General features: G+C 41.6%; 2 protein-coding genes across 2 annotated transcripts; one reads left to right on the top strand and one right to left on the bottom strand.

Annotated features, from left to right (window-relative positions):
- Positions 1-25,112: 25,112 nt before the first annotated feature.
- PSKH2 (protein serine kinase H2) lies at positions 25,113-34,241 on the bottom strand. The gene is made up of 3 exons (XM_004602549.2): positions 34,060-34,241; positions 28,260-28,926; positions 25,113-25,418 (listed from the first exon to the last, which is right to left on the bottom strand). Exons 1-3 carry the CDS (start codon positions 34,239-34,241, stop codon positions 25,113-25,115), a joined length of 1,155 nt encoding a protein of 384 aa, XP_004602606.2.
- A 20,467-nt stretch (positions 34,242-54,708) lies between these two features.
- Positions 54,709-113,790, top strand: ATP6V0D2 (ATPase H+ transporting V0 subunit d2). The gene is made up of 8 exons (XM_055128688.1): positions 54,709-54,838; positions 74,475-74,646; positions 98,386-98,564; positions 100,513-100,592; positions 101,903-101,980; positions 110,467-110,643; positions 111,676-111,753; positions 113,395-113,790. The coding sequence occupies exons 1-8, from the start codon at positions 54,709-54,711 to the stop codon at positions 113,554-113,556; spliced, it is 1,056 nt and encodes a 351-aa protein (XP_054984663.1). The 3' UTR covers positions 113,557-113,790.
- Positions 113,791-144,179: the final 30,389 nt, after the last annotated feature.

Below are 144,179 nucleotides of genomic sequence, written 5' to 3'. Positions count from 1 at the left end.
GTAAACTACAAAATCTCAATATAAGGTGAAAAATCATATACATAAATATTGGAGATATAAGGCTACTTCACTGATGTTTATAGGAATAAATGTAGTTATCTTGGTAATTTGTTAGCCCTCTAGAGACTGTCATTTTTGAAAGTTATTTATAAAGACATTTAAATATCTCAATAAGAGCCTCTTCAAAATTCTTGGAGCATAGAAAAATGCTCTTGTTCTTCTCCTCACAATACTAGTCATCACTAGGATATTTTTGTTGCTATGTTAGAATCTCTGTGCATGACTTCTAGTGAAAATTCTACCTGCTAATGCTTGCCACCTAATAGATAGCCTGGTGTCATTATAATCACCCAAAATATACTTTGAGTCACATCAGTTTGATAATATGTCAGAGTAAATTAGGCATCAAATGTAATGACTTTCCCTTTGATAAAATTTGACCTGAAATCAGGACTGGAATGCACAGATAAATGACATAATCTGAATAGTTCTAAATTTGGTGTCAAAAATAAATAACATTTACCTTTGAGTGTAATGCTTCTTGGTAAAATTACCATCAGGGCTTGGTTTCAGGCAAGAGTGCTTTGTTTTGTTTTGTTTTGCTTTTTGGGTCACACCCGGCAATGCAGAGGATGTACTCCTGGCTCTGCACTCAGGAATTACTCCTGGCGGTACTCAGGGGACCATATGGGATGCTGGGAATCAACCCTGGTCGGCCGCGTGCAAGGCAAACGCCCTACCCGCTGTGCTATTGCTTCAGCCCCTGGCAAGAGTGTTTTTGCTTGTGGATGTTTCCCTTCTCACCGTCTCCTCACACAATCTTTCCACTCACTGTTCACAAAGTAGAGCCTTCTCCTGCAATCTGATTGAATCTCATTCCCTTCCTAGAAGTTCTTAGCTCTACATACTGTCACACAGGGAGCAGAACTGCAACATGAAATTGACATAATTCAAGTCACAGAAAATTCCTTATGGCTTTGCTGTACTTGAATTCAAATTTTCATTTTGTAACTCTTGCTATATCTTTTATGGCAGGGCACTTATTGAACATTCAAATGCCTGGAAGCAGAGCTAAAAACAAAGTAGGACATGCTATTATTAGCAAAAAAATTATGGTGGCAAGAATTTTGTTTCTGAAGTGTAACAAACACAAGTAAAATAACATCAAACTCACATACCTTCTCTCCAGCATTTATAACACCATATTAAAAGCTAAAGTCAAGAAAAAATGGGATTAAGTAAAGCTAAAACCTAAGGTGCATTGCTTGGGTATATATATTTCCAGTAAACCAATACACCTACAAAAACAGTTAACAACGCTACCAGGTACACTGTAACATTAAGACTTTCAGCAGGAGAAGTTGTTTGGAGGGTAAGTCATTCACCTGGCAGACAGTTACCCAAGTCCAACCACTGTTTCACATAAGTTTCAGACCCCCTCAAGAAGTACTCCTTGAGTTCAGAACCAAGAGTAAGGCAGCCCCAAAACGAAAAAAATGTTCCAAATTAGGACAAATCTGATCTCTATAGATAAGTCCACTTTTCTAACTTCATTTCAAGATACATTGAGCCATCAGAAATTTAATTTTAAATATGCCTTGTAATGGCAGGTATTTTTATAAACTAGTTAAAATTTCAGGAATAAATAAATTATGCTTCCATTAAGTTAAATTCAATGTTGTAATAATTGAGAAAAAATGACCATTAGAACATAAATTTACTAATAAGAAAAGTACAGTATTATCTTTAGAAAGATTCACAAAACAAATTACTGTTTCTCTTCTTCTTCTTCTTCTTCTTCTTCTTCTTCTTCTTCTTCTTCTTCTTCTTCTTCTTCTTCTTCTTCTTCTTCTTCTTCTTCTTCTTCTTCTTCTTCTTCTTCTTCTTCTTCTTCTTCTTCTTCTTCTTCTTCTTCTTCTTCTTCTTCTTCTTCTTCTTCTTCTTCTTCTTCTTCTTCTTCTTCTTCTTTTTTTGCCAAACCTGGCGGTGCTCAACTCAGGGTTTCCCTCTGCTCTCAGGGATGTCTCCTGGCAGGTTCGGGGGCTACACGTGGTGCTGAGCACCAAACCTGGTCAACCACGTGCAAGGCAAGCAGCCTATATCCATTGCACTATCTTTTGGGCCTCATTGTATTCCTCACAAAGTCTCTGAATGCTAGACGTTGATTTGTTTGATTTGTTTGGGAACATGTCTGAAGATATTGGGGTTCAGTGCTCGTCCTGTTCCCAGCAGTGTTCAGGAAACCATGGGGAACTTGAGATCAAACCTAGGCCTCCAGCATACAAAGTATGCATTCCAGCTCTTTGTAATAATTTAGAAATTGTTAAGTTCTCTTATCTTTCTATTGAGCTATCTTTCTATTCAGAAATCTCTGCAAGACAATTGATATGTTGACATTAGGAATATAACTGACCATACTTCTGGTCTCAATTTTCTTGCATGGTAATTAAATAAATTTATGCCAGTCAACAAAGAGCTGGACACAGGAAGCTGATCTAAAGGGACAGAAAAATAGCTTGCTGATGTAGGTATATGCCTTGTATGCAGCTGGCCTGATTTCTGTTTCAGGGATCATATATGATCTCCAGGGTCCCACCAGGATTGAATTCTGATTGCAAATACAGGAATAAGCCCTGAGCACAGCCAGGTGTAGTCCCAAAACCAAATAATAACAACAACAAAAAAACACGTGGATTTCACCCATAATATAAAGAAAGACATAAAACACAATCATTACAATATGGTAAGTGCAATGAGATGTACATTCAGAATACTAACTACAGGAACATGAGAAAGTGCCCAATGCAACCTGGGCAGAGGTGTGGAGAGGTGTCCTGAACATTTGTCTCCTCTGGGCTGTGAGGACAGTTAGGGGTTTAGGTGTCCTAAACTGAAAGCAAGGACAGCACTGCAGGCATTGAGAAGAGAACACAGGCGCAGGGTTACAAACCACTGTGCAGAGGCCGGAACAGCAGCTACTGCTGGCATCCAGAGCTGACGATGTGGCAGGGGAGATGGAGAAGGGCCGGTGAGAAGGGCTTTTCCTACGATGGGAGCTGCTGAACTCCGTTAAGAGAGGATGAGCAGCCCACCCCAACCGACCACATAGACCACATAGTCATCAGCAAGAATTGTCTTATACATAGTGAATAGAAGATGATGAAAATGCTTATCGTGTCCTCAGCTCTGAACTCTTGGAAATTAGATTAAACTTTATAAATCCCTTCTGTGTTCTACTGACTACAGAGTAAGTTCTCATATGACTTAGGTAAGTTTTATGGATGTAAGCTTGTTTACCTGTGACAAGGCCAAACACAGAACTTTCAAATTCCCATTCCATGCCTTAAACAATCAAGTGAGCTCGTTTGGTCTCTGATAAGTCATAAAGCAGCATATTAATCATTTTATTTAGGTGAACTTCAACCTCTTGTCAGATGGAGCCAGTATTCATTCCCATTTTTCAACTCTTTCTGAGCTAGGCTAACCTTAGACCATTCTCTAATATACTACCCAATCATATTATTCACATTCATTCCACTTCCTTACATGGTTTTTTTTTTTCTTACCTTGTTTATTCCTTCTCCTAAAAGTAAAGGGAGCGAAAATTTTTGATGCTTGCATATGTTACGATTAGGATCTTTTTCTTGTTGTACTAGTCCATTATCAGCATTGACTGAGACTTGATTTCACTTTTTCAGTAGATTAGATATGATTAAGCACTGAGACCACGCAAGGACCACTGCGACAGCCCAGCCAAAACAGATGAACATCTATACCAGGGACCTAACACAGTACGGGGCAGTAAGGAATATCCACTCTCCTCTGTCAAAGTAAAGAAGATGGAGCTTGGTAATGCTTTAGAGAGGAAGAAGCTGCATCTTGCCTGGGTTGCCCTTGCCACGTTGAAGATGTTCGAGAAAGCCTGGTGGATCCTCTATGTGGCTGCATTTTTGTATCTTGCATATACATTGTGCAATCATTTGTTTCTAAAACTGCCACCCAATAGCAAAACAAGAAGAAATATTTAATATGCATGCCTGAGTACAAGGAATGAGGAGATGAAACCTCTCAGACACATTTTAAACAAGGTCAGAGAGGGTGACCGAGATGTGAGCAGAAGCAAAAACCAAAGGAACTGAGGGCTGTATCAGGGTGGATGTAAACTTTCAAACTCTGTGAGGATGACGGTCCTCTCAGAACAGAGGGGCGGGGGGTGGGCCATTGAGCTCATGGACTCTTCTGTGTTTATGTGGGGGGGTCAAAAGCCATCACCCACCTGCTACTTTGTGCTCAGTGTGAAGAAAAGCTCGTGCTACTTTGTCGGAAGAAGACTTGCTCCCGAAACACAACAGATCAAGTCTCGATTATGGGAGGGTGTGGGATCAGCACCGGCACAAGCCCCCAAGGCCGTTACCAGAATGACAGGTCATCACCAGAACCCTCCACAGCCACAGAGGCGCTTTGAGAGCGCAGTGTGTCCTCGGGGAAACTAAACTCAGTTAGGTCATCGCGGTCAGAAATCACACATGGGGGGCTGGAGTGATAGCACAGCGGGTAGGGCGTTTGCCTTGCACGCGGCCAACACAGGTTCGATTCCCAGCATCCCATATGGTCCCCTGAGCACCGCCAGGAGTAATTCCTGAGTGCAGAGCCAGGAATGACCCCAGTGCATCGCCAGGTGTGACCCAAAAAGAAAAAAAAAAAAAGAAATCACACATGGCCCACAGGAACCAGTGCCCGTGGAGCATTTCAGAAAAGACCACAGATAGCAGAAGCGAGGTCTCAAGAACTTCTGATCACGATCCATCCAAGACAGAGGAAGGCACCCAATGAAGCTAAGAATCACTAACACAAAGTAGAAAGGGCCGTGCTGATGACTTACATTTAGAATTTCCTGAGAGCTCAGGGCTTCCTCCCGGTCCTTTGCTCAGGTAACTCTAAGGAGTGCAACTTTGCTTTCTAGATGAGAAAGCCAAGGCACAGAGAAGTCAGGCAACCTGCCTTAATGACACAGTGACAAAATGCAAATCACGCGGCCTGAATCCACTTTCTTCATCATCATCATCATCATCATCATCATCATCCCGTTGATCGTCAATTTTCTTGAGCGGTCTCAGTAACGTCTCCATTCGCCCTAGCCTTGAGATTTTAGAAGCCTCTCTTTACTCGTTCTGACTCCACTTTACTCACCTTTATTAAACCTGTATACTAAACTTCTTCCTACGTAGGATCTTACAGTCAGGAAATCATGAAAAAGAGCAGATAGAGAAAATAAAATAAAAATAAAATTATTTGAACAAAACTTAATCAAAAATTAAACAGTATATTAAATGATTGAAAGACTACAAAACTGAAATATAAATTCAGAAAAGTGCTGCGAGTATCTGAGAATGATAAAGAGATAGGAAATAATTTAGAGCCAGAGAGCTAGCACAGTGCATTAGGAGCTTGCCTTGCACGTGACCCACCCAGTCACATTCAATCCCTGGCACCACCAAAAATGATTCCGAGACAAAGTAAAAAACAAAAGAATCTAATATTTATTTGAAAATAGATAAAATAGTTTCTATATTTACTTGTGTATTTATTGGGCTTGGGGCCACACCCAGCTTGCTCAGGAGTTACTCCTGGCACTGGTCAAGAATTACTCCTGGTGGTGATAAAAGGATCATTTGGGATGTCAGGGATCATACGTAGTGCAGCCACATGCCCTACCAACTGTGTTATCTCCCTGGCCCCTTAATATTCATTTAATAGAGGTAGCTTTAGTAGACCAGTAGAATTGGTAGACTAGAATAGTGACTACATACAGTTAATGAGAGATTTGTAAGACATGATGCTTAAAATAGTTTTGTAATTGAAGAATTTTTCAGAATTGTTGAAATTCACATTAATGCACTTGACAATTTCACATTATTTTAATTGTTTCAGTTATAATATGATATAAATTAAGTAACTTCCTGAGACTCATTTGTAGCCTCCATAAGATGGGAATCATGGAAACTATTTCAAAACTTTTCTATAAAGACTATAAAATAGTATGTTTAGATCTGAAAAAAAGGGCCTTTATTACAATACAGTTATAATATCTAAATATAATTTTTAAATTAAAATGCATTTTATTTTTTGAGAAATACATTACTTTATGATAGCAAAAATGTATATATGATTCTATAAACTGTTCTCTTGCCTTAAAAAATTGAACTCATCTCTGGTTTGAACTAAAACCTTGAACAGAATCAACAAAATACTAACATCTGCATGTTTCATGGCACCATCTAGTGTCCAAGGAGTATTAATACACTACTCTAGTAATCATCCCAACTGAAGTTGCATAGAAATGCTATAAACCACTTTTCAGAAGTGGCTATAAATACCTGCAGAACCAGTTCTAAATCCTTTGTGTCTGCTAACATTATGCTCTTGCATATTCTCCACAAGAACATAGACTTTTCCTCCCACACATGTCTATTTCATTGGTCTTGGACAAGTAGGAATTCAGTGTAATCCACTCTAAAAAATACTAGAATAAGGTAGATGATAAATAAATATGACTGAATGAGAGAATAAATAGCAACAATATGGAAGAGCTACACTTCCATTTTAAGGAATCATTTTGATGCCAAAAATGATGACTCTAATGGTAAATCTTTATAAGGATTAATCAAAATGTCCAGAGGTAAAATTATAGATAATAATTTCTTCTATGAGTTAATAATTTATTATTCTATGAGATAATAATTTCTTCTATCTTTACAACTTTGGGCATTTTGAACTTGACAACCTGATTGTGAAAATCTCACTGAGTGACCTTATTCACAAATGCCTCCTGTTTTCATGGCTCTAAAGAGGGGAACTGAGCAAGAGAAATGTCCAGCTAGCATTTCCTAATCTAATTTGCTCCTGCTGGTCTCAGCCCGCTTGGTCAGAACACCCAATTTAGGAAAGAAGAAACCATCCTACCTCCCTGTTTCTCAGACGGGGAATGAGTTTCTTAATTGCAAATTGAATTGCCTCAACAATTCCAGCAAAATGCAGTAAAAATTGATATCATTATTCCTTCTGACAACCAGCCAGCAACTGCTGATGCTGAAAACATTTTCCACTTCTTTGCTAGAAAGTACCCATTCTCACCAACAATTTCCAAAACTTGAGAAAAGATATTAGACTGCAATCACTCAGGGGTAAAAACAGTCAGATCCCTGGAATTCACAGAAGGCAGTATAGACTCTTGTGAGGCACAGGAAGGCAATTTATTTTCCTTTCAATGCTCCAGTTGGCAGAACTATGGGAGCAAATGAAGAGTCTAATTCCTCCCCTGTCTCAAAGAGCTGTAAGGCAGCACTACTTGGGGGCTTCGGTCTTGGGGTCCCAGTGAAGACACACCTACATTTAGATCAGGAAGTGAATCCCACAATGAGTCTAGACTCTGCTGTTAGTAGGGCCAGGGGCCACCAGAATATTTCAACAAATTAAACTATTTTGTACAGTTGTCAATTTAAAAAGTCTAGAATAAAGTTTTTGTCTCTGATTGTTTATGTGTTTCATTCCTGACAAGTAAAAATACAAGATACCATTTCCCTCTATTTGAGTGGATTCTTCTTTTGAGATTTTGTTTGTTTGTTTGTTTGTTTGCTTGTTTGTTTTAGGGCGACATGACATGATGTTTAAGAGTTGCTCCTGCCTCTGCACTTAGGAATTAGTTCTGGTGGTGGAACCTTACGGGATACCAGGAATTGATTCCAGGTTGGCCATGTGCAACACACCATATTATATTACTTCAGCAGAGTAAGATTCCTTTGAAACATATATATATATATATAGAAATAAATTCATTATATTGTAAAGGGTATTGAAGGTACAAATTTATACAAAATTTCTAAGGAGTTAAAAGTGCATGCCCTTTGGACATGAAAATTCCATTTCAGGAATTTATCCCCAGCACAAATTTGTAAAGAAGGATATAGCAAAATTCCCTTATACAATTCGTTTATAGTAGTTTGGAAATACCATAATCAAAAGTAGGATAATTGCTAAGTACTTTGTCATATAATCATGTCATAAGAACCATGTCATTACAAAAATAAAGGATGCCAATGAATATTTTAATAGAAACTTTTACAATGGAAATATACTAAAATAAAAATTGAAAGATATTACCAAGCATTCTATTTACATATGTAGACAGATTTATAAAACAGCAACATGATCCTTATATAAATATAAAATGTATATTAATGCAATATAAAATATAGCAATAATAGGATAATCTGAGTTTTCTCTTTGGGGTTCAGATATTTGTAAAATGAGCACATATGTCCATTGTAATTTAAAAAGTAAACAATGAATGTTATATTTAGAAATAAGAGGCACGTGTTGGATCTGATCATGAGTCTGAATACAGTGACAGAAGCGTTCATTGTTCTTCCAAAATAATTATGACTCTGTAAGCAACTTAGCAAGTGTGACAAAACCCACAGGAGCCAAGCCAGTGTCACTGCTGTTCTGAACTCGTGATGGGGTTACATGAATCTACTTCAGCTTTCTTTCACAATAACCCAGGCTGCTGTTGCCCTGCAAAGATCTATGTCAGAACTGCACATATGTATGGTGAATGTTGATTAGGTCGTCAGAATAGAACTCACCCGATGGTAGCAACACTTCACCTCTGAAGCACTGGAAGAAGCTGCAGCCTTGCACCATGGAAGGTGACAGTGTGGCACCCTGCTTAGGGAGGGTACAAGTAGGGAAAGGAAGGAAGATAGGTGCGATGGCATGAAGCACCTTAGAAGACTAGGAAGATGGCATGAAAGGACTCCAGTTGGAGTTTGGATGTATTCAGTTGATTCTGGCAGGATTTGGGGCTGAAGTATTTAAGCAGGTTGATACCACAATTAAGAAATGTGGGGGCTGGATCAATAGCACAGTGGGTAGGGCATTTGCCTTGCACACAGCTGACCCGGGTTCAATTCCCAGCATCCCATATGGTCCCCTGAGCACCGCCAGGGATAATTCCTGAGTGCAGAGCCAGGAGTGACCCGTGACCCCTGTGCATCATCGGATGTGACCCAAAAAGCAAAAGAAAAAAAAAGAATTGTGTTGTGTAAGTGTGTGGGTCTGTGTCTGTGTGTGGATGTATGTGGATATTGTGGGGAATAAAGGAAAGAATATCAGAGGTGTAGCTACCAACCACCTTGGAAGCTGCTGCTGCAGTCGTGACAATTCCGGAAATTCAAAGTATAAAGAACAAAATAGGGCTGAAATAGGACAAGGACAGCTCGAAAGGAGAGAAGAGAATGGATTCAATGGGGTTTGTGGAGTAGGGAAGTGAGGCTGAGAGATGAAATGGAAGCAGAAAGTGAGTTGGGAGCATTCGGAAAGGGGTTGCTTATGCTGCCTGAGGCCATTTGGCACGAACCTTGGGAGCTGGAGTCCTCAAAGTTTACATGGACAGGAACACCCTATGGCTGCTAACTTGCTCCCTGTAACTCGTGGCAATTGTGCCGTTGCTCATAGCTCCATAGAGCTCTTCCCAAGAGCCTGTGTCGATGCTGGAAGGCGCAGCACAGAGCCAGAAATACGGCTGCCTTACACAGAATGCTTGGAAATCTCCATTTTCAAATACAGGTATGTTTATTAAAGAAGGACATTTTGAGGGGCCAAAGAGATCGTTCAATGGGTAAGGTGCTTCCCTTGCATGAAGCAGACCCAGTTCAATCCCCACCACCCCATTGGCCACCAAGTCGGCTACAAGTGACCCCTTGAGTGCAGAGCCCAGAGTAAGCTCTGAGCCCAGTCGGGAGTGGCCCCCAAACAAACGAACAAACAAAAACAATAAATTTTGACCTGGCCCCTCAAAAATCATATTATCTTTATGGTTTATTGCTGTTGTTTTGCTACTGTGTCACTGGGCAGAAACGTGTGAAGGAGACAAACTCATCCCTTCCTGTGCCCCAATCTCCCTCCCTCAGAAGGGGGATCCCAGCAGGGCCTGGGGAAAGGGCGAGGACTGGAGACGGTAGCTCTTTAGCACGGAGCCAGCAAGCCACATGTGACCAGTCAGCCCAGCCACCCTCGTTCCTGGTACAAAGGGCACCCAGCCTCCAGACACAAAGGCCGTATTTTCTAATCCCTAACCGGCAAGCTGAGGCTCCTCCCTCACTCTCTCTTCCAGGTTTATGATAATGTCACTGAAACACACGTTAAAATTAGAAATACTTTAGGAGAAATAATATCCTAGTACTATTTACCATTTTCTTGAACGTGCTGCTATAATCCATTGAAGACTTAAAAATGAGTAAATATTATAGGCTAATTTTATGAGAATAAGTCTTTTTTTATTTCTTTTTGAGGAGAAGGATGCCCAGCTGTGTACAGTGCTTTCTGCGGGCCCTGTGCTCAGGACTCACTTTTGGCAGAGCTCAGCCAACCAAATGCAGTTCCAGGGATTGAACCCAAGTCCTCTGCATGCAAGGCAAACACCCTACCCAACAGTCAAGCACCCTACCCACCAGACAAGCACCCTACACATCGGACAAGCACCCTACTGCATGCATTAGTCTGGGACTCCACGTATGGGCAGGAACCTCAGAAAGTGAAAAACCTCAAACCCAAGCTGTGGATCATAAACCACTCCAGGTCTTGAACCTATGCTCCTAGGTAATGAACTCTATCTTCTCTCTGACACGCCAGAGAAGACGCTGTGTGAGCGAGAGTGCTGATTAGCGGACACCGTGCATATTGTGTGCTTTCCCTCAGAAGCACTGAAGGATGAATCTCTGGGTTCAAGCCAGACTCTTTCAGTATCTTTTATCTACAATCATTGCTTCTCTTTGCAACTAGAGCCCGTCTTACCCTTTCTTGGCTTTGCTTTGTGTTTTGGAATCTATATATAGTGAAGCTCAGGGCTTTCTCCTGGCTCTATACACAGGGGTCACTCTCGGAGGTATTCCTGGGACCATATGGGGTGCCAAGAATCAAACTGGGGTCAGCCACATGCAAGGAAGTACTTTAACTCCCTTAGTATCTCTCCAACCTGATCAGACCCATTTTTTAAAAAAATTTATTTATTTTTAATTAGAGAATCACCGTGAGGGTACAGTTACAGATTTATACACTTTTGTGCTTATACTTCCCTCATACAAAGTTTGGGAACCCATCCCTTCACCAGTGCCCATTCTCCACCACCCGTAAACCCAGTGTCCCTCCCACCCTCCCCAATCCCATCTCCCCCCCACCCCACCCTGCCACTGTGGCAAGGCATTCCCTTCTGTTTTCTCTCTCTAATTAGCTGTTGTGGTTTGCAATAAAGGTGTTGAGTGGCCACTGTGCTCAGTCTCTAGCCCTCATTCAGCCCGCAACTCCCTTCCCCCACATGGCCTTCGACTACAATGTAGTTGGTGATCGCTTCTCTGAGTTGACCTTTCCCCGGAACGTGAGGCCAGCCTCGAAGCCATGGAGTCAACCTCCTGGTACTTATTTCTACAGTTCTTGGGTGTTAGTCTCCCACTCTGTTATTCTATATACCATAGATGAGTGCAATCTTTCTATGTCTGTCTCTCTCTTTCTGACTCATTTCACTCAGCATGAAACTTTTCATGCCCATCCACTTGACTACAAAATTCTTGACCTCCTTTTTTCTAACAGCTGCATAGTATTCCATTGTATAGATGTACCAAAGTTTCCTCAACCAGTCATCCGTTCTGGGGCATTCGGGTTTTTTCCAGATTCTGGCTATTGTAAACAGTGCTGCGATGAACATACATGTGCAGATGTTGTTTCGATTGTACTTTTTTGCCTCTCTGGGATATATTCCCAGCAGTGGTATTGCTGGGTCAAATGGGAATTCAATATCTAATTTTTTGAGAGTCGTCCAAATTGTTTTCCAGAAGGGCTGAACCAGTCGGCATTCCCACCAGCAGTGAAGAAGGGTCCCTTTCTCCCCACATCCTCTCCAACAGCGGTTGCTTTTGTTCTTTTGGATGTGTGCTAGTCTCTGTGGTGTGAGGTGGTATCTCATGGTTGTTTTGATCTGCATCTCTCTGATGATTAGTGATGCCCGTCTCCCCAACCGGCTTGTAACTGCGCACGTCCATCAGGTACGAGGACCATCCCTCGGCCACGCCCTCCCTTTCCCCCACTTCCCGCTGCCTTCTGCGTCTCCCGAGTTTCTGATGTCACTCCCTGCTCGCCCGGCGCACCCCGTCTCCCCAACCGACTTGTAACTGCGCACGTCCATCAGGTACGAGGACCATCCCTCGGCCACGCCCTCCCGTCCCCCCCATCAACAGGAAGACACTGGGGGCGTGGCCTGTGTCTTAGTGGGCGTGGTCTAAAAGTGGGCGTGGCCTCCTCTCAGAGCGGCCAACGCTAACGCGGCCGCAGTTATTCTTTGCTACCTCAGCTCAATCGGTACTGTGTATTCCTTTGAAAACTCACTTTTGCGATCTCAAACATTTACGCAAAATAGCCATTAGCTTAGGCTGACAGTATAAAAGCTATCAGTGAATAAGGGAAGTTTAGCACAATCGGAGCCCCTTCTTCCCACAAAAAGAAGAGGAATAAATAACTACAAGGTTCCAACTCTGCACTTCCGTGACAATATGAAGAAGCAGCGAAAATCCCCTCCAGGAAGAGAGGGAGAAGAAAAGATACTAGAAACCTCAAAAGAGTCTCCCAACATCTATGACCTCTCAGATAAACAATTCAGAGAGGAAATATGGAGGAGAGTCGACCTACTCCAAGCAACTATGGAACAGACATCCAATAAATTAAGGGAGGAGATGAATGAAGCGCTGGAACGGTCTACCAAGAAAATACAGGAAGAAATGAGAGCAGAAATGAGAGCAGAAATTTCAAACCTTCGAACGGAAGTCTCACAAATAAAGGAATCGGTAGATGAAATAAAAATCTCACTTGATCAGACCCATTTTTAAAAAACTTTTTATTGCCTAAGATAAACTATTAGTTTATTAAACATTGCTCCCCACCAAAAGATCCTATTTTCCAAATTTCTTTTCTAAATTACAAATTGGAATACTGGATATAGTTTTACATTTGTCTATATTGCTAATAAATCTGTCAGTAGGGGTAACAAAATTATTTGTGATTATTTATTGGTCTTTACACTGCTTTTGGCTGCAGAAAAATTTAGTTAAGATTCTTGTGTTCTTACGTTCAGTGAATAATTGAGGATATTCAAAGATGTTTGTAACAAACATTCCTAATAATGCAAATCATTAGTAATAGTCTTTTGATAGCTTAGAAATAAATTTTTTCCAAATTTTCTCAGCTAGTCCTTATCCGCAGGCTGGAGTGATAGCACAGTGGTAGGGCATTCGCCTTTCATGCGGCCGACCTGAGTTCGATTCCTCCACCCCTCTCGGAGAGCCCGGCAAGCTACCGAGAGTATTGAGACGGCACGGCAGAGCCTGGCAAGCTACCCATGGCATGTAGGATATGCCAAAAACAGTAACAATAAGTCTCACAATGAGAGATGTTACTGGTGCCTGCTCAAACGAATCGATGAGCAATGGGATGATAGTGACCAGTGACCAGTCCTTATCTATAATATATACAAGAATATATAGATAGTTATAGATGTATTTATACATATATACATAAACCTATATACTTGAAATCATTTTCGAATTCTTCTAATGTTCAGAAGTACACCCTGTGTCTGTTGAGCTATCTTTCACACCCCCTCTAGATCAATTCTTCTTTCTTTTTTTTCCTTCCCATCATTTCCCATTCAGCAGCTATAAGATATTCTTTGTAAAAGACTTTTAGGCAAACCCCATTTTCAGAAGAATCCATATTTGATTGTAGGAAACAAGCCCTTCCATAAGGCTGAGATCCACAAAAATTACTTTCCACCGGGGCTTGCTTTTCCCGCTGCTTGCTGACACGGCCTTCGGTAAGGAACTCCTCAAGTTGACACACGTACACATTTCCACACTGCCACCCTTCCTCCCTGGCTCTTCAGGCAGAGAGTAATCTGCATGGTTCCCTCAGCTGCTGGAGTTGGCTGCCTTGTCTGGGGACGCCACTGGAACTGCCAGGATTTCCCTGGAAAGCCATCGGTCTGGGGTCCCATGTCTTGGTAGGAGCCTCAGTCAGTGAAAATCCTCAAACCCAAACTGAGGTTCACAAACCATTGCAGGGAGCAGGAACGGGGGTGATTTTTCTAGGCTAGAGGGAAGTTTGCTTGACCGAGTCTGAGAAAAGAGAATTGCATGGCTTCTTTCTTAGCTTTGCAGGATGTCGTCTAGGATGGGGCCATATCCCTACTCTCTTCCCTTTGGTTTTCCAATTCATTTGAACACCAATCTCTCCAAAGGTCATGGACCACACCATCCACCCCTTCCCACCGTTCTGTTTTTGCCTAACTTGCACTGATGAGTATAAGTAGGTGGCATTTATTGTGGCAGAATGTTCCTGAGCTACTGCATGGCATCTGGCATTCTGATCCTTGCTAATCACTGGTGGTTAGTGAAATAGGCTTTGCTAAGGCTGCTTTAAACCCTGGACAGAATTCCAGTACCAAGTTGGTACCAAGAGGGTTTACTGGAGCATGAATCTAACTTCAGGTAGGTTCGGGCTGCCACGGGGTTGGGGGTGGGGAGACAGGCAGAACTCTACCTCTAGATCAGAGGAGAACTAGCTAACTGAACCCATCAATTATCCCCTGGGCTGCTCCATAAAGAGCTCAAATCTATACCCTACTCTCTCTCTGTCTCTCTATCTCTCTTTCTGTCTCTCTGTCTGTCTCTGTCTCTTCACAATGTAACTTGCATAATTTATTGTTTTTAACTTCTCATTGTTTTTAGGAGCCACTCCCAGAAGTGGCCAGGGCTACTCCTGGAAGCACTCCAAGGATTATGCAGTGTTGGGGATCAAACTCAACCTTCTTCATGGAAAACCAGGTACTCTGGACTGTTGCAATCTCTCTTCAGCTTTATTGGAAAATTTTATACAAGAATCTTATCTTTCAGCTTATTCCAATCCCTTCTACTCTCATATATTTTCTGCCCTCCTTTCCCAACAAAAATCAAATTATTTTTATTTAGTATTTATGTAAGGTGTCTTAAAATCTTTGAAATGGGGAAATAAAGACTGGATACCTTTGAATTAATTATTTCCCAATAATAAAAAAGTCTCTTCTAAACTTATAGATGAGGAGAGACTACAGAATTTTATAGAGAAGGAATAAAAACCATAAATAATATGGTTCCAAATAAATCCAAGAATTAATACCCAAATCTCCATTTCATGAAAGATGAAAGTAAGGGCCCAAGCTCCAGAAGCCGCAACTCATCCTCACATGAGGCAGATCAAGATCAAAACTAGCACGATGATGAGATTAAGCAAAGAAAAAGTGATATAAGAAGAAGAAGCCAAGCAAGAAGAAAAGATTGCAAAGATAAAAGCCGAAGGTGGTAAAACTTATGTGACTAAGATCAGAAATAGTTAAAAAAAAATTATGTGACTAAAACCATACAGCAAATGTACAATAAAGTGAGTCAAAAAATGTTTGATTTTCCAGTGCATGCAATAAAGTTCATATTACTATACCTTTCTCTATTAAGTTTGCAATATATAGCAATCTGTCTAATAAGTACACATACCTTAATTTTAAGATAGATGGCTGCTAACAAATATGAACAATTTTCTGAACTTCTAAAGGTTCATCACCGAAGGCTACTGAATAATCAGTGTGGTGATTGCTGAAGGATGGAGTCGTTGCCATGAAGATCAGCCTGTGTACTACCTCTCCCTTTCACAAGAGTTCTCTGCTTTATAGGTTACTGTTTGACGCTATCTTATCCATAGTAGAGCTTCTTCCGAAATTAAAGTAAATTCCTCCTAGCCCCGTTGCTGCTTCATCAACTGAGCTTATGAAATATGCTAAATCCCATGCTGCTTCCACCAGAATTCAAATCTTGGGGGTAGATTTTTATCTGAAGAAACCAGTTTCTTTGCTCTCCTCATCCATCCAAATTGTGTCGTAAGATTGCCGCAATGAAAGCAATGAAGGAGTTGGAGAGATAGTACAGTGGGGAGGGTACTTGCCAACCCAGGTTCAATTCCTGGTGTCCCATACAGTTTCCTGAGCTCACCAGAAGTGATTCCTGAGTAACCCCTGAGCCAGGAGTAACCCCTGAGCACTACCAGTGTGGTCTTTAAATAAAGGAGGGGGGGGAAGATTATAGAATGTAATCACATCTTCACATTTCACATTCCATCTCTAACAAACTCTCTTAAAAGTCATAATTCACCTCTGCGGTCACTTCCTTCACCAAAGTCTTGAACTGCCCAAACTCATTCAGGAGGCGTAGAATCAACTTCCTCCAAACTTCTATGAATGCTCATCTTTTGACCTTCTCCCAGGAATCCTTGATGTCCTGAACGGCATCTCAGATGCTAAGCCCTTCCCGTATGGATTTGAATTAGTTTTTCCCAGAACCATCAAAGAAATCACTATCTATGGCTGCTGTAGTCTTATGAGATGTATTTCTTAAACAATGAGACTTGAAAGTCAGAATTATTTCTTGATTCATGGATTGCAGAAAAGCTATTGTGTGAGGAGGCATGGAAACAGCACTGATTTACTTATAAATGGATATCAGAGCTCCTAGGTGACGAGTTGCTTTGTCAATGAGCAGTAATATTTGAAAAAATAAATCTTTTTTGTTTTCTCAACAAAAAGTAGGTTTCAGCCGTGGGCTTAAAATATTCAGTAAACTGTGCTGTACACGGATGTACTGTCATCTACCCTTTGTTGTGCCATTAATAGAACACAGGTGAATAGACTTAGCATAATTCCTAGGATTTAATTCTGAATTCTTAGTAATTTATAATTCTTAATTCATAACTGCAGGGCATTGTAGTTAACGTTTTTCCAACTTTCTTCCAATTGTGGCTCCTTTCCACCCTTCTTTTCTTCTTATTCCTCCCTTCTTGTCCTACTGGTTAGTCCCCTAGTCTTACCCCACTTCTATGGGTTTTTACCTTCGACCCTTTTGTACTATCCTGGGGACCCACAGAGGTGATATGATCCTGATTGGGAAATGCTGCCTTTGGGTTTCATCATGGTAAATGAGAATTGGCTTCAACTTAAGTCACCATTAAGTCAATACAAAGACAGTCAATTAGTCCTTTAATCCTTTTTTTTGTTTGCTCAGTTTATGTTTTTAGAAGGAAGCTACCAAACTCCGATGCTTAGATGGTCCAGGAGCTACTTCTAGCTATTGTTTTTTTTTTTTTTTGCCTTTTGGGTCACAACCAGCGATGCACAGGAGTTACTCCTGGCTCATGCACTCAGAAATTACTCCTGGCAGTGCTTGGGGGACTATATGGGATGCTGGGAATCGAACCCAGGCCAGTCGCGTGCAAGGCAAATGCCCTACCTGCTGTGCTATTGCTCCAGCCCCTACTCCTAGTAATTTTTGAGAGATTGACCCAGAGGATTAATTACTAAGACCCAGGAATGCAGGACCACCTGGTGATGGGATGTGTCTCAAAAGCCACATACATAGATGCTTGGGATAAGTACATACAGGGCAGTAAGGTGCTAGGAATCAGACCAGGGTTGTAACATCAGACCATGTTACATCATATGCCTCACCCCCTGGGCTATTCTCTCCAGTCTCTCCTTTGATGGTCCGAAGCCAAACATTGTGTACTCTCCGGATATGCATATCCTTCTTAATATAACACTGTTTTGTCTACTCTAAAAAATCTAATCAGCACCGCTATCCTCATCAATGGTTTGGGTTAATAGCAATATCTATACCAGCACTTCTTGTTCTACTTGTATCTATTAAAAACAGCTTCTTCCTGTAAAGCCCACAAACCAAAACCCACTGAGGGAGGTGGAGAGGTAATACAGGGGGGAAGGCACCTGCCTTGCATTCAGCTGACCCAGATTCGATTCCCAGCCCCAAATATGGTCTCCTAGACGCCCCAGGAGTGGTCCAGAGTGCAGAGTCAGGAGTAATCCTTGAGTGCAGCCAAATGTTTTCCCATTCCCCCCTTCAAAAAAAAAAAAACAATAAACAAAGCCTAACTGAGAACTTCAAACTTTTCTTTTGAAGATTCCTCACAGCTCTCAACCTTCACAGAATTGAAGAGAGTTGGAACTTTGCTCTCAATTAGGCTTCAGCTAAACTTGTTGACGCCAGCACACATCACCAATAGCTCGCACTTGGATGAGGCTTCACTAACACAAACTACAGCAGCACATTAGCCTGTTAAAGGAATGCTATGCCAGATCAAATATTTTTTCTTTTTCTTTTTTTTTTTTTTTGCTTTTTGGGTCACAGTTGGCAATGCAATGGGGTTACTCCTGGCTCAGCACTCAGGAATTACGCCCCACCCACTGTGCTATCACTCCAGCCCCTATGATATTTTTTTCTTCTGGGTAACTCTAAAGTACAAAACTGTGAGTGTTTCAGTTTACAATAGCTAAAATCTGGAAAAAAACACGAGTTCCTGAGAACAGATGACTGGTTAAATAAACTTTGGTACATCTACACAATGGAATACTATGCAGCTGTCAGAAAAGACAAAGTCATGAACTTTGCATATAAATGGATCAACATGGAAAGTATCATGCTAAGTGAAATGAGCCAGAAAGAGAGAGAGACAGACATAGAAGAATTGCACTCATCTGCGGAATATAAAACAACAGAATGGGAGACTAACACCCAAGAATAGCAGAAATAAGTACCAGATTTGCTCCATGACTTGGAAGCCGGTCTCCCATGCTGGGGGAAAAGGCAGTTCAGATAGAGAAGGGAATACCAAGTAAAATGTGGTGGGAGGACCCGCTTGGGAGGGGAGAGGCCTGCTCAAAGCAGACTATAGACTGAACACGATGGCCACCCAATAACTCCATTGCTTACCACAACACCCAAAAGGAGAGAGAGAACAAAAGGGAATGCCTTGCCACAGAGGCGGGGTGGGGGGAAGGGAGGGATGATGGGGTCATCAGTGGAGAACGGGCACTGGTGGAGGGATGGGTACTCAAGCTGTGTATGACTGAAACACAAGCATGAGAATATGTAAATCTGTATCTGCACCCTCACAGTAATTCATTAATTAAAAAAAAAAAACTGTGAGTGTTTATGTGATTCAGGGCTACTGTGTCATGCCAATCACCAAAGTTCCAATGTCTCTCTTCCAGAAAGCAATGGACCCCCCCCTCCACCCGTCCAGTCCACTCTCCACTGCCACTTTGGTAACCTCAGTTCTGCTTTCAGAGTCCAAGAGTTTCTTTTTATTGGACATTTTCTATTCATTTGGTTTGAATCTTTATATATAGACGTGAGATACAGTCTTTGCCACTTCATCTTAACTGTTTTGGCTTAGCATAACCTCATCTCATTGTAGCAAAAGGCAAGACTTTCATTCTAATAGCTAAGTAGTATTCCCTGTATGTACACGTCACATTTTCTTTATCCATTTTCTATTGTTTGTTACCTGAATTGTTTCCAATTTTTGGCTATTGTTAAGAGTACAATAAACAGATATGCATATATCCTTTTTAATTTGAATTTTTGTGTTCCTCAACTATATATATAATGCTATATATATATAATGCTACTCTTAGACATATATATATATGTCTAAGAGTAGCATTGCTGGATTATATGGTAGATCTAGTTTTAAGTTTTTGATAAACTTCTAAACTTTACAATAGCAAAGTTTTCTATAGAGGCTGGATGAATTTATATTTTCACTAACAGTAAAGGTGTTCCTTTCTCTCCACACACTAACTTGTTATTGCTCACAAAATATATCATTGTGCGTTTTTATTTGTATCTCCCTAATAGGTTATAATGTAATTTTTGTTTTTTTATATGTCTGCTAACTCTCTGTATGTCCTCCCTGGTGAACTGGTTTGATTTACTCTTCAAAACAATAAAACTTGCTTTTGGAGCAATAAGGCTGCCTAAAATTATTTTTTGTATTCAGTGGAATAGCACTATTAGCTTCCTTTAAATAAATTGGATGTTAGTAATGTAAGAAGTATCAAATTATCTTTAGGATAAACTTGTCTTTTTCCCATTTTTGAAAAAAGTAATTTCATAAAAATGATTAGAAATGTAAAATAGATATAGAATAACAGAGTGGGAGACTAACACCCAAGAACTGTAGAAATAAGTACCAGGAGGTTGACTCCATGGCTTGGAGGCTGGCCTCACATTCCGGGGAAAGGTCAACTCAGAGAAGCGATCACCAACTACATTGTAGTCGAAGGCCATGTGGGGGAAGGGAGTTGTGGGCTGAATGAGGGCTAGAGACTGAGCACAGGGGCCACTCAACACCTTTATTGGAAACCACAACAGCTAATTAGAGAGAGAGAACAGAAGGGAATGCCTTGCCACAGTGGCAGGGTGGGGTGGGGGGGAGATGGGATTGGGGAGGGTGGGAGGAACGCTGGGTTTACGGGTGGTGGAGAATGGGCACTGGTGAAGGGATGGGTTCCCGAACTTTGTATGAGGGAAGTATAAGCACAAAAGTCTATAAATCTGTAACTGTACCCTCATGGTGATTCTCTAATTAAAAATAAATAAATTAAAAAATAAATAAAAAAAAAGAAATGTAAAATAGAAATGTAAGCATTCGTGGTTTGGGGGGGTTTGTTTTGTTTTGTTTTGTTTTGTTTTTCTTTTTGGGTCACACCCAGTGATGCTCAGGGGTTACTCCTGGCTCATGCACTCAGGAATTACTCCTGGCGGTGCTCGGGGGGACCATATGGGATGCTTGGAATCGAACCTCATGCTATCCGCTGTGCTATCGCTCCAGCCCCTGAGCATTCATGTATTTTTAAACAATTCAGGCCTTGTTGTGGCTGGAGTCTGGACAACTGTGGCACTTGGAAGCTACGAAGGCCACATACTCAGGACTGAGGAATGACTCAGACCCTTACTCGGGCAGCCATGCACTCTTTCACCCCCAGCAAATCCCTAGCCTCTATAATCTGGATGTTAAAAATACTTTTTTCATTCTTTACATAATAAAGAAGATTCGAAGATTTGGAACTCAGTTTGCAATGCCAAATTCCACCAGAGGATGGTAGACTAAGTCAAACAGAGGAACAAGTGCTGGCTAAAATTCTTTTCTCTGGAGCATGTCTGATTGGTAGAATCCCAGGCGTCTGTCTCATCGGTAGAATTATCCAAAAGATGCTCAAATGAAAAGAAAGAGCAGAGAGATGATATAGCTGCTTAGTAGTTCTGCTCATCTGCTCGCTGGGCAAGGGAAGCCAAGGCAAACTAGAGCACAATCCCCGTTTCCTGTGTGAGCACTGAGTGCTGAGTTTCTGAGATTTTAAAGATAGGTAAGATTTGGTTCCTCCCTTAAAAAGTCACAAATGGGGCTCAGGAGATAGTTCCAGAAGCAAAGTCTTTGTCTCAAACATGTCCAACCCTGGTTCAATCCCCTGGCGCTGATATGGTGCCCCCTCCACCAGGAGTGATCCCTGAGCACAGAACCAGGAGTAAGCCCTGAGCACCAGTGGACACGCCCGCCCCACCCCATCTCTTCCTCCCCTTCCTAAAAACAGAGAAAGGAGAAAAGAATTAAAAAGTCGTAAATGTGGGGTTGGAGCAATAGCACAGCGGGTAGGGCGTTTGCCTTGCACGTGGCCAACCCGGGTTCGATTCCCAGCATCCCATATGGTCCCCTGAGCAATGCCAGGAGTGATTCCTGAGTGCAGAGCCAGGAGTAACCCCTATGCATCACCAGGTGTGACCTAAGAGGCAAAAAAAAAAAAAAATTGTAAATGTCCAAGTCAAGAGTTACTGTCTAGCTCTCAGTTCTTCCGTCCTGCAGTTCTCTAATAATTGTCACTTGTTACTCTGAAGACCGGAATTCAGACACAGAGGAACCAGGAAAGAATTTAGTGTCCTGCTTCTTTCCAGATTTGGGTGTATTCTTCCTTCTGCCAGTTTCCCTGACTGTCATGTCCCAGCTGCCCCAGACAGCGCCCATGATCCCAAATGTACTGCCTTTGTTCATCTCTGGAACTCGGTCCCTGTGTCGGTCCCATGAAAACCCAGTTTGACTTGGAACTAGCACGTAGCTCCTTAAGTTATGGATTGAGACTCTATACAACTTGACTTTCTCTCTGGTTTTGGTTCTGCTGCTATTTCATTCAGGATAATTCATTAAAGCAAAAAATAAAATCAACCTTTATGAATTAAAGTTTTACTCTTGAGTAAGTTGTGTGTGTGTGTGTGTGTGTGTGTGTGTGTGTGTGTTTGGCTGAGGAGAGTAGTTGTATGGGGAGAGTGGAGTGTGTGTGGGGAGTGGGCCACATCCAGTGGTGCTCAGAGCTTACTCCTGCATGCCAGGGTTCAAACCTTGGTGGGTTGCATGCAAGGCAAGGTCCGTACCCACTGTATTATCACTCAGGCCCTTACTATATTAACTATGATCTAGACTCTAGCTCTCTAAATCATTAATCACAAGCCCTTGTGGGGTTCTGAAAGTGAGTATGGGGGCCCTGGAAATAGCAAAGAATTTCTGAATGTGCAATGACCAAAAAATGTCTTCAAAATCAACCATGTCATGAATGATGCCATGTTCTTTTGCTGCAGGTAAAAGTAGGGTACAGAGGGCTATTTCTTTATGATCTCACTGGTGTGGAAAACAAATTCAGAATTTGATTTAAAAGTTATCGTCTCGGGGCTGGAGTGATAGCACAGCGGGTAGGGCATTTGCCTTGCACGCGGCCGACCCGGGTTCGATTCCCAGTATCCCATATGGTCTCCCGAGTACCACCAGGAATGATTCCTGAGTGCAAAGCCAGGAGTAACCCCTAAGCATCGCCGGGTGTGACCCAAAAAGCAAAAAAAAAAAAAAAACAGTTATCATCTCTGGAGAAAAATAAAATGTATGGGATGGATTAGAAAAGTTTATTTTATTTTGTACGTATGTATATCTTAGAATTTTAAATCCCATTGCTCATCAATTTGTTCGAGTGGGCACCATTAACTTCTCTCATTGAGAGACTTATTGTTACTGTTTTTGGCATATCAAATACGCACAGGTAGCTTGCCAGGCTCTGCCATGCGGGCTCAATACTCTCTGTAGCTTGCCGGGCTCTCTGAGAGGGGCAGAGGAATTGAACATGGGTCAGCCAAGTGAAAGGCGAACACCCAACCGCTGTGCTACCGCTCCAGCCCAGAATTTTAAATATAATGCATTTTCTTTAAGTCTGTAGCAAAAGAAAATTAATTTAAAATGCAAGTATCTGAAGGAAAAAATGTTAAGCAAGTAGTCCTGGAGGACGTGGAGATTGACTAACAAGATATGAAAACTGCTTTTTATCAATAGGATATGTTATGTATTTGTCCTTGAAAATTTCAGGATAAGAAACAACTGCATATTGCTAATACTACATTTGTATGTCTTAAATTAGAAAGACTTTAGCCTGGAGCCATGTTATTTTACACTAATATTCATTGTCACTTACTTAAACCAAGTATTATGTACAAGATCTTTTAAATATATGATTTATTCCACATAACAAACCTATGAGGTACACAATGTCCTTCAACTGATTTTACAGATTAAAAAAAAAGCCTTAGGCTCAAATATTTGTAGTAATTTCTCACACAAATGATAAAACAGCATAACTGGAGTTAGAAACTCAGTTTATTCCCTCTAAGATGCATCACTTTCTTTTAAGAAAAAAAAATGAAAAATACAAAGAGGTTTTGTTTATTATTACTTGAAATTATAGTGAAAATATTTGTAATATCCATGAAAAATTAATTGTCATGTCCTTTGCTAGGTAAATTGCCTGAAAGTGCTTTTCTCTTAAAGACTAATCTCTAGCCCAAGCTTATTTTGTTCCACTTGCAACACCATTTACCTGAGAAATGCAACATGGAAGAAGGCCAGCAGAGACTCAAATTCAGTTACACCACAGCCCCTCCCCCCACAATCCCAGTAAGACTATGATTTCCTCCACTTATCATTGTTTTTCAGGTGAGGTTTTATCTCATCATTGTTTTTGTTTTCATTTTCCTGATTATTTGTGACATTGAAAACCTTTTATGTATCATAATATGTCATGTGTATCTTTTCTTTTCAATGTCTATTTAATTTTTTTCCTTTAAAAATGTTTTCCCTTTGAATTGTAGGAATTATATTTTTTCAAGATTCAGTTCTTATCAGGTATAGCACTGTAGCACTGTCATCCCGTTGTTCATCGATTTGCTCGAGCGGGTACCAGTAATGTCTCCATTGTGAGACTTGTTGTTACCGTTTTTGGCATATTGAATATGCCACGGGTAGCTTGCCAGGCTTTGCTGTGTGGGCAGGATACTCTCAGTAGCTTGCCGGACTCTCCGAGAGGGACAGAAGAACTGAACCCAGGTTGACCATGTACAAGGCAAACGCCCTACCAACTGTACTATCGCTCCAGTATATAGTATGAAATTATTTTCTACCAGTCCTTAAGTTGCCTTTTCATATGTGTTTTCTTAAGTCTGCTAAATCTTGGTTTTATGTAGTGTCACTGATATTTTTGTTTTAATGCCCTTAAATTTCATTATATGCTTTGTAATAGACAATTTGCTTAAGCATTTGCTAATATGAAATTAACTCATACTTCTTTCTTGAATATTACCTAATGTTGTTAACACTCTACACTGTCTTAAACATAAATCAGTAATTCAAGATGAACATAGTATTTTCCCCTATCTAATTTTGCCTGCTATATCTCTAATTCATCATTATTCCACATTCATTTCTTATTCCTTATTCTTGTAATCTCATATTTAACCCCTTTGATTTTTAAAAAAATCCTCCATCTACTAATTTCAATGACATAAACATACTTAGTGTTTACTATTCATCTTTTAGAAAAGTGTATTATTTGGAAACAAATCTACATGTAGGAAAAATTATACATCAAAAAGATTTTTAAGTGAAGGCTAATATTATGTAATAACAGTCACATGCCCCTTTGTCCTTGGAGCCTTAGGATGTCTTTAGTCATAATAAATTCTGATCCCTAGTGGCCTAATTTTTCTACAGAAGTTGCTGGATGTAGTTTAAACTTGGATAAACTTCTTTTAAAGGTTATCTGCTCACAAATGAGCAGGCAGTGGGGAGTCTTCTATTCGTAAGTTTCGTTTGCGCCACAGATGCCTTGATTTGTGACAAGTATGGGACTTAGAAGACTGTGTAGATCTGGGGCTCTGAGAATGGGGCGACTCCTTCCGAAGGAGGTTCCGAGAAATGACCCTCTGAAGGTTCTTCATGGAACAACCTGCAGCCGAGGTGATCACCCAGGGATGGTCAAGAGCCTGTCCAGCTGACATGCGATGACCGGCCTCCAAAATCAGCAATCTGTTTATAAAGTCCTTTGCCAAGTGCGAAATATTTGGCCAAGGCTAAGAAGAAGAATAAAAATAATTTAATTTAATTTACACACACACACACACTACAATCCTACTGTATATGTATTGATTAATGCATATCAAACTTAAGTGACTTTTTCACATATAATGTCATTAAATGTAGTGACTGGAAAAAAAATCTACTTTTGAGAAAAGCATCACAAGATACACACACACACACACACACACACACACACAGCTTCTCAGTAAAAGAAAAAAGAAAAGAAACACAATTATCCTTCTCATTTGCTGTTCAATGAAAGAGAATTCCGTCCTAGAAATCCCATCAATATGTTGCCCTTAATAATACGGTTCCCCGCATGGGCTTGACAAGAGAAAGTAACTTTCATTGAGGAGAGGTCTCCTTCCGTCCAAAACAGGTGGGGGACAGGTGGGGGGGGATACCCAAGAAGAAACAAGGTTGAAAACTATTACTTAAAAGCTAAACACTACACATTTATAAACAATAAAGATGCTGGCCAGAAAATTCTGGCTACAACGTCATAGAAATTTAAGTATTTGCTGGTGATCTCGGCACTTCACTGGTTGGTTGGTTTTCCAGACCAGACCTGCCAGTGCTTTGAGGCCACTCCCAAGGGACTGAATCCGGGTCGGCCCTGTGCAAGGCAAATGCCCAACTCGCTGCACTGTCCATCCAGCCCCTGCAAACTTATTTTTATAAATGAGAATAGGCATTCTAGTATATTATGTTAAATGATTTGACATTTAACATGTAAATATACTTTATTTACATAGATTAAAATCTTATAGCAAGCAAGCATCATATTTAACTGTAATTGATTTATTTTGGGACAGTTCCTTTTGCCATTCTCTAGTTGTGTTGGAACAAGCAATCTGCAGTAAATTTGCTCTGAGTTCACTTAAGGGGGCAGGCTGCAAGGGTGGAAGGGAAATAGAGGACATCGGTGGAGGGAAGGTCACACTGGTGGTGTTGGTGTTGGAACATTGTATACTTGAAACAACTGTTAGGAGCAACTTTGTAAGTCATGGTGTTTTAATAAAAATATATTTTAAAAATAAAAAAAAATTAAGGATTGTGGGGCTGGAGCGATAGCACAGCGGGTAGGGCGCTTGCCTTGCACGCAGCCGACCCGGGTTCGATTCCCAGCATCCTATATAGTCCCCTGAGCACCGCCAGGGGTAATTCCTGATGCAGAGCCAGGATTAACCCCTGTGCATTGCCAGGTGTGACCCAAAAAGAAAAAAATAAATTAAGGATTGTAATTAATCTTGATACTGTCTAAATATAGAGATTTTTGAAGAATGAGGTGATTGAGAGTAATTTAATTACATATTTTGCAGAAAATTATAAATATATTTTCCTTAGACTAAGAGCACTCAACAGCACTGAATACTTCAAAATTAATGATTTTTATTTAAATGTCTACTGGTGGTGATCATCTAGTATTTCCACCCTTTATATTTTTTTCCCATTTACCATTTTTTCAAGCTATTAAAGGCACCATAACTTACATAGTTATTCAGGGTTGTGCTTCAGGCATGTAGTGTTCCAAAATCAATATCACCACCACTGTTGACTTCCTCCAATGTCGCAGGTTCTCTGCCACCCCCCAGCCTACCTTCTGGACAGGCACAGTTGTAAGTTTGGCTACTGCACTTTGGATCTCCAGCTTAACAGTGTGGTTGGTCCTGGGGCTTGGGTATATACATATACCCCGCCTCTACATCACTGATGGGTTTGAGGTCTCTGACCTTTACTCCTGTTACCTCCTCTCCGTCCCTCCTTCCCCACTGAGTTTCTTTCCATTCTCTGTCTTAATTCTTAACTATCAATTTATATTCTTGCTCAGTGTATACAGATCAAAGCCCGGAATACAGAAAAAATTATCTTCCTATGTGTTATTTGCTTAATTATTTTGCTTCAGTCGTTGTATACATATATAGTGTTATTTTGCATTTATTATGTGCCATCTGGCTACTCTGAGTCAAATTACCGCTGCTTTTCTTTGTGAAGGAAAACCCTTTCCTAGTTCCACACAGAACAGATTTGTCAACTTGATCAAGTTTAAATAAATTACCAATTTTGTCTGATTTCCTACACACAGCATGAGCAGCTTTTCCTCCCTACCTCAAACAACAAAATTTCACACATTCGTGAACATTGCAAGCGCCCAGGTTAGACCATGAATAAAGACTGTACAAAGCTGCGAGGCCAAACATTTCACAGAGGAAAAGAACTGCACCACCAGAAGGACTTGGATCCTGTAGATTTGAAACAAGGAAATCTCTCAGCAAACACCAAAGCATCATGCAGATCAGCTGAATACACATTAGCCAACTGAGCTCAGAGCTGCAAACACACTCCAGCTACTCCATGATCAATGTCATGTGCCCAACAGCTCAATCCTGGAGGCTCAATACCAGAACCAAAGGAGTTTGTCCCACATGATATCTTGAGTTAGCTGGGGCTGGAGTGATAGCACAGCAGGTAGGGCATTTGCCTTGCACGTGGCTGACCTGGTTCAATTTCCAGCATCCCATATGGTCCCCTGAGCACTGCCAGGGGTAATTCCAGAGTGCAGAGCCAGGAGTAACCTTTGTGTATTGCCAGGTGTGACCGAAAAAGCAAAAAAAAGAAAAAAAAAGAGAAAAGGTATTTTGAATTAGCACAACTGGGGAAAGAGTCTGGTATACTGAGTAAATAGCAATCTATGAGCAGTACCCTCAAGGCCAAGGATGCTGCTGTTAGAACAAATAGCTGCTCACTTTTCACCTCCAGTAGAATCAGCCCTACATGCCACTAAGGCCCTGTTTAAGAAATTCTACTCTGGAATCCAGAAAGCATCCTCTTACCTCTGCTGTGTAATTAGGTTTGCCTTTCAGAATCTTCCTGTACAGCCTCGTATGGTTCTCATCGTCAAAAGGCAGGAATCCGCTAAGCAGAACATACGTGATCACACCCAAGGCCCACATGTCCACAGCGCTGGTGTAAGGCTGCCGCCGCAAGACCTCGGGAGCTATGTAATGCGGGGTTCCGCAGAGCGTCCTCATGGTCCAGTCCCCACTTTTGTTCCCCGAGTGTGCCAGTCCAAAGTCCGTGATCAGAATTTTGGACTCAGCACCGGGATGATAATACAAGAGATTTTCGGGCTTTAGGTCCCGGTGGGTGATGCGCAATGCATGCAGATACCGGACGCCGTCGGCCACCATCTGCAGGATCCTGACGGCGTCTTGCTCCGTGAAGGACCCCTGAGTCAGGAGCCGATCGAAGAGCTCCCCTCCCGTGGCCAGCTCCATCACTAGGTAAACTCGGTCCCGGGCCTCGAAGATCTCCGTGAGCTGCACGACGTACCGGTGGCTGACGCGTCTCAGGACCGCGAGCTCCGCGTCACAGGCTTCTCTGCCTTCCCTCGCTCTCGTCTCCGTCACCTTGATGGCAAAAGGTTTCTTGGTGGTCTTCTGTTCCACCCTGAGCACCTTGCTGAAACTGCCTGTCCCGATAAGAGCCTTAATGTCGTACCTGTTGTTTAAAAAAAAAAAAATCAAAAAATCAAAACAAAAACTCTTATCCTTCTAAAGTGATTTCAAAATTATTTAATGTCTTAGATCCTCAGGGCAGCTTCTGTATCCTCTCCCAATTCGTTTGCTTAGTAGTGCTGAATGGTCCTTATTTTCTAAATATCCTTAAACATTCTGAAATGAAGGCAAGGGGTATCAAACATTTAAAAAGTTGTTGGTGAGCCAACGATTTTTTAGGGGGTAGAGGGGTAGGGAGTTTGCGTGGGCACACCCACTGGTGCTCAGAGATTACTTCTGGCTGTGGACTCAGGGGTCACTCCTGGTGGGGGCTGGGGGTTTCTATGGGGTTGAACCCAGGTTGACATGTATAAGACAAGCTCCTTACCCACTGTACTATTGCTCCTGCCAGAATATCTTTTAAATGCTTAGCCCTATGTGTGTGTGTGTGTGTGTGTGTGTGTGTGTGTGTGTGTTTTCCAAGGCTAAGCATATTGTAGCTCAAGTACAGGGGATTCAAATTATACCCTTTCAAGGACTAGAGTGACAGTACAGTGGGGAGGGCATTTGCCTTGCACACGGCTGACCTGGTTTCTATCCCCAGCAACCCATATCCTGAGTGCAGAGCCAGGAGTAACCCCTGAGCGTCACCGTGTGTAACCCCTCAAAAAACAATTCTACTCCTTTAAGAGTTTCACAAAATTTGAAGAAAGAAATTAAGGAACTCCCCGTGATGTTTCCTTTCCTCTCTTGAAGCTCTGCTTGTTATCATTCTCCAACAACCACCACCAAATCTGGATTTAGAAGATTACTACTAATTTATTCAGTCTGATTTCTCAAAAGAGAGAAGAAACCACTTCAGGAGACAAGACCGGGAATAAAGAATAGCCTTCTCTGAGTTGCTTGACTGGGAGCTCTCAGTTCCAAACACATCTCTTATCCCATTTATCGTCATTCTGTAATATTAGCTCAGTGAGGGGCGGGAGCAATAGAATAGCATTGCCTTGCACACGTCCAACCCCACTTCAATCCTTTGCACGCCATAGAGTACCCTGAGCACAACTAGGAGTGATCCCTGAGCTTAGAGCGCCATGTAAGCTCTGAACAAAGCCAGGAGTGGCAAAAAATAAATAAATAAATAAATAAAACAAGAATGCATGGCTAATGAACACCTTGCATGTGACTAACCCCAGTTCAATCCCAGCGCTACTTATGGTTCCGAGTACTGAGCTAAGAGTGATCCCTAACCACAGAGCCAGGAGTAAGCCTAAAGCACAGAGCTAGATGTGGCCCAGAAATTAGAAAGTGCCCCCAGTCAACCTAAAGCTATGAACACACACTCTGAGTTGATCCACCAGCCCCTGGGACTGATATCACCACTCTGAGAAACACTGACTTGCAAGGAACTTAGGGTGTCATGCTAAAAAAATGGTTTTGAAATAGCACAAATACGGATGCTCTCATTTGTGAAACAGACAGCAAAAGAATGGACAATATCCAATAAGGGTGGGAAAGGGGAGATTCTGCCTGCAGAGTGGAGACTGTGAATAGTGGGGCAATGGTGGCCTAGATTAGAAGTGACCTAGGGACAATGGTGGAGGGTGATTGACACTCTGATGGTAAGTATTATGCAGTAACACTCTGTGTCTAAAAGGGTAATAAAAAGGGTAATAACACAAATACTGTGACAAATGATGACAATTCAACTCAGTTTTAAAGGGTGGGTTCAGGGGAATTTATCAAGCTTAACAATCTACCTGTATTTATTTCTCTAGTTTGCAACAAAGCAAAGCCTAAAACCATGATTTTCTATAGGAAAGAATATGAAAGTGATTTAGTTCAATTTTACAAATGAAGGCATTTAAAGATCAGGTTAGTTCAGTGGCTACACTACAGAATGACGCTTACAACCCAAATCTTCTTGCTTGTATAATCACTGGATATTCTTCTACTTTATTAAAGTTCCTCCCACAAAACGGTGCCGGAAAATGAGATGGATTAAGGGAGTACCAAAGGAGAAGGTAATTAGGTCTTATATTCAATGCCACAGATTCAAATGCATATGTCAATTTCTGCTAGAAATAATTTGTATATGGACTTACTCTTCTGCAATTTGGGGCGCCAGCATATATGTTCCTTAGATTCCTATGTTTGCTGAATAGCAACAGCATTGGCTGTAACAGCTTCCAGAAAACAGCTCTGTTCTCTAGAGTGCATTTAATTTTCTGACCAATTACCTTATCAAAATGGTAATTCAGTTGTATTAAATAGATGCTGCCTCTTCTTACTCTTTCAGCCATTCCTTTTGATTGCACACATACTCAGTATGATTTTTGAAGACAATTACAAGCATTTCAAATTCTATTGTTCTTCAGACTAACATGTTTTTACATTAATTCTAAAGCGAATGAAAGCTCATTGCAAATACCAATTTATTTCTATGCACTCAACACTGCAAGCAAATCTACTTGCTCATCAAATTCACCATCAGAAAAATCATCATTTCTGACTAACTACACTCTTTTGCTCAAATAAAATGAGGCTTATTCAACACAGATAATACCTTTCATGTACCAAGTACTTAGGGGAAAGGTGCTGGCAATTTGAACATGGAGGAAAACTGAATGTTAAGGCAAGATTTAGAACAGTGGAAATAAATAACTTCAGATTGAACAACAAATGTCTCCTAACATTCATGAAGCTGCAAGTTTGCTTGTGAAACTCTGGGCGGTGATGGCTTTTATCACTTGAGTGACTATATACTGCGCAGTTCCTGGCGCGGAGGGAACAGCAATAAATGTTGAATTATATAATCATTTATGGAGACATTATTTCCAAATCATCACAGACTCTGAAAACTTTAGGGACAGAATCAAGCAGGGAAGAATGCATTTCATCCACTCCCCACCCTCAACAGCTGCCTCATAGACAACTGGGGGGAAGAGGACAATTTCATGGCATGCGAAATTATAGAAATTGAAATGATTTCTTTCATTTTTTCAGCAACTACAAACAACATGTCTCTAGCTCCACTTTTTGATTAATTTATCATCATTTTATGACACTATAGAATTTGAGAAATATAGTTTGTTAACTCTAGGTTGGGGTTGCAGCGAAAGCACAGAGGGTAGGGTGTTTGCTCTGCACGCAGCTCACCCAGGTTCGAGTCCTCTGTCCCTCTCGGAGAGCCCAGCAAGCTACCGAGAGTATCCCGCCCACAGAGCAGAGGCTGGCAAGCTAGCCATGGCGTGTTCGTATGCCAAAAACAGTAACAAGTCTCACAATGGAGACGTTACTGGTGCCCGATCAAGCAAATCGATGAGCAATGGGATGACAGTGATACAGTGACCTCTTGGTTGGCATAAGACTCACTGTACCAAAGTTCCACAAAACTTGGATAAAAACATTAAGGATGGAAACAATAATTGTACTACCCCCTTAATAGAACAAATGGTGATAAATTCCCCAGAATAAATTGTTGAATTCCAGTAACTTAGTTCTGCAAGAATCAGAATTACAATGGTGAAGATATACAATTCTCCAAGAATCTTCTGTGGCTCGAATCCTCATTTGCTAAGGAAGAACACTGAGATTTTTGTCTTTAAAGTTTTTCCAGCGATCCTCTGCTTCCCTGACGCTTTCCCATCCTAAGAGGCTGGGACTGCCCCGGAAGTGGGGGGGATGCGGGTGAATAAAAAGCAAAGCAGCAGCCTCTACCTTTACAGCACATACTCCATACTCGTAGGTGCTCCTAACACTTACTGACACGCATTTGCATGAGGTTTAATGAACACAAATTGCAGCGTCTGCACTTCTGGAGATGCTGGCCCCGGTCGCCACTGAGCACCTCTGAAGATGCGGCGCCCCTGCACCCACAGGAGGCTGGCTCTGCGTTCAGGGACCCCCTTCCGTGGAGGAGGAGCAGGGTGTCCTTGGGGATCCAGAGTCCCTAAAGTTTCCGCAGCATCCATCCACGTCCAAGGGTCTCCAGCCACTGAACCAGGACGTAATCCATGATGTGTGACCTCTAGCACCCCCTGGAGGTCCGTCCCCCACACTACAGGTTGTGGGGACACGACACTGCGCCCCCTTCCCTGCACTTACTCAGCCTCCCCATCGCCCACACGTGGTGTGTGGACAGTGGGGGTATGTGGGCGCACTGGCCTCCCCAAGGCGTTTGTGTGCCCATGGTGGGTCAGCTGCAGGGATATCTCTGCGGGGGAGTCCCCCGACTCTCGGCCAACAGCTGCAGGACCCTGCTCCACAAGACCCTTCTCCCACTGCAATCTGCGTGTACACGGGACCCATTTAGTCCTGAAAAACCTACTGAGTTAACCTAGTCAGTCTTCTGTCTCCTGGGTCATCTGTCTGTTTTTCTCTAAGATTACCCCTTACTGGATGGATGGTTTGCGATACAGATACTGAGAGGCCCTCACGTCTGGTCCTTTATCTGCTTTCAGCACACATCTCCCAGCCCGAGCAAGCCGGCCAACCATCATTAACTCAGTGATGCCTTCTCTATCCCAGCTGCCTCCTCCCCCAGCTCGTGAGGCAGGCTGCCAACCATAGAGCAATATCCCTGGCCCTTGTCTCTGGTGTCCTTGGGTATCAGTCTCAACACCCCCCCCCCACACACACACACCTAGACCTGATGCACACACACACACCCCACACCCCCACACCCCACACACCCCTAGACCTGATGCACACACACACACACACACACACACACCCTAGATCTGATATGGGTTGGGTTAGGGGCCTGGAGGCCTTCCCCCAGTGAGGATTATTTTCTCCCTTACTTAGCAACTAAAGGAAAATTTTCAAGGTGATTAGACCTTTTTTGTTTGCAAATTAACGCTTACAAAACGCTCCCACCTCACCCCTCCTGCTCCCCCCACCCCCCCACCCCCCCACCCCCCACACACACACCGAGGCTGAGAGATAAGGGCCCTTGATTCCATTTCAAAAGAAAAGGTATTTCTCTGGACCTTATTCCTGACTCAAAGGGTGAGAGAAAGACCTGAGACGGGACCCGTGGAGGGGCGATTCCCCGCGTCAGGGGTCTCCGTAGTCCCACACTACGGCCAGTTTGGCGACGTTGGCCCGGGCAAACCACCCTGCTTCCCGGCGTCACCTGGACAGGACCCGGGGGTCGAACTTGGCTCGGAAACGGGCAACTTGCATCCTCTGAGCCGCCTCCGCTGCCGTCTCGGAGCTGGGTCCCCCGGGGCTGCGTGGCCCGGGACAGTCGCCTCCTCCGGCCCAGGCCGGCTGGGGCAGCGCGGGCACCACCTTCCCGCTGGCGCCGCAGCCCATGCCCGGGAGGCGCGCGGGGGCCACGCTCCTGGGGCCACCGGGGCTGACTGCGGGCAGCGCTGGACAGGGCGGGACAGACGCCCCTGGCACCCCGCAGAGGGGGCTTGTTAGCAAGCAAGCGTGTTCTAGAAGGGCCCCCGCTGGCAGGCAGCTGGACCCGGGGTGACACTGGCCCAGTGGACAAGGGCACAGAAGCCCGGCTTTGGCTCACGGGGACTGTTCTCCCGGTTGTAGAATGAGGACACAAAGAATGAGAATTATACTCGGATCCTGAAGTATAACCACCTTCCCAGCAACAGATTTTTTGTCGCCAACTGAGGTCAAATCCAGGTATCGTGAATATGATACCCACTGTCTATGCAAGCCCAAAGTGTAGGCAATATTCCCAGTAAGAAATTATTACCAGGCCCGCTCCCATGCTTCATTCATCCTCCCACGGCTATAAGGGACATAAAATCCCACCCTCTGGGTCGCTCATCTGTGGACTTAAAAGCTCTCCATAAAATTTAGCCCAGTATGTTTGCCTTGTTAGTGGCTGACTGGGGTTCCATACCCAGATTCCAAATGGTCCCCTGAGTTCACCAGCAGTGATTTTCCTGAGTCCAGAGCCAGGTGTAATTCCTGAGCACCACTGGGTGTGGCCCCAAACAAACAAACAAACAATAGCCCGATGCACCACAATACAAGAATAAAATCTGCGATGATAAAAATGTCTATATGAACATAAACTATACTTCCTCCTCATTTTTTCTATGCGTGTGCATGTGTATTTTATGTTTAGTAGGACATACATTTTCACACTTTTTGTATGGTTTGATGTAAAGATGCTAATTATGCAGCTAAATAACATGAAAAGTGAAACGCGATCAAAACCAATTAAGTCACGATGACGTCCTGAGCAAGTTGGGAAAACCCAACGGCAGAGGTGAAGTCTGCCAATATCCTCTTTCAGCTGTCATTGCCTTTCTAATTTTGTTTCATTTTTCGTTTGCTTTAACCAAGAATAGCTGTGATGAGTCAATCGGTCACGGATTTTCCACAAAACACTATTTTATAAGAAACTTCTAAAAGACCATTTGGTAAAGCCAATCTTACACTGGGTGCCTCACTATCAAGCAACAGGCTTTCTTTGGGGAAACATCTCAGAATTATCTGGGTCACCAAGAAATAGATAGGGAAGACTGCTTTGAAGCAGAGGAACAAGCATGCTTTCTTGTCTCAAAAATTTGGGTTTTTTTTTTTCTGCTCCCTCACCTCTTCCTCCTCCTCTCCCCCCAAATCCCCGGTAATCCTCAGAAAAGTCAATACAAGCGCAATGGAAAAGAAGAAGGCTTAAAGTGAAAGAAGCAGACCGCTCTGGTGCTGTTCAAAAAGGAATTTGAAGGAATTTGTTGCTCGTGGCGCCCTGCAGTGAGGGAGTGTGGGCGTGTGTGACTGGCAAACAGGAAGCCTCCACCAGAAATCCCCCATGAGAGAGCCGGGAGTTTTCCAAGCTGTACCTCGAGTGTTTGGGTTTTCCAGGCAGCTCTAACAGGAATTACGGGGCAACAGAAATCTCTGGTTTCCTGGACACACTGCAGGGAACGCACTGAGGGAAGCTTCCTCTAGAGCCTGAACTTACTCCTGAAATATTGGTTCCACTTATGACTGACTTGATGCTTTTAAGAAGTGAAAATCACTGACTCTTTTTTGGAAAGAGAGTTGGTAATATAAACGTTGTTGGTAATATAAATGATTGTGCCTGAGACAACTCAACGTATGCATTATAAAACTTGCTCTTAAGGCATTTCACCTGACTGTTCAATTATAAAATGTTAAAGATAAATAGCTTAAGTATGTCCTTTCAACCTAACTAAGCCTTGAGAAAAAAAAAAAAGGACTTAAAGGAATATATGGAATGTCATATACCAGTCACCTAACCATGTATCTCTTTATTATTCATAATTTCTTTGATAATTGGGAGACTGGACAGCATTGCTTGTGACAACATTCAATGCATACATTAAATATTTTTAATTTTTAAAATCTATATTTTTTCATAGTTGGATTAAGAAAGTTGCAGAACGGAGTTTGAGATGCAAAGCTGGTTTATTTCCACTTGGATGTGCTCAGGACTTGTAATCACTTCTTGAAATACATCACTTAAATAAAAGAATATGGTGCCTCACAGCAATTATGTCCATTTAACTAAAGATTTAGACTATCATTTAGAGAAAAAAGATTTCTTACATAAACATCATAAACATTGGCGGCGTGAACAAATTAAAATATTTTATTTGTGATGCTTAGTCTTTAGAATCCTAGTATAAAACAGAGAGGAAAGCAACCAATTGGAGTTAGCATAAGAATTATTATACTGTGAAGACATACCATTCATTCTTTCCCCTCCTTTATCTTAAAAACACACTTACAGAGGGAACATGAAGACTTTGCTTCATTTAGAATGAGTTCCTCTTAGAATAGCTGCAATCTTGTTTTCCAAGTTTCCCTTTGCTTGAGAGACCGCCCGCTGGGAGTCATTTCCTCTAAAGTGATTTCAGGCCTCAAACATCAGTTTGAAGGTGTTCCTGTTATCATCACACCCTGCTTTTCCCAGGTGCAGGATTTGTGTTTGTAATGACAGCTAGCAAGGGGCTCTTTTAAGCCAATCTCACATACACAATGATGCCTGTGGAACAAACAGTGCAAAGTTACTCTAAGCTTTCTTCTTAAAAACAAACAAGAAGTCTCCAAGTGAAGTGCCTTTGTGTGAAATTCAGAGATAGGAAAAGTTTGCTGTTACCCTTCCCATATATTTTCTCACCATTCCAACACTTTACCCCCGCAAAATAACCATATAACTCAGGCAGGTCAGTAAGAATTGTTTGACTGCTACAAATGTTTTCAACACTGAAGCTATAAATTAATCTTACGAACTTGCATATTTCTCCATTTACTATTAAAGAAATGGTAGCTTTTGTAGAAGAATAACAAGATGTACTGGGAAATGACAATAAGAAAATTAGTTTATATTAATCATGTATTAGTAAGGTATCTGTTATCAAGTTAAAACTTCACTTTTCTTTATAGAAGTGGGTCCAAGAAGCTGACAACACTCATGTTGAAACTTCCTTGTTTTAGTTCATAAAGAAGATAAAATATTTCACTATATTTTAGTTCATCTGACCAAAATAACTTGACTTTTCTAGGTTGCAAGATTCCTTGAAACAATGATAGGAATATGTTTAGTTAAATGAAAAGTTTTTTTGTTTCTTTCTTTTTCTTTATTTTTTGCTTTTTGGGTCACACCCGGCGATGCTCAGGGTTATTCCTGGCTCTGCACTCAGGAATTACCGCTGGCAGTGCTCAGAGAACCATATAGAATGCTGGGAATCAAACCCAGGCTGGCTGCATGCAAGGCAAATGCCCTACCCACTGTGCTATAAAAACGAAAAGTTATTTATAACATGTTGCTTGTTGTGAAGGGAAAAAACTCTCCTTAGTATGATATTATTTTTGTTCGTTTTTGTGGTGCCAGGGCTCGAACCCGGGGTCTCACAAATTTAAGGCCAATGCTTTACTGCTGAGCTACATCTCTTGCCCCTGATCACAGTTTTAATCCCATTAATGAGAAATGTAGACATGAACTTCTCAGATACAAATCCCAGCAACAGCTTTCACCAGCTCTAGAACCTTGGGAAAATTATTTGACTTATTGATGCTCTCTATTTTTATATCTAAGAAGTTGAAATAATAACAAATTGAACCCCAGAGTACCAATCCCTGGCACAGAACCAACAGACCTGCCCTTCCGGGTTGGGTGTTGCCGGAATGGTGCCTGGAGCTCACCCTCCTCCTCCCCCAGCACCTCTGGGTGTCACTCCTATTTTTTAAAAAAAATTACACATTCAGGCTGGAGTGATAGTCCAGTGGGGAGGGCACTGGCCTTGCATGTCACTGACCTGGGTTTAATCCCTGGCACCCTAGATGGTGCTCCTGAGTCCTGCCAGGAGTGACCCCTGAGTGCAGAGCCAGGAGTAGGCATCAGTAAAATCCAGAGTTCAAAAGCATATGTTGGTTCACTCTTTTACTTTCTTTTTTCCCCTCAATCTCGTCTTGACGTTATTAATAGTTTTTTAACTTTAATGTGTAGCACTGTAGCACTGTAGTCCCGTTGTTTATTGATTTGCTCAAGCGGGCTCCAGTAATGTCTCCATTGTGAGACTTATTAGCACAGCGGGTAGAGTTTTTGCCTTGCACATGGCCCCCCTCCCCCCTGCCCAAGTTCTATTCCTCCGTCCCTCTCAGTCCCTCTCGGAGAGCCCGGCAAGCTACTGAGAGTATCCCGCCTGCACAGCAGAGCCTGGCAAACTACCAGTGGCATATTCGATGTGCCAGAAACAGTAACAAGTTACAACTTTAATGTGAATTTTAAGAATTTAAAATAACTCCAGGGCTTATTTGAAAAAGCAAACTCAAAACACTTAATCCCCAAATTTCAGAATCATTGACTCTTGAAAGAGTTCAAGAATCTGCCACTTACAAGCATCTGAAACAAATTGTCTACATGATGATATATGGAAATGTTTTAGGCCTTGGGAAAGTCATTAAAGTTGAAATCAAATATGAAAAGTTATATTCAGTGCTATAATTCAAAAATGTAAAAACTGGCCACTTAATAAATTCATAGACCCTAAATCTTCCACAGAAACAGAGATGTGAGGTAGACAATGGGGATAGAGAAAGTGTGTCTGACAATCTGAGAAACTGAGGCAGGTCAGGAACGCTGTGTACTTACTGCTCCAAAGAGGACTGTGTTGCCAATGCTTATTTTTAGTTTATTGTTTTCAATTGCAGAGGTACTAAATACTCTGTGGGGAAAAAAAAAAACTTGAAAATCTTTTGAAAACACAGAAAGCAAGTTATTAAGAAAAACTAACTTAGGAGTATTAAAAATGTCATTTTTTTCTGTAGTTGTATATTATTTGCTAAAAATTTACAATGTATAGAATGCAACACTTTTATTGACTTTTATCATATGCATATGCAATATTCTACATGCAATATGTTTGCGAATTTTTTTCTACCTAGCTGTATTCTTATTTTCCTTATTCTTAGAACAAATACAGTAAATATGAACTGCAAGCTATAGGAATTTATGAAACAGATATGGGATTGTGGAAACATGATTCCTGTCACATATAAATTCACAATATCAATTAACAATTGAGGACAAGGGAGCTGGAACAATAGTGCAGTGGGTAGACATTTGCTTTGCACGCGGCCAATGCAGGTTCAATCATCAGCATCCCATGTGGTCCTCCCAAGCTCTGCCAAGAGTGATCACTGCTGAGTGCAGAGTCAGGAGTAACCCCTTAACATTGCTATGTGTGGCCCTAAAACCAAAACATAAATAGCACAATAGCACTGTTGTCCTATTGTTCACAGATTTGCTTGAGCAGGCACCAGTAGTGTCTCCATTTTGAGACTTGTTACTGTTTTTGGCATATCAAATATGCCACGAGTAGCTTGCAGGCTCTGTTGTGTGGGTGGGATCCTCTCAATAGCTTGCCGGGCTCTCTGAGAGGGATGGAGGAATCAAACCCGGGTCAGCCGTGTGCAAGGCAAATGCCTTACCCGTTGTGCTATTGCTCCAGTACAAAAAAATATAAATAAAAATACTTTTAAAAATTAAAAGTAAATAAATTCTTTTTAATGCCTGACCAGCATCCCATTGCATTTGCTGAATATTTGGTTCCGCTCTGCGATTGACACTGGGTGGTGGTACCAGCATCTTCAGCAAAGGTATTGTCAGTATTTGTAGAGCAGTCTTTCACATTTTCCTTTCTTTCCCTATCTTTCAGATAATATTCAGAGAAGTCTTCTATGTTGGACATATTCTGACATTAAAACACACTGTGAAAACAACATTAGTACCTCTGATGAAACTGTTGCTTTTTTACCCACAGATATGGGGCCACCAAAAAAATTTCCTATCAGATTCTGATGCTGGCTACTATTGCAATAGATGTAAGAAGGCAAATGACAGCCTCATCTTCTTAAGGAAACTCTGCTCACCTCAACCTTTATAACCTACCTTATCATTTTGTAATTCACAACTCTTCTTTATTAACTTTGTACATGAGGCCCCATATTATATATTGTTTGGGGTCTGCAATCGAATAGTAGCAATAGAGATCAGATATTTCTCAAGAGTAATCTCATTGGAGGTTTTTGAAGGTGAATTGAATAATACCTTAAATATGCATAACATTATGAAGCTTAGATGTAACTCTCAAAATGATGCAATGAATAATAGACTTTGCCTTAGAATATTTTGTTCCCAGGATTACAATTATTGATACATGGTGTCTGTTTGAAAAGAGATCCCTTTACAATTTTCTAATAAAAGAAAAATTGCATTACTTATAAAAAGGTTTGGGCAAGAGATCCTCTTGGCTCTGTCCTCAGGAATAACCCCTGGTGGTCCTCAGGGGACCATATAGAATGCCAGGGACTCAACCCAAGTCAGCTGTGTAAGGCAAGCGCCTTCTCCACTGTACTATCTTCCCACTACTTTAAAAAGTAATTTTTAAAAGACTATACTCAAGTAATCTTAGTTTAAAATCTTTATATCTTGCCAAAAAGAACTGGTTAACTGGAATTTTATGGGAGCCTTTCTTCAGTAGGAATCAGATATTTTTAATATTGGAGATAATGTGGAAATTTAATGGTCAGCCTCAAAAGTCATTAGTTTCTCCCAACTTCTGCGATTGTGGCATTATATGAAATGTGCTCCGAGGCTTTTTATTGTAATATTTGTTAGTATAAAGTCATTTCTCATTGTAAATCTTCCTTCTGTGACATTTTCCTAGGTTTATAATAATGTGAGATGACTTTTTCCCCTATAACTCATTTTTCTTAGTTCGAACTTTCTCATAGAAAATTATATTCTCAGCACAATGTCATTTGCTTCCTTTTGGTGAATTTGCCATCATTATTTTCATGTCTTTACTACATGAACCCACTACTAGCAGAACTATCTCAGGATTTCTGCCATTGAGGAAGAAAAAAAAAAAAACTGGGCAGTACTTGAAGAGGAGAAGTGGGTGTCCGTGACATGTTTAGGTATAAATATATAGAACTATAATTTCTTACTAAGGGGTGGCGGCCACACCTGAAGGTACTCAGGAGGGCTTACTCTTGGCTCTGCACTCAAGAATCTCTCCTGGTGTGCTCGAGGGACGCAATGGGTTGCTGAGAATGGAACCCGGGTTGCATGCATGGGAAGCAAGTACCTTACCCACTGTACAATCACTCCGGTCCTAGAACTATAAGTTCTTGAAGAGAAAACTGATTATATAATAATAATTATATATATATATATACATATATATATGTAGAGAGAGAGAGAGAGAACTAGAGCAATAGAACAGGGACTGGAGCCATAGCACAGAGGGTAGGGCATTTGCCTTGCACGTGGCCAACCCGGGTTCTATTCCTCTGTCTATCTGGGAGAGACTGACAAGCTACCAAGAGTATCCTGCCTGCACGGCAGAGCCTGGCAAACTACCCATGGCATATTCGATATGCCAAAAACAGTAACAAGTCTCACAATGGAGACATTACTGGTGCCCACTCGAGCAAATCAATGAACAGTGCTGCAATGCATATATATATATATATATATATATACATATATATATATATATGTGAGTTTTATATTTTACAAGTTATTATGGAAATAATCCCAAGAAAGCTACTTCAAGTTAGAAGTTAAGGGTAAATGCAAAACAAAGGAAATCATGATCCAATTGATTGCTCTAAAATACTGTTTTAAAATAAAGCAGCTTTAAACAAAGAATTTCTCAGATGTCCTAGGCACTTTGCTAAAATGTACTTTGTCCAAGATGGACTATATACAATTGTGTTTCTCAAACGTATTTGTTCAGAGCTTTACCTCCACCCCATACCTCATTATATCTTTCAGGAATCTTTTATAAAAAAATAAGTATGGAGGAGGGTAAAAGCCAAATGATAAAATACCAGATAAAAGGCACAAAGTCACTCTTTAGGAGGAAGAGAAGAGCTTAGCTTTATAATAAACATCAACAATGGTTTGGGGAAGGTGATGACAGAGCAGCAGAACTCTTGGCACCTGGAGTGTCTGAAAATCCCCTGGAACATGAACAATTGGATATCACTGTTTAAGCTTTGACGCAAAGTTTGCAATGTTAAGATGTACAGGTGTGTCAAAAAACCAAACAAAATGACAAGAGGCTTCCGGTAATGCTATGGTGACCTCTTGTGGTTTAAAACCAAAATCTCCCTTTCTAAGTTAATTCTGGCTCCCTGACGTGGAAGATCTCTCCCCTAAACAAAAACCCAACCCCGAGGTCGGGGTAGTCCCTGAGGCATAAACAGAGTAAGTCTTAGAATGGACTAAAATGGCCAGCAAAGTGCACCCAGGAGAAAAATCAAACCGATGAGGGTGTCCTAGATACAGAGGGAAACATGGACAAAAATAGAATACGAAACTGCCATGACTTGACTTGAAGGGTGTGTGCTGATTGGTTCTAAGAACAATCCCATTTTCTGTGGAGAGCCTCCATGGAACCGTGCTTCGTGAACACCTGTTTCTTGTTGGTTGCACCGTGCTTCGTGAACAACACCTGATGGGGAATCAGGATGTCTTGTCACACTCACAAGTTATGGCTAGTTTATCAGCTTCAGACACTTGAGGGCAAACAGGCAGGGAGAAGTATATAAGGGGGGAAGTCACCTAGCTAGTCGGTTCTCCCTCATGCGTCCTCCTTTCCTCCTTCCTCCTCGTCCCCGTTCCTGATTTCTTCTCTAACGCATGAGAAAGTTCCTGAATAAATCTCAGCCAAAAGGATCTCCGAGTTGCGTGTTTCTTCGCTGGACGAAGCGGCGCGCGACAATTTTCCACTCTTCATGTCCCCATTGAATTTTGCTTATGAACTGTTCTCAGGGTCTCTGACAACTTAAACAACAGCTCACACATTGGGAGCCAGGATAGGGGAGCAATGCTATATTTAATAAACGGCCAGTGTGAGAGTTCACTGATGCTGGCCAGGGGACGCCAAAGCTTGGACATTCCTTCTATGTATGTTTGTCTCATTCTCCATAACCAATCCGCACTAGACAGAGGTATAAGATACCAATACAATTGGCTTTAGATACCTGAAAAACAGCATTTTGGTGTATTAAACAATTTGGGTAAATATTGAGAGAGATTATTAATGGTTCTCTGTATGAAGTATTATTGGAGGGATTTTTACCAACTATATATAACACACTAATAATAGGTGTGTTTTTGTAAAGAGTAAACAGAGAAGAATAAAGGCAGCAAAATATAAGGGAAATTACTATCTTTCTCAGATATTCATTCCTATGCAAGTCAAATATAACATTTGTATAAAGTATTAATTATGCTCTTAAACTTTGAAATAAACAGCCATTTTAAGATTTGGTGCTTTTCACATCTGCTTTCTAGTTGTGTTTAAGTATATGTTTTATCTAAATTTTACAAGTGATTTTTGTGCTTTTCCCATCAGATTGGAAATTCTTGCCATGGATCAGATTTTGTAATCAGAAATAAAATACGATCACTAAAGAACAAAGATAATATATAAAGAGATGCATACAACATTAAGACCAGATTTAATGAACACAAGAAGGCACAAATATTTTGTTAAAATTCAAAAGCAGAACATAATGCCAAACAGCACATTACAAATCACGGACAAAACCGATTTTAGACTGCCAACACCTAAAATACCTTTGTCCTCCTTTAGTGAAAAGAAAATATAAAAACACCCTCAAAATGAGGTTATAATCAACAGAGCATACATAGTCCTTCTCACCTGCAGCCAAAAGGATTCTTTTGAATTCAATAACCTAGAAAGCCAATGATTCTGATGCCAGCTCACATTCCCCTCTGTCTCTAAGAGGCTGAGTGAGTCTTGTGCTTCCTGCTAGGAAAGCGATCTGACCAGATCAATGGCAGGGGTGCTACTGGGCTGGATTTGGTTGTCTACTTTCTGGGTTTTCAAATTGGGATTCGCTTTAGTCCAGTTGAGATTCTTAAAGAACAGACACAGGGGTGAATTCGAGTGACCTTCGACTCACATTGGTCTCTTTGACTTTAGCATTATGCTTATCTGATATGAGAGGTTTGCTTTGTTTTGACAAGTTAATGAGAAAAATTTAAGTACCGGAGGGAAAAGTTAAGGAAGGTAAGTGCAAACCCATCTATAAAAGACGCCTCGGACCCTGACACCTGTGTGTACAGACCTTTTGCATTTTCATGAATGAGGCACCTCAATCACTTGTTGCACTGGCTCATGCACTTCAGAGATTTGACCATTTTCTGAAGAAGCCATTCATACTAAGCCAATTCTCCCGGAGAAGTAGCTTCCACCTGGGGAAAAGTTATATAAAATGATCATAGAACATGAAGCAAAATTACAGAAGCAGAGAAGCAATCAAACTATCAGGGTTATATAAATAAAATGTTCTCTGCTTAAAACCATAAATGAGTCTGTTTAATAAAAAACCACTGGTCTTGTGTTCAAAAACCAAATCTTACTTGGAAACTTGCTAAATAAAAAATGGAACAAGTTAATTATAGTCCTTTATATGAACTACATATAAACCATATACACAAGCAACCATAAACATAAGTCATCAATAATTGATGGTAAAATGTTTTACCTCCTGCCTCCATTTCTTTCTCCATTGAAAACATTATGTTGACCAGGCATCAAAGCATCAAAGAATCACAGAAACTATTGTGGCACTTACACGCTTCGTTGTGATCTGCTGAGTGCTGGTTGTGGTGCTGGCTTACTGGGCAGCAGTTTTGCTCACAGACGGTCTCACTTGGGGTACTTGAACATACTGTGGTTGTAGTCCTCAGTTAGGGGTGGTGCTTACATAAATGTCCTGCAAAGGCTCATGATTTCTTTGTTTTTTTTTTAGTTACTTGCTACGGGCTGTGTCTCTTCATAGCAGTGCTTGCACATACCACGCCATGAGGGTTCTGAAATTGATTTAGGGGAAAGGAATAGAGACAGCAGTCACGAGGCATCAACAGAGCTTTCAGAACCATATTTAGTGCCTGCAAGCTTTGTGTTGGATCAAATTCAGAGTCTTATGCTTACCAGGCAAATGTGTTTTGTTTTCTTTTGTTTTGTTTTCGTCACACCTGGCGTTGCACAGGGGTTACTTCCTGACTCGTGCATTCAGGAATTACTCCTGGCAGTGCTTGGGGAACCATATGGGATGCTGGGAATCGAACCTGGGTCGGCTGCACACAAGGCAAACGCCCTACCCGCTTTGCTGGAGTATATCACTCCAGCCACAACCAGGCAAACGTTTTAGTCACTGAACTATCTCCCAGACTCAAATATCAGTGTCTCTTTTGTAGAAGTAAGGGTCAAACCCAGCACCTCACATTAGTTCTACCACTGAAACACATTCCTGGCTCTGAATAGTTAGTTTCTTTTAATTATCATAATCTAATTAATAAATGAATAGCACTGTAACACTGTCATCCTGTTGTTAATTGATTTGCTCGAGCGGACACCAGTAACATCTCCATTGTGAGACTTGTTACTATTTTTGGCATATTGAATATGCCACAGGTAGCTTGCCAGGCTCTGTTCTGCGGGTGGGATACTCTCGGTAGCTTGCCCGGCTCTCTAAGAGGGGCAGAGGAATCGAACCCGGGTCAGCCTCATGCAAGGCAAACGCCCTACCCACTGTGCTGTCGCTCCAGCCCAATAATAAGCACAAATTATTTTGTGACTAAAAAGGAAACAGTGGATATAGGTGGTGCTCCTTAATGGATGTTGGCATTTTTTAACTTTTTAAAATTACAGCTGGCACAGAACCCCATCAGACGCTTGTTTCCACACTTCAAAATTGCCTCCATGACCCTGGCCAGACTCCACTGGCTTGAGGGCCTGTTATGGGGGCAGCTTAAGGGGTGGTTGGGAAAATTGGAGACAAAGTGCAATGGTGACAGGATCGGTGTTGGAATATTGAATCCCTGTAACAAGTCATCATGTACAAGTTTGTAAACCATAGTTTTTATATAAATTATAGAGAAAAATTTGCATATGTAGGCCTTATCTATTCCATGTACATTCCAAAATATATCAACACAGAATTGCTTTAAATGTTTTATTAATGACAGGTGAGATATGATTATTTCCATAATGAGATCCAAATATAAAATAAAATTAAATGTAATGTACTTTAGATTCCAGAGTAATATATGTATATATGTGCATATTTAAATAAGAATAGACATATATATGTAAATGAGAATAGACATTTTATCATATTGTATTAAATGGTTTTAATTTTCATATTTGCAAAGGTCAAAATCATATAGTAATCACAAATTGGCTCTTACAGATTTATTTTCTGATCATTCTATTTGCTATTTCTTAAGGTTTTGTTAGAATAAGTAATGTAAAGTAAATGTGTTATGTGCCTAAGAGGGTAGGTTAAGATTGGGAGGGAAATGGGATTATGGGTGGAGGCAAGGTCACATTGATGGTGTGGGAAGACTAAATGCTTGAAACAACTACATAATGAACAAATTTGTAAATTACAGTGTTTTAAAATAAAAATTATTTTTTTAAATTAAAAAAATAAATTGAGAACTGGGGAACTGGAGAGAGATAGCACGGTGCTTAAGGTGAGGGTTTTGTGTACAGCTGACCTTGGATTCATTCCTGACACCACATAAGGTCCTTCGGTGATGTATATGGTCCCAGGATACTGCCCGGAGTAACCTCTTAGCAATGATCCAGGAATAAGTCCTGACAGAGCTGGGTGTGCCCCAAAAGTCAAACAGAAAGTGACAGAAGTTACATTTCCTCTGATGGAAGTAGCTATTTAATTCTACTGTGAAGAGTTCTTGTCTAGTACATGTGCACACACACACACACACACACACACACACACACACACCCCTGATGTGGCAACTAGGTCTAACTGCCAATTTTATGGAATTAGAGGAGGCAGAACACGTTCAATGATATCTCAGGAGGTTATGAGCAAGTTCTACACTAGAAAACTACGGAACATGTTACTCAGTTACTCAAAGCAGACAGGGCCGGGGGGAGAGAAAGAGTATTTAAGTAAGATTTAGACATACTGTGTAAATCAAGTATAATGTTTCTTCATTCAAATATATCAAGGGAAAAATTGTAATTATGTGGGGAAATATGAACAGTGTCTAGAGATTTAGCACTAAGGATTTAGCACTTAGTTTAAGTATTATAGACATGATTTACTGCTCCGTTCATTCCATATTTGAGTGAAGTCAGAGTAGATTTGTTTGCTTCATATTCTTGGCTTGGGGGCCACTTGCAGTGCTCAGGTCTTGCTCCTGAGTCTTCACTTTGGATCACTCTGGGTGGGGTAAGCGGATCAAGTGTAATCTGGGGAACGAACACCTGAGTAAGGTGCATGGAAAGCAAGCACCTTGCCTGCTATTTCACCTCTCTGGCCCCTAATAGAAGCTAAATATTTTTTGTTTCCTCAACACTTGGCTTTCATCTGAGTTGTTTAATGCTGATTTATTTCTTATGAAAATGGGTCATGTTCTTTGAATTTTTTAAATGGAATTAAATTGTATCTTAGACATGTTATATACTTTTATCTTTGTACTTTATTCCCTTGAAGATGTTGCTTTATTTTAGTATTTTAACTCAGTTGGACTAATAGTCTGTCTCTTGGGTGGCAGCTCAAATTCCTGCTCTGTTCTTTCAGCCTTCATTCATTGGGATGTTTGGATTCTGACCTGTATATTGAAAAGTTATTTAGGTATTATTCATATACACAATTTTTATAAGTTTTTCATTCCTCCTACTTTCTCACTCTTAAATTTTCAGTTGCTCTAGTAGCCTCAAACTCCAATTTTCCCAAGACCAAAATAATATCAAGTTTTAATGGAAGTTTTAGCCACTCTGTGTGCTGAATGTGCCTGCCCTCACATCAGAAGCTATAAAAACGTAAACAGAATGTGTCCACTATCTCATCTAAGTCTTAACATCCTTTCAAATTTATTTCCACATTGCTGTAAACACCAATGACTTCAGAGACTTGGTGACTTTTTTTTTTTGGGTCACCCCAGGATGCTCAGGGATTACTCCTGGCTTTGCACTCAGAAATTGCTCCTGGCGATACTTGGGGGACCATATGGGATGCTGGGGATTGAACTCAGGTCAGGGCATGCAAAGCAAATGCCCTACCTGCAGTACTAACGCTCCGGCCCATTGGTGTTGTTTTTTAAATTTTGTGAGTGTGTGAAGAAAACATGATCTATCTTAGCATAGAAATGGCACTCTCAGTTAAATACAGGTCTCTCATAATAATAAATGATATTATTATAAATAAAATAATAATAATAATAATGTGTCATCATAATAAAAAATTTAAAAGATGATCAAAAGTTGATACCTTTCTACCTCACGTATCACATCTTGCTCCATTCTTCTAGTTGCTCATAATTCAACAAACACACTGGCCCTCCATAAATATCCAAACTCTTTCTTCAGGATGTTTTTGCTTGTTTTTATTTATGCCTGATATTTCTGACCCTACACTCTACACCATAACTCATAGGGTTGTTAATTTTTATTTAATTTTCTTATATATGAGAAAATAGGGGACTGGAGCGATAGCACAGCAGGTAGGGCTTTTGCCTTGCACGTGGCCAACTCGGGTTCGATTCCTCCGTCCCTCTTGAAGAGCCCAGCAGGCTACCGAGAGTATCCCGCCTGCATGGCAAAGCCTGGCAAGCTCCCCCACCCCATCCCATCCCCTGCCTCTGTGGGAGGTACATTCCTTCTTACTCTCTTTCTAATTCGGGGTGTTATGATTTGCAATACAGATACTAAGAGGCCACCATGTTTGGTTCTTAGTCTACTTTCACATGCAAAGGCTTTTGAAGCCCTCAAATTACCAGCCCATACCTATGACATCGTTGGCTCACTCATTTGCCATCTTAGTCGCTTGGTCTAGAGGCTCTATTTAGGATGTCACAGTCCCCATGCAGCCCTTCAAAGTGCTTCCCATTATTCCCCATGGGGTGGGGGGGGGGTGCTCATGTGCACTGGGGAGCAACTAACTGGCCTCAGTTTGCCTCTTCCATCACCCTTAGCTTTGGTCCATACCCGCCGACAAGCAGTATCTGCAGAGCTGCTTCAAGTATCTCAGGGGTGGGGGCTGGAGCCAAAGCATAGCGGGTAGGGCGTTTGCCTTGCACATGGCCGAGCCCGGTTCGATTCCCAACATCCCATATGGTCCCCTGAGCACTGCCTGGAGTAATTCCTCAGTGCATAAGCCAGGAGTAACCCCTGTGCATCACCAGGTGTGATCCATAAAGAAAAATAAAGAATCTCAGGGACTTTAGTCTAACAGTTCAAGGGTTCCCGAACTTATTTACTTATTTGGCCTAGTTTTCCCATTTCATAAACAAACAAACAAACAAACAAAAACCTTCTCCACACCACCCCCAGAAATCCACAGAAAGTTCCACCCCCTTTAATCCAAGGGAACTATTGCCCATAGATACTTCCAGAGATGCATGGGGGAGCAATATCACCCTACTTTATCACCCACTAGTCTAACTAGGTCATTTTGCTCACAGCAACTATTGCCTCTGAATGCTTTCAGAGCTAAGAGATCAGAGAAATACTAAGATTTTTTTCATGTTGCCTTTTATATCCAGAGTGAGTATCTTAACTTACCAAAACCAAAACCCATACCAAGAATCTTAGCAGTTTTATTTAAAAATAAAATAGCCTTATTGTAGTTTAGGTAACAGGGTAACCAGAGTGTTCAAGTTTGTGCTAGTGATGAACAAAGTTACTGCATGTCACAAAACTGAGGTGGCAGGGATCCTCACCCCCACGCCCCTGGCCTTTTGTCACTTGGGATCCATCCTTTCTTCCTTCCTTCCTTCCTTCCTTCCTTCCTTCCTTCCTTCCTTCCTTCCTTCCTTCCTTCCTTCCTTCCTTCCTTCCTTCCTTCCTTCCTTCCTTCCTTCCTTCCTTCCTTCCTTCCTTCCTTCCTTCCTTTCCCTCCCCCCTTCCTCTGTTGACTGAAAGTTCTGGTTTGGGGACAGACTGTCCCCTTCCTTAGCCAGCACACGTGTGCTTCAGACTCTCCTCCCAGGTCCCCTTAGTGCTTCCCACCAATCTACTTATTCTCCTGTCCCTCTTACCCCAGCCCTGCCACTCTCAGGATGTAACCTAGTGTCTGAGGTTTTTATTATTATTATTATTATTATTATTATTATTATTATTATTATTATTATTATTATTATTGATGATGAATACTATCCATGCCCATGGTTAGTTTCTCTTTCTACCACAGATCACTTATCACTGTCATCCCGTTGTTCATCGATTTACTCAAGCAGGCACCAGTAACATCTCCATTCACCCCAGCCCTGAGATTTTAGCAGCCTCTCCTTACTCGTTTTCCCCAACGATTGGAGGCTCTTTTCAGGGCTAGGGGAATGAGCCCTGTTATTGTTACTGTATTTGGCATATCGAGTCCACCACCAGGAGCTTGCCAGGTTCTGCCGAGCATGGACAAAGCTGATGAAATGTTGGCATGAGTGCCCTCGAACCATTTGCATGGCACCCAGAGGCATGTGGGACACGGCCAGGGGCCCGCCCGCCCTGAGCCACCATCTGCAATCTCAGCGGGGCACCTGGGGTCTCTGGGATGGAGGGGTGGGTCTGGGGGTGGGGAGCGAGGGACATACCGAAGCCTCCAGGGTCTTTAATGTTCTACTGTTTACAAGTAGAGCAAAACCCAGTATTGGTCGAACCTGGCTGGTGGATCCAGGCATCTCTCTTACCAGCCTGTGCTCTTCTGTAAGCCAGAATTCTTTATCAAGAAGCACCAACCAAGAAACCAAACCCAAAGCTTAAACATTGACGTCTACACATAGAACCACAGAAAGTCTTGCCTCCACTGAAGAACGAAGAGTCACAAAGAACTGATCAAATTCATCTGGGCTAAAATCTCCAAAAATGTACTGCGGCTCTCGGAGGGCCGTGGCGGCCCAGCCACAGATATGTGAGATTATTCCATACCTGTCTTTCTGTGTCTGGCTTCTTTTTCTCAGCACGGTACTCTCCAATCCCATCCAAGTTGCTGCAAACTAGTAGGTTTACTTTCTTTTAACTTTCTTTTACAGACTTACAAACTTTCGTGATTATGTTTCAGTCATACAATGATTGAGTACCCATTCGTCCACCAGTGCCCATTCTCCTCCACCAATGTTCCCAGTACCCTTCCTGCCACACCCATCCCTCCGCATCCCCCGCCCCCTCTCGCCTCTGTGGCAGGCACATTCCCTTTTATTCTCTCTCTCCTTTGGGGCGTTATGGTTTGCAATACAGGTACTAAGTGGTCATCATGTTTGGTCCATACTCTACTTTCAGTACGCATCTCCCATCCCAACTGAGCCCTCCAAACATCATTTACTTAGTGGTCCCTTCTCTATCTATCCCAGCTGCCTTCTTCCCCAGCATGTGAGGCCAGCTTCCAAGCCGTGGAGCTATGCTTCTGGTCCTTTTCTCTATTATCCGTAGGTGTTAGTCTCCCATTATGTCACTTTACATTCCACAAATGACTGCAGTCATTCTATGTCTGTCCCTCTCTTTCTGACTCGTTTCACTTAGCATGATACTCTCCATGTTGATCCACTTACATGCAAATTTCATGATTTCATCTTTTCTAACAGCTGCATATTATTCCATTGTGTAGGTATATGCAATGAACAGAAACTTTTTCAAAGAAGAAATCCGAATGCCCAAAAGGCACTTGAAAAAAATGCTCTTCATCACTAATCATCAGGGAGATGCAGATCAGAACAACAGTGAGATATCTTGTCACACCATCCTAGGTTTATTTTACCTTTTCTTTCCTTCATTGTCATCTAGGAGAACTTTCTTTGACATTTTTATGCCCAGGACAGGCCAGTCTGCATACCAACCCAGGAATAATCATAACCACTGTGATAGGCCACTGATTTCCAACCTGTCTACACCGTGGACCCAGTGTTTGAAGACACTGATCTAGGACAGAGTTTCTCCACGTTGGTTGCACCTTGGAGTCACTGTGAGCTACTGGAGCCTGGGCCCCGTCCTCAGATGTGATCCTGATGTGACTGATGGTCCTGTCTGTGGTCTGGCCCTTAGCCATGTTATTAGGAGTATTAGAAAGATAAATGGGACTTTAAAAGCTTTCCGGGTGATTCAAGTAAGGCCGGTCTGGGAACTTGTGATCTCAGAGGCTGGGATCCCGTGGCCTGCCAGTTTGTTTCCCCTTTCGGCAACCCAGATTACTTAGGTTTCTTTCATTCCTTAATTTGTCCTTGCCTCTTGGGAGCTGTCTCCTCTGCTGTTGTCCTTCTGCTTTCGCAGCATGTTTATTTCTATTTCTTTGAGGATGACTGTAGGGATCCGTGCTATGCGCTAGGACTTGTGATTTTGCGGGTCCAAAGCAGCAAGGAGCCACATACAGGGTCTGAGCTGCCTTTGCCCAGCCCCCACTGTGGCCGCTGCACTGCCTTTCAGTGGTCGGGGAGGGAAGGAAGCTGGCACAGAGCTGGGGGACCCCTCACTCCAGCCTCCCGGACGTCCATGCACAACTGTGGTTACAGAATTTTAAACTTTGCTGAATCACACTTACTCAAAAGTCCAGGCCTGGCTGGAAGCAGGGCCCGAGGCTGAGGAACATAACTAGAGCCGTAAGCCTTACAATCATGGCATTGGGAGCTTTTTAATTTAACTTCAATTTTGGATAATACATGCACATAAGTTAATGGCATATTGGTATTGCCGGGGAAGGAATGTCCTACAGCCTTACTCTTATCACTTGAAGTGTTTGGTGGTTTTTTTTTTTCCCCACATAGTTGCAGGTGTTTTATTTGTTTCGGTTTGGTTTTGTTTTGGGTTTCGGGCCACACCTGGTGGTGCTCAGGGTTGATTCCTGGCTCTGCACTCAGGGATTACTCCTGGCAGAGCTTGGGGACTATATATATATATATATGATGGGGAACAAACCTAGTTTGGCCACGTGCAAGACAAGTGTCCAACCACTGTACTGTTGCTCCAGTCCCCATTGGTTTTATCTTTCAGATTACGCACTGGCTTTTAAGAATGGTTTTCCTCCTCTGCTCCCCACCCTTCTTTCTCCCCCAATAGATCATTCCCACCAAGTATTCAGGTTGTTATGCTACTCGGTACATGTGTTTCTTATGGCTGTCGTGACATTACTACAAACCAGAGTCTCGGATGAACACAAGTTCATTGCTTGCATTCAGTAGGTCACAGAGCCACGCCAGACTCTCTGGGTCAAGGTGTCCTTCGGGGCTGGTTCCTGCCGGAGATGCCAGAGTAAATCATGCCCTCGTGGTTTTTGAGAGACGTTCAGCTTTTCCACTCCGGAGAGGCCTGTGTTCTCTCTTGAACGTGGATCTCTCTTCCTCTCCCTTCACATTTCTCTAATTAAATGATTTTGCTTCATTTAATAAAAAAAAAAAATGCAGCGCCTTAATTAAGACTGTGTTCTCCTACTGTGTACTTTGAGCTCCCCCCAGCTTCTGAAGAGGAAGTCCTTCTCTCTGATGAGGGTAATCACCCTGTCCAGATGCCAGTCTCAAATGGGGAAAAAATGAAATGCAACCCACTTCATGAACAGCGCAATTTTGCAAGGTAGTGACTGACGATGAGTCACCGCCCAGGTTCCTGTTTCCTGGACTGCTCTGCGGGCGGGGACCTCCCTGTGGAGAAGGGAGAGGGGCGGGGAGCACATACCAGCCTCTGGCAGTGCTGATAACCACGAATCATTGATTTTCTGGCCAACCGTGTTACTACACCAGCTTCTCGGGTTCTTCGTCCTGTCCCTTTTGCCATTCTAACCTACTCAAGCAAGTTAAATTTTTTTGACCTCTTCCCTTTTTTTTTTTTTAAATGAATAGTCTTTAGAAATTTGGGAGAAATGTAACTTTCAATAAAAGCTCAAAGCTCCTGGGGGAGAAGAATGCTTCCTAAAACATGCAGGTGTCTCATTCCTTCCAAAAGCCAAGTGGGGAGATGCAATTGCTCAAGGAGAGAGGGGGGGGCGGGGAGCTGGGACCACCCCCCTCCACCCCCTCCCACCTCCCCTGCCACCCTCCCGGGCTGATGGGGCCTCCTCCCTCTGTGGTTGGTTCCTGGGTTTCCTTGAGCTGACTGACTTGGTTCATTGTTGCTGCCAAAACAGAGGCCTGGGGAGGCGGGCTGTGCTGAAAGTCACTCAGACCGGGAGAAACTGGTCACAGACACCCTCTCAGCTGACGTCTCCTGGTAAATCCTCAGGACTTGGCGCATTTTGTTCCAGGTGGCGGGCAAGGGCTGAGCAGGAGCCGGTGCCCTGAGCCATGCTGGAGGCGGCTGAGCTGTACTTTAACGCAGACCACGGCTACCTGGAGGGGCTGGTGCGCGGCTGCAAGGCCGGGCTGCTCCGCCAGCAGGACTACGCCAACCTGGCGCAGTGCGAGACCCTGGAGGGTGAGTGGGGGCGGCGCCTGGCGAATGGAGGGGCGCGCTGGGCACAGAGAGGCGGCAGGCGGTGTCCCCTGCCGGGACATTAGGGCAGGCCCCGACTCCTAGAGGTCCCAAGGAGCCTGGACAAGGAGGAGCATGACAGCTTCCTTTCTATATAAGGAAAACTGAGTATTTCGGGCCGGAGCAATAGTACAGCGGGGAGGGCGTTTGCCTTGCACGCGGCCGACCCGGGTTCGATATCCGGCATCCCATATGGTCCCCCAGCACCACCAGGAGTAATTCCTGAGTGCAGAGTCAGGAGTAACCCCTGAGCATCTCTGGGTGTGACCCAAAAAGAAAAAAAAAGAAAAAAAATACTCAGTATTTCTTTTCTTTCTGAATGCAGACAAGACATCATGTGTTGTGTTACTTAGTACTTAGTCACCAAGAGAGACCGTATTTCCTACCGAGGTATTGATATACCATGTATGTTTATCAATTATTCAAAATTATTTCAAAATTAATTAATATGCATAATCAATATCATTATTTCAGAATTATATAAGTTATATTAGTGTAAATTATATGATCATTGATATAAATTTTTATTTCAAAATTATACCAGTATTGACTTCTCATTTAGGATGCATGTTTAATGTCTTAATAAGTTACAGTATTTATATATTTAAGAAATAGCTTGCTAACTCTATTTTAATATATTTGGTTTCCTTTGTAATTTATGTATTTTCATTATGCTATTTATCAGCATTATTTGGAGATATTTCTTCAGATTGGACTGAAACGATAGCACAGAGGGGAGGGCGTTTGCCATGCACGTGGCTAACCCGAGTTCGATTCCTCCGCCCCTCTTGAAAAGCCAGGCAAGCTACCCAGAGTATCCTGCCCGCAAGGCAGAGCCTGGCAAGCTCTCGGTTTTCCATATGCCCAAAACAGTAACAACAAGTTTCACAATGGAGATGTTACTAGTGCCTGCTTGAGCAAATCGATGAACAACGGGATGACAGTGCTACAGTGCTACTTCTCCAGATTAGAGATCTAAGCTTCTGCCTCACCCACACCCACCCCCTGAAAAATGCTAAGAAAATTGTTCTACTACCAAAATTTTCAGTATCTACTGATTAGAGTTTGAGATTTGTATTTGACCAAAATGAAAGAAACTTAGAGGTGGGTTTTACTGTTGTCTGTCCTGAATTTGGAAGTCCCGACTTTGACCTCTGATATTCAAAGTAGGTGACCTGGGGCGCTGAGTCTCTGATGCCTCATTTGAAAAATGTGATAATGAGATTAAGCCTGTGCTGAATAAATTTTGCCTTGCATATGTGAGTCACAGGGTTGAATCTCTGGACCAAAAACAAAAGAAAGGAAAGCAACAGCAGGGAGCACTGAGCAAACAGAAACTATTTTTCTTTCTTTCTTTCTTTTTTTTTTTTGTTTTGGGGTCACACCTGGCGATGCACAGGGGTTACTCCTGGCTCTGCACTCAGGAATTACTCCTGGCGGTGCTCAGGGGACCATATGGGATGCTGGGATTTGAACCCGGGTCGGCCGAGTGCAAGGCAAACGCTCTACCCGCTATGCTATCATTCCAGCCCCAGAAACTATTTTTCTAAAACATCATTTGACTGAGGTATGACTACCATACAAAAAGTTGTCCGTATTTAGTCATTATAGTTTTAGAATCTCGGCAATAATTATGTACCCAAGAAACCATTATTATAATCTATATCATAAATCTATTACCTCTGAAACTTTTCTACTCCTCACTTTTTTATTCTCTGTCAGAGAGAGAGAGAGAGAGAGAGAGAGAGAGAGAGAGAGAGTAAGGACACCTAATGTAAGAACTGCTAACAGATTTTAGCCACAGAGCATGGTGTTATTATCTATATGCTCTATGCCATAAATCTCTGGGACACAGAGTGTCCCAAAACATAGTATTCTTTACCCAATACCTCCCCATTTCCCCATCCTCTCTGGAAATTATCTTTAAGTCACATTGTCTTCAAAGCCTCACCAAAGATTTTACATTCATAATACTTTTGTTATCAAAAGGTTACACATGCTCAACTTGAAATAAACTTATAAAATCAATATATGCCCAATAAAACTTTACAGCTTTTCCATTATTCTAGAAAATGCCAGGTAGCAATAACAATCAAGACGGCAAGGAAGACTATTGGGAAGCAGGTGCCCTTCTGAAGGTGACCTTGCACGCTTCTCTCTGGGCTGGTTGTTTATAGTTCTGACCTGCGTAGGCCAGCACCGGGCAGAGCAGAGCTGAGAGACTCTTTTCATTACTAACAGAAACAGCTAGAAAAATCTTTCAGAAAACAATTAATTCTGTTCCTACTGTATAACCCTCCATCCAAAATCTTTTCAGCATATTAAATTAGGACTTTGGTAACTGGAGAATATTAATTCTGCACAGAAAATCTGTGGAATTTTGAGGTAAGCAAAAACTTTAAAAAACACAGAAAAGAAAAATGCTTTGAATGATTCTATTTCATTCCTAGTCAAGCTTTTAAATTAGCTGAAGAATGCAAAATGAAATACAAAAAGTATATGGCATGTCTTAAAGATACAAAGCAAGGTGTAGTCAACTTAAAAAAAAAAGAAATACAAGTCAGAGAGACACGAAGGGCAGGCATTCTTAAATCAAACAAAGAATTCCAGAAGAATAAGAGTTTAAAATGGACAAAAATCAGAAATTTATAAATTGCTCCCAAATATCTTCTGCCAAGTACTTTCTTGACCTAGTAATTTAGTTAGTAATTTAGTTTGCTTTTAGGAGAAGCAAAAAGAAAAGGGAGAAAGAAAGTAAATAAATCTATCATCAAACTGCACTTAGTTGAGTTTGGTACCCTCAAGTTTAATATGAGAAAGAAGACAAGGTCTCAGACACTTTGAAGATCTGAAGAATAAATCTATTCAGAAATATACACAGAAGTGCATACATACAAAAATTTTCATGTAACATTTAGGGATTACCCCAAGTTATCCTCAAATCCTGGCTCAATAAAAAAAGTTAGCACATGTTCTAATTGTAATTTATATAGTTTTTTTCCTATAAAAATATATAATATTTGATCCATTTATTTCACAATTTATGTTGGAAACTGTGTGCCAGTCAGTTCTTCGTAGACTCCCAGGAATATCATATATAAATCATCAAACTGGGTTATAAATGGATGCTGAAAACTCCATCTAAATAAGGATCTTGTTTTCTCAGTGAACAGTTTAGAACACTGAGGCTTAGAAAGGCCGTGACCAATGTAGCAATGGAGGACAGAAGTTTTTCTATCTTTTTTTCACTAAAATGGATCTTCTGCCTTACTCTGAATTGTGATGATGTGTCAATGTCTGCTCCAGTTTTCTTTTGAAAATAAAGCCTACACGATGAGATTATACTATACATAGGATGTAAAGGAATACTTGACTTGAAAGCAATTGTTGAATGTGTAGATGCACCAAAAGAAACACAGCCCTTTTCTGAGCTGAACTGTGTTGTTGAGAGGGGGAAAAAAATTAAAGGGCAATTTTTAGATAGACGTTAGGGACTTTGGTATTTCAGTTTATATTTGCAGAAAATCTGCCTCATACAAATTAAGGATAAAGAATATGGAGTAAAACAGTGATATATATGTATATATATATATATATATTCAGCACATATAATGTGCTGAAGTCAATAAAATATATATTTCCTTTATTGAAAGCTAACTTGTCTTTATTTAATTTTACTTTTAGTTTTGGGGGCCACACCTGACAGTACTCAGGGCTTATTCCTGCTTCTCAGGACCTACTCCTGGCTCTGAGCTCAGAGATCACTCCTGATGGGGCGGGGGCGGTCATATGATGTATTGGGAATGGAACCCAGATCAGCCAAGTGCAAGGCTGTACCCTCTCTACTATTGCTCCCAACTCTGTCTTTTATTTTTAAAGTCTCATGGCACCAACAAATGGTTGGAGCCTAGATTTCTTTTTTTTTTGCGGGGGGGGGGTTCACACCTGGCAATGCACAGGGGTTACTCCTGGCTCTGCACTCAGGAATCACCCCCTGGCAGTGCTCAGGGGACTATATGGGATGCTGGGAATCGAACCCGGGTCTGCCGCTTGCAAGGCAAACGCTTTACCCACTGTGCTACTGCTTTTAGAACGCTTTCCCGGAGGGCTGGGGAGAGTTCAGGAGTTAAGGCACAGGCCTTGCATGCTGCTGACCTGGCTTCATCCCTGGCCTCACAAGGTGCTACAAGTGTCATTGGTATAGCCCTGGGGCCCTCTGAACTCCACCCAGATAGCCCTGAGGCATCCCAATACCAAATCCTCCCCCAGCCTCCTGGGCATCCCAATACCAAACCCTCCCCCAGCCTCCTGACCGCCTCTTGGGAGTATCACCCCCTACTCAAACAAAACAAAATGTTCCTGCCAAGCCCAAGGCCGCTAGTCTAACCCCAGCGGCTGTGGGGCTGCTTCAACTTAAAAGAAAAAATACAAGTCAAAGAGACACGAAGGGCAGGCATTCTAAAATCAAACAAAGAATTCCAGAAAAATAAGAGTTTAAAATGGACAAAAATCAGAAATTTATAAGTTGCTCCCAAGTATCCAAGTATCTTCTGCCAAGTACCTTTGTGACCTCGTAATTTAGTTGAGCCAAGAGAAGAAAAAAGAAAAGGGAGAAAGGAAGTAAATAAATCTATCATCAAAATTGCTCTGTGCTCACAGGACTGAGCGCAGCTGTGAGCTCTATCCTCGGTGCAGAAGGGGTAATCTTGACTGCCCCAGGCACCGGGACCCAGGGCAGGAGCAAAGCAAAACGTTTTAGGAGCACTGGTTTATAAGGAATAGTAAAAAGTTTAGGTCAGTTTGGAAAGGAGGGGGTACAAAGATTATCCAGAAAAGCTTTAGGAAGTCCCATATTTAGAACTGTGTGCCAGAGTGCAGAGAGGATGCGTTTTCTCAGAAAGATTCATCAGTTCCATGGTTGGCTTCGAAAAGTCAGTCACTGGGAACTGAGTCAGTCACTGGGGCCGTCTGTGACTCAGTCTTTTTCAGGGAACTCTGTGGCAATGCGGTTCTGGTAGCCACCACCCCCCGTGGTACTACAGGAGTTCAGGATGTGATCCATGGAGAAACTCTCAAAACTTTACAAGTGGCTTAGAACCGAAATAACAGTTAAAGAGATACAAAATGCTCTTTAGAGAATTCATGTGATTTTCTTTCAAATTTCTTTTTCAAATTATTGTTCGTGAGGGAACACAGAAACAGAATTTTGGAGTTTGGGGGAGGGAGGGAATTAAAAGAAGGTACAGTGAGTTCAGAGGTGTGGTTACAATGGTGTTGGCATTTATGCTCATGGTGTGCAGTTACCCCTTCCTCGCGGTGCTGGGGAGCCCCATGGAACTACCCAGCCTCAAGGCAGAGAATATGCCCCATCTTATGATCTGTATAGTTGCTTCAAAATGTAATACCTGATGAAGGGATGGGGATTGAAACATTGCATGACTGAAACCCAGTCATGAACAACTTCGTAACTGTGTATCTCATAGTGATTCATTAAAAAAAAAATTACTTTAGTTAAGCCCGGGGGCCCCTCAGAGGGGATGGGCTCCAGCTTCCCTCCCCACCTCAAGCAGAGCTTCCGGCGGCCAAAGACCACTGGAACCTAGCCACAGCCATGCTGGAGGCCCTTCTCCACACATTCGGACAGGCCTCATGCGTGAAGGTACCGGCAGAGGAACCCAGGTGTGTGTAATCCCATCAATGGCCAACATCCAGAGAGAGACTTAAAAGCAAGCTCCCAGAAGTGATATCTTGTAGCCTACTTCTCCCTCTGGGAGAAACTGGCAAGCTTCTGAGAGTTTCCTGCCCACATGGGACAGCCTTGCAAGCTTCCCATGGTGTATTCATATGCTAAATCCAGTAACAAGCTGGATCTCATTCCCCTGACCCTGAAGAGCACCCAGTGCGACATCGTTGGGAGGGCCAAGTTGAGATAGACTTCTAAGATCTCAGGGAAGGGACAAAATGAGATGTTACTGAGCCCGCCCGAGAAATCAGAAATCGGTGATTAATGGAATTTTGTGATTTTGTGATTTTCGTGATTTTAGTTAAGACCTGACGGCCCTAGAATGTAATAGTCCAGTCTTTCCTAATATATACGGTGGTCATGTCCACTGACTCCCATGTGTGGTGAGAACACTCTGCCATTATGTTTTGAAGGGAGGCGATTGTACCCCCAAGGGGCATAACCTTCATTCCTTTCTGGCTGCACCTTTACATAGGAATGAATTCAATAATCACACATTAAGTTAAACACTTTCTAGTCAGACTCAAAGACGGAAAGATAGTTAAGACATAGTCCCCCACACTAAAGGGATTCCCACTCTAGAATGAAACGAATTAAATGTTGGAAATTTTGTTATCCTTGATGGCAGCAATCAGGCAGTTGTTTCAGTTGGACAGAACATATGACGGTGAGTCTGGGGGCTTCACAGAGACCATCTGAAAACAAACCGTCCTCTGCAAGGAACAAGTTAACCAATCACAAAATAGAATTTTCTGCCACTTTCAAAAAAGAAAAACCATGAGGATACGCTTAAGACAACTAATGTGGAAAGATTGTCAAGATGTATTAAGTGAGGAAATCACAAGGAAGAACTGAGCGGCTGACACTTAAATTCAAAAGCAGATAAATTTTAATGGCCAGATATATAGTATAAGTGGTCGGAATTTACCTTGCATTCGGCAGACCTGGGGTCAATCCCTGGTACCCGTATAGCCCCCCACATACCGCCAGGAGTGATCCCTGACATAGGGTCAGTAGTAAGACCTGAACAGGGCTGAGTGTAGCCCCCTATCAAAAGTACAAATCAAAACAATATAGATACATTTTAAAACTTATTTTCTATTTGATGGTCTAGTTACAAAGAACTTGAAAGGGCCCCAAGCAGTGTGGCTCTGTAGCACTGTCCTCCCGTGGTTCATCGATTTGCTCCAGCTGACACCAGGAATTCTCCATTGTGAGACCTGTTGTTACTGTTTTTGGCATATTGAATACACCACGGGGAGCTTGCCAGGCTCTGCCGTGTGAATAGGACGCTCTGGGTAGCTAGCCAGGCTGTCCTAGAGGGACAGAGGAATCAAAGCCGGGTCGGCCGCATGCAAGGCAAATGCCCTACCCACTGTGCTATCGGTCCAGTCCAAAGTCAAACTAACCAAAGAATAATTGAGTTACACCATTGTAAAATTCCCAGGGGCTCCAAAGTAACTAAAATTAGAAATTATCTGGGAGCACTCAATGGGTAGCTGAGTAGTAGCACTGTAGCACTATTGTCCATTGTTCATCGATATCCTCTAGCAGGCACCAGTAATGTCTCCATTGTGAAACTTGTTGTTACTGTTTTTGGCATATCCAATATGCCACGGGGAGCTTGCCAGGCTCTGCCATGCTGTGGGATACTCTGGGTAGCTTGCTGGGCTTTTAGTGAAAGGCAGAGTAATCGAACCCAGGTCTGCTGCATGCAAGGCAAATGCCCTACCCACTGTGCTATCGTTCCAGCCCAGCCCAGCTGAGTAGTATAGAAAATATTTCATTATTTATATTTGCATGTATTTATATCAATTTACTATTTTTTAAAAAATAAAACACATGTAAGGGCTGGATGATAGTGCAATGGATAGGGCATTTGCCTTGCATGAGGCTGACCCGGGTTTGATCCCATATGGCTCTCCAGCACTGCCAGGAGGGATTCCTGAGTGCAAAGTCAGGTGTAACCCCTGAGCATGGCTGGGTGTGACCAAGAAAGTAAAACACATGTAAGTGAAAACTTATTTCAAGGTCCTGAGCTTCCTTTCACGCCCCCTTCAACATCATGTGTGCCTCTAACTCTAGAAGAGTTTGCTGGCTTGTATTAATGCATACACAATGCTGTTACTCCCTTGTCCAACTACATTAATGCCTTCTAGCAGAGAAGATAAACCTCACTCTTCACTCAAGAGGCTGGGCAGGTCATCTTGTCCCTACCTCCCTACCTTGCTAGGAATTCCTTGGAACTCTTTTGCATTTTCTACAGTTATTCTTTCTGACACAAATCCTGTTTTTGTCAGCTCCCATGTGTTTGGAGCACAGTTGGGAATGCTTGGGAGTCACCCCCAGCAGATCGTTTCCAGTGGTTCTCGGACCAGGTGGTGTTGGAGATCATTCCTATCATTCCATTCCCGCTTGCAGTGAATGTGTTCCATCCCATTGAGCTATTCCCTCACCCCACTACGTATATTCCTTTAGAGAACACGCATTATTCTGTTTTCCTCTTTTAAATTTTATTTTTATAAAGTTGTATTACATTCACTATTTCAACACTGGGCTGGAGTGATAGCATAGCTGTTGGACATTCACCTTTCATGTGGCCAATCCGTGTTCGATTCCTCCGCCCATCTTGGAGAGCCCGGCAAGCTACTGAGAGTATGGAGCCCGCACAGCAGAGCCTAGCAAGCTACCCATGGCGTATTCGATATGCCAAAAACAGTAACAATGTCTCTCAATGAGAGACATTACTGGTGCCCGCTTGAACAAATTGATGAGCAACGGGATGACAGTGACAGTGATTTCAACACTGACCCCACCACCATTACACCTTCTCACCACCGTTATTTCAAATTTTCCCACCACCACCCAAGCCTGCCCCAAAGACAGATGCTAAATAATTTATTTTGTATTGCTTTTAGGAAAAGTCGACGAAAAATGATCCAAAAAGGTTTTTTTAGAGGAGAGTGTGTGAAGATTGTTGTATCTTACCTTGGAGCCATTAAGTCCCTGTATAAGAGATCATTGACATGTTGTTACAGGCTAAATAAACCTTGTGTGCTAATAGACAGACAGACAGATAGGTCTATCGAGATTGCTTGCCTTCTACCTTACACCCCATCAAATATGGTGTGCTACTCTTGATATATCAGTAGTGTAAAGTGTGAGATATCACATGACCACAAAAACAGCCACACACTCTAGGAATTCTAAAATTTTAAATAGGGTGGTAGAGCCGGAGTGAAATTTTTAAGTGGATGGTGATTTGGGGGCCCGGGGGCATCTCTGCAACATGCCGCTCTCTTCCGAGCTAAATTTGTGAGTCTCTGCTGGATCATGGTTGTTAATGAGCTTATATGGTGCCCAGAGTCACCCATTATTCTATAAAGTCCTCACTGAATAGTCTTGTGGAACTTTCTTTACAACCTTTCCCAACTGCATCTCTGATGGGGTAGAATTGACCAGTCTCAGCCTCTGTGCTTTATGAAGAACCACTGTGCAAATAGTCTCAGTGGTATTTGCACACACCTTGGATATGTGCGTCACTTTCCTGAACCAAGGAATCATAGTTAAGGTCTTAACTCGTAATACATTCAATGAATCTGTCTCCTATACTTTAAGTTTTTTAAGGGCAGGAGTCATAAATATATGAGGTCTTAGGGTGTTATTAAACTAGGGGAAGGGAATAATTTCATACTATATACTAAAGGGGATGGAGCAATAACAAAGTGAGTAGGGCATTTGCCTTGCACATGGCCAACCCAGGGCTCGATTCCCAGCATCCCATATGGTCTCCCAAGCACTGCCAGGAGTAATTCCTGAGTGCAGAGCCAGGAGTGACCCCTGTGCATCGCCTGGTGTTATATATAGGCTGCTAAAATCTCAGGGCTAGGACAAATTGAGACGTTACTGGGCCCGCTCGAGCAAATCGAGGATTAACGGGATGATAGTGATAGTGATCACAAATCACAAATCAGGACATTCCGTTGATTGTCGATTTCTCGAGCAAGCTCAGTAACCTCTCCATTCGTCCTTTCCTGAGATCTTAGAAGTCTCTCTCGGATTTGGCCCTCCCAATGATGTCACACTGTAGGCTCTTTCAGGGTCAGGGGAATGAGATCCAGCTTTAGCATATGAATACACCATGGGAAGCTTGCAAGGCTGTCCCACGTGGGCAGGAAACTCTCAGTAGCTTGCCAGTTTCTCCCAGAGGGAGAAGTGGGTTATAAGATATCGCTTCTGGGAGCTTGCTTTTAAGTCTCTGGATGTTGGCCCTTGATGGGATTACACACACCTGGGTTCCTTTGCTGGTACCTTCATGTGTGAGGCCTGTTTGAATGTGTGGAGAGGGGCCTCCAGCATGGCTGTGGCTAGGTTCTGGTGGTCTTTGGCCACCGGGAGCTTTGCTCGGGGCGGGGAGGGAAGCTGGAGCCCATCCCCTCTGAGGGGCCCTGGGGAAGACAGCCAGGCGTGCAGGCAAGAGATGCAGTCTCTCACAGTGATAGTGAGATATATACATATATATATATACACACACACATATATACACACATATATACACACACATATATACACACGTGTATATATATATATATATTATAAGGGCAAGATGGCACCAATGCCACCCAATCCCCTCGAACTCTCTTGAACCCGGCTCACCATCTCGCCTTAGACAATGTGTGGCTCAGCACATCAGGCATGGCACTCTACTCGGGATCTCTGCTGGAACTCTACGCATGATTCCTGATGGACATCTCCAGCTGTTTTGCAAGATTCAGACAAAATGGCATAGGAGGGGCACTTCGCCACCTGCCCCAGTCTGGCTAGTCGCAGTACCGTCGGACATAGAGCCATGGTGGCAGTGCATGCAGTGGCTCTTCCACTGTGGGGTGCTGTCAGCCGACCACGGGGTGACCTGGGACCTCCTCAATAGGGTCCTGCTCTGCCAGCTGCTCAACACCTCCGGACACACTCCATCAACCTCAAGGAGATCAACCTGAGGCTGCAGATGTCCCAGGTGCTGCCCAGAGGTGCAGGCAGGTGTGTGTTTGTCAGTGTGAAGATCGTTACTACATGCCAGTCGACCAAAAGCTTACATTCAGTAGAGTGGGAACACCTGTTAAGGCTGCCCCAAAAGCCCAGCAAGCTACTGAGAGTATCCCGCCCACACAGCAAAGCCTGGCAAGCTATGCGTGGCATATTCGATATGCCAAAAACAATAACAACGACGGCCCTCATTCCCCTGATCCTGAAAGATCCCCCAGTATGCCATCGGGCTACACTAGCACGAGACAGGGCAGAATGGAAATGTAACTGGTGCTCACTCAAGTAAATCGATGAACAACGGATGGCAGTGATACAGTGATATACTATAAATCACATTGCCACCATAGAGACACATTTTAAATATTCTGTAATTGTCAGTTTATCTCAATAAGTCTGATTTTAATTTTTTCTTAATGATTATATTTATTTTTGTTTGGGACCACACCCACCAATTCTCAGTACTTACTCCTGGCTCCATGATCAGGGATTATTTCTGGCCTTGCTTCTGGACTATCTGCGGTTCTGGGACCCCAAGTTTGGCTAATATAAGGCTAGTGCTCTACCCACTGTACTATTTTATTTAAAAAAGAAATGATAGGGGCTGGAGTGATAGCACAGCGGGTAGGGCGTTTGCCTTGCACGCGACCGACCCGGGTTCGAATCCCAGCATCCCATATGGTCCCCTGAGCACCGCCAGGGGTGATTCCTGAGTACAGAGCCAGGAGTAACCCCTGTGCATCACCGGGTGTGACCCAAAAAGAAAAAAAAAAGATAATACTTATTTTAAATAAATGAAACAAAAACTAATCATATAATTTTTTTTCACTCCTTGTGTCCCAAGCCCCAGGTTGTGTTAGTATGTTGTCCGAGTGTGATAGCACACAGAAGAACTGTCTGCATATTCAGGTTCCAATCTGGCTCAACCTTCTGGCTCTGGGATGTGTAGCCAGCTGCTTAACTTTTAAGCATGATACTTTCATTTATAATACTTAACTGCTATCTGCCTGGCCTAACTCCCAGCTTCTAGGAGGAGCTGAAATGACTGAAAATGTTTTGTAAACTGTAAATCATACAAATTCTTGAGAAATCTTGAGCACATCCCCACTGAACTGCAATATGTTTGCAATAAGAATCAATTTCCACACCCTGCTAGATCTTTAAATCACAAAATAGCTTCCCATTTTCTGGTTATGACTAATGACATTTGGTACATGAGCCTGAGTATTTGTCTCTTTTCGAGAACAACACTTGATTTTTGAAATATTTATTCTGATGAGTAAGAAATAAAATGGATTTTACAACAACAAAAAAAGTTTAACCCTAGTACTAGGCACTGAATTTTGTAACAGGGTTCCATGTGACCAATAGTACATGGGCTCCGGGCATTAATCACAAATTTAATCTGTTCATATTAAAAGTCATATATGTGATTCAAAATTATTAGGCTAATGCAGAGAATACAATACAAAGAAAGACATGATTCACGCTCTAAACAGCTATATAGTTAAGAGGATATTATAAGTAAATATAATTAAAAGTATGAGGACAGCTTAAACCTATAGAGAGCAGCTATATTAAAATATAGATCAAAACTTGAAGGATAATTGCTTTGGGGGAATGCCAGTGAGGTAGGAGGGCTGGCGAGAGTTGAGACACTGGGTATTTTAAGCTTACAAGAAAAACTAAAGAATTATAGGTAGGAAAAAATTAAAAAAAAAAAAACTGTCCAGAGAGTAAGCCATCTGGCTTCCACACTAGAACACCTGAGAATTTAGATAATGAAAAAAAATTTTAAAGCTCTCTTGAAGGTTTGATTATGGAACTTCAAGATATTGGAAGAGGACGAGAGACATAGTCTGAATAGCCTGGTCAAATACTTGGAACCATACGAAACAAGATAGTTTTCCAAGTTTCTGTTTCTTCATTTAAGAAATAGCGATTCTTGTTAACGTTGAAAGCTATTGTGCAATAAAATTGTTCTGTGATTTGAAACAGTGAATATGAAATTTCACCTACTGGGTCCTCCCCAGGGGTTCTGAGGGATGCTGAGACCTTCTCTAGTGATGCCCATCCTGGGATGTAGACCTGCCAGCTTCATGTGTACCACCCCTTTCTTTGATGGTACCAGGGCCTGGTCCACATAAGGAATACACTCCATCCCTTCGAACCGTCTCCCTGGCTAGGAAGGTTTTTCTTATTGGTTTATCTCTAATATCCTATTTTAGCCTTCTTACCCTCTTATCTCATCATTATGTAGACACTGTGACTAATAGTACCATCACTAATAGTTTCACGCAATGATCTTCCAACATCACTCCTGCCACCAGAGTGTCAACATCCCGCATCCACATCTCCGGGTCTCTGCCCACCCTGCCACCTGCATCCTGGTAAACTCACTTCTGTAGCACCATTCTCAGGGTTTGTTATTATTTGCCACTTTTTATTTCTATACTGTGTTTCTTTGTATCCCACAGACAAGAGATCATCTTGTGCTTGGCCCTCTCCTCTCTCTCTCTCTCTCTCTCACTCTGATTCACTAACCTCAGCATGCCACCTTCTAGCTCCATTCATGTAGCCGCAAATTATATATTTCTTATAACTGTTGTGTGTGCATCCCACAGCTTCTTTACCCAGTTATGTGTTCTTAGGCACTTATTTTTCCCCAGATCTTGACTATTGTCAATAGTGATGCAAATATCCTTTAAAATTACCATTTTTTCACTCTTGGGTAGATGCCAAGAGCTAAAATTGTTGGGTCTTACGGGAGCTCAATTCTTAGAGATTTTTCAGTACTGTTTTTTATAAAGATGTAACCAGACAATATTCTTTTTTTTTTTTTTTTTTTTTTTTTGCTTTTTGGGTTACACCCGGCAATGCACAGGGGTCACTCCTGGCTCATGCACTCAGGAATCACCCCTGGCGGTGCTCAGGGGACCATATGGGATGCTGGGATTCGAACCCAGGTCGGCCGCGTGCAAGGCAAACGCCCTACCCGCTGTGCTATTGCTCCAGCCCCCCAGACAATATTCTTACAAAAACTAGTGAAGTTTACTTTTCCCCAACAGTGCAATCTGCCTAAAACTTTCAGTGACTCAAACTACTGATAAAATTATTTTCAGGGGGCCGGAGTGATAGCACAGCGGGTAGGGCGTTTGCCTTGCACGCGGCTGACCCAGGTTCGATCCCCAGCATCCCATATGGTCCCCTGAGCACTGCCAGGAGTAATTCCTGAGTGCAGAGCCAGGAGTAACCCCTGTGCATTGCCAGGTGTGACCCAAAAAGAAAAAAAATTATTTTCAGACCCAATAAAATTTTCAGAAAGGATAAATGTGTTTGTGTGTGTGTGAGAGAGAGAGAGAGAGAGTATATATACAGCTTAAGGTGCTTACTCTGCATGCAGCCAACCAAAGTTAGATACCCAGCACTGCATATGATGCCCCAAGCACCAACAGGAATAATCCCTGATTACAGAGCAAGGAATAAGCCATGTACACTGCCAGGCCTGGCATATTACACAATCACCCCAAAAAAGAAAGATAACTTTGAAGTAGAGTTCACAAGAAGAACTTAATTTGGGGAGAATTGATTAAGAGATTGCTAAGAGGAAGTCTGGGCCTGTGGCTCAGTGGTGGAGCACCTGCTTTGTGTAAATGAGGCTCAGCTCAGAGCTCCAGCCTGGCATTGCCATGGGGATCCCCAGTACTGTGTCCAAATGAGTAACAGCAACAGAAATAAGATTGGCACAGGTACTGGATAGTCATTCTATTTTGTGTGTTTATGGTGCCAGAGATTGAACTCAGGCCCTCACATATATAAGTGTTGTTCTAATGAGCTACATCCCTAGCCCCTTGAATGGTCCTCCTAATCAGGATTATTTAGAGTAGAAGGCAAGATAAACTATTGAGGAAGAATGAATGGGATTTAGAATAATAAAGAACCAAAGAGGATTTGAAATATCATCACTAAAATAATGAGATAAGCAAAAGCTGGGAAGCTGCATCTGGTTTTACATGATGACTCTAAGATTGAATGGTAGATGCTAATATATTTATTGAGAATAAAAATGTTAACCAGAGGCTGGAACAATAGTACAGTGGGTAGGTGTCTGCCTTGCATGTGGCTAACCCGAGTTCAAACACTGGCATCCTATATGGTCCCCCAAGCACTACTATGTGCAATTCCCGAGTGCAGAACCAGGAGTAACCCCTGAGCATAGTTGGGTATGATCCAAAAAGAAAAATAAAAGTTAAAAAGTTAAGAAAAACGTTAACCAGTTCAATCAAATCAGTGTGAAAATAGTGGACTGGAGTTATAGTACAGTGGGTAGGGCATCTGCCTTGCACTAAGCCAACCTGGGTTTGATCCCCAACATCCCAGGAGTAATTCCTGAATGCAGAGCCAGGAGTAACCCCTGAGCACCGCCGGGTGTGACCCCAAAAGAAAACAATTATTATGAAAGTAGATGCATGTAAAAAGAGAGAAAGAATATTATGTACTAGATATATATGTTCACTCTATACCTGTATCACATCATCTTGTTTAATCCTACACAATGGGACCAAGAGATAGTACAAGGATTAAGGTGATTGTCTCTCAGGCAGCAGATCCCAGTTCAAACCTCAGCCCACATGGTCCCCTAAGCAATCAGTCACACACAGTTGGAAAGTGCAGATTCAAATCCCCTTCGTAGGCAAGAACGTGATTCGGCAAAGTATGAACTAAAAGGAGGGAGAACCCATGGGATAACACCTTCCAAGACCACTGGGATGCTTTGGGGCTCAAACTGGAATGGTGGAATAGATTCTTAAAGAGACCCACAATAAGAATCTTGCACAAAAAGAAGGGGGAAATTAAAACCCTGTTCATTTCCTAAAAATTACCCACCAATACAGTAACAGAGAAAAAAATAACCATGGTGTCTCCAATCATTGTCCTGTCTCATGAGTCAAATGAGATCAGTGACCAGAAATCAGAATTGCAATCCCAGGATGGACATTTTTACCTTATGACCCTGATACTTCCACGAAGGCATATATATGTATATGCTACTCTGTAGGATATTCGCTGATTTTTGTTGTTATAACCCCAATTTATTCCTTTTATTTTTATTTCTCACAGGGACCTATAAAATTGATTCAGTTGATAATTATCTCAGTTTAGAAAATATGACATTTTCCTCATTGAAATTTATTTTTAAAAAATGCCACTTGCCACAAGATTTCCCTAATTTATAAAGCAAGTTAGGGTCGGAGAGATAGTATAATGGGTTAGCCCTTGCCTTGCAGGTAGCTGACCCGGCTTTATTCCCAGAAGCCCAAATGGTTCCCACAATCCCCAGCGGGAGTGATCCCTATGTATGTGGCCCAAAACCAAAACAAATGAGAGAAAAATAAAAGCAGTGTTATTTTCCAAATTGTGCACTGTGGGAGGCTCTGCTGTTTTGTAGTGACTCAGAGGATCTGTACCATGCTCATTCCAAAGAAGTCACGTAGAGAAATGCAGCAAAGACGTTTAGTTCCCTCTGTTAATAAGTCTGTTTATTCCAAACTTATTTGACCACAAAGTTCTTTTTTACCACATATCTATTTTGAAAGACATTAGGGAATTGCAAAGAAAATTTATGCGATTGCATTTGAAAAGGAAAAAATTCTAAGCTTTCTTGCTTTTATCATCCATGTAGCATCTCAGAGCAAACATTTCAGACCCTAAGATTTTCATGAACTGTAGCAATGCAAGTATCCCTCGGCACTATTCTGGAGCCCGGGAAGGAAGCGAGGTTCCTGCTGTCTCTGTTGTCTCAGCACCAACTAAAGTGTTTCAAGATTCGTTTAGGGTTTGAAACACTTGACACATTTCATCTCAGGATCTTACTAAGTAAGAGGAAGGTTTGGAGGTTGTTTGGTTGAAAAGAAGCATATGTCACATGAACAAAGTATCTCTGATATTTTGAAAGAAATATCATTTGTGTCACTCCTGTTGGAAAATACTCTTTTTTGCTGAGAATGAAAACTGTCAAAATTATGTAAAATTTCAACTGTCAAAATAAAATTCAAGTAAGAGAGAGTAAAATGTATTTTGAAATTAACTTAGCTAAATAAAATATGAAAGAAGTAAGCAAACGTAAGCAAGTTGGATCTACTTGCTAGAGACACAATTTCTACATTCAAAGAGCAAAGAAGTTGAGTAAACTTACAGTGAGAAAAATAAAATTAACTTAGCTAGTAATTGAGCAAATAGATTCCATGTTCAGATAAAGATCATTTTCTATGCATAATCTACACCAGGTACTAAGAATGACTGTTCACAGAATCTTAGCTACTTATGCGATCTGAACCACTCACAATTACATTGTGTCCAATTGCAGATCCAGCTATCAGAGATATACTGAATTGCTTTGAGCTTTTGTACTTTCCATACATGTATTAATCCATAGAATGACTTTCTCCCACCATCACATTCCACTGAGTCTTCTCTTTGTTCAATTTCTCCAGGAAAATTTCTCAGGCTCTGTTTTGCTGCCTCATCCTAACATATCTTTCATTTTCTAAGTTCTTTATAAATCATGTTCTTCCCTCTATCACTGAACTCAGAATGTTATTATGTACGTGGATCATGTATTTGTGGTACCTCTTCTCCCAACCAGATTTTTGAGTTTCCTTGAGAACAAGAAATATGCCTTGTCCACCTTTTGATCTTCTGTGGTTAGAGGTGCATAATAGATGCTTAATAAATGTTTGAATGAAAGTTCCAGAATGCTGTCTTTGCTCTGGTTGCATGCTAGGGGGTGCCAGACACATTCCTGATAATTCAATAACACTTAAATGTTGAATGCTATACAATGAACCACAGATAAAAGAGAAAGGACAGTCTTATGGAGTTAACGTTCTGAAGACTATATAATTCCCTGTAATAGGTGTAAGCTAGAATAACTGTCAACATAATTTGAAATGAGATGAATGAGATCAACTAATTTTACCTGATAGGATTACAGAATCATTGCAATCTAATTCAATTGACTGGTAATAAAATACTGATTGGAAGTGGCTTTGGAATCAGATTACTTGGCTTTGAATCACAGTTTGTGAATGTCATCTGGAGCAGTTTACTAATATCTCTGATCTTTGGTTGTTTTCCCCTTTTTCTGTACTTTATTTTCCAATTTAAATTTTTATTGTATTTATCTTATACATTTTATTTTAGGCACTGTGCTTTACAATATTGCTGATGTCAGGGTTTCATGCATAAAACGTTCCAACACCACAGCCTCCACCGTTATCCAGGTGCTCCCGCACCCCACTACAGCGATGTGCTTTCTATTAAAGACCAGAGGATCCGTTTCTGTTGCCTTTGGTCTTCCTTGTTTCCTTGCTGTTTCTTTATATACCACCCGTGAGGGAGATCATTCGGTATCTGTCCCTCTCTCTCCTGACTAACTTCACTCCACATGATCCTCTACAGATCCATCCGCTGAATAACAAATCACATGATTTCATCTATTCTTCTAGCTGAGTAATATTCCATCACAACTATGTAGTAGTTTCTTTAATCCAGTCATTCGTTCTTGGACACTGGGGTTGGTCTCAGATTTGGGCTACTGTGCAGAGTGCTGTAATGAACATAGGAGTACAGATGTGTTTTTTGAATAGAGTTTTTAGGCCCTTGGTGTAAACGGCAAGACATGGAATTTCTGGGTCATATGGAAGATTAGTTCCTAGTTTTTTGAGGAGTTTCCATAATCCACGACACTGGAATCAAAAGGACCCAGCGCAGCGTGAGCTGCCTTGCCGCTCTGTCAATGCAGGTGAGGTGTGCTGCCTGCTGACGTCACTGGGCTTAATCCCGGATTGGAGGCAGAGCCCCTCCCTTCTGCTTGGCTCCTCGCAGCCTCCACGCCGACCTGCACCTCAAAACCAGGCCATGGTACAGTTCTTTCCTGACCGTCCTGCTGCTCCGCCCCTGTGATGGTACTTGTGGAATGATGTGTGCATGAAAAGTATCAGCAACAGTATTGTTTATCCAGTATCTCAGTAACAATGGTTTATAAAATAAATCTTAAAAAAGGCTTTGTGGGGCTGAAACAATAATACAGCAGGTAGGGCATTTGTCTTGCAAGGGGCCGACCCGGGTTCGATTCCCAGCATCCTGTATGATTCCCCCAAGCACCACCAGGAGTGATTTCTGAGTGCTAAAGCCAGGAGTAACCCCTGAGCATCGCTGGGTGTGACCCAAAAAGCCAATAAATAAATAAATAAATAAATAAATAAATAAATAAATAAATAAATAAAGGCAGGCTCCGTGGCGTAAACAGTGGAAATAATATTAGATTTTAAAAAGTCAGAGAACTCATCCCTTGGGACTTTACTATATAGCTCCAATCTTCAGTTTAATTCAACCTAAGACTTAATTTATTTTCATCTGGCATAAAGGGATATTGTTGCTGTCCATTCCATCACCAATACCCATGGTAAATATTAGGAGTAAAATTCCCTTTTTCATTAAGCTAAGATGGAGTTTTATTTTCCTACTTAGCAGCTTTCCAAGCACTTTTTTCCAACTGATTGAAATATGTAAAACCTGATTATCATTTCTGGGCTAGGTCGTTATTAACGTCCTCTTCAGCTGAATAAAGTAATTTAAATAAACACATATAAAATATTCAGATAGTAAAATTTGTATGTGCTACTAAATTCTTGAATTTAACAGAATTCTTTTAAGTTACTCTGAATTTAATGTTGCAAAGGGGATTCATACATATTCAAATATTAACCTTATTTGGTTTTCATTTAATTTCAGATCTGAAAATTCACCTCCAGACCACTGATTATGGCAACTTCTTGTCTAATCAAACGAATCCTCTTACTGTTTCCAAAATTGACACTGAGATGAGGAAAAAACTTTGCATGGAATTTGAATATTTACGGAATCATTCTCTGGAGCCCCTGAGCACATTTTTCAACTATATGACGTAAGTGGTAACTAGAAGTCCCCAATGTTTTTATACAAATATCCCCTTACAATTAAAGTGGAACATTAAGACTTCTATTGTTTGCAACTTTAAATACATTCAAATCTTAGCAACTACAAATAGTAAACTACTAATAGGAAACCTAACATCCTAATTTTACTATTTGAAAATAGTTTTCATTATTTATATATGAGTTTTTACAGGTGTTGGTAACCTCTTACAAAGCAGTACTTTCTGTTTTTATTTTATTTTATCTTATTTTTTTAATTGAATCATGTGAGACACAAAGTTACAAGGTTATTCATAATTGGGTTTATTACGATATGGGTTACTATGATTTGCAATACAGGTACTGAAAGATTGTCAGGTATATCCTTTGATCTGCTTTCAGCACTCAGTTCTTGTTAAGAGTGATCATTTCCAACTATCATTGTCTTACTGATCCCTTCTCTATTCTGTTTTCATTTTAAAACATGTTAACTGGAGCTAATGCTTAAAATATTCCAACTGTTGGACTGAAGGCAAATATGTGACATTTTTGGATCGCAAAATTAAGTTAAAATATTACAGATTGTTCTTAAGCCTACATCTACTTTTTCATGGTTTCCTCTTGTAATAGTTTAACTGGCCTTCTTTCCAGTCGCATGTGTTTTTTTAAATTTTTATCCATCTCTATCATGAGTGTCCCAATCTTTCAATTTAAAGCCTGTTAGTCTAAAAATATCATTGAATTTCTACCCAATGAGTAAATTTGGTTTGTATTAATTTAGCTAAATTCTATCCTGTGCTTACAATGGACTCACCAGTTTTCCTGACGTGTACGTGTGAATAAATGTCTGCGGTTGATGACCTCTTACCTGTATACACTTCAGATATAATATTCAGCATTATGAATATTTAACATAAATTATATGTCTTTATATGTAACAGAACAAAGATTTAACATAAAATATATGTGTTTTGGCCAAAGATATACTAGAGTGATATGGTGCTTGTCTTGCACACAGCAAACTTGATTCGAGTTGCATCCCTAAAGGCCCCCCAAGTCTGCAGGAGAGACCCCTGAGCCCGGAGTCAGGAGTCAGCCCTGAGCACCACTGGGTGTGGCTCCAAAACAAAAAATTATATATATAAATTATATCTATAAATATATATAAATTATATATCATGAATCACAAAATCCCATTAGTCATTGATTTCTCGGGCGGGCTCAGTAACATCTCATTTTGTCCTTTCCCTGAGATCTTAGAAGTCTATCTTGACTCAGTCCTCCTAACGATGTTGCACTGGGGGCTCTTCAGGGTCAGGGGAATGAGATCCAGCTTGTTACTGGATTTTGCACAGGAATACACCATGGGAAGCTTGCAAGGCTGTCCCATGTGGGTAGGAAACTCTCAGAAGCTTGCCATTTTCTCTCAGAGGGAGAAGTAGGCTACAAGATATCACTTCTGGGAGCTCGCTTTTAAGTCTCTGGATGTTGGCCTTTGATGGAGTTACACACACCTGGGTTCCTCTGCCGGTACGTTCATGCATGAGGCCTGTCCGAACGTGTGGAGAGGGGCCTCCAGCATGGCTGTAGCTAGGTTCCAGTTTATATATATTTATATATATATATAAATTTGTTCCTTTGTTCCACATATATCCTTCTACCTACTCTATTACTCTCCCTCAAAGCAACTACTTCTTGGTTTTTTTTATGTTTTTCTGGAAAAATGTTGCATTTTCTATGTATATTGACACTCAACCCATTCTACCCCACATTTCCAATGGATACAAATTAAATCAAACTCCTATTATCACACTTCTATTTTTTTCTCATGAAAAGGTTATGGAATTTTTTTCTCATTTAAAAATATATGTGATATCTAATTTTCTCATTAAAAATAGCTTTTTACTGTATAGCTCATAAATTATTTTCAAAATACAATTCTAGCACTGGAAAGTAATGAATCAAAAGAATGTCCTTTATAATTTTGGAAATTTATCCTAAATTGAACTTAGCAAAAGTAGTACAAGCATTCAACTCACCATTTTCGAATATTTTCTGTTATTCTCAATGTTGTTATGCCAATCTGAAAGGTTAAAAATTTTATATCTACTGTAGTTTATCTTCAAGACTCAACATCATTTAAGATTTGTCATATATATTTGCTCTCTGACTAAATACCTTTATCTATTTTTTTTACTCGACATTTTTTTGTTGTTGCTGATATGAGAGGACTGTAAATTCAGAAACTTAAAGGCCAGAGCCCAGAGTGATGGCTCAAAGGGCTGTATCTATAGTAGTCACCCGCCACTCCCACCCCAACCACACACATACACCGCAGGACTGGGGAGATAGCTCTAGAGTTAAGTAGATGCCTTGGCTGTACAAGCCCCGGGTTTCATCCCCCACACCACGAGGTCCTCAGAACATTGCCAGGAGTGAACCTAAACACAGCACTGAAGTGACTCTGATACCAGCATGTGTGTCACCCAAACCAACCCAGAACTAAACAAAAGGTAACCATTTAGAGCTGGGGAGATAGCATAGTGGATAAGGGGCAGGCCTTGTGTGCACTGGACCCAGGTGTGATCTCCGGTACCCCTGAGCACCTCCGGAGTGATCGCTAAGCACAGAGCCAGGAGTCATTTTTTTTTTTGAACTTTTTTTTTTTTTCTTGAATCACCATGAGAACAGTTACAAGCTTTCAGGTTTAAGTCTCAGCCATACAATAATCAAACACACATCACTTCACCTGTGCACATGTTCCACCACCAAGAACCCCAGTATCCCCCCCACCTCCAACTCTGCTTGTGTGGCAGATGATTTTCACTTTAGTCTCTCTTTGCTTTGTTTACATTCAGTTTCCAACAGAAAACCCACTATCATTATTTGGAATATTCCTCCAACAATCAAACTTGCTGAAAAGGCATCGTTAAATCATTTGTTTTCTATTGCTGATAATGAAGAGCATATGATGTCGCATGGCCGAGATATCGGCCACGCAGTTTTGCAATTCTGGTATTTTAGTAATTAAGTCCAGAGGTATTTCTGCCAGCAGCCGCTGAATCCTGAGATTTGTTTGTGTGCCTCGGGGATCATGGATGTTTAGGAGCGGAGGAGCCATTCGTGGGTGGCCACTCGGGGTCCCGTTGGGCAGAGGGCAGGGCCGGCTCCACCCCCCCCATGGTGAGATTTCCCACACACCCCATCACTGCAAGCTCCTCCTTCTCTGTCCAATTGGCTCTGAAAGGTGGCAGTCACCATGCTGCCACAAAGGGGAAAAGGCCGAAGGACAAAAACCCTTCCCCTCCAGGGGCTGCACGGGGCCGTAGCTTGGTTCACAGTCCAGGATCATTTCTGCCAGCAGCCGCATTCGGAGATTGGTTTGTGTGCCTCTGGGATCGTGGCCATTCAGGGACAAAGGAGCAGCTCCTGAATGTTTTTTTTTTTTTTTTTTTTGTATATCAGAAAAGGTTGCACAGCTGCATAAGCGGCCGTGCGTCTTGGAGAGATAGTCTTGGTCCCCACATACCGGAGCCATGTTAGTAGAAGCTCAGTTCACTGGAATTCCATCTGGAGAAAACACAGGAGTCATCTTTGACCATGGCTGGGTATGGTCCCCAAAAGGAAACAAACAAAAAGAAACAAAGCAAACAAACAGGCAAACAGAAAAAAAAAAAAAGAAATAAATGACAGACAGGAGTGATAGTATAGCAAGTAGGCCATTTGCTTCGAACCCAGCTAACATGGGTTCAATCCCCAGTACCCCAAATGGTCCCCCCCTGCACCTACAGAAGTGATCCTTGAGTTCAGAGCCAGGAGTAAGCTCTGAGCACCTCTGTGTGTGACCCCCCAAAAAAAGAAATTTTAAAAAGAATGAATCTTCTAAAGGTAGAGTATTATTAACAGGCTGGGAAGGAAACTAACTAAAACTCTTGCAAAGTCACACTAGTTTATTATAAGGTAAAAGTAGGGCTTGGGAAACAGTCATTAGGCAAATACCTGGCACCCACTGGATACAATTTCTGGTACCTTGTGGTCCCCTAAGCCTAGGCAACTCTAGAGGCCCCAAGCACTGCCAAGTGTGACTGGAGCCCCGAGCACTGTGGGGCCTGAGCAGTGTCGCATCTTCTAGTCCTTGCTGGAACATCTGGTCGGTTTGGCTGAGAACCTCTAGTAGAACCCCCTGACTTCCTGAGACTCACTTGGGCGCCTCCCCATACACCACCCAAAAAGGCAAAAGCAAATGAGAAATGCGCAGGTGCCATTTGGAAAATCAGTGTATTCCTGATGCTTGCCTGGGAGATTCTGATCAAGTTGGCTTTGGGCAGCCTGTCTATGTCCGGGACAAAGCCAGACTTCCCTGATAAACGTCTTTGCATCAAAGTGCCTATCATGGTCCTGCAACTTTTCCACTTGGAAGTCAACTTTCACAACCATTCTCCAAAGTTTCTCTCCACAGCTATTATACAAGAGAGCAGGAAGTTCAACTGGACCAAAATCTAGGCCTTCTGAATCAATTCATTGCTTATCCCACCTGTGGTGGCTTGCTAGCATCCAATGGCTCTCTATAGATCTCAAGGTGCAGCATTTTAACAAAAGAGGCACAGTGTGGGAAGTGTTCCACCCCTTGGAACTATTATTCTTGTTGCTCTTCAAGAACATTTTTGAATCAGGTATGCATCTCAGCATGATGAACTTCTCCCACGTAGAATTAACTTCTTATCCTATTAGGAAATACCTCGCTAAAGTGACAGAAATGAGTAAATCAACCCTAAGGCAGCAAACCTACCCTATAAACATATATACTCTAAATTTAGGTTGATACAATAAACACAAGCTGGGTATTGCACATTTTGGTGACATAATTACTGTATATGCGAAACTTGTTTTGAAAATCTAGGATAGATATTTTTAAATGCTTAATAACAGGAAGATCTGGAGATTTTGTATACTGTAATTATACACAATTGTGTGGAGCAGAAGAATGAATCTAGTAGCATTTTAGAAGACACTAGTGAAGATAGCCCCGTGGTTTTATTTTTCTTGTCTTCAATTCAACACTTTCCAGCAGCATTTCAAAATCTCCTTTCTTTTGAGGTTAGCTGATTTAAAAAATAACCTTTCAATGTTCAAAATATATTACCCCAGGGACTTTAAATTTCCTTAACGTAGGTTATCCAAGGAAATACAATCTTCAGTATTTACATAGTAAGATCAAGCACGAATCAGAGCCTAGGGGCAGTACTCTGGAGAACTTATTGAAGATTTCCTCATAAAAGCTAATCAAAGTCCCCACCTATCTTAGTGAAGTGTTACGAGCTTTCTGCTACATGGTTGTGCAGTGTAGACCAACGAAGGCCACTGTGTTGTACATTAGGGGACTTACACATGTTAGTTTGCAGTAAGAGCTTAGATGCAGGTATTTTAATACTACAAGTAGGAAAGACTTTAGCAAGTCAACTAAGCTGGTTACCTCATTACTTGTTAGTCAAAAACCAAATAGCTGGGGCTGGAGAGATAGTACAGAGGGTAAGGTACTTCCCTTGCATGTAGCTGATCCAATTTTTTGGGCTTCGGGTATTTTTTTCCCCCCAACATCAGTCCCTTCACCAGTATACATTTCCCACCAACAATGACCCCAGTCTCCCTACCAATCCCCCCCCAATACACACACACACACACACACACACACCTCTATGGCAGGCACTTTACTTCTCTCTCTTCTCTCTCTCTCTCTCCCCACTCTTCTCTCTCTCTCTTTTCTTTTGGGCATTATGGTTTGCAATACAGATACTGAAAGGCTATCATGTATGTCACTTTAACTACTTTCAATACTCAGTTCTTGTCCAGAGTGATCATTTCCACCTACTCTTGTCACATTGGTCTCTTCTCTATCCCTTATCTTACCAAATTTTCATCCCTGGCACTGTACCTGGTCCCCATGAGTACTGCCAAGAGTGATCCCTGAGCTCGGATCTGGGAATCCCCTGAGCACAGCCGAGTATGACCCTTAAACTAACAAAAGCCAAACAGCATAATTCTGAGAATGAAGAGCTCACATTCTGATGGAGAAAACAGATGTAAGCACAAAGCCAGGAAAAATAAGACAGAATTAAGCTCCAGTTAGAATAGAAACTTGGACATTCCATGGGAAGAGGTGAAAGGTGGAGCAACTAATTCTGATTTCAAAAGATTTTGCAGAGGAAGTAGAATTTGAAGCCATATTTAAATTATACATCAGATTGAAGAAGTAGGGTATTAGTCAAGCATAAAGAGATTTTGTATTTGGAGATGTCAATAAAGATAAACTTCTCAGAAAGAGTGTTAGAATTTGCATGCATGTGATGATGCAGACTTAGTGGTTCCCACCCCATCAGGAAAGGATAGCCTGGTCTTAGAAGAGGCAGACGGCTGAGTGATTGTACACGTCTGGGCCTATATGACCTCAGGTAATCCAGCATCTCCATGGTAGAGTTCTCAGGATTATTATACACAGGATCTTAGTTAAATAAATGAAAACTATTATTATCGTGCTTATCTCCTGGTTCATACTTAGCGACAGAGTGCTATAATCCTTCTCTGCCAAGTAATGAAAAGGCCACATCCGATGACCTCAGATTGCATTCCAATTTTTGTTTGTTTTTACTTTTCAACTGCCTTGAAAAGTGAGGGTATTTGTCTGATGTATATTTAAAAAATATGAACCAGTTATTTTTGTGAAGGATGTATTGCGGGGATGAAACTTGAAATAGAGAAAATATGGACTCTAAATTTAAAGGCTTACTGGAAATAAGGGATTAGAGTGATAGCACAGCAGGTAGGGCGTTTGCCTTGCACGCAGCAGACCCAGGCTCGATTCCCCGATTCCCTGTCCCTCTCGGAGAGCCTGGCAAGCTACCAAGAGTATCCCGCCCTCAAGACAGATCCTGGCAAGCTACCTGTGGCGTATTCAATATGCCAAAAACAGTAACAAGTCTCACAGTGGAGACATTACTGGTGCCCGCTCAAGCAAATCGATGAACAATGGGACGACTGGGCAACAGTGTTACTGGAAATAAGAAGGTCAGGAAGACGGGAACTGATCGGAATACATTTGGAATTAACATTTGTATTTAACAGTTTTGTTTTGTTTCATTTTTTGTTTTGTTTGGGGACCAAGCCTGGCTGACTCAGGGCTTAGTTCTGGCTCTGTGCCCAGAGATCACTCCTGGTGATGCTTGGGGGACCATCTGGGGTGCCAGGGATTGAACCTGGGCAACCAGGGAATCTAGTATCTTTATCATGAGAATGAAAACAGACAATGATTCTTGATTCCTAGTGCTTCTGAGCTAAGGGAAGAAAAAAAAATTGCCAGATTAAATATTCAGGTTTGGGGGCTGGAGAGATAGTAAAGGAATAGAGGTGCTTTCATGCTACCAAGCCTAGTTCAATCCTCGACATTTGCAGATGATGCCCTGAGCGCCACCAGGAGTGATCTCTAAGCATAGCTGGTGTTGATCACCCTCCCCCCAAATAAAAAAAAAAAAGAACTAAACTTCTGGGTTATTTATTTATTTTATTTTTTTTTATTAATGAATCACTGTGAGCAACAGTTACAGACTTACAAAGTTTCGTGCTTGCATTTCAGTCATACAATGGTCAAGTACCCATCTCTCCACCAGTGCCCATTTTCCACCATCAATGGTCCCAGCATCTCTCCCACCACCCCCATCCCGTCCCCTCCACCCCACCTCGCCTCTGTGGCAGGGCATTCCCTTTTGCTCTCTCTCTCCTTTTGGGTGTTGTGGTTTGGGTTATTTATTTCTTATTAAAAGAATTATAGTTGACTGTAAAATACAAAAAATGTTTCTAAACAAATACCATTAATCTCATCAGCATTCAACATTTCTTTTAGTCTTTTTCTCTAATTTTAAAATACAATAATGACCCTTGTCATGAAATTTTAATTTTTTACACTTGTATCAGCCTCTTCTCATGTGGAAAAAAATGTGTAACTAATTTTTTAAAAAATCACTTATTGGGGCCAGCTAGGTAGCTGACCAGACTGAGCACATTCTTGTTTTTGTTTTTGCTTTTTGGGTCACACCCAGCGATGTTCAGGAGTTACTCCTGGATCTACACTCAGGAATTACTCCTGGCAATGCTCGGGGGAGCATAAGGGATGCTGGGTATCGAATCCAGGTCCGCCACGTGCAAGGCAAACACCCTTCCTGCTGTGCTATCTCTCCAGCCCTGAGCACATCCTTGTCATGCAGGAGGCCCAGCTTGGATCCAGAGCATTGCAGGGTCCCCTGGAGCACTGACACAGGCAACTCCTTCTTATAGAGCCAGGAGTAACTCCTGAGCACTGCTGAGTATAGCTCACAAAATTTAAAGAAAAATTTTAATTAAACATTAAAAAATCACCAGCTCTCCATGTAGTTAATCATAAGCTTCTAGATAAATTGAGTTTTGTGTCATCCATACCTTAAAGTCTGTGCAGTATTTGCTAAGTTTCTGATTTTTGTAATTACATTTCCAATAACGTGAGGAGGACTACTTCATATCACTACAGGTTTGTTACATTTAACTTCTGGACCAGTAAGCTCTTCTGAGATCTTTTTGTTGCTTTAGAGACGGGGAGACAGTAGAGAATATTTTTCTGAAATCTTCAGTGTCGCACGATCTTAAAGAAATTTATATCCAAAGATCTGATGAGGAGTCAAGGCAGAGAAAGTATATCTCAACATGGCTACTGATAAGATTTTCGATGCTTGCACTTCTCAGGTGTTTTGTAAATTAAAAAATAACACTGGTGCTATTCTGCAAATAGAAATACTTAGTCTATTTTGAACAGAATTATGCTTATTATGTTTATTTATTTTATCAATATACTGACTACTAGAGTGGAACTTTATGTTTGAATGTAATATTAGAGAAAAACTAAATATAGGCTTTGTTATTATCTACAATATACTAACTGTGGGACTTAAAAAAATAAAAATTTCTTAGTCATTTAAAACCTTGGTTTCCACATCTATAATAATAACAGTTATATACAATATAAAATTATGCGTTTAATTTGAAAACAAGACCAGCAACATATTTTGCAAGACCTTGTGCAAAGTGAAAGAATGTTTAGAGCAACAACAGAGAATTAGACAAGTGTGGCTCCCTGTATAATTATATGGTTGCATAACCATGCCACTGACTTATTGAAGTTCATTCATATGCAATACATAAATATACCCACACACATTACATCTGCTCCCCAAAAATGTACTTCCCTCTATGTGTATGTTAGAGCACACATAGATTCAGTTGTGAAAATGAGGAAAGGTCGGGCTGGAGCAATAGCCCAGGGGGGAGGGCGTTTGCCTTGCACACAGCCGACCGGAGTTCAATCCTCGGCATCCCATGTGGTCCCTGAGCATCTCCAGGAGTGATTCCTGAGTGCAGAGCCAGGAGTAGCCCCTGAGCATCACTGGGTGTGACCCCAAAAGCAAAAAAACAAAAAAAAAGTGAGGAAAGTTTATGTAAAAGAAGAGAATGAAAACGTTGTAGACCAAACCGACAACGAGAGCAGAAACACTGGCAGCTGGGACGCTGATGCCACACAGGATCAGCAACGGTCCTGTTTCAGGGTAAGGGAAGTTAGTGAGGGCTGGAGCGATAGAACAGCGGGGAGGGCGTTTGCCTTGCACACGATCGGCCCGGGTTTGATCCCCAGCATCCCATTTGCTGCTCCCCACCAGGTAGTTACTGGTGATCATGGTATAACCCCCTGAGTATCGCTGGGTGTGACCCAAGAAACATAAAAGAAAGATCTTAGTGAGGGGTGGAGAGGCTGGGATACCATCACCACCGCAGGTCCCTGTGTGTAGGGTCCCAGTCAGGGGCCAGGCCTTTTGCTATTTCTCGTGCTATTGTTGGGGGTCTGGGCACTTTGGTGGTTAGCTGTGTACATTAAAAACCATAAGTGTTAACACGTTAGCACTATTCTAAGTGAGTGGCTTCAACTATAATAGTGAAATTGTTTTAAATATATATATTGCAATCTGGACCGAGGTGCACATGAACCCTCCTCCTAGGCATCACTGAACCACCAGGGGGCATGATTGAGTCTATTCACCTGTTCTCTAGAATCTTCCATGGCTCTTTTCACAATGGTTCGGTAAAGGAGATTTAAATATGCTTCATAATCTGCAGAGGTTGAAATCTGCCCTGGGACTGATCCAAATAGCCACTATCCTAATTTTATTTAACTGTATCTTATTTAGATTAAAAAGAATCTTATGGTTCATTTTTATTACATTGTATTTAGTGCTCACCACATGCCAGCACTTATCACTATTTTATATGTATTACGTTTTTTAATTTCTTAATAACTCATTGAGGTGGCACAAATATTATTTAATGGCTTTTCCATTTATTTTCAGACATAAGCAAACAAATATTAAGTAAAAGCTATACTTTGGTAAATATTTCCCAATTCCAGAAGTAGCCAATCATAAATTTCATGTATATCTTCCCAGTTTTTATTCCAAATGTTATCTATCTTTAGCACTGTAGCACTGTTGTCCCATTGTTCATCGATTTGCTCGAGCGGGCACCAGTAATGTTTCCATTGTGAGACTTGTTGTTACTGTTTTTGGCATATTGAATATGCCATGGGTAGCTTGCCAGGCTCTGCCGTGCAGGAAGGATACTCTCGGTAGCTTGTCAGGCTCTCCAAGAGGGACGTTGGTATCGAATCCGGGTTGGCCGTGTGCAAGGCAAATACCCTACCCACTGTGCAATCACTCCAGCCCCAAAATATGCATACAGCTATACAAGCATAATTTATTTTAGAGCAGTAAGCTCATATATGCATTATAGCAGTTTGTCTTTTTATTTTTTGAGGTTACAAACTGAATTTCAGAGCATTTATTTATTAGGGATTTTTTGTAACACATACCCATATTAATTAAATTTCCATCATTAATAATAATAACTTGTGTTCATATGTTGTCACTTCTCTGAGACAACACTGCAATATGCCTTATCTTTATTCTTTTTAATTAATTTATTTTTTAAATGCATCACAATGATATACACATTTACAAAGTTGTTGATGATTAGATTTCAGTCATATAATGTTCCAACACCCATCCCTTTACCCCCACACACTCTTATGGCAAGCTTCCAACATTGGACCAGTCTTCCTAGACCCTGTTTACCCTGACCTTGAATATTGGTCTCATACTATATCCCCCAAATGTATGCAGTCATTCTGTACCTGTCCCTCTCCTTCTGACTCACTTCACTCAGCATAATACTTTCTTATGTCCATCCATTTATAAGCAAATTTCATTATTTTATTCTTCCTAACAGCTGCTGCGTAGTATTCCATTGTATAGATGTACCTTGGCTTCCTTATCCAGTCATCTGTTCTTGAGCTCTTGGGTTGTCTCCAGATTCTGGCTATTGTGAATAGTGAGATAGTGGATTGTCTTGATGCAATCTTTAAAAGCTTTCTACATAAGTATATATAGGTCTAGCTTATTTCAAGCATATGTCATATATTGTAGTATGCATTACATAATTTAATTTTACATAATTTAATTAATCATTCCTCTTTTGTCCAAATAAGTTATTTCTTTGCTGGTTGAAGTAATATTCTGGAGCCAAGAATGTAGCTGAGTGGACGAAGTGCATGTCTTGCATTCAGAAAGCCCAGGGTTGAGCATCCCTTAAGCACTAGCCTGGAGTAGCCCCCGAGCATCACTGGCTGTGGGGGTGTAGTCTCCATCACCTCCCAATCAAGTAATACTGTAGCAGACATCACAGTCCATGAGCCTTTACTTTCTTTTTTTTTTTTTTTTGCTTTTTGGGTCACACCCAGCAATGCACAGGGGTCACTCCTGGCTCATGCACTCAGGAATCATCCCTGGTGGTGCTCAGGGGACCATATGGGATGCTGGGATTTGAACCCGGGTCAGCCGCATGCAAGGCAAACGCCCTACCCACTGTGCTATCACTCCAGCCCCAAGTCTTTACTTTCTTATGCCAGTGTATCCCTCATATAGGTTTCCAGAAGTGAAATTGCTTTGTCAAGAGTTGTGCAGGTTTAGATTTTGACAGATCTTAGCAGATTTCTCTCTCATACTACAATAACATAGAAAAGTGTTGGTTTTCTCCTATTCTCTCAGCTGTGTGTCTGGTTTCCCACTTGCTTTGGGGAAGAAATAAGATCCTTTGAGTCTGTGGTGACTAGAATATGAACACACAGATGAGATCTACTCACCGTTGTTCTTGACTGTTTATTGAAGAGGCTGCACTGGGCATCCAATATAAGGAACCCATCTAATGGGAAAGGAACATCACTCCATTGGTATTCTAGGGTACCACAAATTAAGATTCAATACTCACATACTTGACTAGAGATTAAGAGACATCGAAGCAATCTCTAATGTTTTAATTCTCCTCAATGCAGAAAGCATAGGAAAGCAAAGAATAGGCAGCTCTAGACAAGGTGCTTGGGGTAAGATAAGTAGTGACTTATCACTTTCACTTTTATTTAATAGATGGGATCATAGTTATACCTGTAAGAACATAGAGGACAATACATTCCACAGAGCGAGAAAATTATTATTTTGTCCTTGTTTTGTGCAAGAATGGTCAGACCATCTGCTCTGACCTGCAATATGGGACTTACTGAACAAAGTCCTTGTACCTAAGATCTTTATAATCAGTAAAGGTGGCAAAAATCATCTGTAAATAAGAATTTTTGAAATGAATGTGCAAAATGACTTAATATAGAAGACCAATTTGAGTAGAGACAGAATCAGTAGCAGAATCCAGATCAAATACTACTGGATTTGATAAGTGATTAATATTTAAAATAAGTTTCTTCTATCTACCACTGCTGCTACTTATATATTACTGATAAACACTAATTTCTCTGTAAGATAAACATAAATGTGAAAATTTAGGAGAAAAAAATATCACTTGTAGCCAGACACATTTTTAAAAATAAGTTTGAATTGGTCTTATGAAAAGGAAAGCAGTTCAATTTTCAGCAATTGGTGGGGAGGGAAGCTTTATATATCTAGGAACAAAGACAGATGTGGAAACAAGTTTAAGAAATTTTAAATCCAAACAGATGGGTTAGATAGAATTTTAAGGAGTTTTAAGAACTAGTGAAGTTTTCTAAAGATTTCACAGTTACTAAGGGTTTGAGAAATGCATAGTGATCAGCATTCTTGTTCCAGAATGTGCTATTATTGGCAATGCTGATTTCTGAGAAATTGTTCAGCATTTTATTTTGCAAGAATAAAAAATGAGTGTGATAGCAAAAATTAATTGCTTTTTAAAATTGTTTTTTAATTTTCACTTCCCCTATTTAAAGGGGGAAAGGATTTCAGGAAAACAAGGAAATTTAACCCAACTGTCAAATTTCAGGAAGAACAAATAATGTTTATAGGGATTTCTAAGTCTCAACTGTTTAACCAGTCCCAGTAAATGACAGGGTTGCCCCATGTAAGCATATGGGGTGAGTCCTAAATGGAATAGAACAGAAATGGTCACTAGTGTCATCAGAGGCAACTCTTACGTGAAATTTAACACACTGACAAACACTTCCACTGTGTTCATGTTATAATTAGTAACCATTGGGGTCGTTAAGGTAGATGAGCACTTTTGCTGAGAAATATCACTAACTATAATGACTTATGAAAGTGTGCCAAATAGGGGACAGAAATGTGCTTCAAGTGGTAAAGCTCATGCCTTTCAGTGTTAGACTCTGGATTTGATTTCCAGCACCACATGGTCCCCCCAAATACCAATGGACACCATAGTCCCGGTGTCCCCCAAACACTGCCCAAAGTGACTCCTTTTAAGATGTTTATAAAATACATTAAATATTTTTCATAAACACACCCTCAATTCTTTCCATGAATTATTCCTGATTATGCATTTTAGTTCTTTCCCTTGTATTTTCCATACATAAAAGTGTGACTAAGCAAGTGTCACCTGGTCCTGGCCATCTAGAAACAACTGTGGTTATTGAGGACCCTACAGGATGTATTATGGATGAAAAGATGTTGACAAGTTCTCTTTTTTGTTTGCTTTGTCTTGGGCTCATACCCAGCAGCGCTCAGGATTTACTCCCGGCTCTGTGCCAAGGGTACCTGGCATTCGAACCAGGTTCACAGGACACGGTCACCTGCAAGACAAGTCCACTATGTCTGCTACTACCTCTCCAACGACTATCAGACCAGACCAGATCTCTTAGGTCGAAAGAAACCATCCGACTGATCATCAAGAAATGGCTCTGGTGACGCCATTTAGTCACAGTGCTTGTGGCTTTATTGAAATTGTTGAAATCACCAGAGGTTTGTTTTGTTTTTACTACTGAATGGTGCATGGTCAAAGGAAGAATTTGGAGGTTCTTTTCTTTTAAAATATATCTAAAACCAGTTATTACTTAAGACACCTAGTTAACATCTTTGTTTCAAGATTATTGGTTACATTCCCAAAGAAAGAACATCAACCGTTTTGAAGTTTGACAATCTCAAAGGAAACATCAGATTAAATAATCACCACATGAGGATAATTTTAAGCTTAGAAGGTGCAGAACAGGATTTTAAGAGCCTTTCCCTCCCAAATAATGACCACTTGGTTCCCACCGCATTAGCTAGGTGCTAGCGTCTTATCCTCTAAGAGCACCAGGTTAACTTAGAGAAGATCCTAACGGCTCAATGTAAAACTGCAAAACTACAAAGATTTCAGGCTTAATAAAAGAGTCTAAATATTGTAAGTCTTTATACATTAACATTTTTGTGGCTTATGGTTATATGTTTCCCCTTCCTCTAAAATCTGATTCACAGAAAATACCTTATAGTACATGACTCTCCTTTGTCAAAGACACTGTGCTAGCAATCTCATATGTATGACTAATTCCTGCACTAGCTATTCAACAACCAGTAAAAGTTCCATTTTAAGCCTGGGAAATAGATCTCTTGTTAAACTGTTTTTTTAAGTGACAGACTTGGGTTTAGAATTAGGCTCATCTGCTCCAGAGTCCTTCCACAAATATAAAATAACAAAATATGAGACTGACACCCAAGGACAGTAGACACAAGGGCCAGGAATATTGCCCCATGGTTGGTAGCCTGCCTCATGAGCTGGGGGAGAAGGCAGCTGAGATAGAGAAGGGATCACTAAGTCGATGATGGTTGGAGGGATCATTTGTGATGGGAGATGTGTGCCGAAAGTAGATAAAGGACCAAATGTAATAGCCTCTCAGTATCTATATTGCAAACCATAATATCCAAACGTAGAGAGAGAGTATGGGGAATATTATCTGCCATAGAGGCAGGGGGAGGGTTGGGATGGGGGTGTAAACTGGGGATATTGGTGGTGGAAAATGTGCACTAGTGGAGGGATGGGTGTGCAATCATTACATGACTGAAACTCGAACATGAAAGCTTTATAACTGTATCTTATGGTGATTCAATTAAAAAAAAAATTTAAGTCCTTCCACAGTAGCATTTTAGGATTTACAAACACTTTTCTTATGCATGATGTAATTTAATTGACACAGTGACCTTGTGATTCTTTGCTCTTCTCGTCCTTTGAGGCCAGGCTTCTTAGAAAGGATCCTCTAATGGGCTCTGTCCCAGATGGTTGCCAGAAGGATCTCTGAGTGTAGAGCCAGGAATTAGCCCTAACTGAGCATCCTAACTAAGCATTGCTGGTGTGACCCTAAGACAGAGCAAAATAAAACAATAACCAAAAGGATCCTCTAGGAGTCAGAATATATGCCAGATGTCTGCCTTGCCTCGCAGGAAAAAGGTCTGGATTGGATCCCTGAGCACCAGTGTGTGTGTGTGTGTGTGTGTGTGTGTGTGTGTGTGTGTGTGTGTGTGTGTGTGTGTGTGTGTGTGTGTCTGTATGTGTGTGTCTGTGTGTGTGTCTGTGTGTGTCTGTGTGTGTGTCTGTGTGTCTGTGTGTCTGTGTCTGTGTGTGTGTGTGTCTGTGTCTGTGTCTGTGTGTGTGTCTGTGTTGGGGGAAGCAGGTGGTGGTGCAGGGGATCTATGTTCATCTATTTTCTCACTTATTTTCTCAAACCCTTTCAGTTGCATTTCATCTTCTATCATTCACTGCATCCAGTGGCTAGTGTTTTTGGGCCTTTCCAACCCTCCCCCCCCCCAGGTGCTCAGGATTGCTGGTGTCCTTGCCCCTCCCCTTCCGTGAGGAGACTGTGTGTACCTTTGCCCTTCAGGTCCTTACCTGGGTGTTCCTTGCCATCCCCTTTCTGTTCCTTAAGAGTTTTGCACAGAGACTCAGATCCACAGAACTGGTGACACTTACATGCCAGACCAGCCTAGGAACGCTGCCATCCTTCTCGCCCGCCATGCCTGGTCTGTCGCTGTGTCCTGAGGGGAAGAGAAAGTCCAATTATGCTCCAGTTTGGAACCCCCATCCCCGATTCGGCCCTATGCTGAGTTCCATGTTTGGAAAATTGCTTACCAACATAGTCACGGCTCTCAACTCACTGCTGTCCAGTAAATCATGCCTGTCTGGGACCCACGGGTATAGTCATGAGTATAAGAGCTGTACTTGCTCAGCGAAGAGATAATCAGCAGGAGCTTTGCTGGGAAATAGAATCCAAAGCATAAAGATGGGCAGGAACCACCTTATTCTCCCTGAAAGGGTGACACGAGAGAGTTTTAACATACTAAAAAAGAAACCATTCGGGTTGGAAGATGCGAACTGAAAGTAGACCATAGACTGAACATTAAGGCCACTCAATACCTCTATAGCAAAGTACAACACCCAAAAGGAGAGAGAACAAAGGGGAATGCCCTGCCACAGAGGTAGGATGGGGTGGGGGTGGTGAGAGGGATACTCAGATCATTGGTAGAGGAGAATGGGCACTGGTGGGAGGGATGGGTAAATGATCACTGTATGACTGAAATGCAAACACGAAAGTTCATAAGTTTGTGACTGTACATCACAGTGATTCTCTAATAAAAATTTTTTTTAAAAAAAGACAGAAAATCAGCATATGTAAGAGGCTGTGGAGGGAAGGGACTCTTTATCTATTGTTGATAGAAATATAAATTGGTGCATTTACTATGGAAAACAATGTGGGGATTCTTTAAAATAAAGAAATTCATATGAAAAAAAAAAGAAACCAAGGACCTCCATCCTTTTTTTTCCCTTGGGGGTGAGGGTAGAGAGATACACCCAGGGGTGCTTGGGACAGGGCTCACTCCTAGCAGGCTTCTGGGATCATACGTGGTGCTGGGGATTGAACCTGGGTCTGCCGCAAGCAGTGCAAGTGCCCTGTTCTCTATACATCTCTCTCGGCCGGCCTTGGCCGTCTTTATTCCCAGTTCTGTGACAGTCAAACCTGCAGCTTTCTGGCTTGTCTCAAGCACATTCCTCTCCTGCACAAAGGTCCCACTGGGTGGGCCTGCTGAGAAGACACTACCAAGGACAGTGCCAGTGTGGGGACAGCTAAATCCATAAAGAGAGATTCTACCCAGGATGAAGCCTTCTTAGCTTAATCCATAAATTCTCTCACAAGGACACTGGAAATAAAGAGACTCCTTCATTAAGATAAACACAGGCCACTTCAGAGCAGCTCTTGTAAATAGTGTTTGCTTTGGGAGATAATAATGTCTATCTCCATACTAGAGTGGAATCTAACCACCTGGAGAAAAAAAGCTTTGTCAGCAGCAATTAAGTCTTTAATGTTCTGAGCAGCAGCTTATCTGCTTCTTTGTGCAAGTGTCTAAGTTTCAAAAGCCACCCTTTTAGCGTGTGTTAAATAAACCCTCAGCCCTGTGTGGAGTAAACAGGGGAGGGAGGGAGGGAGGGAGGGAGAAAGGGAGGAAGAGAAGGGAGAGAGGGAGGGAGAATGGGGGGAGGGAGGGAGAAAGGGAGGAAGAGAAGAAAGGGAGAGAGGGAGGGAGAAAGGGGGGAGGGAGGGAGGGGAGAGGGAGGAAAAGAAAGGGAGAGAGGGAGGAAGGAGGGAAGGAAGGAAGGAAGGAAGGAAGGAAGGAAGGAAGGAAGGAAGGAAGGAAGGAAGGAAGGAAGGAAGGAAGGAAGGAAGGAAGGAAGGAAGGAAGGAAGGAAGGAAGAATGGAAGGAAGAATGGAGGGAGGAAGAATGGAGGGAGGAAGGAAGGAAATTTTGAAGCATTGTTCTAAAACACATACTTCTTTTTTCATTATTTTTGTCATTATTCCATTTACCTTGATTATCCATCAATATTGCTCATCAGTTTTGGAGAAGGTTAAAGAGTGTGTGTGTATGCCCAATCCCAGATCTGATGAGAGAGGTTTGTAAAGATTTGTGGAAATTATCATGGTTTTATTTTTGTCCTCCATCTTGTTGGTTTGTCCTTGGAAAAGGCCTGAACTGTTTCTCCTGTTCGTTCCAGCTTCCCATTTTCATTCTTATGTCTGAGTGCTTAGTGAATGAGAACGACAGTCATTTCTCAGGCACTGGTAATTACATTCAAGTATTTAAGTCTTTTATCCATAAAACAGTTCCTTTAGCTTGTAATTCTTGGGTCTAGATTATGTTATCATTTGACAATGGATATCAGCTCAGAGTTTGATAGTCATCATATAGGAAATGTGTTTTATTTACCTTCAGGATTCTTAAATAAGTTTGTGAGAAAAAAATATCTAGGATAAAGAATATCTGTCTTTTTAAAATTTTTAAAATTTTATTGAATCATTGCGAGATAGTTACAAGCTTTCATGTTTGGGTTACAATCTCACAATAATCAAACACCCATCCCTCCACCAGTGCACAATCCCCACCACCAATATCCTGGGTATACCCCCCCACCATTTCCCACCCTCCCCCTGCCTCCATGGCAGACAATATTCCCCATACTCTCTCTCTACTTTTGGGCATTATGGCTTGCAACACAGACACTGAGAGGTCATCGTGTTTGGTCCATTATCAACTTTCGACACATATCCCCCATCCCAACTGGTTCCTCCAGCCATCATTTTCTTAATGATCCCTTCTCTATTCCATCTGCCTTCTCCCCTCCGCTCATGAAGCAGGCTCCCAGCTATGGGAAATGTCTCTAAGACCAATAAGAGGTTTTTACATCTTTCAGCTTGATGGGACCAGAGTAAGAGTACAGTGGGTCAGGTGCTTGCCTGCGTATGGCCAACCCTGCCTCAATCGTGTCACCGCATATGGTCCTTGAGTATGACAAGGAGTTATCCTTGAGAACAAAGCCAGGAGTCAGCCTTGAACACAAACAGTCATGGTCTAAAATGCTCCCAAAAAAAAAGGGAAAAAAATATCTTTCAAGTCAAGTGATTTTATCTAAATCTAAGAGTGAACCAGAATTTCGGTTTTAGGGCAACTCTGTTTGGACAAGGTATTAACACCTGTGAGCCTTAGTCTTTCACTGACAGCAAGTGATGATTTTCAGGGTCTTCCCGGCATTGAATCATGACGTTTGAGTGAAACACATCGTGAAAGGCTCGGAAAGGGTTGGCATTGAAAACATTATTTTTACAACCCAACGTGTTTGAAATGTGAAGAATAATTTACTCTGCAATTTTAAGGAACTTCATGATTTTCACAGGTTTTCCTCTCAGAGTTACAGAACTCTTGAATAAAGTATTTAGAAAATGCTAAAAATGAGAATGTTTGTTCAGAGAAAAGCAGGTGAAAAACTGTCTCCCTGTGAATACGAACTCCCCTGGCCTGTAGGAGCCAGGTCTCCTTATATACGAGGGTTTATTAAATACCTGGTCATTAAATACAACCAGGCAAATACATAAGTGTCTTTCAGCTCAAAAATTACTCGATGATATTAGCAATAATTCCATTCCTGGTGACTATGTACCTGAAAGTTTATAAAGATTAAAGTCTGAAAAAATAAAAGCTCCTAGGTGTACTATCCCCCTTCCCTTCCAACAGTCAAATATGAATCTATACCCAATGGATCTCTGTGACAGGGGTGTAGTGGGGTACAGAGGAACCGTGACCCTATCAGTCTTGGGGTTCCCTCATTACTTGCTAAGAAACACAAAGAATTGGTGTTACTGACCCCTGTCAGAAGTAGGGCCACTTAAATAATGAATTGAAATAAAGCAATTCGATCCTGATAACCCCCGAACACTGCAGTCTATCACCTATGTTGTAACATGAATGACAATGCTTATTACACATATGCACACACATCTGCATTGACACAGCTACATGTGCAAACTCTACATGAGCTTTAATATTTTGGTTTTGATTTTTTTTTTTTCAGAAGGGGGACTGTTTCTGTTTGGAGGGAAGGGTTGGGCCATGTCCACTATGCTCAGGGCTTACTCCTTCCTGGCTCTGCACTCAGGGATCACTCCTGGCAGTGCTAAGGATCGAGCCCAGGTTTGCAGTAATGCTGAGCTTAAGGTTTACATGTGAGCTAAATTCACACTCATTGCACTGACACCAGGTGCTCATCAACGCTGGCCTCACAGTTCTCTGCAAAACTGAGAATGTTGGCGGCTCATAAGCTTTTACATTATGGGGGTGCTGTGAGGAACAATTAAATGTCAGGAACCTACTAAGGATTATTAAGTGCTGGTAATTCCTTCTTCAGGCAAGAGCTTGTGAGCCATAAAGGGACAGTTAAATAAGCACTTCCATTTGAATATCATTTTCAAGGGATAAAAAGGATTCTAAGATTCCATTATGTCTAAATTTAGTACTGTTGTTTAAGACATGAAGAAACTTTATTACCATGTGCTTTTTATAAAGGAATAATTGGCTGATTCCAAACTTCTTGAGATAGGATTTTTGTCAGGATGGATTGTAGAACTTCCATAATGAAGGGGACTTTCTTTTCTACCTGAAAGTTCCTCCTTGCTTAGGATGTTGATAAACCACGCAGGCAGACTCATGTGACAATGCTTCTAGGTTTCTTGGTTAAATTTTATCCAGTAAAGCCACTATTACTCAAGTCTGCATTGGGATGAAGTCCATCACCATTTATTCATGAGGATTTAAGTGTATCGATTAGCTGCCCATTCCCTCTTCTTATTTGCTGTCTATTCCCTCTTTCCCATCACCATTTCAACATATTTGCTTGTTTCTTGTTTGCAAATTGTATATATTCACAAACACTGAAAATCAAAACTTTCTTTGTCCTTCAGTCACCATATAGTGATGATTCCCTTTCTTTGTGGTCAATTTGTGGTTTGAACTCTTTTTATTTCAAAACCTCTTGTCTTACCAATCCTGCTTATTAATTGCAGTCATCAGCTTTTCTGCTTTCTCTGTTTTTCCTTCTACAACTCCACCAGAAGCATTTACAATATTTTCTCAAAGGAACTCTTGATTGCAGAACCTTTGGGTATTTCAGCTAAGAGACAAATTTCATTACCATACCTCAATTAAAAAGAGGGGGTGAAAGAGAAAGTTCAGCCACAGAATGCCTATTTGATTTTTCAGCTCTCTCTTTCGTGGTTTTTTTTTTTTGGAGTCACACCTAGCAAGGCTCAAGGGTTAACCCTGACTCTGTGTTCAGGGATGGCTCCTGGTAGTATTCAGGGGACCATATGGGATGCCAGGAATTCAACTTAGGGCTGCTGCATGCAAGGCAAATGTACTATACATATCACCCTGATCCCTCATTTGTTCATTGTATCAGCTTGGGTGGGATTTTGTTATGTCTCTGATTCCTCATCTATAAGATAAGAAATACTGATTACCATCATAGTGTTTGCAGGATTAAATAATTTGTTATTTGGGAAGCATCTCACTATATTAGTATTGATCTTCCTCTTCTGTTTTAATCTCATCTACATAGTCCATAATTGTTCTTAAATGCATTATTAGTTTCTCACATTGGGCTGGGGGTTTGAGAAGTTAAGAAACAGACAACTTTAGATCTTACTACTTAATCTCACTATTTAAAAAAAAAATGAATCCATGATGAAATCAACCACTAAGGATTCAAACCGCATTCTTCTGCTTCAATGCATTAAATGCATTCAGTATCTTCTGCTTAAGTGGATTTAGTATCTTCTCAGTCATATTCGGTATCTTAATGTTCAAATTTCTCCCCTGAAAGAACCACGTGACCTCAGCCTGGGTCCCCACTCCAGTGCTCAAATCTAGGCAGAAGAACATCTTCTTGGGCCTTCTCACTGGCTTTTCTGGCTGCCTTGAAACACTCACTCCCCAATTTTCAGTTGCTTCTGCCTGCATAGCTCCCTGTCGGTCTGTAGGTTTCAGCCTGAATGGAACCTCAGTAAGTCTGATCCAGGCTAGCGGAGGGCTTTGCTCTGATGCCACCACAATCCTCTAATTTCCCCTGCAAAGCTTGTCCACTTCCTTGTCATTTACCCTGAGACATTTTATTTATTTATTTATTTTTGGCCCTGCTCTTCCTTTGGACCATTTTTTATGTGAAGAAAGGAACTTTGTCTCTTTTCAATCTTTTTGAAAGACTTGTGAGTCCCAGCCTATGAGCTGGGTCCTTTCACCCCTGTGTCCTGGGTACCATTTATATTAGGAAAGAAATCCCATAAAGTCTGGATCTGTTGAAATCTTAGGGTTTAAGGGGAGTGGGAAATCTAGAACCTTTACATCTGCTCTATAGGAGAAAAAGTATATTGCATATCTTAATTTTAATAGCACTGTAGCACTGTCATCCCATTGTTCATCAATTTGCTCGAGCAGGCACCAGCAGGGCACCAGCGGGCACTGTAACGTCACCATTGTGAGACTTGTTACTGTTTTTGGCATATCGAGTATGCCATGGATAGCTTGCCAGGCTCTGCAGTGTGGGTGGGATACTCTCGGTAGCTTGCCAGGCTCTCTGAGAGGAACAGAGAAATCGAAGATTGAATAGCCATGTGCAAGGCAAATGCCCTACCCTCTGTGCTGTCACTCCAGTCATTAATTTTAATAAAGTATTTAATATGTTCATATTGTCATCCCGTTCCTCATCCATTTGTTCGAGCAGGCACCAGTAACATCTCTCATTGAGAGACTTATTATTACTATATTTGGCATATCCAATACGCACGGGGAGCTTGCCAGGCTCTGCCGCACGGGCTCGATACTCTTGGTAGCTTGCTGGGCTCTCAGAAAGAGGCGGAGGAATCAAACTCGGGTTGGCTGCATGAAAGGCGAACGCCCAACTGCTGTGCTATTGCTCCAGCCCATGTTCATATTAATTATTTATTTAACATGATTGAAATATTTTGAATGAAATAAAAATAATTATGTTCATATTAATTATTTTTATTTCACTTAAAATATTTCAATCTTTTGAATCCTCAGTGATGAATTTCATCATAGATTCATTAATTTTTTAATAGTGAGAGTGAATGGTAAGATATAAAGCTGTCTGTTTCTTAACTTTTCAAACCCCTAACCCAACATGAGAAACCAATTTTATGTGTTCTCCAGACAACATCACATTTGAAAAGCTTCTGCATGTTCTCACAAGCCAATGTTTAACTTATTTTTCATTGGTAATTGTAATAGTAAAGTGCTTTTTCAACCTATCACCTACCTATAAAGTCAGATATTCTGTCTCACCTACATATCTGAAACCCCAGAGTTTAAAAAAAAGGAAGTGTGGAGAGAGAGAGAGAGAGAGAGAGAGAGAGAAGAGAGAGAGAAACTTTTCTTCCCTGCTGAAACAGTATGTGTCCAAATCTACATACCTTTCAATTTCAGGGATGCTATTTTCTCTCATGCAGTTGTTTTCCAAATGATTGAATGTTCTTTTATACCAGGTGCAGTTATATGATAGACAACGTGATTCTATTGATGAACGGAGCATTGCAAAAGAAGTCTGTGAAAGAAATTCTGATGAAGTGCCATCCTCTGGGTCGCTTCATAGAAATGGAAGCGGTCAACATTGCAGAGACACCCTCTGACCTCTTCCATGCTGTCCTGGTTGAGACACCACTAGGTAGGAAGGCACACACTCACAGCTCCTCTATCTGTTATTAACCATCATTTGGGGTGGGATCGATAATACAGCAGGTAGGGTAGGGCATTGCATGCGGCTGTCGTGGGTTCGGTTCCAAGCATCCCATATGGTCCCCGAGCACCTCCAGGAGTAATTACTGAGTGCAGAGCCAGGAGTAAACCCTTGTGCATTACCGGATGTGACCCCCCCAAAACAAACAAACAAACAAAGCTGTCATTAGGATATACATATGCAGCCTAGAGCTTTCTCCTTGTGCACAGATGCATTCTACATGACTATTAGATTGAATAAGGCCTTAAACCGTCTACTTCAGCCCTACCTTTCTTTAATCCAGGTGAAAAATCTGCCCAGGATGACCTGGGAACCCTAGAAGCTTCATCTCTCAAACTTTAAAGTCACCACAGTTTCCACTAGAACTTAACAACTTGTACAATGCAATTTTTTTTTGCTTTTTTTTTTGCAGGGGGGGGTCACACCCGTCGATGCACAGGGGTTACTCCTGACTCTGCACTCAGGAATTACTCCTGGCGGTGCTCAGGGGACCATATGGGATACTGGGAATTGAACCCGGGTCGGTCTCGTGCAAGGCAAACACCCTACCCACTGTGATAGAATGCAATTTAAAAAAAAAAAATCTCAAATGGAACTTTATTGTGATTAATCCTATCACCTTCTAGTTTCTATTTCTGTGTAAATAAGGTTGATATGGAAAGTATTTAGTATTAGGAAGTTTAGGAATGCCATTTTTCTATCAAATGTTTAAGAATGTCTATCAAATTATCGGAAGCAATGATGTCATGGGACTGGAATAATAGCATAGTGGGTAGGGCGTTTGCCTTGTACACAGCCAACCCGGGTTTGATTCCTCCATCCCTCTCGGAGAGCCCGGCAAACTACCAAGAGTATCTCGCCTGCATGGCAGAGTCTGGCAAGCTACCCGCAGCATATTCTATATGCCAAAACAGTAACAACAAGTCTCACAATGGAGATATTACTGGTGCCCACTCGAGCAAATCGATGAACAACGAGACGACAGTGCTACAATGATGATATAAATAGTTTTATTCTAATTTGGTATGAACAATAGTTGAAGTATTACAAACGGTAGAGCAATAATTTTGTGCAAACGATCGTAAGAAAATCTGGTTAATGGCCAGTTTTCCATTGACTGGCATTTAGGGGCGAGGAGAGACAGTACAGAGATAAAGTTCTTGCCGTGCACACAGCTGACCCAGGTTGGCTCGCTGACACTCCATACCATCCCGCAAGTGCCAGGAGTGATCCCTGGGAGCAGAGCAAAGAGTAAACCCCAAGCACCTCTCAATAGGGCCCCTAAAAATAAAACAACAACAACAAAAAGAATTGCCATTTGAAACAAATTTGAGGAAGAAAAACAATTTTTCTCTAAGTGGCCCATGCCATGAGAGCATCAAATGACAGAAACAGGATGCACTAAACATTTTTGAGTAAAAAGCCAGACTCAGCCTGTTCTTATAAGATGACATGGAGAAGTTCAGTTTAACTGTCTCCTCACTTTAAAAGTGGTTGGATTTAACCCTACTAGAATTCTGTAAACTAAATACACTTTCAGAGCAACTCAAAGTTTGGGCACATCACAAATAGTAAATATGAGATAATGCCCAGGGGAGGTAGGCGTGCGATCCCGAACAGTCAGCATTAAAATAAATTACTTCAAGGTCTTGTGAGGATTAATAAATTAAAGTATATTTAGCAAGTAGTGTCTGGCTTTTACATACAAAGTGATTAGTAAATAGTTCTTCCTAGTGTCTGTACAATGAAGAGTTACGGTACCACAGAACAACTTTGTCAGGCATGGGTGACATACTGGTACCTTCAGGAGACCTTTCCTATAACTTATTATCATGTTTTAATTGATTTATATGATAATTTCTATTTCTATTTTCAGCCCCATTCTTTCAAGACTGTATGTCTGAAAATACTCTAGATGAATTGAATATTGAATTACTGCGCAATAAATTATACAAGGTAACTTTCCCCAAATACCTAATAACACCATTATCAAAATATACCTATATATGTTGTTTTGTCTATTAGCTAAATGCTGCGATTAGGAAGCTGTGCTTACTTGGAACATAGCCTCTACAGCCCTGCTTGTCTCTCAATTAAGTTCACACATATCACCTTTCCTCAACCCATAAGTTCCCGAGAGGAAATAACATCCTTTTCTTTGATCCAGAGCATTCATGGTGTCTGAACCATTAAATGTTTGGATTAAATGCCTGGGTGGTATGTCTGTAGACAGGTAATAGGGTGAATCATATTATTCCATTTTAAAGTTGTTACTATGCACAGTGAGTCTTGTACTGTGCTACATCTTTTTGTTCTTAATTGTTGTACAGTTCCTGAATTACACAAGAGAACTATCAGCACAATGAAATAATAGACACTCTTATGCTATCTTATGATGAAACATAGGGTCCTCTTTAAAGTATTGCATTGCATTGGCCACAGCAATGGTACAGCGGGTAGGGTGTTTGCCCTGCATGAGGTCGACCTGGGTTCGACCCTCGACATTCCATATGGTCCCCTGAGCACCACCAGGAGTAATTCCTGAGTTCAGAGCCAGAAGTAACCCCTGAGCATCGCCGGGTGTAGCCCCAAAAATAATGTGTTGAATTGCAGGGATGTTTCATTTTTATTAGAAAACTCCATCTCAAATAAAGCATCTTTGAGTTATTCCAAATAGAAGACACTGTTATGTGCAATTTTGAGGCATCCACTTAATTCATCCAGCAAAGTTACCATTTATCTTCAGTGTTCAGCTGAGAAAACTGGGACATGGAGAGATAAGACTTACTTGGCAGAGTCTGTTAGCTAGAATATTCCAGAACTGTGATCAAAGTAGTCTCATTCCACAGCCTAGACTCTGCTTTGAATAATGCAACCACTATGCTCTGAGTTATCCAAGTAGACCTCATGAGTCCTAACAGAGATGAAATGTCAGCAGAGGACAAAATCTAGACTTATTTGCTGAGCTCACAAGAGACTTTGGCATTTTTATTATAATATCAATGGTCGACTATGTGAAATGATCCAAGAACCTTGCAAGAAAGTGCTTGCTAAGCAATTATAATGTATGATAAGTGCAATTTTGTTTTTCGGTGCAGTTCTTTCTTAGGCTGTATAGCAGGCTTCAGTGTGGAAGTTAATAGCAGATTTATTATAAAATATTTCACTTTCCATTAAAGCATTTAATAAATCAGGTTTAACTTTATGTAGACTTCCCGAAAGGAAAACACATTCACTTTATTGTTTTATGATCTTCTTTTTTTAAGTCTTACCTTGAGGCATTCTATAAATTCTGCAAGAATCATGGTGATGTCACAGCAGAAATTATGTGTCCCATTCTTGAGGTAAGAAAGAGTCCTTGAAATATTTTTTTTGCACTAAATATAGTGCTTACATAATTGTCTGTGTGTTTATTTGTTTGTTTGGGCCACACCTAATGGTGCTCAGGGACATTTTCTGGCTCTGTGCTGGAGTGCTTATGAAATTTAATTTATATAATCCTACTTATTTTTTCTAACATTGAATATTTTAATTGGACAAAAACTACGTATACATACAAAATTTGATGTCTATAATTAAGAATACATTTTTTGAAAGCTTTCAACATAGAAGAATCATTTTGGAGTTAGAAAAAAATATAAACATTTGCTGCTGTTTCTTTCTGATGTAGTTTGAGAAGAAAAAATTGTAACTAATCAAAACTTTAGTAAACTATAGGAAATTGGTGATGCTTTTATTTTTTTAAATGAATAAAAAACCTCTAATAGGAGAATATCAAATGACTGGGAATCCTCACAACTTAGCACCAAAGTTCACTGTGGTTCCTTCCAGAGGGTTGTTGTTATATGTACTTAACATGGATCCTTAAATAGGAGTAAACCCTGAGCACCACTGAGTGTGGCCCAAAGATAATAAATTAAAATAAATCCAAAATAAAGGTCGCCCCAACCACCCGGTAAGCAGTCCAGGTGTGGGTTACTATATCTCAGCATCTTCCCATCCATAGAGTAACTAACAAACATGCAACTGTCAATCACCGAGACTATAGGTTATGGTTGATTGGCAGTTACATGATGGACAGTTACTCTATGGGTCATGTGATTGACAGTCACTTAATGATTTGTCAAATGTTACCATTGGCTTCTACCTCTCAAATTGTTCTTCTAAAGTGGTTCTTCCTTTCTTGCAGTTTTCCCTTCCACAGTTACCCTCCATCAATCATGCTCAGGAAATAACATGATAGAGTAAAATATTTTCAGAGAGAGATAGACTACATTAACATTGCAATATGTTACTATACATCTTTCATTTTATCATTATAACTGTAAATACCATACTGTGTCTAGTTTAGAAATCAAACTCTGTCATGGGTGTGTCTGTATAGGAAACTGGGCAGTACATGTAGGGATTGGTACAATTCACAGTTTTACTATCATCAGTGACTCTCGAAGACAACCTTGGTGGATAAGGACAGGCTGGATTTTTTTTAACTGTTTAGGGTCACTGATTTAATCTGTTATCTAGATCTCCTTCTTTGCAAATGTTGTTCTGAAAGCATCTGGGAAATTCAGGCCAGATAATAGAATACCCTGGGCAGAATATATGTTGAGTGTTCAATACAGATTTCTTTCTTTTTTTTTTTTTCTCTTTGGGTCACACCCAGCAATGCTCAGGGGTTACTCCTGGCTCTGCACTCAGGAACTACTCCTGGCAGTGCTTGGGGACCATATGGGATGCTGGGAATCGAATCCGGGTCGGCTGTGTGCAAAGCAAACGCCCTCCCCACTGTGCTATTGCTCCAGCCCCAGATTTTTTGTGCTAGTTTCCAAATTCACTTAATCTTTGAAAAGACCATGTGAGCCCTTGCTTTGCCATGTGAAGCTTATTTTCATCTAAATCTTTAATCATAAGGCTTTCTGTTTCAGTAATTTTATTGGTAGATAAATATCTGAATGAGTCAATGACTTCTGATTTTAAAAAAAGTGGTAAGAACTATCCTTTAATTAGGAGTGAACAAAGGGAAGTGAATAACCTCACATGTATATGTATTTAAACCAGTGTTGATACTGCATGCAAAATTAGTTCCCCTCAGAAAATCTGATTATTCAAATTTCACAATTAGAGATACTTTTCTTACCCCCTGTTAAAATTCTTATAAAGCCCAAGAAGTCCTGGGTTATGCTTTTTTTTTTTAAATTTTTTAAAAACTGAATTACCAAGAGATACAGTTACAAAACTGTTCCTGATGTGGTTTTAGTCATACAATGTTCCAACACCCATCCCTCCACCAGCGTACATTTCCCACCACCAATGTCCCCAGTGTCCCTCCCATCCCTCCCTTCCACTCCCCTTCCCCCCTCCTGTCTCTAGGGCAGGCACTTTTCTTCTCTCTCTCTCTCTCTCTCTCTCTCTCTCTCTCTCTGTCTTTCTCTCTGTCTGTTTGTCTCTCTCTCTCTCCCTCTCTCTCTCTCTCTCTCTCTCTCTCTCTCTCTCTCTCTCTCTCTCTCTCTCTCTCTCTCTCTCTCTCTTTCTCCACCTCCCCACCCTTAGGACCTATGGTTTGCAATACAGATACTGAGAGACCATCATGTTTGCTCACTTTCAGCAAGCAGCTCCCATCCAGAGGGATTCCTTCCAACCATCACTGCCGTACTGGTCCCTTGTCTATCCCAACTGCCCTCCCCCCAATATTTGAGGCAGGCTTCCAACTGTGGGCCAATCATCCTGGCCCTGCAAGAAGTCCTTGAAGGAAGAAGTTTAGCTGAGAAGCTCTGAAAACTTTTTGTTGTCCTTATCAATATGACACCAAAAAATGTCTATCAATACACAATTCTTTTATGGGACACTAAATATCAGAAAGTGGCCGAGTCTCTTTCAGACATGCTAACCATGCAAATTTGTGGTCCATGAGACTCATCCCTCTCTTTTAATAAACAAAACAACTAGCCACACTATAAGAACATTTTATCAAAGTTTAAAAAGTACAGTCTCCACATGGCATAATTCCTGTGGTATTCAGGCTGGAGCGATAGCACAGCAGGTAGGGCGTTTGCCTTGCATGTGGCCAACCTGGGTTCGATTCCTCTGTCCCTCACAGAGAACCTGGCAAGCTACTGACAGTAACCCTTTTGTATGGCAGAGCCTGCAACCGACCCATAGCATGTTCGATATGTCAGAAACAGTAACAAGTCTCACAATGAAGACGTTACTGCTGCCTGCTCGAGCAAATCGATGAACAACGGAATGACAGTGCTACAGTGCTATAAATGACTTGTGTATATTTACCTGAAATATGTGGCCTAAGAGCCAGGGAGATAGTTTAAAGAGCAGGAGTACTTGCTTTTCATTGAATTCTAGTTTTAATCCCTGGCACTGCAGGTCTCCTGAGCACTGTTGAACAATGGGCCAGGAATAGCTTCTGCATATTCCCAGTTGTGGAGAAAGAAAGAAAAAGAAAAGAAAGGAAAAAAGAAAGAAAGAAAGAAAGAAAGAAAGAAAGAAAGAAAGAAAGAAAGAAAGAAAGAAAGAAAGAAAGAAAGAAAGAAAGAAAGAAAGAAAGAAAGAAAGAAAGAAAGAAGGAAGGAAAGAAAGAAAGAAAGAAAGAAAGAAAGAAAGAAAGAAAGAAAGAAAGAAAGAAAGAAAGAAAGAAAGAAAGAAAGAAAGAAGAGAGAGAAAGAGAGAGATAAAGAGAAAGAGAAGAAAGAAAGGAAAGGAGAGAAAGAGGAACAGAGGAAGGAAGGAAGGAATGAAGGAAGGAAGGAAGGAAGGAAGGAAGGAAGGAAGGAAGGAAGGAAGAAGGAAGGAAGGAAGGAAGGAAGGAAGGAAGGAAGGAAGGAAGGAAGGAGGGAGGGAGGGAGGGAGGGAGGGAGGGAAGGAAGGAATGTTAGGAAAGGTATACAATGGTGTGCTTAATAAATAACATGTATTATGTGCCGAATATTATCCAAAGTGCCTTAATATGTAGATTCATTTACACCTCAAAATAGCATAGTGCACTGCGCAGTTCAGAGTCTCTTTTCAGAAGGGGGAAAACAGAGGCCCAGAGACATTAGTAACTTGCCTAATGATAGTAAATAGCATTAAGTAGGTCGTAGGTGGCTGTGTCAGGATTTGAACTGAAGCAGCCTGGGGGTCCCATTCCCACCTATACACCCATTGCCTTACAGAGCATCTACATTAAATTTACTTTTCACAATTCCTTTGTCTAAAAGGTAAATGATAATTCAAAAGCAATATCATATGTTTATACTATAAAATAAGAAATAGATAAAAAAATCTTTGTAATTCTTTAGGTAATTATAAAGACACCATAATAATTTAATATTGCTCATCTCTGAGAGTATTTGATCAAACTGTATGTACCTATTATTACCGTTGGCTCTTTCTTATACCCATGATAGTGCTACATTAGCTTCAGGTTTTTTTTTTTTCAAGCTGTGCTTTAAAAAATTATTATCTTTACAGCTTAAATCTAGAAACACCAGGACCAGGGATGTAAGTCAGTGGTAGTTATTTGCTTTGCATATATGAGGCCCTGGGTTCAATATCCAATCTCTGGCACTGCAAAAAATTAAATAAAATTTTATACACATCAAAATATCAGTTACACATGGCACATGGCAATTGTGACCTTTCTCATGACATGAACAAAGGAGATTCATCAATTTTACATAATTACATAAGATCAAGTAATGACCTTTCCTTTTGCTTGTGGTGCATTTAATTAATAAAGTTTTTATGTTACAATTCTTCCATGTATATTCTCATTTGATCTCATTTGACTGGAGATTTCAAAGGAGTCAGTATGATAGAAAGGAGTCTGCGATGGAACCTAGATTTGTCTGAGAGAATCTGGTCCAATTATAAGATTGTAACTTCATCGGGAAAAAAGGAAATTGACATATTCGAGGCAAATAGAGCACAGTGTACTGTTTGCCTTTGTGTCTTGAATGACTTGTTTCCCTTTGCTCTACTGGCAGCCCATGTGACTAAACAAACAGGGATGACATTCAGGGAATATTGTCCACCTCCCCTGGTCAGTAACCCCACTAGCCAGGCTGGACCTGATTACAGTCTGTCACTCCCTTTCTCCGCTCCCCCCCCTCACCCCCCACCCCCTCCTCCTGCAAGGTATTCCTTTCCCCCTGTACGAGTTGGCAAGAATATTGGACCTGATCACCCTTATTCTGGCATGTGTAACTGATAATGATTTTGAGTAAGTCAACAGTACTTTGTTATCTTTTGCAATAACAAAATGTTGTTTTGAAGGTTATGAGTATTTGAAGGAAGGAGTGGAAAGAATACATAGAACATAGTGTATTCATCACAAATTTTGTCAACAGGATGCCAAACCTGTGAACATTTTATAAGGCTTTTGACTAACAAAGCCTCTTTTTCAATCTATTTACTTTCCTCCATTATCAGACATCCTGTCAAATGGGGGCTTGCGAAAGACAGTCTAGTCCTCTTCTAATTCCACAAAATTATAGTTCTTTTTCACGAAGAGCTTGCAAACACTTGCCTACAGTCTCAAGATTAGAAGATGATAATAAGGTACATTTAAAGACAACAATAATAGACACGAGAAATTAAAGTTGCAAGGCACTCAAAAGGAAATCATATCCAATGAGGAAATGGAAAGTTTTCCTATGGAAAAGATGCCTTGGGATGCCCGTGGGCCTGCTAATCGAGAGAGAAGTTTGCCATGTAATGATACGGGAATAGGTCTGTGCATTGTAGGTAAAGGGGAGATGTATTTACAAGAAGTGGGGAAGTCTTGGATTGTTCAAGTAACTTATTGCAGCGCAGTTTTCCCAGTGTTTAAGCTGTGTCCATTCTTCTGAAATGCCACGCTTTGCTTCATCTAGCTTCCTTCCGGAAAGGACTCCCTGCCTTGCATATCTAGAATGCCCCCTAATCTATCCCTTTCCTTACAATTCTAGCATCTTGGGGCTGGAAAGATAGTACTGAGATTGGCTATTTGTCTTGCATACCATGAATTCAAGTTTGGCCCCTGGCACCACATATAGTCCCCTGAATACCACCAGGAATGGATCATTGAGTGCAGAGGCAGGAATAAGCCCTAAGCATCACTAGGTGTGACCCAAAATAATACTACTAATAATACATAAAATCTTCATATCTTGGGCCTCAAAAGACTGAAGTTTAAAGTTGGCATGCAGGAGCCCTGGGCCTGGTCCCTGGCTAACACATGACCATGAGCACTGTGACCCCTAAGTAGTCCACAGCATTTCTGGGTGTGATTCAAAGATAAGTATCCTCTCCCCCCAAAAAGAATACCCTAACATTTTAGACTAGAAAGCAAGACAAAGAATGCTTGAGGCAATTAACCATTGTGGCCTCCTGTGTTATTTCTCTATCTCCAAGGTCCCTGAGTAATATGAAGTCTTCCTTTTGCATTTATTGTCTAGTCACCGAAAGGCATAAAACTACTGATGAGACTGACTTTACTCAGTTGCCTGAGGAAGCTGTCTTTGCTCCCAAGTAAGGTCACTCCTGCTTTTAGCCCATAGTTTCCGTGAGAGTAGTCATAAAGATCAAAAGCTAGGTCTACTGCTCCTAAGAGGAAACACTTGTTCAACGTGAGTTCCCATAAAATTGATGCAAGTCTGGATTTGTTATTAGTCCATTACTCGGAATAAGCCGATCAAAGGACATAAAACAACTCATTTCTTCTTCCATGTGCATTACTAGTAACTTTGGGATTATGTAAAATACAGATTTCTGGCTACACAAGTCTGGTCTTTGGCCTGAAATTTTGCATTTCTCACAAGCTTCTGGAAAATGCCAAAAAGTACGACTGGTAATCCATGAAACACACAGTATAAGATGCAACACGGGAGAAAATGTTAGAGAATTTCTTAAGTCTTTGAACTATTTCTGTTAGATTCAGTAGACGATGAAGATCCTTCTGTGTGTCAGCCACTGTAGATGCGAAGCTGGCTAGTGAATGGGAATGACCCCTCAAACACTTTAGTGTAGTGGGGAGAAAGAAAAACACATGCAGATTTCAAAAATCATGTGGCGCTAGAGAGATAGTATAGGGGTTAAGTTGCTTGCCTTACATAAATTTGACCCTGCTTAGATCCCTGGAACTTCGTGTAGTCCCCCAAGCACCACCAAGAGTTAACCCTGAGCTCAGGACTAGAAGTAAACCCTGACCACTGCCAGCTATGTGCCACCCCAAAATAAATGCGAAATAAAATGAAAATTAGGTGGTAAGCGTTGGTGCTTCCATGAGAAGACTTGCTTAGTCCAACGTTATCGAGCAATAACCATGGTCTGGGACGAGGACTCGTCAAGGAAAGTCTGAGAGAATAATAAGAAATTCAAGTGGTAGGATGGCAAAGAGAGGCTGACGGGGCTGTTTGCTGAGATGCCTTGTGGTGCCCAGCAGGGAAGATGGGCTCTGGGTGTACAGAAGCGACCGCAAGGACCAGATCCTATCACCGCACAAATGAGGAAACTGAGGGCCTGTGAGGAAGAGAACCTGACCTGAGACACATAGCTCTTAGCTGCAGACTTAGATTTAGTGACATCAAACTTGGGGTTTTAAGAAAGTGAATAAAGCTTGGGTGGAGGATGTGGCTCCTGGTGGGTTACCTGCCCCGCAGGAGTGAGACTCCGGGCTGGATGTGTCTACCCTACAACCCCTTTCACTCTCCAACCACACATGGTAGTGGGGAGCACAGCAAGGTACCAAGAGTATTATGCCCACACAGCAGAGCCTGGCAAGCTCCCCATGGTGTATTCAATATACCACATACAGTAACAATAACAGGTCTCATCCCCTGACCCTGAAAAGAGCCTCCAATCATTGGGAACAACGAGTAAGGAGAGGCTGCTAAAATCTCAGGGCTGGGACAAATGGAGACATTACTGGTGCCCGCTTGAGTAAATCGATGAACAATGGGATGACAGTGATAGTGATGGTAGTGGTGATTCCACTTATATTTAAATTTTTATCCCCGAATTAAGCCCAACAAGTAATTGTTATTCCAATTTTTTTATAGAAGAGGTACTTGAACCCCCCCCACAACACACCCACATACCCCCATAATACACAAATAAAGCAAAACCAGGGGCCAGAGCGATAGTACAGTGGGTAAGGCGTTTGCCTTACATGCAGCCGACCCCAGTTCCCAGGTTCTATTGTTTGCATTTCATATGGTCTCCCAGTATTCTCAGGAGTGATTCCTGAATGCAGGTAGGAGGAACTCCTGAACATCGCTAGGTGTGGCCAAAAAACGAAAAGAAGAAGAAGCAAAAAGAAAACAAAGCCACAGTCCAATGAAATGGCAGATCCTATGAAGTTCCATTATATAAAATGACATCAACGACTGGCATCAACAGTTGAAAAGGGATGTTTACATATGACATACTCTTTTTGTTCCACACATGGTAGTAGAGGTGATTCCACTTACATTTAAAATTTTTATCCCCAAATTGACCCCAACAAGTAATTGTTATTCCAATTTTCATAGAAGAGGCACTTGAAATTCTAGCGGCCAAGGCCTCTGTGGTAGACATGTGACTGATGTGACAATTGCAAGGTTCCTGGGAAGGACGGTTCAGTGGGAGTTTCAGAGTCACAGGCCACTATCACTGCAGAGAGGCTTTTCTGGCAAGCATAGTGACTCCACTATACAAGACTCAGGGAACATTAATAACACATGTCTGTATTGTAATTAGACAGAGATCCGGAAAGAAAGACAAATCCCTTCAGAAATGAATTTGTCTACTGATTGGCTCTGTTTCCTGTTTTGAGTCCGTGGCTGGATTTTACTGATCTCATGTCTCGCAAATTCAGTTTGAGGCGGACAGACGGGCTTTTATCATCACTCTGAACTCCTTTGGCACCGAGCTGAGCAAGGATGAGCGGGAAAGCCTCTACCCCACTTGTGGCAAACTCTATCCAGAGGGACTGCGCCTGCTGGCCCAAGCAGAAGACTTCGAGCAGATGAAGAGGGTCGCAGACCATTATGCAGTATGTGATTCTCCCGGGCCCCTAAATGTCTCGAATCATTGCGTCCCATGTGCTTCACGGATCTGCACATCAGATTTGTACTTCTTGTCTTAAGCAGTTAGTCATGTTTGTCAGGGAGAAACCAGTATTTCTTGCTGCAACTTCCTTCTCTCCAAAGAAACACTCTAAGGTTCTAACCTGAGCTGGTGCTCTCTAAGGCTCCGGCTAAGCAAGTGCTTGCTTAAATCTCCACGGAGTGGTCATTTGAGTACTCCCTTTTGAAGTGCTTGATAAAACCAGTTCCCCAAGAGACAGGGGCAGTGTTCTGGAAATGTGAGCTCATGTCAAAGTTATGTAAAATGGCCTGATCCAGCAGTTCTCTCAAGTGCCCTTGTGTCAACAGGGCTAGGTACAGCCTGTCTGTTTGAAATGCAGAGGAGAATATGGATATATTGGTTTATCTCATTACCTTTGTTCAGTGGCCAGAACTAGGGAACCGAAGGAGAACTACTTTTATTTCTCTGCTTATTCTAGCACCCAGCTTACTTTTGGGGCAACTGAAGCATCTCAGATTAAGGTCCTAAACCCTGATTCAGTTCCTTCCAACATATAGACAGTTGCCTACAGGTACCCAGGTAACTCTTCCAGATCTAGAATGACGTATCTCTTGCCATTCTCTACGAAGGTCTGATGCCCCACAGGAAAAGTAATAGTTGACAAACATTACATAAGCCTTTGTAATACCTCCTATTGTCATAGTCAAAGGCTCTTTTGCATAATACTAAAATTTGAGCGTTTTCCTATATTCTACTCCTTCCACACTCGAAGTTTTATTTGTATCTTATAAGTTCTGGTCTCATAAACCTCTTGAACCCAACACTAGTCAAATGGCATTCATTCATGCTGGGACTGTTAGGACCTAAGAAATGCATTTGTCAAATGACTCCAAAAGAGTAGGTCTGGAGGGCAGAGCTCCTTTTGCCCCTTGCATTGTAGGTCTGAGTAAGTCAGTCAGCTCAAATTTGATCATCTTCTCCTGGCTTTGTTTTTAAGGTTTACAAGCCTTTGTTCGACGCTGTGGGTGATGACAATGGGGGAAAAACGCTGGAGGATGTGTTTTATGAACGTGAGGTATGCCATAAATAGGAATATTGTTAGCTTGTATGCTCCTTTTCTTGACTATAGGTCTTAAATACTTTCGTCCTTCGGGTTTCTTTTTACAGTGGATCAAGCCTGTTGATTAGGCATATTCATAATTTGACAGTCAATGGATATTATGAGTGAATATTTTTGTCCTATGATTCATATGTGATAACTTCTTATAGAATTGTGCAATCAAGACGATACAAGCATAGTGGAACTCTGTAGGGAATGAAGGATGCAACTGTTCCATAATTAGCAAGAGAAAGAGAAGAGGACATTTGAATGGTTACACACACACACACACACACACACACACACACACACACGGCCTCGTAATACATACTTTGTTAGGTACATCTCACTTTTGAACCATCCCTTCTTCAAAAAGGATTATGCTGATTGGTAGTAAGACTCACACTATTAAGAATTATTTTATGAGAATTCATCCAGAGAATCTAGATGACTTTGATGCCCTGAGAAGGTAATGGCTTACTTAATTAATTTACAGTTAATTTCCACCCTACTGGACAATTCAAACAAAGGATCTTACACATTTTCTAATTATTACATTAATTTTCCTAAAACCACTTCCTCATTCATTTCAGTCTCACGGTAATAGACTGAGAATCCTGAAAATTCTGTCAAACCTGAGGGTCAAACTGACTCTGGCAAGAATTATGGAAGTTTCCCCCAGAAGGTCTATTTTATTTTTTCAGCCAGGTGGGAGCACAGTCGGGACCAGGAATTGAACTCAGGAGTCCTGCATGCAAAATATTTGCTCCAACTCTTTGAGCTTTCTCCCTGGCTTAAGGCGTGCTCTTGAGATAATTGCTTTCTACAACTTGTCATAGAAAGAATATGAAGAATCTGATGTCTTAGGGATGTTTCACAACGGGACGCTTCTGCGTATCCCTGGTGAGACGTCCCGCTCCCAAGCACTTTGCTTGAGATTTTCAGAACTTCATAAAAATTTCCGTAACCCTCCGCCTTGTCTTGAAGATGGAAAGAATCAAGGAATCGTTCCATTTTAAACTTCACTCCTTTTTTGAAATCTCTGTGACATTTTCTCTAATGGATCTGCCTTCTGTAAGAGAAGCTAAAGTGGTTTCTCTCAGTGTAAATGCCGAGGGCCGGGGACACTGCCCCAGAAGGGAACAAGGGTCGTACGCCACTTTTAAAAACCTAGGTCAGAGAGAAACAGTAATTCAGCAAGCTAAAAGCTCATGGCCAAGAAAAAATATTTTACCTAAATGTCACAAGTCTCTTAGTCAGAAATCAGATAAATGTTGATGAATATTACCACACACACACACACACACACACACACACACACACAGAGCTAAACAATCTTAGCGTTAGCAGTGCTACTAGGATTTAGAGCCTCTCTTGTAATTTTAAAAGCTTGCTTTCTACATTACACTTTCCTTTGTTTATTTGCAGAGTGACCCTGTCCTTTTAGCTTGCTGAATTACTGTTTCTCTCTGACCTAATTTGCCTGTTTAACTACAAACACAAGTGCAAGCCTTACTAGTACCTTATTATTATTTTATTTAAAAGTTATTAATGATTAATCATTTTATTAATAATATAAGAAAAGATGATAGTCTGCATGTTATTTCTTTTCTTCAGGTACAGATGAATGTGCTGGCTTTCAACAGGCAGTTCCACTATGGTGTGTTTTACGCCTATACCAAGCTGAAGGAACAAGAAATGAGAAACATCGTGTGGATAGCAGAGTGCATTTCCCAAAGACATCGAGCTAAAATTAATAGTTACATTCCAATCTTATAGCCCAATGGATGGGGATCTCAGATGCAGAAAATCATAAATCTTCAGAGGAAGCTGTTAGAAAAATAATAGGAATGGTGTTATATTATTTAAGTTTCAAAGAAAGTAAGCCACACTGCATGCATACAATTATTGCAGATCTGCTGGAATTACAGTAAACTAATCTTGAGACAGCACATTTATTACTTTTTCTGCTCCTTCTTTACTCATTCCTTTCCTTTTCTCTTCCTCCCTTTCCCCTTCTTTTAGTCCTTTCCTCCCTTCAGTTTTTCTCCCTCCTTCCTTAGCTTCCTTTCTTCCATCCTTCTTTCCTTCCCTCCAGCAATCTTAAATTTTGTTTCCATAGGGCTGGAGAGATAGCACAGTGGTTAGGGCATTTGCCTTGCATCAGGCCAACCTGGGTTCAAACCCCAGCATCCCATATGGTCCCCTGAGCACCACTAGGGCTAATTCCTGAATGCAGAGCCAGGAGTAACCCCTGTGCATCGCCAGGTATGACCCAAAAAGCAAAAAAAAAAAAAAAGAAAGAAAGAAAGAAAGAAAAAAGAAACATAACCAGCTTGGGGCCGGAGCGATAGCACAGTGGGTAGGGCGTTCGCCTTGCACGCGGCCGACCCGGGTTCGATCCCCGGCATCCCATATGGCCCCCCAAACACCGCCAGGAGTAATTCCTGAGTGCAAAGCCAGGAGTAACCCCTGAGCATCGCTGGGTGTGACCCAAAAAGCAAAAAAAAAAAAAAAAAAAAAATTTGTTTCCATACTTAAGTCTCAATCTTCACTGGGCCTTTGTTAGCACAAAATAACTCTGTAATGTTTCTCATTCATGTATGATTGTATTAAAAATTACATCTACTAAAAATGTTTTACTCTTGCTTTTCCATACTTCTATCCCACTCGAGCAAATGGTTGATCAACGGGATGACGGTGACAGTGATACAGTGACTGTACACAAATATTAAGGGCTTGGGGCTGGAATGATAATACAGGTGGGTGGGTGCTTGCCTTGCACACAGATAAACTGGGTTGGATCCCCGACATTCCATACGGTCCCCCATGCACTGCCAGGAGTAAGTCCTGACCATCACTGGGTATGACTCCCCCCAAAAAAGAAAAACACATTGAGTACTTAACATTTTCACTCTTCTGTCATCCTAGATAAAGCTCAGGGACATCTGAATAGAAAGGATTTTTTTAGGTATAGAAAGATAACACAGTGGGGGCTGGAGCAATAGCACAGGGGGTAGGGCATTTTGCCTGGCACGCGGCCGACCCAGGTTCAATTCCCAGCATCCCATATGGTCCCCTGAGCACTGCCAGGAGTAATTCCTGAATGCAGAGCCAGGAGTAACCCCTGTGCATCGCCAGGTCTAACCTAAAAAAAGCAAAAAAAAAAAAAAAAGAAAGAAAGATAACACAGAGGGTAGGACGCTTGCCTTATACAGAGCCGACCTGGGTTCGATCACTCCATCACTCGTACCCTATATGGTCACCCAAGCCCCACTGGGACTGATTCCTTATCGAAAAGCCAGGATTTAGCCCAGCGCACTACAGGTGTGACCCCCAAACAAAGTTTTATTGGCAAGGCTACAAGTTCGGTTGGGTTATCTTCCTGCACAGACTGGAGAACAGCTTCAAAAGAGGGAGTTGGGGGGGTCTCCCGCCCTACAGAGATGAGTGACATAGTAGCTTATACATACTCCAGCATTATTCCCCCCAAGAAACCCGTGTATATCCATGAAAGAGAATGGTGAACACGCACAGCTTGGGAAAGGATAGTGAACTCACGTCAATCCCGTGTGCACAGACGGGCAGAGACTCTGGGCAGGTGCTCTTCAGAGTGGTGAGGAGAGCAAGGAGGCTAGAAGTGGAGGACTACTGCATCGTCTCTACTGGTCAGTGCTGCCCAGCTTGGGACCCGGAGTCCTCATCGGTGTCTAAGTATTCTTAACATTGCTCTGAGGCCCGCTCAGAGTTAATAGGATGCAACGGGGCGGCTTCCCTCAGAGATGGGCTGCCTCAGACCAGTCTTTAGTTTTTCCAAACCCCAGAGTCCTTCTAAATCATCTCAAGGGAGAGAAGGTGAAAGTTCCAAAAAGCTTTGATACTTCCCTAGTTTCATAAGACTGTTACTTGCATGTGTTGTGTGTATCCAACAAGGAACAGATTGCTGAGAAGTGTTATTTCCCCCCTAATACTCTTTGATCTGGCGGGCTTGGGGAAGTTAGAGAATTCCCGTTTGTGGTCTCTTGATGCACACAGTGTGGCAGTTTATTTAGGCCTTGAGATGAAACTGGGCACAGAGGTGACGTTGCAGAGGTGTTCCCCTAATGGCTCGTAAAGAGAAGTAGCTCTTTTAGGCTCTTCAAAACCCCGTGGCTGCAAAGATCTGCTCCCCGACCCTTGGCCCAGTCCAGACAGCCCCATAACAGTAGCCATCTACTGAAATGCCTGAGGCTGAATTATCACTTTACTCGAGTTTCCCGTATCAATAATGCTTCTTGCCTGGGAGAAAATCTCTTGAGTTCAGCATCTGCAGATTCTTGGTCAGGATAAAGAGCCCTGAGCACACGGATGGCCACAAGGGCCAAACATCGCAGGTCTGCTGAGATGGGGATGGGGAGGGGGAAACTAAGGCATGCGATGCAGTTAATAATTGTCTCGATGTCAATGTTTCCCAGGGAGGGTAGGTGTGAGGGACGCGGCCGATCAGAACTCTCTCCCGCTAACTTCCCTCAGACAACCCTCCACGTCAACAGGAAAGAGAAAGTGTGTTTGCTTCCCTCCATGTGACAGTGGACATTATTTTGGCTAACAAAGATAATATTTATATTGAATCACAATTTTTAAATAAAAGAGGTGAGGCGGAGCACTGGAACAGAAGGTAAGGCGCTTGCCAAGCCTGGTTCAATTCCTGGCGCCACTTGTGGTCCCGAGTTCTACTAGGAGTGATCCTCGAGCCCAGAATAAGCCATGCCCCCCTCAAAAAAAAAAACAAAATAATAATAAAATTAAGGGAATTAGTGGGCTGGGAGACAGCTTAGCACCTATGTACTTCCTTTCCATGTGGAAGGTTCAGGTTCTACCCCCCAGCACCAGTGGGAACACCCCCTGAGCTAGGGTGTAGGAATAGCTCCTGAGTATCCCGAGTGGGACCCCAAAACATAAGAATGATAATAATTCTGTATTCATTGGTTTTAAAATATTAAAGACATATACATCTAAAAATTCTTCCAGTGAGAGTATTTAAAGAGTATATGCATGTGAGGAATGAGGCACAGACCACAGGGCAAATCAATTCACAAAAAAATAATTCAATCTTTATTTGCAGATTTTGTTTTGTTGGGGCTGGAGCGATAGCACAGAGGGTAGGGCATTTGCCTTGCATGCAGCCAACCTGGATTCAATTCCCAGCATCCCATATGGTTACCCGAGCACCGCCAGGAGTAATTCCTGAGTACATGAGCCAGGAGTAGCCTCTGTCCTTCACTGGGTGTGACCCAAAAAGCAAAAAAAAAAAAAAAAGAAAAAAAGATTTTGTTTTGTTTGATTTGGGATCATTCCTGGAGGGGCTCAGGGAACCCTGGAGTACTGAGGAATGTCAGCTGTGTACAAGGCAAGTGCTCTACCCACTGGACCACCTCTCTGGCCCTTTGGAGACTTTTTGAGTAATAAACTATTTAGTGGTAGGGATTTTTCAGTGCAAGGACTAACAGTGGCTTTCAGAGTCAGAGAAAGCCAAAGCGCTGTGTTCTCACTGGCTCAGGAGGCCTGACTCTCAGCTGAGTCCTGGTGGCACCTGAGGTTGAGGGTTGAAGCCTGGGGGGTGGGGTGTGTGGCCTCCAGGCCAGACTTTCCTCAGCTCAGTCCCAGGAGTTAATTCTGGAGGTGACTCTGGGTCACATTCCCTGCTTTGTCAGGAACACCAGAATTTCATGTTTTTAGCTTGTGTCTTTACAGTAAGGGATTTGCAGTTTTTTGGCTTCTTTACTATTTTTCAAAACTCCACACAAATTGTAATGTTTTATTTTCCTTATTGACTTTTTAAAATTTTAGTCTCCATGATTTGCAATGGGCTAGACCGATAGCACAGTGGGTAGGGCGTTTGCCTTGCATGCAGCCGACCTGGGTTCGATTCCTCCGTCCCTCTCGGAGAGCCCAGCAAGCTACCGAGAGTATCCCGCCCGCACAGCAGAGCCTGGCAAGCTCCCAGGCGTATTCGATATGCCAAAAACAGTAACAACTCTCACAATGGAGACGTTACTGGCGCCTGCTCGAGCAAATCGATGAACAAGGGGACAACAGTGCTCCAGCGCTATGATTTGCAATATTGGTGGTGACAGGGTTGTCTACATAAAACATCCCACCAGAGCATCCACTTCCCTCCAACACTGACTCAGAATCTTCCTCTTGTCATCTGCCCCGCTGCCCTCTCCCCAGCAAGCTCCTGGTGACCTGCAGACATGTTCACAGGTTCTGCTGCTGTGGGCCACGTGGTATTCCGTGCTGTGTTCCTGCGCTTCTTTATGCTGTACAGATGAGAGAGATCTCAAAGCCTGGCAGCAGAAATGCCAATGAGAGATGGGTAGCTTAGAGGAAAGTTTCACGGTAATTCTCTGATGAAGCCTTTACACCCACGGGCCAGGGATAAGCCTGTGGCTAATCCCCCCTCAAGGCTCCTCCGGGAGTCGCTGTTGCCTTTTCCTAGCCAAAAACAATGACTCCCCCACCCGCCCTCAAGCCAAGTGTCACTAGTATGTGAACACAGAAGAGAGGAACTTCCCTGCAGCCCCGGGAGACAAACAGAATGTGCCCCTCTAAGAGATAAGAACACACACCCGATAACTTCAAGATGTCTTGAACTTTCATCATTTTTAAGTGGCTGAGTAGAATTTTATCTCCCATTCCTCAGGGAACTAGCCCACTGTTGAGATCATAGTCCTGAGTCTTATGCCCTGTGCCAAGGGGCGCCCTGAGCACTGCAGGGTGTGGCTCCTATTAAAAAACAAAACCTGGAGGAGTATCTCACTCATCTGTGGTATAGAGGAACAAAGCAAGGGGACAACGATATCAAATGATGACTCGCTCAGATTACCAAGGAGGTATCAAGAGGTGACACAGGGACAGAGGCTAATTCTGGTGGTATACAGTAGCTTTAGACATCAATAGATAAACATTAATGCTGTCTCACCAAATATGTCCAATATCATATTATATATTACCAGGGAAATGCAAATTAAAGCACCAGGGTGGTACTGCTAGACATCTACTAGATTCCCAAACCCCAGAACATCGACACTCCCAAATTCTGGTGAATTCTGGTGTGGAGCAAAAAGAATTCTTATTTGGTGATGTCAGAAATACAAAACTATGCAGCAATTTTGGAAAGTGGGCAGCTTCTTTAGGCCAGGAGAGGGGGTGGGGTTGAGCCACCCCAGCAGTGCTCAGGGTTTATTTCTGACTCTGGGATTTCTCCTGGCAATGCTTGAGGTGGGTTGGTCTGTGTGCAAAACAAATACTTTTACCCCTGTGCTATTTCTCTGACCGCAGTTTCTTATAACTTTACCACACAATTCAGAAATTAACCACTTGGTACGTTCCCAATTATCCTCTTTGGTGGACTGGAGCGATAGCACAGCGAGTAGGGTGTTTGCCTTGCACACAGCCGACCTGGGTTAGATTCCTCCGTCCCTCTCAGAGAGCCTGGCAAGCTACTGAGAATATCCCGCCCGCATGGCAGAGCCTGGCAAGCTCCCCGTGGCGTATTCGATATGCCAAAAACAGTAACAACAAGTCTCACAAAGGAGACGTTACTGGTGCCCACTCGAGCAAATTGATGAACAACAGGACAACAGTGCTACAGTGAATCCTCTTTGGTATTTTCCCAAAGGATTTCCTAAACTTGTGTCTACACAAAATCTGAAGTTTGTACAAGTTTTTCTCAGAATTGCCAACATGTATAAGCAACCAAGATGTTCTTTAAGAGTTGAACATATAAGATATGACACATGCAAACTAAAGTGAAATGAGTTTTGAAGTGTTGACAAGTGTTGACAAGACAATGGGGAACTATAAATGCATATTACTATGCATATTACATGTTACTATACATATATGTATGTGCATACAGATGCATATAAACCCGAGAAGCTTCAATATTGTCTGATTTCAATCATAGGATATTCTTAGAAAATGCTGATAGAGTCAATATAAAATGTAGTGTTTACCATTGACTTGATAATCAAAGCATAGAGTATTCAGATGCCAGTAAAAGTTTTATGTGTAACGTTATAATAATGGATATATGTTATTATGTATTTTTTCCTGACCCATAGAGTGTACAGACTCTTAAGTCTGACACTAAGCAGACACTAAATAGTGTGGATGACTACGATGTGTCAGTATAGATAGGTTCCTCTCTGGCATATAAATGTATTAATTTCATGATGTTGATAGAGCTGGAGGCTATAATCCATGAGAAATCTCTGTTCCCTCCTCTCAATTCTGATATAAACTGAGAAGTACTTTTTTAAAAAAAAATTGAGTCTTAAAAACATAAATCGAGACCAGCAAATATTTCTTGAAGTCAACCTTCAGAATTCAATGATCAAGTGGGAAAAATTTATTCTTAAAGCTTCATTTTCGGTGAAATGGAAGAAAAATGTGCTTTCCTATTTCCCTTGTGGGAGCTAGACATGAATCATTTCTATCTTCTTATTCATCTTTTACTGCTCAAGGCCAGAAAACGCAGGTTGAGTGGAATGGAGTGGGCTGAACAGATGCACGACCACCTTAGTAAGTATTATAAATATGGAATTTGAATCCATTTATTTCCTAGAAGGAAACATCTATCTTTATGTTCTGGGAGTAGTCTGAGCTCTTCTGCTTTGATGAGGCCATTTCAGGCAGGGCTGCAAAGAGAGTGCTCACTTATAAATCAGAGCTGTGTAGGTATAAATGCAGCTAAGTTCTCCCGAGCCACATGGAAAGTGCGACTTTACTGGAGATAGGAACGGTTTTGAAATGTGAAAAGGGAGTTGCAAGGGGAAAAAGGATGTTTCTGTAAAAATAAAGCAGAAAAACGTCCATCAATTGAGAGGAAGTGAGATTTGTTTTTGCTTCTCAAAATTAGCTCTGGGTTGAAGCCATGAGAATAGCCTACTTTGAGATAAAAATTTACCCATGGAAAAATAAATAAAAGCAAATGTCTGTGAAAGTTAAGTGAGGAGAAGAACTCTTATATCCCAGGGTTTTTGTATGCTTAAAGGTTATTTTTTTTCCTTTTGTTTTTCCTTTTTCCACAGAATTAAACCCAGGGCCTCCTCCATGTAAAACAGGTTCTCTGCCCCTGAACTCCGTTCCAGAACTTGAATTTTGTCTTATTAGTATCTTGAACCTCTTCCCCACTAAGTTCTTGTACATTTCCTCTGCAGATTTTCCCAATAGACTGTGACTGTTATACCTACTAAATTTAATTAGGAAATACAAGATTCAGGCAGTAGAACAATGTTAAACATCCAAGGAATCACTGCAATGGCTACTGAAGTGTTCTATAAACAGAGACCCTAAGAAAGTGGATTTAAAAATTATGTCGTGGAATGTGATCCCCATCTCTGGCATTCTATGAAAGGGGCTGCACAAAAGAAAAAATTCCTTTCTGTTAAAGGATCTGCTAATTGGATAAAGCTGATATAGATCAAGGGCCTTTATTAAACTTGTGAAGGTGTTGTGGGGGGGATAGATGAGCAGATGGGGCATTTGTCTTGCATGCAGCAGACCTGTGTTCAGTCCCCGGCATTCAGTATGGTCCTCAGAGCCCATAGGTACATGATCCCTGACATAGACCAAGGAGTAATCACTGAACAGTGCTAGGTGTGGCCCCCAAACAAAAACACAACAACAACAACAACAAAAATCTTGTGAAAATGTTAATATTCTTGTTAAACTGACTTTTAGGGTCAACAGATATATTGCCAACTTTGGTAGCCAGGGTTCTAAGCTCAGAGATCACTCCTGGTGGGCCCAGAAAAACCATACGGGGTGCCAGGGATCAAATCCCAGTTAGCAGCAGTTGGCCACATGCAAGGACTTTATCCACAGGACTATCTCTCTGGCCCTTGATATTGCCAACGTACATAAGACCAAAGCTGGAGCTTAAGAAAAAGGATTTGTAGCATTCGTTTAAAAAAAGAAATGAGGGCTTGAGTGATAGCACAGCAGGTAGGGCATTTGCCTTACACGAGGCCGACCCTGGTTCGATTCCCAGCATCCCATATGGTCCCCTGAGCACTGCCTAGAGTAATTCCTGAGTGCAGAGCCAGGAGTAACCCCTGTACATTGCCAGGTGTGACCCAGAAAGCAAAAAATAAAATAAAATAAAAATAAAAAAAGAACTGATGGGGACTCTGCTGCTGGTAAACGTACACTGGTGAAGGACAGGTGTTGAAACATTGTATGATGGAAACCCAATCACCAACACTGTGACTCAATAAAAACAAAAGTTAAAAAAAAAAGAATTGAAATGTTTGTGTCCACATACATCTTAAACAGGAGTTTCTCAAGCACCTAGCTTTGCCTCACATGACAGAGGAAGAAAAATGCAGATTCCCAGGGCCGGAGCCACTGCACAACAGGTAGGTCACTTGCCTTGCACATGGCCAAACTGGGTAGCATCCCCAGCATCGCACGTGGCCTCTGGAGCACCACCAGGAGAAATTCTTGAGTACAGCGCCAGGAGTAACTCCTACTAAAAAAGAAAGGGGGAGGAGAGGGGAGAGGAGGAGAGGGGAGCAGGGATGGATTCTCCAGCCTCAGAATATCCATGGTCTCATCTCCTGTGGCCCTAGCAGTCTTCCCTGAGTACCCAAAAGAAAAATTTTTTTATGTACACAATGATGTGGAAATTTAGGAAAGCAATATTTTAACCAAGTAAGATAACAGAAGAACCAGCCAATGGTTTCTCCAAAGAGGCATGAAGAAGTCTTACTTTTATATTTTATGGTACTCAGCCTTTCTGATGGAATAGCATGTGGATTATCATATCATGCCAGGCTGGAGCAATAGCACAGCAGGTAGGGCATTTGCCTTCCACAGGGCCAACCAGGTTCGATTCCTCCACCCTCTCGAAGAGCCCAGCAAGCTATTGAGAGTATCCTGCCTGCACATCCGAGCCCGGCAAGCTCCCCATGGCATATTCGATATGCCAAAAACAGTAACAATAAGTCTCACAATCGAGACGTTACTGGTGCCCGCTTGAGCAAATCGATGAACAACTGAGGACAGTGCTAGCCTTTCTGTGCCTCAGGACACCTGATCAGCACGAATTGGTCTGCATCAGCTTTCCAAGAGAATAGCAGACTCCACATTCTCTGTGCAAGAAGTCCTTTGCCTTATAGCACAAGTTCAAATTTTAATACAATAACCCCATAAATAAGTTGACGTGCATTATCCATTGATTTTTCTACAGTAACTCAGTCTTGAATAGTCTCTAATGATCGTGGGTTTATCTAGCAACTTTCCTACAGTATTCCTAATATTCATTTGCTTCCTTATTTACTATTACTACCTTAGAAATGTGTCTTTAACCACTGTTGTATCTGTCCTAAAAAGATCAAGAAATAAGATATATAATTTAAACCAGATACTGAAGCATAAACATAAAAGGGGCACTTAGAATCGTATGGACACATTCCCCAAGTAGGGAAACTATGATCAGAAATGCTAAGAGGAATTAAAACTTTGTTTCAAGCTGGAGATAGTGCAGGATGCAAGGCTGGCACGTGATGGCCATGGCATCCCTGACCATGCTTCAAGTCCCCAGCATCACATACAGTCCTCCAAGAACTACCAGGGGTCATTCGTGAGCAGAGTCCCCAAGTAGAGCCAATACTCCCACCCCATGAAAAACAGAAACAAAACTATATCTCAGTGTCCTAAATTTTTTAATTAAAAGGTATAAATTCTGTATCATTTACAAAGAAGTTATAGCTATCTTTATATTCTATATAAACCACGTGATGTAGAATATGGATATACATATACATGTTCTACTTAGTGTGGGTTTTCAATCTTTATTTTCTTCAGCACTGATAGTCTCTAGTTGAAGATTCAAAGACATTCTGTGACAAAGTGACAGAAAGCTTATCAAACTAGCTTACAATACAGAGAAGCAGCAGTGGCTTACATCATCCGCAATTTTAAGAGCTAATACACATGAAACCAGGACCTCAAACTTTTCTTTGTTGAGCCTTTCATTTTAAGATTCAAAGATTTCTTTTGGTGTTTTTCTCCACCTAGAGATGAGCGGCAATAGCTCAGACAGACGCTTTATCAGCTTGTCAGCCCAGCAGAAAGAATGCTCCTGTCCAACCCTAATAGACTCTTCTGGATTTAACGATGACTAAGTTTGACAGACCAGTCATTATACCCAGTACAACCGAGAAAGCTTTTTCAAAGCCTAAGACGTTATCACCCCCCCCCCCCGCACTGAAAGTGCTCCCATAGTACCTCACCACACTTGAAATCAAACAAAAACTGTCCTGTGTCTTACTAAGCCCCAACGTTCAGACCTTCGCTGCTCTTTCCATTTTGTCCTCCATTGCCCTCCCCTGTCCACTCTCCCACTGTCACTGGCCTTTAAATTTTTCAGAGAACAGAATGATCACACAGCAACCAGGGCATCCGCCTCATCCGCAACTGGTCCCTAGCACCCCATATGGTCTCCCAGCAACACCCGGAGTGATCCCTGAACGCAGAGCCGGGAGTGATGGCTGAAGGCAGAGCAGGAGGAAGCCCTGAGCATAGCCAAGAGTGGTCTAATGCCAACCCCTGAAAAAAAAAAAAAAACCACTTTAAAACTCTGAATACTCCTAATGCTCCTAATGTGGGTCTGTCAGACAATCAGACATGTTCTTATCAAAGAATTCCTTTCCACTGTATTTTTACCAATTGTTCCTTTTCTTCAAGTTTTTTTTTTTTTAATCTTTTCTATTGAATCTCAGTGAGTTAGACCACTACAAAGCTGTTCATGATTGGGTTCAGTCATACAGTGTTCCAACACCCATCCCCCCATCACTGTACATTTCCCAGCTCCAGTTTCCCCAGTTTCCCTCCCATCACCCCCCCCCCCCAAAACACACACATACACACACACACACACACTCCCCTTTCCTTCAAGTTTTAATGTCATGACATGTTACCCAACTGCACTGGGCACCTTTTATCTCTTGGGAACTGTGAAGATGACTACGGTATAGAACTATACTGCTTGCCACCTCGTAAGATAAGACACTCTTATCTTATCTTATGAAGGTGCCTTCTGATCTCTTTCAGCATCCTACTATGTTGTTTGCATATTTTATAATCATGAACATATTTGTTTTGACATAGTGGGAACATTTACAAACACTGAAATTATGAAAACAGAAAATTTATATTTTTATTATATGAAACCAAATATTTTTGTTATTTTCTAAATTATTTGCTATATATTTAGCATTTGACACAGAAACTGACAGAGAGTAGCATTTAATATATATTTGCTCAATAAATAAGCACATTTTTCTCTTTTTTTGTGGGGGCATGTGATTTGGGTCACACCCAGCATTGTTTAGGGTAGCTAATCCCAGCTCTTGGTTCAGAGATCAGAGGTAATTGTATGCAAAGCATGAGCTCAATTTGGTTATCTCTAGGAACCAATGAGCAGAATTTTCTACCTGTAAAATTCTGTTTCACAGCATACCTCCTAAAGCAACGAGCAGCTAAATAAATTCTTAGATAAGAAGTTAATAACTCTGCCATCAGATATATTAATTTTCAAAAAAAATGGATTTCTTATGCCAATATTTTAGTATTGCAGCTTTGTTGTTTAATCAATTTTAATTTTCAAATTGTATCAATGGTTGTGGCTTTTTTTTCTACATTAAAATACATTTTTGTCTGAGAGATTATACTTTTGGGAATTTCCTGATGAGGCCTCAGGGCTCTTTTCTTCATCCACTCCTCGTGGGGAGATCTGCTGTTTCTTCATTTTGCTGTGGCTGTATGAAGGTGGGTCCCTTCAGTCCACCATCAGTGACCCCCTCTCACTGCAAGGAGGGAGGATTCTAGATGGGCTCAGTCGATGGTAGTCTCTTTTTTCCCCTCTAAGAATACTCCCTCTCCGGTGCTCCTCTGTGCCTTGTGGGGTCACTAGTGGAGCTTCAAGGAGATGTGCTTTTTTTCACTGGGGCTGTTCAGTTCTTTGTATTCACTGTTATTTCGGTGTTTGGGGGGAGTATTTTGATTGGAATAGGCTAGTGGACTGTTGGCCTAATGTGATTGGGATAGCTAGGATGTCTTCTTCAGAATTAGACAGTGGAGGCTGAGCTGTGAGTCCAAAAAGCTGGGAGAGGGAAAAATACCTGCCGCTGAGGAGGCCACGCCCACCGGCCACTGCGGAGGCCACGCCCACCAGCCACCTCACCTGTGCAGGGAGCCTGGGGGCCCTTCAGTGCCTGTGCGGGATGTGGTGCTCACTTGTGCCGCTCACTTCTGGTGCTCCTGGGGCTCGCGGGGGGTTCCCTAAAATAAACTTAAAAAACAAACTTTTTTTAAGAAAAGAAATAGGACCGAGAGTCTAATACTAATAAGCTAGATTAGCATCCGCGATTTTCTGAAAGGTGGTGTAGGTGCATCTGTTCTGTTGCGTATGCTTAGTGTAGTAGCTACGATTAGGTAGCATGTAGGCATCTATTCAAAATAAATATTTTGCCTTATACGTGGAATCCTTGGGGAGAGAGGGGAGAGTGTTCTACATTGGAAACTTTCAGGTGTTGGTCAAGATTTGGAAGGTGTAGCGGTGTGTGGTATGTCTATAGACCTGACCACAGAACTAGCAAGAGTGGAAGCATGAGGCCCCAACTACCACAAGCAAACTTCAAAATGTGCCATTAAAGAAGCAGGTGGAAGTGGGAGGGAACCGAGAGCATTGAAGGGAAGTTGACACTGCTGGTGATATTGGCGTTGGAACATCATAAACCCGAAACTCAATTATGAATAATTCAACTGTGAATCACCGTGTCTTAATTTAAAATTATTTTTAAAAGATTTGTAAAACCATGCCCAATAACCAGATTATGGGTCACGTGACACATGGGGTCTTGAGAAACCTCTGAGGTTGTGTAATTGTTCTCAAAGTAAAGAATGCTGGAAACATTTGCACTGTGGAATAGTGCTGTTTCCTCAGTCACACCCACTCCTTCTAGGCACTTGGACAGTAAATCTGTTCTGCCAAATATTTCTTAATTCATCACTTTGAATACGGAGACGTTCAAAGGAGACATTCCCCAATTTAACAAAGTAAATTTAATAAAACACACACACAAACTTAGAAACACATGAAAAATAGATAAAGAGAAGTTATGAAAGATTAAAGCATTTTGGACTTAACCTGTTTTTTGGAAAATTTTTTGATCATGTCCCCAAGTGCTATGATCAGAGTATATCAACAGTCCCGGGGCCTGGTTTGAGAGGCTACTTCCAGGACTAACCCAGCCACCCCCTTCCTCATTCATGGTTATACTTGGGGGGGTTTAAGCTACTCCTGGTCATCCTAGTTCAAAAAGAGTTCAATAAGAATTTTCATAAATAATTGATCTATTTTAAGTCGTGCCCTACTCAGAATAGTGCAAAGAAATCTCCTGACTCATCCCTTTATGCAGCAGATCCACAGGTGCCCCTGTCCACTGATTAGCCTTAGTCAGGGGTCCCTCCTGGCAGACTCGGGGAGCCAGATAGAGTACCAGGATAACATTTTAATTTTCTGTTTGTTTGTTTGGGGACCACCCGATGGTGTTCAATGGTTCCTCCTGGCAGTGCTCAGGGGACCATATGAGATTCCAGGATCAAAGCATGTCAGCCACATGCAAGGCCAGTGCCTTCCCCACTATCCTATAGCTTCAGCCCCTAACATTTTGATTTTTTTTTAACTACCTTTTCCCAAATGCTTTTGAAGCAAGCATAGTATTTGCCCTTATCTGTGGGGCATATGTTCCAAGGACTCTTGTGAATGCCTGAGACTATGGCTAATAGCAAACTCTATAAAATGTCTTTTTTCCATTTTTCATTTATGCACATGATAAAATTTACTTTTTGTCAATTAGGCCTGGTAAAAAAATAACAAAATGGGGACAGGTGGTAGTGCAGAGATTAATGCTCTTGCCTTACACGTTGCTGATCCACTTAATCTCCCAAACCACACATGGTCCCCGAACCCTGCCAAGAGTGATCCCTGAGCACTGAGCTAGAAGTAAGCCCTGAGCACCCCTAGGTGTGACCTAACCTCACCCTCCTAAATGAAAACCAATGACTAAGAACAGGAAAGTTGCAACAATGTATGTAATAAAAGTAATAAATATTTTGTCCCACAAAAAAAATCTGATTGTACCGTACTCAATAGTGTGTGTGTGTGAGTGTGTATGTGTGTGTGTGTGTTTGTGTGTGTGTGTGTGTGTGTGTGGTGATAGCCTTGAGGTGAGACAATGCCTTGTGATGAGGAAAAGTGAGGTGACTGCTTCAGGCACTACGACCTGCTCTAAAGCTGCTACCAAGTACTCTTGCACTGGGGAGAAGTTATTAAGTAAAATAAGAGTTGTTGCACAGAGCCCCGCCATTCAGAGCTGTTGACTGAGAAAGCCAGGACTGAGCTCTGAGCACCACTGAGAATGTTCCAGAAACCAAAAAATAAAAAAAATAATTAAATTAAATGTGATGGGAACATGTGCTGTTGCAGTCCACCTTTCATGCAACACGATAAGACAATCGCACACCAGCACTTGGCCCGAGGAAATGCTCCCCACTCCTTCCCTTGGGTGCTGCACACTACATATACATGATGAAAGGTGTAGGTGGAGTTATGGTACAGAGCATATACTTGTGTCCAGGAATCTTGCTGATAGCTGCCATTCTGCAAATGCTGCTGTAGGAAAGGAGTTATCATAATTTCAGAATGTAAGACATAAAAAGGGTAAGCAGAGTATTGCCTGCAGGACTGCTGATCTAAAGAGCCCATTTTGCCTTCCTTTGCAATTACCCCCAAACAAGGACATATTTCATAGTGTTATGTTTTCTGTATTGTTGTTTATTGACTACTCCCGGCTCAGTGCTCAGTGACCACTCCTTGCAGTGCTTGTGTAATTATGTGGAACCACCCTAGAACCTAAGCTCCCACCATACAAAGCCTGCATCCCAGTCTTTTGAGTTATTTCTCTAGTTCTGTGGGGTTGTTGGGTTGCTTGTGTGTGTGTGTGTTGTTGTTGTTGTTGATGATGTTGTTTTAAATTTTCTTGCCCCTTCTCTCACTGTCATTGTAATTGAGGTTATTTTTATAGGGTTTTTTTTTGGGGGGGGGGAGGCTTCCTTCTATTGAATTTGATATTTTACTAACCTACCGGATGCAATAAAACTCAATTTCCATACTGGCTAGAATTAGGTCTGAAAGAAGGTAAATAGACTCAGAGTGGGCAATGTGGTACAGCTTTGAATTCTCTGCAAGCCCTTTGGTGTGACAGATTATTTTCTACTTCTTCGGATATGAGATTTCTTTGTTAAATAACCACTGGGTATGTGAAGGGTTTGTATAATATTAGCATTTTGTTGACAGGAAGTGGTGGCGCTGAATCAGCAGTCGGATATGCCCTCCAACTCAGCATTGAATAATGCTTGCGATGATACTTGAAAAGACCTTGGGTACTAGAGATGCCCACAGCCAAACTGCATCACAAAACCAAGCCTTTCATGCTCTCTGATTATTAAGTATTCAAAGGAGTATGTGTTTGATAACAAAACAGGAGAGGATATTTTCTTTCCAGTGTTCTGCCAAGTCTCAGCTTGAATTTAACTCTTTGGCTGAACACATGTCCCTGTCCCCTTTCTGTTTCATCTGGATAAATTTTGATTATCTGCTATTCTGTCTTATAAGGTTATGTTTACCAAAAGGTCTTCTAACCACTTGTCTTCGAGTGGAAGGAATTTCATAGTGTACTGCCAGGCTAATTAGTAAGTTAAAGCTGCTCAGTGAGGGCTGCTATGGAAACATCAGATACTATGTTATGTCAGACTGGTGGTGATTTTAATTAGCATTGAGAGAAAGTGAACCTAATCTCTAGGAACAATTTACCCCCTACATCCTTTATTAGCTTGACATGGCATCTTAAATTTGAAGTGGAAAATTATCAGTTTCTTGAAGGGAAAATTTATATATTTTTATTAAAATGTGGGAGAATACCAGTCCTGGGAGGAAATGCTAAAATTGAGTTGTTATGGTAGTAAAATATATTTTTGTGTGTGTGTCTTTGTGTTTGTTTCTACTTGATCTAATCCCTTGGGACCAGGAGGGAGCTATACAATTTGAGTGCTCGGAGAGCTTCACGATGTGGATTTCTGGGAGTCAAATCATTAACCCACCCAGCAGAGAATCTGCCAATAGTGTTTACAATTAATCCTGATTCAGGGCTTTTATAATTGGTGCTTTGGTTAGAGCTCCTTTTATTTACAAGCAAAGAAACTATATCCAGCTGACCCAAATGAAAAGCGAGAGTGGTTAAAAGGTACTTGTGAAATCAAAGGAGAGGCTGGGTAAACAGACGGCGTAGAACACAGGAATCAGGGCAAATCCAAGGAAATACAAGAACTGGTTGCTCGTGAGCTTTCTCTCTAGGACACGCAAACCAGAGGACTCGGTTCCTGCAACTTCCACTCTGCCTGTCTCAATCTATTTTCAAATGTCTGGAGACAAAGTATCTCCTTGGTCTTACAGGACTCATTAGCTGCACCCTTGGATGAAATATCAATGCCAAGAATATGGGGAGAGACTGAAGGGTAAGAAGAGGCAGGGTCACTCCCAGAATCACTGGGCGCAGAGCTGAAGCCCCCATCTGCTCCCCTCTGCTAGTATCCCAAGTCCCCCTTTGCCATGTATGTTCATTTCTATAGATAAAATCTCCTGTTCTGATGACTTTGGCCATTTGAGTTCTGCTGAAAACAGAGTTGTATTTTCTAAGAAAGAAGGAGGAAAAAGATCCCCCAAAACAACTGCAAGTCTTCACCACACAGAAACTGGGGAATGAAAACAAACTGAATCGAGTTTTTGTAAGATAAAAACTGAAAAGCCTTCATTTGTCAGAGAGAACCTTGGCAAAAGCTTTAAGCTGGGCCGTGCAAAGGACAGGAAGAGGTAAGAAGAGTGTTTGCTCAGCACTTACATTGCAAGGGAGCTTCTGAACACTCAGAAATGTTCACAGGCTGTGTGCAAACCAGAATCGAGGAAGCCAGTCATCAGAAGGATGAGTGTAGAGAAACTTCCTTCCTCTAGAAATGATTTCCTCTTTCCACCTCCTTCAAAAGCCATTTGGGTTTAAGGGTTTCTGTTGTTGTTTTTAAAGATTTCATACTTTTACAAAGCCTCTTTCCTGGTTAAGAAAAACTGGTAGAGGACAAATTGAATCCAAATCAATATAAAAAAAACCTGCCATCTTCTGCATAAATGAAGAGGAGTCAACTTACTTAAGTGAGGCAAAATATTGACACCTCGAGATTTTTAGGCTTTTGAGCCATGAAATGCTGTATCACTGTCACGCAGTGATTGAAACCATAAATTGTGAAATGTCAACACCTGTTGCTTGTTATGTGTTGAAAACAACCTACAAGGAGAAAGACAAAAGTCTTGATGAACAGGAATATACAGTGCTAAAAGACTGAAAGACAAAAGTCCTAGCAACATTTAGTTCATTGCTTCTTCAGGTTATTCCTGATGTCCAGCGCTGTCCTTGTCCTGGAGAACAATGAGCTGGTCAAGAATCTTATAACTCACAAGTCCCCCTTTCTTGCTGAAGTAAGTTCTGGCTGAGTTTCTGCTATTTATCACCAGAAGCGAGGTTGATACTGACTGGAGCATCCTCTCCTGGAAAGAGAGCCGGGAGAAAGGAGAAAGATCCAGATACTGATCACTGATGATGGAGCTGAGCCCAGACAGCAGTGCTGTTTCAGCTTGCCCACCGCCCTCACCTGAAGGAACAGTCCCTCCCTCCAATCCCTTCTGTCCCTATCACTGCAGCCCCAGGTCCCAGCTGTCTGGATTCTTGAGTGGCCACCTGACTTTTTTCTATCTCCTCGACGAACTGGACTGATTAGATTTTTGTGTGTGGGATTTAGAACTGAGAGGGGGAGAGACGAAGCTCTTGACGAGGCAGCGCTCTTCATAGGAAGAGGAACCAGGTGCCAGGAAAGGCTGAGGAAGTCAGCCGCTGGAAAAACAATGGGTCACCCTGCAGAGAGACTCAGTAACTAGGGACCCTGAAAGAGTGTGCTTCGGCAGTTTTCTGCATCCTTGGGAACCTTTATATTGTTGAAGATTACGAGCTTCAGAACCTGCTAAAGCTTTGTTTGAGCCTTAGCTTCCCATGGAACAGATATGCCCTTGTACACATTCTTTTTTTTTGGGGGGGGGTTTTGGGTCACACCCAGCGATGCACAGGGGTTACTCCTGGCTCTGCACTCAGGAATTACTCCTGGCCTGGCGGTGCTCAGGGGACCATATGGGATGCTGGGAATCGAACCCGGGTCAGCCTCATGCAAGGCAAACGGCCTCCGTGCTGTGCTATCGCTCCAGCCCCCAACCCTTGTACACATTCTTTATCCTCTTTGAAATTTCTCTTCTGGGGGCCGGAGATTAGTACAGCAGATAGGGCATTTGCCTTGCATGTGGTTGACCTGGGTTCAACCCAGTATCCCATATGATCACCTGAGCACTGCCAGGAGTAATTCCTGAGTGCAGAACCAGGAATAACTCCTGAGCATCACTGGTGTGACTCCCCGCCCCCACCCAAAACAAACAAACAAACAAACAAAAACAGTAGTACTGTAACACTGTCATCCCATTGTTCATTGATTTGCTTAAGCAGGCACCAGTAACGTCTCCATTGTGAGACTTGTTGTTACTGTTTTTGGCATATCGAATATGCCATGGGTAGGTTGTCAGGCTCTACCGTGCGGGTGGGATACTCTAAAAAAAACTAAACTTACAAAAATGATAATAAGAAATAAATAAAATAAAATTTGATTTCTTCTTGTGTAAAGTGAAACTAATAGTATCACATACACACAGTAGTTGTTAGATTAAAAAAAGTCAATATGTGAGTACTGAACATTGTTCAACCCATATTAAACTGATAAAATTATATCATTATATGTTATGATATGATAATTATAATAAAATACAATGATCAGTAATAAAAACTAGGGACTTCCCAGTTAAATTTCCCATCAATCCAAGATCCTGCCTTTGCTTCTCCCTGAAGTCTTTTTATTCTTGTAATATTATTTTCTATTTGTTCTAATGAAATGGGAGTTTTGTTTCTCACTGACACAGGGGATAAAGCTTGACTCCCAACCCCCAGGGTGAGTTTGAAAAGCTGAAAAGCGACTCCATGAATTCACATCAGCACAGTCGCCCCCCTCCACCCACCTTGAAGCAGACTCTGGGGGTTTCTGAAGCCCCACATGCCTGGCCTTCCTCCTGCTCATTGCTGACTCAGTCCCTTGCCTGACCATGAAGTGACGTCAGACTTCATCTGAATTGTCCTCATTTTCTCTCCTCATTTGCTTCCTAGGCAACAGTTTAAGAACATGCTGTAATGGCCATCTACTCAAAACTCTACTCCATTTTCACTGACTCATCCTACTCCTAATTTTCAAGTCCAACGTTTGACTTGGCTTCCAACCCAACGTTTGACTTGGCAATCTCAAAGCCAACTCAGAATCAACAAATCCATCACTGATTTCATGATCCTCTAATCCCCCAAGCCTGATTTCTCCTCATACGACTCATTCGCAGAAATTGTCCTATTAGTTGCTGTCGTATTTTCAACTCTATTTTACCATTCAAGAGTTAGAGTTGACTTTGTGTGTGTGTGTTTAGGGGAGTACAACTGGCAGTGCTCAGGACTTATTCCTGGTGGTGCTTGGGGAACCATATATGGTGCCAAGAATAGAACTGGGTTTGGCCGAATGTAAGGTGAGCACCTGAGCCCCTGTAACATCTCGTAGTCTCAAACTAACTTTTTCTTTATTCTTATTTTCATTTTTAAGCTACCCCCAGTGATGTTTAGGGCTTACTCCTGACTCTGCATTCAGGGATCACTTCTGAAAGGACTTAAATGACTATATGGGATGCGAGTGATGGAACCCACACGTGGGGCAAGTACCCTACCCACTGTACTACCTCTCTGGTGTGCCAAAGTTCTTTTTAAAAACATATATATTTTTCCATGGTTTTATACTCTTTTTTTTGCTTTTTTTTCTGGGGGGGGCACACCTGGTAATGCACAAAGGTTACTCCTGGCTCTGCACTCAGGAATTACTCCTGGCAGTGCTCAGGGGACCATACGAGATGCTGGAAATCTAACCCAGGTTGTCCGCATGCAAGGCAAATGCCCTACCCCCTGTACTATTGCTCCAACTTTAAGTTTCCTATTATTTTTAAAGATTTGGTGCAAATAAGAGAAAGGGATGTTGTTCCAGCTGGCGCAGATTGTCTGGTGCCAGCACAGGATAGTTGAGTTGACAGGCTATTACAAGCTCACTGTTGACCATTGGTAGTTCCAAGTTGGGTGTAGTAGAGTCCAGACTCTGGGCTGAGAGTCCATGCTGTGGAGCAGAGAGTGTCCTCCCCACAGGAGAAACAGTTCACCAGCAAACCACAGCCTTTAGCTCTCTCCTACCTCACACTCCCTCTTGCATTCTGTTTTAACCACACTAATCAACTTTAAGTTTCTCAAAATACGTCATATTTCCTCCTACTAAGAAGCTATTAAATATGTGGTTCTTCTTTCCCAGGAAATTTTAAACTTCAAGAAGCCGGAGCCTCTCTCTGTTGGCCCAGTTTTATATTCTCAGTGCCTGGCAGTGCCTGGCTCATGCAGGTGCTCAATAGGTAATATTGAGGGACCAGAGCAATAGTACAGTGGGTAGGGCATTTGCCTTGCACATGGCCAACCTGGGTTCTATCCTCAGAGTCCTATGAACCACCAAGGGTAGCCCAGAAAAGCAAAAAACCAAACAAAAATAAGTAACCACTGAATAAAAACCAGCTCTCACATAAATTTTATATATCGCTATGCAACATAATTTATGTCTGTGGTAATGTCTTAAAATACTAAAGTGGTATATCATGATTAAGTATACTAAAATATGTTTTGCCTTTTAAGCACATGTATTTCTACTTTTTATTTTCACTGTGCAACCTGCTCAGTGCCTGCAGCCCACTGGTAAGAAGGGCCAGGCAACAGCTCTGGACCATGAAATGTGTTTCTATTTTTATTGACCTTTACTGTTTTCCACTTAAGATGATATCACTATTCATAATTTTATAAATTATGAATTTTATCTCTATAAAGCAGTCATAATTGAACTATATTAAAGTTTCTGTTACCTTAATTGGATATGACTTTTATGATAATATTAAAACATCAGACTAGGTGAAGTAACATTTACAATGAATTAAAAAAATTTTTTTTTTATTTAAGAGTGATAGCACAATGGGTAGGGCATTTGCCTTGCACACGGCTGATCTGGGTTCAATTCCTCCGTCCCTCTTGGAGAGCCAGGCAAGCTACCGAGTATCCCGCCTGCATGGCAGAGCCTGGCAAGCTACCCATAGCATATTCAGTATGCCAAAAACAGTAACAGCAAGTCTCATAATGGAGACATTACTGGTGCCCACTCGAGCAAATCGATGCGCAACGGGGTGACAGTGATTCAGTGATATTTAAGAGTTAGCTTTCCAAAAGCACCTACACTTCCTCTTTCTACAATCCATAACACTAAACTATTTCCTCTCCAAAGTCATTTATTTGAATTATTAGAATTCTCTTGTATAATACTTGCTTGTGGTAACTTCTTGTGAAGGGAAAATTGCATCACCATAATAACTAAGATGATGTCCTCTGGTAGAATTTTTCCCATCTACATGGGAGAGAAGTGTGACCATGGTTATTTTGCTATCATTGCCTGTAACTATTCATACAATATTTATGCTGCTATTTTCCTCCCAGTGAGGATTTTTCTTCTCTCCCTAAAGTACTAAATTAAAATCATATTTAATTTCTCATGTGGACTAATTAACCCAGACAACCCTTAAAGAAGCACAGTCCTTTAACACGATGGCCAATCAACACCCCTATTGCAAACCACAACACCCAATTGGATAGAGAGAACAAAAGGGAATACCCTGCCACAGAGGCAGGGTGGGGTGGGAGGAGATGGGATTGAGAGGTGGGAGGGATGCTGGGTTTATTGGTGGTGGAGAATGGGCACTGGTGAAGGGATGGGTTCTCAAACATTGTATGAGGGAAACACAAGCACGAAAATGTATAAATCTGTAACTGTACCCTCACGGTGATTCACTAATTAAAAAATAAATAAATTCAAAATTAAAGAAAAAAGAAAGAAACACAGTCTTTTTCTTGATATGGCTGTTTCTTCTATGTAATTGCCTCTTAATTCTAAAATAATGTGGAATAAGAGTTTAATAAATAAAATTAATACAGAGTAGGACCAGAGAGATAGTACAGTGTTTATAGCACATGCTTGACATGTAGTGTACCTGGCCTCGGTCTCCAGCAAGACATAGAAATCTCATGCACTGCCAGGGGTAGCCCAAAGACGACTGCCTCCAAAATAATAATATAATAACAATAATAAGTAACATGAAATAAATACTACTCTTTATTAAAATCACAGAATCTTTTAAATTTGGGGTACCAGATTTTATTGAGTATATATGTTATAAATTAATATTGCAGATCTGATCAATACCTAGCTTATCAATACCAATTATCAACAATTTTGTATAGATAACCATCTGAAACTCTTAGGAAGCATACACAGATATAGAGACACGCTGAGTCATAAAATATATTTTAACATATTTAAAAGTCACACTTTTAGGCACTTTCTGCTGAGATGTGACCCGGGTGGCCACACATTTGTGCGGCTGCTCTGCTACTGATCGCCCATGATCTGGAGGCCAGCTAGACTACTTTTAGTACCAGCAGCTGCTTGCAGAAATGTCTCCAGACTGTAAACTAAGCCATAGCCCCACGCCAGCCGAGGAAAGGAAAGGTCTTTCTTTCTCGGCTTTTTTTCCCTTTTTGGGGAAAGACGGTGTGGCAGCCGCCATTTTATAAGGACCACTAAGGAGGTATGAACTTGGAAGCACGGGAAGAAAATAAAAGAGGTATGAACTTGCAACAGCAGGACACGTGGGTGATCTCGGGACGGGGACAATATCGGCAAGCTCTCCGCCGAGATTCAACGCGGGTGGCCACACGTTTCTGTGGCTGCCCTGCTGCAGATCGACCACGATCTGGAGGCCAGCTAGACTACTTTTGGTACCAGCAGCTGCTTGTAGAAATGTCTCTAGACTGTGAACTAAGCAATAGCCCCATACTGACCCAGGAGGGGAAATGATGCAATTTCTAACATAAATCTCCCTGGACTTAGTTACTAAAATGCTAAAATACAGAAATCCAAAAAAAGAGACTTCATATCTCTCCATTCTCAGCAATGGAAAACTAATTATCAAATGCTTCCTTTTCAGCAGGGCTGTTTTTTTGGGGGGAAACTCCAACAACAATAGTGAGTTTTGTGTTGAAATATGGAATGTAATCAAGGTAAAGAGAAAGTGAAGTGAAATTTATCAGCTACACAGGTGGGGGGGGGGCGGGGGGTAGGAGGTATACTGGGGTTTTTGGTGGTGGAATATGTGCACCAGTGAAGGGACGGGTGTTCGAGCATTGTATAACTGAGACATAAGCCTGAAAGCTTTGTACCTTTCCACATGGTGATTCAATAAAATAAATAAAATAAATAAATAAATAAATAAAAGTCACACTTTTTAATATCACTGGAGCGATAGCACAGTGGGTAGGGCGTTTGTCTTGCATGCAGCCGACCTGAGTTCAATTCTTCTGTCCCTCTTGGAGAACCCAGCAATCTACCTAGAGTATCTCACCTGCGTGGCAGAGCCTAGCAAGCTACTTGTGGCGTATCCAATATGCCATAAACAGTAACAACAAGTCTTACAATGGAGACATTACTGGTGCCCTCTCGAGCAAATCGATGAGCACCGGGATGACAGTGACAGTGATACATAAAAGTCACACAGTCTGCTCCCGCATGACAATGGAGTCTGACTAGATTGTTGAGCTGTGCTCAACCATCCCTGTATCAGCCTGTCCCCACTGGTTTTGATTTTTCTTGCATCTGTGTGTCAAACAGCAATGTTATGTTGGTGATAAAAATAAAAGCATATAAATGTATCACCTTATAAAACTTGCTTGTGTGTCGAGAATTCTAAAGTGTTTCCTACTCCTTAAACATTGTTCTGGTTTCATGTTTTTCCCATCAGTTCACATTATTCGCTGTAACTAGCCTCCAGTTCAATGTCAGCAAAGTGAACAGGCAATTGTGGTCTCTCAGTTGTGTTTCATCAGTGTCAGTAAGATGCCAACGGTACCAAAAAACTTCATTCTGACTTGATGAGGAAATGTAGTGAAAAATGGATGCCTGTTTCACCCTTTCCACCCCAATGTTTAGAAAGGAGAATGGCAGAGAAGAAATCAAGGGGAGGAGAAGAGAACAGGAAATAATAGTGACCATGTATCAGGGCTTCATTTATACTGGTGACATGGGTGAGTGGTATAGCCCAATATCCAAAACACAGACTCAACAGAACTGAAAACAGGAGGTGGCAACCACTGGAACTTGACAATGTGCCTGCCGAGCTGACGGGTGGGGATGGGGTGGGGGTTAGGGCAGGGAGGGAAGATGGGAACACTAGTGGAGGGAAGTTGACACTGGTGGAGGGATTGCTGTTGAAATATTATATGTCTAAAACTCAATAACTTTGTGAATCACAGTTCTTTAACTGTCACTGTTGCTGTCATCCCATTGTTCATTGATTTGCTCAAGCGGGCACCAGTAACGTCTCCATTGTGAGACTTGTTGTTACTGTTTTTGGCATATGGAATAAGCCATGGGTCGCTTGCCAGGCTCTACCGTGCGGGCAGGATACTCTCGGTAGCTGGCCGGGTTCTCCGAGAGGGACAGAGGAATAATGCCCTAAGTGTTATCACTCCAGCCCATTTCTTTAACTGAAAAAATAAAACCAGTTAATATTTTTTAAAAATAAATAAATACGCCTCATTCTGGAGCTGGAGTGATAGTACGGCAGACAATGTACAGTGGTAGCACAGCATTTGCCTTGCACATGCCAGGAGTAATTTCTGAGCACAGAGCCAGGAGTCAGCCCTGAACAACACTGGGTATGCCTCCAGAACAAAACCCTCCTTCTTTTCCTTAAAAGCAGAAATTATTTATATGTTTTGCTTAGATTTTCTATCTACTTTAGCTGTCCTCATGTATTTGTCTATGAGAACTGACTTAAACGTTTTTCTTTGCTGTTTCTTTGTAAGGCAAGCATTATAATATAAAAAAGCAGTGGAAGGAAGTAACAAATGGCCCAAAGCTACAAAATCTGTGAACGGATCTGTAGAATCAAGTTGACCTTGATGGGGAGAAAGGCGTGGAGGGAGGAGAGAATTTAGTGGGGGGGTGGCGTGGGAAGCCTGAGGTAGTGGAGGGAAGCAGACTCTGCTGGTGAGTGTGGTGGCAGAATGGGACATGCATGACACCCTATCATCAACAGGATGGTAAGCCATGCGACTACAATGAAATAAAAATAATATAATATTCTCCAAAATTTAAGATTTTATTTTTAGAAGAATTACAGCTTACACCACTTACTAGGAACTATTGCTTAATCATCTTAATTTGTTATTTTATAATAGGACTGTAGCACTGTCATCCCATGGTTCATTGATTTGCTTGAGCGGGCACCAGTAACGTCTCCGTTGTGAGACTTATTGTTACTGTTTTTGGCATATCGAGTACGCCACAGGGAGCTTGCCAGGCTCTGCTGTGCAGGCAGGATAGTTTCAGTAGCTTGCCGGGCTCTCTGAGAGGAACGGAGGAATCGAACCCAGGTCATGCAAGGCAAATGCAAGGCAAATGCCCTGCCCGCTATGCTATCGCTTCCTTCAGTTTGTTATTTTATAATATACAAAATATTTTAATTTCATTGTATTAATTGTTAATTTTATAGCAAGACATTTGGCAATCCTCCACCCTAGACGAATAGTCACATCAAGCAGAGATATTCATGTAGGAAAATATTTAGATTATCAGGCCAGAGTGGTAGTACAGTAAGTAGGGCATTTGCCACGCATGTGGCCAACCCAAATTCAATCCCCAACACCCCATATAGTCCTAAGAGACCACCAGGAGTGATTCCTGAGCACCGTCAGGAGTAAGCCCTGGGCACCTTCAGGTGAGGCCCAAAACAAACAAACAAACAAAAGTATTTAGGTAATCATATTGAATAAACTGGTTTTATTACTGGTTTTTTTTCTATTCTAATCTGGCTTTTAAAAAATTAGCACATCCACATCCAGCACATTTCAGGGACTTGTTTCAGTCTTGTTGTTTTTCCAATCTCCTTTATCTCACCCCCAAACTAGGTCAGAGCTTTCTTATTTATTTTTTTTGAGCCACATTTCTCTGTGTTCTGGGGGCTTACTCCTAGCTCTGGGTTCAGAAATCACTCTTGGAAGTGTTCAGGGGACCCTATGTGGATCACATTTGATTGGGGAATCAAACCTGGGTCAACCATGTGCAAGATATTCAGCAGATCCACTGACACTCACTGGCCCAGCTCTCCGTTTTCACATGCTCTTACCTTACCATCTTTTCTTACAAGATTTGACTCTATCATGTTCTTTTTTTTACAAGATTTTATCTCTATTTTTAGTAACACATTCATTATTTTGAGATTCATTGATAAATATCTGTTTACCTGTAGGTAATTTTTATGAAAATATTTCATTATGATAAAAATGCCCTTTAACAATGAAAACCCCAAGTAATGCAACTTGTAAATGTTGCAAGGTTCTTTTTTTTTTCCATGAAATGGTTTCTATCTGGACAATCTGGGCTGATGGGATGCCCCTACTTCCATCTCAAGTCCTGAGGGCAGTCAACTCCTCGCTATTTTCCTGTCAATTAGAAATAGGAATAGAGCCGAGTGGGATAAGTTCTTTAAAAGGTGAGATTTCTAAAATAGCAAATGTCACTTCTATTCACATCCCATCCATCACGGCTTAGTCACATGACTACACCTACCTGCAAAAGAAACTGAGAAATACTGGCAGTAGGTGGCAACCATCGATCAGGGAAAAAGAGAAAAAAAAAATGTCAGGAGACCCAATGTCTGTGTCTGCGTGTCATGTTTCCGGCAAGTGTGACAATTCCTATTTCAAGGCATGCACTCAATAAATATTTATAAGATTTTTAAATGGAGACATTAATTTCATGTCTAAAATTAATGAGCGCTCTGACCTTTGCTCATATTGGAAACTTTTCTGTCACTGACCCAGAAATACTGCGGGCCCAGAACAGAGCTGGAGGTCCACAGGCACCCTAGAAACGGGACCATGGCCGTTGGTGTAGCCCAGCAAGGAGCTCTCTTGCGAAGTGAAGTGATGAGATTAACCACTGCCTGCCTGGTGGGAATGGACTCATATTTCATATTAAATTACAACGTCAGATTTCATTTCTAATACTAGGTGGATTGCCAGCCTATAAGCAGGGAGGCAGAGTCAGTTAGGTGGAGCCAGACTTGGCAAAACCACTCAGCACCCTAAGTTGAAGGTATGGAAAAAATCTTTCCTTCAGTTGAACAAAATGGTTCATTGGAAGGCGATACACACACACACACACACACACACACACACACACACACACACACACACCAAACCTGAGTATTAATTTTGAGGTATACATACTTCTTCATTCTCAGCAATGGAAAACAAATTATCTAATGCTTCCTTTTCAGCAGGTCCAACTTTAGGGGAGAGACTCTCCAAACAATAACTGAGTTTTGTTGAAATATTGAATGCAATCAAAGTGAAATTTATTAGTTACACAGGCTGGGGGGCTAGGGGTGTGGGGGTGCGGGGTGGAGCTATACTGTGATTCTTGGTGGTGGAAAATGCGCACTGGTGAAGGGATGGGTGTTTGAGCATTGTATAACTGAGACTTAAACCTGAAAACTTTGTAACTTTCCACATGGTGACTCAATAAAAAAATTCAAAAAAAATTTTTTGAGGTATAGTAGAATCCTAATATGCATTAAGAAAAATAAATATTTTTTACTTTTACAATTGAACTGCTACTTCCCATCATCTGTGGAAATAAAGAGGATAATGACTTTATCCTAAAGGAAAATTTAATTGCCACTTTTTCTGTGCCTACTTCTACACCACTTTGGGTATGTCTGTATAGTTCATTACTTTGTGAGATATTTGTGGAATTGAAAGCCTATCTTTACACCAAGTACCAAGTAGCACATAGTAGTACTCAACAAATGAATCTGTTGAATGACTCAGTGGACGGAATACAAAATCAATAAATGAATGAATGGATGGATCATTTGTTATTTTTATTGTGCAAAAATCAAGTGGAAGAATAGGAGGTAACCAGCCCTCCAGAGTACCTGAAGGAATCTCAAACTTTCATAGGATGTTGTGATGAAAAGTAGTTGGCAATTAAGAGGAATACTTGGAATAAGAAAAACACAATATTTTGTTTCACATACATAAAAAAATGTGGATGACTGGTACAGTTAGGGGTCAGTTTTTCTCCACTTCATTGTAGGATTGGAATTCACTATCAGAATTAATGCAGAGCTTTGGGAGGTGGGATGTGTGCATGTGTCTGAGTATTTTACGTATTCCTCCCTGCACAATTGCCAGGAGAACTGCCATTCTGCGGACTTGCAGTGTTCTTGCAGACGGATGTGTCCTGGAACACTCACGCCTGCTCCGGCTGCTGCCAAGATACTTGGGGAGTGTCGGCACAGATCATTAACTCTCCCCTAACCCCTAAGAATTTGACTTTGAAATGAAGAACTCAGTCTGGAGAGCTCTCTGGAAAAGAGGAATGGATTGTGGAAGGAAAACAACCTCTGTGATTAAGAGACATAATCCCCCAAAAGAAAAGTAGATATTTTCAGCACAGAAGTCAGAAAACTAAAGCAGAGAGGCGAAGAGGTCCTAGTAGGATGGACGTGTCCGAGCAGCCATCTGCTACTGGCTGCTATGGTTCATTTCACATGGGTGTGAGTGGTTACTGACATCACCCCACTTCCCCAAGTTCTTGCTGCTGAGATATCCAAAGATCATACATTTGATTTTGGTGTGCCAGAGATTGCACACTAAGTCATATCCACAGAAGCTACATACACTTTTAAATTTTCCTACCCAACAACTTGTTTTTCTGTGAGAGTTATCATTGTTTCCCATGGTAAAAAAAAAATGAAAAGAAAATACATAATCCCTAATTAAAGTACATGTACCTTACAGGCACTTAATGAATATGCACCAATGCTAACTATGTTGCTGGTGGTTCTTCTCTAGAGAAGAATGAGTAAAACTCAAGAATTTCTCTTAATCCAGAATTAATTTTGGAGGCACACCCATATATGCTCGGGTCTTGCTCCTGGCTCTGTGCTCGGGGTCACTCCTGGCAGTGCTAGGGGTAAAATATGCAGAGGGAAGAATCAAACTGGGGTTGACCATGTGCAAGGTAAAAGCCTTACTTCCTGCACTATCACTCCAGATCAAGAATCTACTTTTGTGTACAAGGAAAATTTCCAGCGTCAATGACAAAATCCCAAGGATTCTACAGAGAATCTATTCTTCACTTGTCCATAGTTTCCTACCATTTGTTCCAACTCCTTCCCCATGATTCCCTCCAGGAAGCAAAAAGCATTGCACAGTAACCCTTTTCCAATGATTTTACTTCCTTTTGGGATCTGCTGTGTGGTTTTGGGGATGGAGATACCCATGGTCTTATCCGCTGTACTATCGTCCCATCTCCTGTGACTTTACTTTCTATAGTTTCAGCTGCTCATGGTCGACACCAGTCTGAAAATAGTGCATACTTAGGATATTCTGAGAAAAAATGCACAAGTTATAGAAAATTAATTTTCCTAAACTGCTAATATTATTTTCCCTTCTATTTCCTTCGATGGTGGTGCTGTCATTGCAGTATCCCATGGGTCAAACATGCACACACTTTCCTCGTATGGTTAAGGTCAATAACCTTTAATTGTTCATTGAAAAATTCACTTTACTAAACAATTTTTAGATGAACTAATCAAAAAGATAGTGCATAGTTTTACAAATAAATTGGAATGGCAAATTGATTTCCCTTGTAGTTCTGTCTTCAATCTCCACTAAAATACTCTCATGTAAATTCTTCACTGATTCATGACATTCTCTTAAGGTTACATTTTTCCCAGACACACTGTGTAGAGATGATTTATCATGTTCAATGGGCCATAAACTAGTTCCTATTTATCAAATAAGCTTCATTTTTACCCTTAGAACATGTCTCACGTTCTAAAAAAGTTTTGCCTGGAGCTGGAGAAATAGCAGAGCAGGTTGGATGCAGCTGCCCTGGGCAAAATCCGT

Source organism: Sorex araneus, chromosome 2, assembly GCF_027595985.1.
Source record: "Sorex araneus isolate mSorAra2 chromosome 2, mSorAra2.pri, whole genome shotgun sequence".
Taxonomy (NCBI): domain Eukaryota; kingdom Metazoa; phylum Chordata; class Mammalia; order Eulipotyphla; family Soricidae; genus Sorex; species Sorex araneus.
The sequence above is the reverse complement of the archived record's forward strand: the minus strand, read 5'-3'. Positions and strand labels throughout refer to the sequence as shown.

Bases quoted from the DNA above. Each gene is read 5' to 3' on its own strand.
- ATP6V0D2 (XM_055128688.1), top strand. From the start codon at position 54,709: ATGCTGGAGGCGGCTGAGCTGTACTTTAACGCAGACCACGGCTACCTG. The intron at 110,644-111,675 runs GTATGTGATTCT...TTTGTTTTTAAG, and splicing joins GGGTCGCAGACCATTATGCA to GTTTACAAGCCTTTGTTCGA. The intron at 111,754-113,394 runs GTATGCCATAAA...TCTTTTCTTCAG, and splicing joins ATGTGTTTTATGAACGTGAG to GTACAGATGAATGTGCTGGC.
- PSKH2 (XM_004602549.2), bottom strand. From the start codon at position 34,241: ATGGGCTGCGGCGCCAGCGGGAAGGTGGTGCCCGCGCTGCCCCAGCCG. The intron at 28,927-34,059 runs GTGACGCCGGGA...TTTAAACAACAG, and splicing joins GACCCCCGGGTCCTGTCCAG to GTACGACATTAAGGCTCTTA. The intron at 25,419-28,259 runs GTAAGAGGATGC...TCTTCTTCTTAG, and splicing joins AACCTAATTACACAGCAGAG to CCTTGGCCAAATATTTCGCA.